The 127,574-nt window shown below is 49.7% G+C and overlaps 3 protein-coding genes across 12 annotated transcripts; 2 read left to right on the top strand and 1 right to left on the bottom strand.

Moving 5' to 3' along the window:
* Positions 1 to 12,925: 12,925 nt before the first annotated feature.
* Positions 12,926 to 31,745, top strand: NFE2 (nuclear factor, erythroid 2). 5 transcript variants are annotated; one of them, XM_054012857.1, is made up of 5 exons: positions 19,423 to 19,510; positions 23,659 to 23,740; positions 24,639 to 24,761; positions 24,958 to 25,161; positions 29,997 to 31,745. In XM_054012857.1, exons 4-5 carry the CDS (start codon positions 25,030 to 25,032, stop codon positions 31,107 to 31,109), a joined length of 1,245 nt encoding a protein of 414 aa, XP_053868832.1. In that variant the 5' UTR covers positions 19,423 to 19,510; positions 23,659 to 23,740; positions 24,639 to 24,761; positions 24,958 to 25,029; the 3' UTR covers positions 31,110 to 31,745. The 5 variants fall into 5 exon arrangements, with proteins under 5 accessions (XP_053868829.1, XP_053868834.1, XP_053868832.1 ...); XM_054012854.1 differs by lacking the exons at positions 19,423 to 19,510; positions 24,639 to 24,761 and adding an exon at positions 12,926 to 13,105; XM_054012856.1 differs by lacking the exon at positions 24,639 to 24,761.
* A 6,379-nt stretch (positions 31,746 to 38,124) lies between these two features.
* Positions 38,125 to 47,777, bottom strand: HNRNPA1 (heterogeneous nuclear ribonucleoprotein A1). Of its 5 annotated transcripts, none has more exons than XR_008443147.1 (12): positions 47,667 to 47,777; positions 46,817 to 46,933; positions 46,030 to 46,176; positions 44,694 to 44,904; positions 44,447 to 44,539; positions 44,257 to 44,352; positions 43,836 to 43,907; positions 43,361 to 43,477; positions 42,834 to 42,959; positions 42,100 to 42,258; positions 38,528 to 38,602; positions 38,125 to 38,242 (listed from the first exon to the last, which is right to left on the bottom strand). XR_008443147.1 is itself a non-coding variant. In XM_054012256.1 (11 exons), the coding sequence occupies exons 1-10, from the start codon at positions 47,679 to 47,681 to the stop codon at positions 42,107 to 42,109; spliced, it is 1,146 nt and encodes a 381-aa protein (XP_053868231.1). In that variant the 5' UTR covers positions 47,682 to 47,777; the 3' UTR covers positions 41,539 to 41,869; positions 42,100 to 42,106. The 5 variants fall into 5 exon arrangements, 3 of the variants coding, with proteins under 3 accessions (XP_053868231.1, XP_053868233.1, XP_053868232.1); XR_008443148.1 differs by having other exon boundaries at positions 42,100 to 42,162; XM_054012256.1 differs by lacking the exons at positions 38,125 to 38,242; positions 38,528 to 38,602 and adding an exon at positions 41,539 to 41,869.
* A 625-nt stretch (positions 47,778 to 48,402) lies between these two features.
* CBX5 (chromobox 5) lies at positions 48,403 to 116,513 on the top strand. 2 transcript variants are annotated; one of them, XM_054012367.1, is made up of 5 exons: positions 48,403 to 48,543; positions 91,313 to 91,491; positions 92,647 to 92,833; positions 97,715 to 97,812; positions 107,049 to 116,513. In XM_054012367.1, the coding sequence occupies exons 1-5, from the start codon at positions 48,403 to 48,405 to the stop codon at positions 107,197 to 107,199; spliced, it is 756 nt and encodes a 251-aa protein (XP_053868342.1). In that variant the 3' UTR covers positions 107,200 to 116,513. The 2 variants fall into 2 exon arrangements, with proteins under 2 accessions (XP_053868342.1, XP_053868343.1); XM_054012368.1 differs by lacking the exon at positions 48,403 to 48,543 and adding an exon at positions 48,951 to 49,040.
* Positions 116,514 to 127,574: the final 11,061 nt, after the last annotated feature.

Raw genomic sequence — 127,574 nt, 5'->3', positions numbered from 1 at the left:
TTCTAATCTTGCCCCTGCATTCCTGTGTTGTTTGCCTATATTCATCCTTTGTAATCTGTCCTAGTTTCCATTTTTTATATGACTCCTTTTTATTTTTTAGATCGTGCAAGATCTCGTGGTTAAGCCAAGGTGGTCTTTTGCCACATTTTCTATCTTTCCTAACCAGCGGAATAGCTTGCTTTTGGGCCCTTAATAGTGTCCCTTTGAAAAACTGCCAACTCTCCTCAGTTGTTTTTCCCCTCAGTCTTGATTCCCATGGGACCTTACCTATCAGCTCTCTGAGCTTCCCAAAATCTGCCTTCCTGAAATCCATTGTCTCTATTTTGCTGTTCTCCCTTCTACCCTTCCTTAGAATTGCAAACTCTATGATTTCATGATCACTTTCACCCAGGCTGCCTTCTACTTTCACATTCTCAACGAGTTCCTCCCTATTTGTTAAAATCAAGTCTAGAACAGCTTCCCCCCTAGTAGCTTTTTCAACCTTCTGAAATAAAAAGTTGTCTCCAATGCAGTCCAAGAATTTGTTGGATAGTCTGTGCCCCGCTGTGTTATTTTCCCAACATATATCCGGATAGTTGAAGTCCCCCATCACCACCAAATCTTGGGCTTTGGATGATTTTGTTAGTTGCTTGAAAAAAGCCTCATCCACCTCTTCCACCTGGTTAGGTGGCCTGTAGTAGACTCCTAGCATGACATCTCCCTTGTTTTTTGCCCCTTTAAGCCTAACCCAGAGACTCTCAACACTTCCGTCTCCTATGTCCATCTCTACCTCAGTCCAAGTGTGTACATTTTTAATATATAAGGCAACACCTCCTCCCTTTTTCCCCTGTCTATCCTTCCTGAGCAAGCTGTACCCATCCACACCAACATTCCAATCATGTGTATTATCCCACCAAGTTTCAGTGATGCCAACAATGTCATAGTTGTATTTATTTATTAGCACTTCCAGTTCTTCCTGCTTATTCCCCATACTTCTCGCATTTGTATATAGGCATCTAAGATACTGGTTTGATCTTTCCTCCCAGTTTTGTCCTGACTCTCCTTTCTCTCTGCCAATATAGCCCACACTCCCTCTCGTTTCCGACCCATCTCCCCGGTCTCCATGTTCCCCACTTACCTGTGGGCTTTGCTCACCTGTCCCCGTCGAACCTAGTTTAAAGCCCTCCTCACTAGGTTAGCCAGTCTGTGTCCGAATAGGGTCTTTCCTCTCCTCGAAAGGTGAACGCCATCTCTGCCTAGCAGTCCTTCCTCGAATAGCATCCCATGGTCTAGGAAGCCAAAGCCCTCCTGGCGACACCATCTTCGCAGCCAGGCATTCACCTCCATGATGCATCTGTCTCTGCCCGGGCCCCTACCTTTGACAGGAAGAATTGAAGAGAATACCACCTGCGCTCCAAACTCCTTCACCCGTACTCCCAGAGCCCTGTAGTCACTCTTGATCCGCTCAGTGTCACACCGCGCAGTATCATTTGTGCCCACATGGATGAGTAGCATGGGGTAGTAGTCAGAGGGCCGGATAATCCTCGACAATGCCTCCGTAACGTCTCGGATACGGGCCCCCGGCAGGCAGCATACCTCCCGAGATGAAATGTCAGGGCGACAGATGGGCGCCTCCGTCCCCCTCAGCAGAGAGTCTCCGACCACCACTACCCTACGTTTCCTATTCGCAGTGGTGGCAGCAGACTTTCCAGCCTTAGGGGTACGAGGCTTCTCCTCCTTTACTGTAGGGAGTGATTCCTTCTTTCCTGTGTCAAAAAGAGCATAACGGTTACCTATAACCACGGCAGGAGGGTTCGGAGCAAGGGTGGAGCACTGCCTGCTGCCAGAAGTAACCAGCTGCCAGTGTCCACCCTGAGCCATCTCCTCCTCCACCAGTGGTGTATCAGCAGTCCTGTGTACTGGGACAGCTACCTCAGCTGTCTCCACATGGACACTGTCGAGGAATTGCTCATGGATACGGATGCTCCTCAACCTAGCCACCTCCTCCTGTAGCTCTCCCACCTGCTGCCTGAGAGATTCCACCAGCAGGCACCTCTCACATTGGATGGTCCCCCCAGCCTGGATATCAGTAAGTGGAAATTGCAAGTTACAGTCTTTGCAAAACCACACCAGGATCTGGGTAGAGGCATCCATGCTTAGGCACTCTGTCTGGCTACAGGCACAGGTGGAGGAGACAGTAGCAGTGCTGGCACAGGTGTTGCGGGTCTTCCTAACCATCGTAAGCCTCCCTCTGTCAAACTCCCGTCTGCAGCCCCCTGTCAGCTGAAAGGGTTGTTTAAGCGAAAAGTTATGAATGTAGTTGCTTTATAGGTATTAAAGGGAATCAAGAGAAAACAGATGGAACTGGCAAGGGACCCTCGCCCCCTTCCTGCTCCCCTTCCAAACTCCCTTGCGAAACTCCCTGTTAGCAGCCCCTGTTCGCAAAAGTATGTAGGAACAAAACGAGATCAAACTAGCTAGAGGAAGACCAAGGACAGAGGAGGTCCATTACTCAATGAGGGGGGAAAGACAATAACCGAAAATGTGGAAATGGCAGAGGTGCTTAATGACTTCTTTGTTTTGGTTTTCACCAAGAAGGTTGTTTGCGATTGGATGTCTAACATAGAGACTGATCCTATCTCATTTTCACTGGCAGTGTCTAAAATAGGGAAAGAACAAGTCAAAAATTACTTAGACAAGTTAGATGTCTTCAAATCATCAGGGCCTGATGAAATGCATCCTAGAATACTCAAGGAACTGACTGGGGAGATATCTGAGCCATTAGCAATTATCTTTGAAAAGTCGTGGAAGATGGGAGACCTTCCAGAAGACTGGAAAAGGGCAAATATAATGCCCATCTATAAAAAGGGAAATAAGGACAACTTGGGGAATTACAGACCAGTCAGCTTAACTTCGGTACCCAGAAAGATCATGGAGCAAATAATTAAGCAATCAATTTGCAAGCACCTAGAAGATAATGAGGTGATTAACAGTCAGCATGAATTTGTCAAGAACAAATCATGTCAAACCAACCTGATAACTTTCTTTGACAGGGTAACAAGCGTTGTGGATGGGGGGAAGTGGTAGATGTGGTATATCTTGAATTTAGTATGGCCTTTGATACTGTCTCATGTGACCTTCTCATAAACAAACTAGGGAAATACAACCTAGAAGGACCTGCTATAAGGTGGGTGCATAACTGGTTGGAAAATTGTTCCCAGAAAGTAGCTATCAGTAGTTCACAGCCATGCTGGAAGGGCATAACGAGTGGGGTCCCACAGGGATCAGTTCTGGGGCTGGTTCTGTTCAATATCTTCATCAATGATTTAGATAATGGCTTATAAAGTTTGCGGACAATACCAAGCTGGGAGGGGTTGCAAGTGCTTTGAAGGGTAGGATTAAAATTCAAAATGATCTGGACGAACTGGAGAAGTCGTCGGAAGTAAATAGGATGAAATTCAATAAGGACAAATGCAAAGTAGTCCATTTAGGAAGGAACAATCAGTTGCACACATACAAAATGGGAAATGACTGCCTAGGAAGGAGTAGTGAGGAAAGGGATCTGGGGGTCATGCTTGAACATAAGCTAAGTATGAATCAACAGTGTAACACTGTTGCAAAAAAAGCAAATATCATTCTGGGATGTATTAGCAGGAGTGTTGTAAATAAGACATGAGAAGTAATTCTTCCACTCTACTCTGCGCTGATTAGGCCTCAACTGGAGTATTGTATCCCGTTCTGGGTGCCACACTTCAGGAAAGATGTGGACAAATTGGAGAAAGTACAGAGAAGAGCATCAAAGATGTGTAAAGGTCTAGAAAACATGACCTATGAGGGAAGATTGAAAAAATTGGGTTTGTTTAGGCTGGAGAAGAGAAGACTGAGAGGGGACATGATAACAGTTTTCAAGTACATAAAAGGTTGTTACAAGGAGGAGGGAGAAAAATTGGTCTTCTTAACCTCTGAGGATAGGACAAGAAGCAATGGGCTCAAATTGCAGCAAGGGTGGTTCAGGTTGGACATTAGGAAAAACTTCCTAATTGTCAGAGTGGTTAAGTACTGGAATAAATTGCCTAGGGAGGTTGTGGAATCTCCATCATTGGGGATTTTTAAGAGCAGGTTGGACAAACACCTGTCAGAGATGGTCTAGATCAGGGGTTGGCAACCTTTCAGAAGTGGTGTGTCAAGTCTTCATTTATTCACTCTGATTTAAGGTTTCGCATGCCAGTAATACATTTCAACGTTTTTAGAAGATCTCTTTCTATAAGTCTATAATATATAATTAAACTATTGTATGTAAAGTAAATAAGGCTTTTAAAATGTTTAAGAAGCTTCATTTAAAATTAAATTAAAATGCAGAGCCCCCCCGGACTGGTGGCCAGGACCCAAGCAGTGTGAGTGCCACTGAAATTCAGCTTGCGTGCCGCCTTTGGTTGCCTACCCCTGGTCTAGATAATACTTAACCCTGCCTTGAGTGCAGGGGGCAGGACTAGATGACCTCTCGAGATCCCTTCCCGTTCTATGATTCTATGTCCCAGGTTCAGCACGTCTCTATCCCCACTTTCACGTTACAATTGTTCTTTTTGGGCGCTGCAGGGATCTTTTAGCTTAGGTATGAGGAGCGTCGCTGCAGAGCGAATGAGGAAACCAAAAAACACCCACGAGGGGGAGAGAGAGAGAAGCAACCAGCTTAATCATGAAAATTATTTATTGCCAGGTAATAACCATAGGGGAGCCAAACAAACAAAGCAGTTATAATATTAAATCTAAATTTAAATTTGATTATAAAAGTCAGGTTTAGAAAACTATAATTGATCACACAAGTCAGGGTCAGAAGGCTATACAGAGAAAGAGAGAGAGCTGGGTTCTCACCACTCTGTGAAGCTTAGGTAGGGGGTTTTTGTCAAGAAACAACTGGTTCAAGGGAGAACACTACATTTGTTTGTGTAAACTGATGGCTCCAGGGAGGATACCAAAGTTGTTTTGTTCAGGCTAGACAATGGGAGCTGATCATTCCTGGCTATGGGCAGTGTCCTTTCCAGGGAGCTCACAATGCAATTAGGCAGCTTCCGTATTTTACATACCAATAAAGGATTTATTACTAGAATTGGTCTGATAACGAGTGAGCTGGGTGTGTGCAGGCGTGGGTTCATTAATATCTGGAGCACAGATCCCCCCATGATGCACTGCTTCCCTGCTTTTCTGGTCCCAGCGTTCCGTGCGGTTCTTGCCTTAGAATCTCTGTTCTCCGTTCTGTGAGCTAATGGAGGTGCCTCCCTGGCCCATCTTCGATGCAAATGAGGCTGGGGAGTTGCCTTAATTCTGTCACCCTTGTCAGAGGGGTTTAGGTTTCTTCCACCGCCTTATCGATTTTGGCTCAAGCAGAGGCTGGGGGGTAGAGGGAAGGGTCTTTCGCGTGTCAGGCTGGGTACTGCACCCTGGTTCCCCAAGAGCACAGAGCTGACAGGTAACACTCCCCAGGCCTGGGACCACCTGTGGGCCCTGCTTAGGGTGGGATCATGGGTCTCACGCCCCTCCCCCTACTGTCCTGCCATCAGGGCCCATGGCACTGGAAGAGGCTGGACACAAGGCCAGAGCCCTTCTGGGAAACACCCCACAACCCTATCATTAAAGACCGAACCACAGCAGAGGCACGGCAGGGCTGGCATGGGGGGATAGGGATGGCATGGGGTTGGGTGTGTGGCAGGGCTGCATGAAGGTGCAGCAGGGCTAGCATTATGTGGGGAGCATAGCATAGATAGCATGGGGGCCAGGGCTGGCATGGGGGGGGTCACAACAGGGACAGCATGGGGTGGGCTTGGGGACCAAACATGGCAGATGGAGGTGTGATGAGGCCATCAAAGGAAAGTGCTCCTGTCTCAGAGCTCTGGGTGATGAGTTTGTGGGGGCTCAGCCTGGTGCGCATGTGTCCCCAAAACCAGAAACTAGCAGGGGAGCAAAGCGGGCATCACAGGCCCAGCCACCCCTTGTTGAGTGATGGAGCCCCCCTCCCCTACATACTGAGATAGGACCAGTCCCGTCCTGTCCCCCGCACTCTGTGGGACTTGGCATCCGGCTCTACAGCTGGTGCTTGGACCCACACAGACCCTGGCATCAACTCAACCCAGTCCTGGGCTCCCAGCCCCCCAGCTCTGCTGGTGCCTCTCGAGCCCGACCCACAGCCCCTTCCTACCCCATTGACAGTCTCTGCTGGTTGAACTGTCCCTGTTTTTTCCCCCATGCACATGGGCTGTGGATGAGAGCAGTTAATCCCATGTCATGGGGGTGCAAACCTCAAACCCCAGCAGGGAAAACCCAGCACTGCCCCCCTCCACTGCATGGATCAGCCCCAAACCGAGATGGCTGGAGGGTGGTCCTGGGAGCCCGGCTGCCTCTTGACAGCAGGGGGTGCTCTTTGCTTGCACAATCCCCTGGCACAGAGGAGCTGAGTCCCTGGGGCAGTGGTATCTAGTGGTTAGAGTGGCAGGGGGCTGAGAACCAGGGCTCCTGGGTTCTATCCCTGGCTCTGGGAGGGGAGGGGGGGTGTAGTGGTTACAGTGGGGGCGCGGAGCCAGGGCTCCTGGGTTCTATCCCTGGCTCCGGGAAGGGGTCCAGTGGTTGTGGGGAGGCAGGGCGGGGAGGGGAACCAGGACTCCTGGGTTCTATTTCCAGTCCTGCTCCGTAACCTCAGGGAGGTCCCCACAGCTCTCAGTGGCGGGAGCTACTGGAGCCGCGGTTCGGGGTAGGGGCTCTGGTTGCGGAGGGGAAGCGCTGGGTGTCAGGGATACCAGCCCTGCAGGCTCCCCGGCCGGTTGCAGAGGAAGCTGGGCCGGGCGCTGCCAGGGGCGGATATGCTGGGCCATGCTGATAAAGGTTGCGTTAGACCAGGCAGCCACCCCACCGCGAGACCAGTTACATAACGTTGGCTGGGCTCTTTAGCAACGGGTCCAGGCGGGGGGTGGGACAGCTGTGCTGGGTCGCCCCTGGAGCTGAAGGGGCGGTCCTGTCTAGTCTGTGCCCCCAGAGCCACTCACCCAACTGGCCCCCCACTCACCTTTCGGGCTGAGTCGCTCCAGAATCTGGGTCCAGGATGCTGCTCCATGGGGCAGGGTCCAATCCAGGTTGGCATCCTGATCCGTCGGGCCTGCAGGACACACAGACACCTCCTTCAGAGTTCGGGGGATTGGCACCCTTGGACAGCTGGACAGACAGACCCCCTGCAGGATCAGTCCGGCTGGAGTCCCATCCCTAATAGCTGCCGCCCTGGGCTCCCTGCCTCATGCCCCCACTATTCACTCGGACAAACAGGCTCTCCTGGGGCCCCTGTTGGCCCCCCTGCCCACGCCCCTCAGTGCCTCCCCACAGGCCCAGGGGGAGCCTGGGCAGTGAGCATCCCCAGGACTTCAACCTGGCATGTCTGGGGTGACAGCAGGAGTGGCTGGGGCTAGAGTAAGTGGGAGGGAGGCAGGGGGGCTCACCTGCACCCAGCCCCAGCCCCACATTGCTACCAAGCCTGGCAGATCCTTATTCAGAAAACTGTTCTCCAGCAGTGAAATGCAGCCACCTCTGAGGTGGGTGGGGTGGCTGCTTCACTGCACTGAACAAAAGGGCCACTCCCTGCAGCCCCAGCCCAGCATTGGCTCGGGCAAGCATCCCTGGGCCTAGGGAGCTGAGCTGCTCCCCTGCTGCTGCATCTGGCGCTCCGGCCCCCTCCTCAGACTACGAGTCCCAAGATCCCCTGGGCAGGCTAGAGGGAAGCCCCAGAAATAGGCTTAGGCCCTGGGGGTTATAAATTGTCCATATGGCACAAAACACAGGAGGTGGCACAGAAACCACAGTAACGGCCTTCCTGTGAGGGTGGGGAGGGGGTCGCACAAGGGAGGAAAAACATTCAGAGCCTGTGATACCCTACTGTGGCATGCGCCAGCTGGGCTGCAGTGGCATCCCTGTGTGCCGCATGTTGCAGACGTGTGCTGGCTGTTGCATTCCTGTGTGCTGTGTGTTACAGACGTGTGCTGCTGTGCATCCCTGTGTGCTGTGTGTTACAGATGTGCACTGCCGTGGCTTTCCTGTGTGCCGTGTGTTACAGACGTGCGCTGCCGTGGCTTTCCTGTGTGCCGTGTGTTACAGACGTGCGCTGCCGTGGCATTCCTGTGTGCCATGTGTTACAGACATGCGCTGCCGTGGCATCCCTGTGTGCCATGTGTTACAGACATGCGCTGCCGTGGCATCCCTGGGTGCTTTGTGTTACAGACGTGCACTGCCGTGGCTTTCCTGTGTGCCATGTGTTACAGACATGAGCTGCCATGGCTTTCCTGTGTGCCATGTGTTACAGACGTGTGCTGCCGTGGCATTCCTGTGTGCTGTGTGTTACAGACATGCGCTGCCGTGGCATCCCTGTGTGCTGTGTGTTACAGACGTGTGCTGCTGTGCATCCCTGTGTGCTGTGTGTTACAGACGTGTGCTGCTGTGCATCCCTGTGTGCTGTGTGTTACAGACGTGCGCTGCCGTGGCTTTCCTGTGTGCTGTGTGTTACAGACGTGCGCTGCCGTGGCATCCCTGTGTGCTGTGTGTTACAGACGTGCGCTGCCATGGCATTCCTGTGTGCTGTGTGTTACAGACGTGTGCTGCCGTGGTATTACTGTGGACATGTTACAGACATGTGCTAACATGGGATTCCTGCATAATACATTATACACATGGTATTTCTGTGTGGTGCCCATTACAGCTAGATGTTCACCAGGATTCATGTATAAGCATGTTGCAGATGTGTCCCGTGAGCTGTATTCTTGCTCTAGGAAGCAAGTCCCAGTTATGTGCTGCTAGAGTATCCCCATGCCATACATGTCACAGCTGTGTAACTACTAGCTCATGCCAACAGAGTTCATGTGTAAGGCATGCGGCAAACATGTGCTGTGATATTCCTATGTTCTGTGTGCAGCTCTGCTACTCCTATGTGCTGCTGGCATGTGCCAATGTACCTGGGGCCTGAGTCTCCTCGTACCAGAGCTTGACACCCATATAACTTCACTGACTTTAACAGAATGATTCCTGATTTACACCAGTGTGAGCAGAATCAGGACCATGACCGAGCATTCAAATGTATACATGTTGAAGATATGTGCTGCTCTAGCATTCATGTATATTACATGTTGCAGTCATGATCATCTAGCATTGACACGTACTGCATGTGCTGATCTAGTATCCACATGGGTTGCATGTTGCAGGCGTGTGCGGCTGTACGATCCCCTATTAAGCCATGTTGGGGGGTGTTGCATGTTATTTACATGGGGCAGGTATGCACTGACCTAGCACGCCTGTGCCATGCACACCACAGACACATGCTGCTGGGGTCGTTCCATGTGAGCCCTGGTACAGACGTGTACCTCATGTCATACCCATGACGCTCACACGCATGCACTGAGTGAAGACAGGGCACACGCCAGGGCTCACAGCGGTGTGTGCAGCAGAAAAACTGCCTGTGCCTTTAAGACAGGTGCATGGGGATGCCTGGTTACCTGGGCCCATAAAAGGGCCTTTGTCTCTGCCTTGGCCTGGCCCAGCCCTGGGGGAGGGGGAACCCAGGAGCATGAAAGGGCTGAGATTCAGGCAACCTTCCCCCAGCCTCAGCCCTGGAGCCCCCACTGCCCTGGGGCTATTCAGGGATTGGATCCCTCCTCCCCCCCGACCATGCCCTGGGGTGCGGGGGTGCACTTCCCACTGGGATGCACTCCCTGAGCGCTCCGCCAGGGTCCCCCCAAAACTGCAGGACATGTGGACTCAGCCTGCGCCCACTCGCTGGAGCTGCCTAGGAGCCAGGACTCTTGGGTTCTGGGAGGGGAGTCTAGTGGTCTCGGGGAGGGCAGGGGGGCAGGATACCTGAGTTCTATCCCTGGCTCTGGGAAGGAGGTGGGGATGGCTCACGGTGACAAGCAATGGGGCCGTTTGCTCCTCGATGACCAATGTGATTCAAGTTCAACCTGGCAGGAGTCGCTCCCCTCCCAGCGCCAGGGAAGAACTCAAGAGTCCTGGCTCCCAGGCCCCCTGCTCTAACCACTAGTCACCCTCCCTTCCTAGAGCTGGAGATAGAACCCAGGAGTCCTGGCTTCCAGTCCACCTGATGTAACCCATTGCACCTCATTCCTCTCTCAGAACTGGATTAGAACCCAGGAATTCTGGGCTATGAATATACTGCACCTAGCACAAGGTGCAGTAAGAAATATCCAGAGCTAATGCCTGTGTTTCCAGCTAGGTGAGCCAGGGGGAGTCACACCCCCTCTCTATGCATCAGTTTCCTTTCCTAGATCCCACTCCTCTCCCAGAGCCAGGACTAGAACCTAGGAGTTCTGGCTCCTAGTCACCCCTGCTCTAAGCACTGACCTCCACTCCCTACCCAGAGATAGAAACGGAACCCAGGAGTCCTGACTCCCATGTTGCATGCTGTAACCCACTAGACCCCTATGCAGAGCTGTCTGTGAGCTCTTTGGGACAGAGACTCAATTGGTGTGTACAGCACCTGGCGCAGTGGGATCCTGTTCTCTGCTCAGACCCATGGGTGCTACGGGAAAAAAACAATCAGAAAATACTAAAAAAGAGTGTAAACCATTTTTATTATTTATATTCCAGGCTCCCCCAGTGTGCCAGGCGCTGCACAGACCGAGAGTGAGACACAACTCCTGCCCCCAAAAGCTCACAAGTTTGACAGATAAAAGGTGGAAGGGGAAACTGAGGCACAAGCAGGGAAGGAGATTTACCCAGAGTCACCCAGCTGGGAATAGAACCCAGGTGTCCTGAGCCTCAGGCCCACATGGCAGCCCCCAGCCAGGCTGCCATTGGCTTAGGCCCTGTAGCCTCCTCACAATGAGGCCTTGTGGGGCTTAGCTGGACAAGGGCCCCCTTTCCCCTTTCCCCTGCAACCCACGTCCATGGCACCGGTTCTGGGGCCAACGGCAGGGAACTCCGAGGGGTGAGGGGGTTCACTCACCACCCGCCCCAGGGAACAGGCCTCCTCCCCATGGGGACGGTTCTCCATGGAAAGCCCCCGCCTCGGAGACAATGTGTCTGACTCGTTGTGCAATCGGCCAGTTTTGGTTCCTTCTCACGGGCCTTCGCCAGGCGGGTGTAGCCGCCCCTTCTGACAATGGCCTGGCGGTTTCTCCCCTGACCCCATTCCCCTCCCAGGAGTCCTGATGCCCATTCTCCGTGCCTCCCCCACACAACCCTTCTCTAATCATCAGACCCCACACCCATGTCAGAGCTGGGGATAGAACTCAGGGGTCCAGACTCCCAGTCTCCACTGCTCTAACCACAAGACCCCACTGTCCTCCCAGAAGTGGCCCGTTCAGCCCTCGGCTGCCCCATTGAGACTCTAAGGACCTGTTGTTTGTAGTACCCAAGTGGCTTGCATGGTGGAGTGGAGTGGGTTAGAGCAGAGGGAGCTGGGAGTCAGGACACCTGGGTTCTGCTCCCCATATCTGCCTCAGCTTTTCTGTCTGACCTTCAGCCACACCCCACACCCTCTCCGTGCCTCAGTTTCCCCATCAGCATAATTGGGTAATGGCTGGTGGGGGGTTAACAAATGTGCGAGATTCTCTCATAAAAGACACAATTGATGATGCTGGTGCCCCCCTCATCATGCCCTCCTGCACCCCCGTGGTCACCCTGCTGCCCCCCAGCTGCCCCCAGGGTTGCTGTGCTCCCCCGGCTGCAGGCACCTCTCCCCCCGCCCCCACCCCACCGCCGGTTCCTGTGGGACAAACTCAACCTGTTTTATTGAGTAAAAATGAATTTGCATTGCACTCCCACCTGAGTATATTTGAGACTTTACCAAAATGTGGCAAAAAGTCACAAAAATTCTTGGGCTCCAATGGGGGCAAAAGAAGGAACGAACGCGCCTCTGTGGATGAACCCACGTAACATTTCAGCTCAGCTGGGGGCTGCATCTGTGGGTTTGTGTTTGTCTTTCTCAGGGCTCAATAATCCCTTTTAAAGTTGTCTTTGTGTATGGAGCTGTGTGTGCGTGCATGTGTGGCTGTGTGTGTTTGCGGGACTCTGTGTGTGCATGTGTGGCTGTGTGTGTTTGTGGGGCTCTGTGTGTGCATGTGTGGCTGTGTGTGTTTTTGTGGGGCTCTCTCTGTGTGTGGCTGTATGTGTGGGGAGGCAAGCTCTGTGCGCACATGCGGCTGTGTTTGTGAGTATGCACAAGGGTGTGTGTGTGTGTGGCTGGGTGGGTGGGTGTTTGAGGGGCTCTGTGTGTGTGCGTGTGGCTGTGCGTGTGTGGCTGTGTGTGTGTGTGTGAGAGAGACTCTGTGTGCGCGGGGGAGGGGGCTCTGTGCGTACACGTGTGGCTGTGTTTGTGCATATGCACAAGCGTGTGTGTGTGTATGTGGCTGGGTGGGTGTTTGAAGGGCTCTGTGTGTGTGCATATGGCTGTATGTGTGGCTGTGCATGTTTGTGGGGCTCTGTGCATGCATGTGTGGCTGTGTGTGTTTGTGGGGCTCTGTGTGTGTGCGTGTGGCTGTATGTGTGGCTGTGCGTGTGTGGCTGTGTGTGTGTGTGAGACTCTGTGTGCGCGGGGGAGGGGGCTCTGTGTGCACACGTGTGGCTGTGTTTGTGTATATGCACAAGCGTGTGTGTGTGTGTGCATGGCGCTGCGTGCAGGAGTCTTTGCGTGGCTGGGTGTTGTCGGGGGTTGTGTCGTGTTGTGGTGTGTGTCCTTGTTATCACCGTGTGCCATGGAGGGAGGGCTCCTGTTTCCCTGCAGTGCAGCCCCCGGAGGCCGGGGGGGGGGGGGCATCCCCTACGGACACTGCGCTCTGTGGCTTCCCCTCCACACCTCGCGGGGGGGCGGGAGGCCGTTAGACGGCGGGGCAGGGCTGGCCCCGCTTATGTAATAACAGGCAACCCCAGGGAGAGGCGCAGAGCCTCACCGAGGAGAACGCGGACGAGAGCGCTGCCCTTCGTGCGCCCCCCAGGGCTGCCCAGGATGGAGGTGCCCTGAGAAGGCCCCCCGGCTCGCAACACAGACTACGCTTGGCTGCCCCAGCACCTCGGGGTCCTGCGGGAAGGAGCCACCGTGAGGGAGACGGGGAAAAAGAGCGAGACCCCGGCTGGGTATCCCAGGCAGGTAGGAGCCAGCAGCGGTGCCCGGCCCAGCCACGGCCTCTCAAAGGAGACTTTGTTCAGGTCCCTGCGGCTCCGGCAGGTGCTGGGAACCCGAGATCCCAGCTGGGGGTGGGAGATTTTCCCAAGGCAGATGGGTCACCACTGTGTGTGTGTGTGGGGGGCATGAGCCCTGTCCTGCCTGCATTGAACTGCTGGCTGGGGTGGTTCAGAGCCCCCGCCCCCCCAATGCGCCAGGATTGGGGCCCCAGGCTCTGGAACAATCCCAGCACCAACCGCCAGATCCAATGCTGCCCCCCACGACACAGATCCCCAGCCCTTTTTAGCTCCCCAACCCCCTGACCAGGATCCCTGTCCCCGTCCAACCTCCCCCCACCCCTCCAGATCGCCATCTCCATCCGGCTACCCAAGCTGTGGGAAGGGTCCGACCCAGATCCCGGTCGGAAACCTGGTGCTCAGACCCATCTCTGTGAGCTGGCTGGGGACACGTAGCTCTGGGGGCAGGCGTGGGGCCCACGAGGAAGCTGGGGGTATGAAGCGCTGGGCATGTGGGGCAGGGATGCTGCAGCCCCTGGGGGTTCTGATCACACGGGCTCCACCATGCTGGGTTTGGAGGTCTGCGCTCAGTGGCCTGTGGGGCAGTAGCTGCGCTGCGGGGTCCTGCGGAGACTTGCCCGGGCTTCGGCAGGGTTAGGGTTTGTGTCTGAGAGGGCAGGAGAGAGAAGGCAGGGCAGGAGGGGGGCTCAGCCTGGGGGACGCTTTCTCCCGTCTGCACCCTTGTGTCTCTGGGTGTGAGTTAGTGACTCGCTGGAGGTGAAAGGAAAACACAGCCCACCTCCCACCCGCATCACCTTCTCCTGGTGCACAACACCATACACACATCCTACACACACGCACCGTGCACACACACCCCTACACACACAGACACACTGTATGCACACACACACACACACACACCCTACACACACCCCTACACACAGAGTGCACACGCACACAGACACACTATATACACACACACTCCCCCTACACTCAGAGTGCACACACACACACACTGCACACACACACCCCTACACACAGAGTGCACATGCACACATACAAACTGTATGCACACACACACAGAGTGCACACGCACACATATACTCTATGCACACACACTCATACACAATGCACACACACCCCTACACACAGAGTGCACACACACACACACACACACACACACGGAGCCAGTGCAGAGGTCAGCAAATTCTCCCAGCAGCTACTCAAGAAACAGCTCCCATGGGGGGCTCATGGGCATTTGCACTGTCCCCTCAGTGTGGGGTGAGTGGGGTGGGGGTGGGGTCAGTGGCGGCTCCTCTTCCCCCGGGGCTCGTGGCCGTGTGGCTCTAGTGCTTGTTTCTGTGGTGCATGGCAGGTTTCTGCTCCTGGCAGGTTGCTGAGAGTCGAGCGTTTGCTCTGAAGGTTGAACCCAGGTCTGGGGCTTGGGTGGGACATTGGTGGAAAAGGACAATCTAAATGGTGTGTGTGTGGAGGCTGTATGTGCACCACTGCCCTCTCCTGGGTGCACCCAGCACTGCTAGCCATGGCCCATAGACCCTGTAGTGCAAAGAGCTGCAGGAGATTTTCCTTTAGCTTGTGTCGGGGTTTGGGTTCTTGGGGCCGAGCGCTAAGCTCGCTCCCTGCAGCTGCCATGCGGTTCCCAAGGCCCTGGCTTCATGACAGTGTTTGCTATTGAAGTCAGCAGGGCGGGGTTTGACCGTGTGCGGGAGACAGTGTGAACCAGCAGAACTCCCTGCCACATGATCTCACAGAGACACAGGGAAATGGGCTTGGCACCTGCGGCTGCAATACACTGGTAGTAACTAGAGAGGCCGGGGCTGTGGGGCTGAGTTGATCCAGTCCCCAGGCGCTGCTGGGCTGTGCAGCAGAACCAGGCATGGGCTCCGGGGACAGGTCTGTGGTTGGCTGGACACACTGGGGGTCTCACAGAGGGAGCCAGGTCCTGGACTTGATGGCCCATTGGCCTTGCCCTCCCCTGGGGCTGTTTCTGCTGCCCCAGGGACCTTGCTCCAAGCCTGTCTCTTCCCAGCCTCTTCCTGGAGAGGGGCCTGGCTGGTCTCAGGACCGGTGACCAGCCAGTTAGCTCTCACTACTGCCCTCTCCTGGATGGCGGCAGACTCTGCTTCACTAAGTGTCATAACCCCCTCACAGCCAACAGCGATTCCCCTTCAGCTCAAGTGCCAGGGGCTGCGCACTCAGAGCAGCGGGGGCTGGATTCTATCCCTGAAGGGTCCCAGAGGGTTTCCAGGACTGCTGACACAGGTACCTCTTCCCCCACTGCCCAAAAGCAGCCACTTCTGGGGTGCAGCGCAGCCCACAGCCATTTAGCATCAACTGGGAACTAGGCAGAGCTCAGGGAGGTTGGACTCTGTTTGCTTTTCCAACTGGGGGTGTTGCCAGAGCCCCAAACTCCCAGGCAGAGGGGTGGCTGGCTTGGTGGAGGTGGCCGGGATGTGGCAATGACGGGGATGCCTGAGAGCTGGGTGCGGAGGCTGTTGGAGGTACCAGGGAAATCTAGCAGTGCGGGTGATGCCCCCCTGCCAGACAGGCCATCAGCAGCTCTGCAGCACTGGCTTACTGAATATGCCCAGGCCCTGGCTGGGTACCCATGTACCTGACTAGGGGCCAGCCCAGCCTGCCCCTGGAGGGGGTGGGCCCTGGGCCTCACGCTGAGGGGCGATAAGGGGGTTCCTGTATCTCTCTCTCCTTCTGAGGATCTGAGCAGCTTTGTCCTCAGACTGGTAACAACGAGAAACAGCAAAGGAAATATCTCCTTGCAGGGTCTCAGCTCACTCCTGTCTCCAAGCGAGTGTCACCCCAGAGCAGGTGTCCAGTCTCTCTTAGCCTCAGTAGAGCAACACGTGGGGCATAAAGGCTGAGCTGTGTGTCATACACCCTATATTGCTAACAGCTAGTGGGGATTCTCCTTCAGCTCCGGGGGCAGAGGCCTGCATTCCTGGGGGATCTAAGCCCTCTCCCTGCCCCATCTTTGGCTCGTGGCTTGGGGTGCTGATTTGGCACACAGGGTTGGAAGAGCCGTGCCCGCTTCCACCCCCTCTGAGCCAAACTCAGCACTTAGCTAGGCCAGTGTGAAGCTGGACTATCCCCACTCAGGTGCATGGCATGACCCTGGATTTACCTCAGCGTCACCGAGAAGCAGCTGCCTCTGCAAGTCCCAAAGCTGCCTTCCCAACCGAAACCCAGGCAGGCTCCCATCCCCAGCCAGCTGCTCCAGCCAGGGGCAAGCGAGCCAGATTCTAGCCAGGCTTCTGCATCATCTCCATCGGTGACTGCAGAGAAACAACCCAGTGGGGGTGCTGGATTGAACCCCTTTGCTAGGGGCAGAGATGGGGCTGGATGCACCCCTTGGGGCTGCGCTGCCAGAACCAGGGTGGGAATCTGGGGCTGGCTCCACACCCCCATACACACTGACCATGATCCCCATCGGGTCCCTCCCTCCGGAGCCCCTGGGCTGGCCCCTGGACTCCAAGCCAGTGGAGTGACACTGAAGACCAATCCCGCCGGGGAAGGGGCCATTGGCTCAGAGCGGGACTCGGCCTTGCCTGGGTTGGAAGAGGGGCCTGAGACAAGCCCCTCCAGGTGTCACGGGAGTCGCACTCTAGACCCCCAGAACTTCATGGAGACTCCCTGGGAGCAGTACAGGGGCTATGACACAGAGTAGAGCGGTGTGGATTTCATCCAGTAGAGGGCAGTGGAGCTCACACACTGACGCATGTGCACACAACACCCACCTACCCAAGTATAAGCCATGCCCACTGAGTGTGGTGTTCTGTCCCCTTCTTGTGGTGCCTAGGCCAGGTCTGGATTGATGGGCCTAGTACAGCCATGCCTAAGAACTGATGTTTTAGACTTAGGGACGATGATCTGGTTGCAGGTTTGACCCCCCGCTGCTAATAACCCACGCAGGGCATCAGCATTCCACACGCTTGGTACAAGCTACATCTCAGGCTAAGTAGCAGAACAAACAATGGTCCTGGGGGAACCCCCTGCCCCCGACCATTGAGAGCGGGGTGCCTGGCTCCAGATTGGCAGAGCCCAGTCATAAGTCTCTTCCTGTCTCTCCCCTTTGCCTGTATAGCCTGCCCCAGCCCTGAGCACCTACCCAGCTCTGGGTTCAAGCCCCAGGCAGCCCCATCCCAGCACTTACGCCAGCCTGATCCTGAATGTCTCTGGGAGCTTGAAAAGCCCACCGAGCACACTGCTATGCATGCTGGTTTGTTATTGTAGGGTCTCCCTGAGCACTGGGCTATGCACACTGGTTTGTTATTGTAGGGTCTCCCTGAGCACTGGGCTACGCACGCTAGTTTGTTATTGTAGGGTCTCCCTGAGCACTGTGCCACATATGCTGGTTTGTTATTGTAGGTTCTTCCCACAGCAAGTACAGGAGTTGGGCAGAATCTTGTAGCAATGTTGTGGGCACTGGGAACTCCACGCCCAGTTCCAGGCTGCATGTCATAGCTGCATGAGACATAGAATTCAGATCCTCCTGGTGTCAAAGCCATCTGCACTAAGGGAGAATTCCCCTCAGCAGTGCAGGGCCTCTGACACACAGCTGAGCAGTCCTTATCCTGACTAGCAGATGGCAGTGGTGCACACATGCTCACTGGCTCCTGTTAATGCTAAGGTTGCAGGACGCCAGCTGGGAAGTGCAGGGGTCTGGAGGGAAAGTATCCCCATCCTGCGCCACTGGGTGACACCTGGAGTGGGTGAGGGAGGGGATGTGGGTCCCACCTGGTGGGGGAGTATGTGAGATCCAGCAGCTGGAAGGCAGGGCAGGGTGGGGCACAGGGGAGGGAGCAGGCAGGGGTCAGCACTGCTGGTGGGTGAAGTGGGATCTCAGCTGTCAGAGCCATCGCAGGCTCTGGCGCAAACTGCCAGCTCCCAGTGCCATAGTAACAATCCTGCCAGGCTCTTCTCTGTTGATCTCAAAGCACTTCACCGAGGAAGTCAGCACTGTGATCCCTATTGTACAGGTGGGGAAACTGAGGCACAGAGAGGCACAGCTTGCCTAAGGTCACCCAGCAGGCCAGAGCGAGGGACAGACCCCAGCTCTCCCGAGTCCCAGTCCAGTGCACTACCCGCGATGCTACAAGGGCAGTGACCAGTGTTTGCGAGTGGCTGCACTGGGTGGATGGCTCGGGGGTGCTGGAGTGTTTGTTGCAGTGCATGGTGCTGATCGCATGGCAGGGCTGCCTGGGCCAAGGGTGCAGGGCAGGGCCACCCTGATGAGCCAAGAGGCTGGGCAGTGGCCAGGTCTGGTGGGGAGGCCCCTCCTAAGGAGGATGTCCCAGGGAGAGGCCCCGCAAACCCCCCCCCCGCCCCACCCCATCCCACGCCCTGGACCCAGGAGCAGGGGAGGGGGATGTGCCCCACGGGAGCCAGGCACAGTGTTAACCAAGAGAGGCCGGGCGTCAGTTTTGCCTTGTGCAACATCCCGCTGGGGCCTTGGGAAATCGTAGGGGGCCTGTGTCGAAACACGGGCGGGAAACCAGGGGCCCCAGAAGGTGATAACGGCCCACAGGCTGCGGTGGGGGAGGGGCTGATCAGTGCCTTAACCCTCTGATCCCTGCATCTCCCTGCAATAAAAGTGCCCTGCTTTCTATAGGGCCCTAGCATCAGGTGGCAAAACTGCTCTGACAATGGGCTCACCGAGGGAATCAGGAGCAGAGCCGGGGCTAGAACCCAGGAGTCCTGTCGCTCTGCCCCATAGCTCTAACCCACCAGACCCCACTCCCCAGCCAGAGCCAAAGGAGAGAACCCAGGAGTCCTGGTTTCCATTCCCTTGGGCTCTAACCTTTAGACCACATGGAGAATGTGGCTTGGAACAGGAGGGATCTGACATTTAGGCCAGGCCCAATGCCCCCACTGGTGGCGGTGAAGGGGGGAATTGGGTTTGGGATCTGACGCTGGCGGCGGGAGAGTGAATCTCATGTTGCTTCAGCGCAAATCTGCCCCTAGCCGGCATTGGGTTCAACCCTGTGGGGAGCTGCCCCTGATCCGGGGGCTCTGATCCACATGGAGGGGAGACAAATGGACGGGATGAGAGAGACGGACAGAGTTCTGGATCCAGGCACCACCTGGGCTGCTCAACAGGAAGTCCCCAGCACTCCTCCCCGCCCCACACCCACAGCCTTTACCCTGGCTCATCCCCACTTTCCCCCCAATGAACAGGCCCATTAACCCCATCCACGCTGGCTTCGGTGGAAACCAAGCACTGGTGGCACAAGGCTGCCGAGCTGAGCCCCCCCCACGCACCCCCACCCCGGTCCCGGTGGGATGATGCTGCGGCCGGCTGCTCGTCCCGCTTGCTGGAAAGCACCTGAAAGCAGAAGTGAGCACAACGTGCGGTCTGGCTGGGCGTTCCTGCGGCTGGGGAGTGTTTATTGTCCCGGGGAACGAGGGATGAGACAGCTGGGGGCATCCACAGGGCATCCTCAGGAGACAGCACAGGGCACTCTGCCAACCTGCCCCCGCAGGGAGCTGCCACTTGCTCCCCAGCCCCTCCAGGGCCCAGCCCGGTGCACCCGCAATGCCCAAAGGCAGCAGGTTGAGAGCAAGGAACACAAGGGCAGCGCCAGGGTCAGGGCCCAGCTCAAGGATTTGGGTGTGGGGACAGGCTCCCCATGGCCAGTTCTGATTGGTTACTTAAGTCACATGTGTGTGTATGGTGGGGGGGGGGGTTTCAGAGAAAAACCACCAACCCCTATATTTCTGGGATCAAAGGGTTGTTTCCTCTTTCGACATTCCGTTGGTTTTTTTATATATATATATTTGGAAAATTACGAAATGTTTGTAATAGCTTTGAAGGGGCCGTTGGGAGTCGTCCTGCATAGCACCAGCCAGAAAACTTCCCCCACCAATTCCTCCCTGAACCAGAGCGGGCCTTGGAGGAAAACAGCCTTTCAAAGTTGCCAGGGATGGAGACAAAAGCAAACGGGGGGGAAACAAACCAAGAAACCTAGCAGATTTAGAGAAATAGTTTTTTTTTTTTTTTTTTTTGAGCTAAAAAAGGCTGAATCGGCCTCTTTGGAAATGCAGCGAGACAGAGATGATCCAGTGAAGGTCCAAACTGAGGTTACTGGGCCAGGTCTTGGGGGTGGATTTTTCACACCCCTGAATCCCATAGCTGTCGACTGACGTTTTAAGTGTTCACCAGGCCTCCGACTGGAAGCTGCTGCATCCCACCCCAGAGCTGCCTGCATTGGACTGTAAGCTCTTTGGCACAGGGTCTGTTGTGTTTATACAGCGCCTGGCACCTTGGGGTCCTGGTCCATGAGTGAGGATCCGAGATGCTACCGTAATACACCGAACAAATAACTATAGCGAGTAGGAGCCTCTGGAATGCCCCGCCCCCGAGCCTGGATCCCTCTCAGTTCAAACTGGGACTGAGACATGAGTCTGTAACAGGGAGGGGAATTAGTCCTGGGAGCAGCTGCCCAGCGGACTGGTGGATTCTCCATCCCGTTGAACCTTTTGGTTGAGGATGGACATGTGTCTGAATGATCCTGCCCATCAGTTACCAGGCTGGATGCAGGGATCTGAATGGGCCCTTCTGGTTTTATCGCCACAAAATCTATTTACTCTCAGAACTGCCTCACTAGCTTCCCAGCGGGGCCTGCGGGACAGATGGGTTTGGATGGGTGGTCATGTGCGGAAAGGTGCCGTGTCCCGTTATCCAACAGCTGCTTCTCTGGTACAGCAATGAGTGTGGCCCAGTTGGTACCAATCAGCTGTAAAACAGTCTCTGATCTGCCTGGTCAGTTACATGGGACCTGCCTTCATGGCCCTTGGCAGTGCCCATCTCTGCCCCAGTGTCACTGGGTGTTTTTGGAGTGGGGGTGCTGAGCTGTACCCCTCTTATCCCTATCCGTGCCTCTCACCACCCCCTAGAGCTGGAGCCGGGAGCAGGGCTATGGCTCCGGGAGGGTGGGACGTGGACAGGGGTAAGGCGGCGGAGGCTGGGGACCCAGCTAGGGGTGGATGTGGAGCCACAGGTGTGGGTCCGTCAGCCAGGACCTTGCATGAGGGGCCGGCGGCTGGGACCCTGGGGCCGGCAGTGGAGCCCCCGGGGCCAGCGGCCGAGTGGAACCTGGCGGTCGAACAGGACCTGGGGCCAGCGGCCAACACCCTGGACAGCAGCGGGACTGGCAGCCAGGACCCCGGGCAGCAGGAGCCAGTAGCATAGCTAGTGGGGTGCAGGGGAAGCAGCCGCTGCAGGCAAGGGGGGGCAGCACGGCCGGAGGAGCCATGGGGAGGGGGCGGCACGACCGGAGGAGCGAGGGGGGGCGCAGCAGGGCGGCCGGCAGCCAATGGGGGGGTGGCGGGCACGGTCGGAGGAGGCAGAGTGAGGGTGGGGCGCAGCAAGGCGGCCTGCAGGGCAGCCGTGGCCGGAGGAGCAAGGGGGGGGCGCAGCATGGCGGCTGGCAGCCAATGCGGGGGCGGCACAGCCGGAGGAACCAGCCAAGGGGGGTGGGGCGCAGAGCGGCTGGAGGAGGAGCCAAGGGGGGCGTGGCCAGAGGAGGAGCCAAGGGGGGGGCGCCTTTTTTATGTTTGCTCCCCCTGCTCTTAGAGCCTGGCTACGCCACTGCCTGGAGGTGAAGTATTTCAAGATTTCAAACTCTCCCCTGGTTGGCGATGGGTGGATGGAGGGAAGGACGGCGGGTGGCCTGAGCAGGGTATGCCTTTGTTTCTCACTCTTGCTTTGGCTCAGGTCTCACACATCTGACCCGTCGTCTCCGTGGTTTATTGCCCCAATCATAGTTCCGTAGGTTCGGGGCTGGGCTCGGGGGTTGGAGCCTGGGATTGCCCCTTCCCCACATCTTTCCTGTGAATTGCCCCTCAGGTTTCCCCAATGCACGGAGGGGGAGGCGGGTGCTTTGGGGTCTGGCTTCGTGGCCGTTCTGAGGTCGGGACTCAAATTACAGATTCAGGCCCAGCTAAACCCCCTGGGGAGCTGGGCTGGACTTTCCAAGGAGCTGCTGCCCAGCGTGCCCCTGGCAGGGCCATCTCTACTGAGAATCTGGCTCTGACTGGGTGCCCGCCCTTGGAAGGCTGGCCTTAGCCTTGGAGCCAGGAAGGGGGGGAGTGGGCTTAGAGGGGAATGAGAAGGGGGTGTGGGGCGGGGAAGCGTCAATCTGCCAGATCCTGTCCTTGTAAGCCCCACAGAACCTGCTGGGCCATGTGGGGGGAGGGACCCAGGATCTGTCCCTTTGGGCCCCAGGGAGCTGGCCTGGCCATGGGGGGAGGGGGAGAGGAGCTGGGGTCTCTCCCTTTGGGCCCCAGAAAACCAGCCCAGCCACTGGGGGAGCCGAGAACTGTGCCTTTGGGCCCCACGGAGCCGTCCAGCCCATGTCATTCATTCATTCCTGGGCTGGCACAAGCCCACTGGGACTCAGTTCCACTGGGGGGTTAAAGACTCTGACCCCCCCTTACAGGGAGCCTCAGTGTGACTGGGGGATGGTGTCGTGGGGGGTCATTGCTTGGCAGAGCTGAATGGAGCGGCAGGGAAGTTCCCCTGGGAGGGCACTGCCAGCAGGAAGGGGGTAATGTGGGCGCCGGGCGGGGCTGACAAGTGACGGGGCCGTTTCTGCTTCTCTTCCCGGCAGCCTGGGGGCTCTCCTGCCGCAAGGAACCTCTTGTGAAATCGCTGGAGGGAGGCAGCCCTGCCTGCACGCTCAGGCGCTGGCCCTGGGGACGGCTGCGAACCCAGGGAGTGGGGCGGGGGCTCAGCAGGGGGCGCTCTCCCCTGGCAGTCAGCGCTGGCCCTATTGCCCCAGGGTGGCGCTAGGGAGCGCTGTGCTGCAGGGAGCAAAGTGAGGGGCTCAATAGGGCCCTCCCCTGGCAGTCAGCGCTGACCCTGTTGCCCCAGGGTGGCGCTAGGGGGCGCTGTGCTGCAGGAGGGTGCAAGGTAAATCCAAGGCCTGGCCATTCATGGTCATTAGTGTGGAGCAGTCTCTCAAGGCGGGAGCATGAGTCCCAGCATCATCGCCAATCTGAGTGGGTTCACTGGGGCCCCCTCCATGATCCACCATCGGCTCCTGTTGCAAAACAGGATTATTCTGTGCGTATCAGCAGCACCCAGAGACCCTGACCGAGATCAGGGCCCTGCTGCACCAGGCGCTGCACAGATGCAGCGTGAGAAATGGACCCTGCCCCAAAGAGCTCCCAGGCTGAATAGAGACAAGGAGGGGAAACTGAGGCACTGAGCAGGGAAGTAGCCATGGAACAGAACCCCGGCGTCCTGTGTTCTAGTGCAGTGCACTACCCACTAGGTCACACTGCCTCCCTTGTGCTTTGGGCAGTTTCATGGGTGTGTCTGGGCCTGGATAGAGCCTGGGGATGGTCAGGGCTGGGAGCGGGTGGGGAGAGCATAGTGGGGTTCAGGGAGCTGGCTGGGCATGAGCCTGACAGCCGCTGGCCGGGGCGCATGCCTTGGCCGTGCAGCTGCGGGTGATAAGGGCCCTTATCTGTGTGCTGCAGGAGCAGAGCAGGCCTCCTCCCGGCTTCATGAATGTCTGATTTTGCCAGCTGCGGGCTGCAAATTCACAGAACCGGCTCAGAGGTGAGGGGAGCGACCGGGGAGGGGAGGCTTATCGGGACACCAGATGGGGTGACCACGCCTGGGGTCGCCGTGGGGAACATCCCACCGGGCTGCAGAAGGAAACATGGTGCTCGGGAAAGGCCCAGTACCGCAGCCTCCTCCCCCCGCCCAACCAACCAGATGTGGTGGGACACCCCATGGGGTGGGAGACTCTGGTGGGAGCTCAGGAAGGGGTGGAGCGGGAGGAGGGGGTGGAGAGATCGCCCCAGACAGAGAGGGAAGAGAAATGAGGAGGCATCAGGCTGGAGTAGGGTAAGAGAGCGGCAGCGGGGTGCGTGGGGATGTGGGGGCTGGTGGGCATCGTCCTGACCTCACCCCACATCCCCAGCTGGGTTGGGAAGAGGACTAAGGTTGCCAGAGCTCAGTGGGAATCAGGGACTGGAGTCTTTCCTATGAATGCCTCCCCCAGTCTCTGCTATAGCCAGGCCTGAACTTCAGGAAAGGGGTGTCCCCCAGCCCAATTCTGTGAGAGGAGTTAGAGACAGAACTCCTCAGGCCACCCAGCTCTGGACTGTGACCCCCGACCCAACCCCTCAGACTCAGAAGAGTTGGGATCTGGAGCCGGTCTCCACAGCGGGGCCCAAGGGGAGCCTGGCCCCTCCATACGCTTGGCCCAGCAGGCCCGAAGGAGATGCACAGAGCAGAGCGATCCTGGGCATCCCCACTTCCCCTGCCACGCCCAGGCCACGCTCTAGGGAACCTGGGAGCTGCAAAGAGCCCCTCAGGCTGCCCCATATCAGAGAGAGCTCTCCAGCTCCCAATCAGAGAGAGAAATACTCAGACCACCAATCAGCAGATGGGAAGGCTGGGGGGGAGGGGGCGGGGGCAGGGAAGAGATCCTATCTCTACCAATCAACAGGCAGAAAGGCTGGGGTGAATCCTGTCTCCACCAATCCCCAGGCAGGAAGGCTGGAATGGATCCTGTCTGTACCAATCAGCAGGCAGGAATGATGGAGTGGATCCTTTCTCTACCAATCAACAGGTGAGGAAGTTTGGAATGGATCCAGTCCCTATCAATCAGAAGGCAGGAAGGTTGGGATGGATCCTGTCTCCACCAATCCCCAGGCAGGAAGGTTGGGGAGGATTCTGTCTCTACCAATCAGCAGACGGGAAGGCTACAGTGGAGCCTGTCTCTACCAATCAAATCCAATCAAATTCTTTCTTTCCTTGTGCCACAGAATTTCGCTGCCACGGCCGGTTTTGGGGTGGCCCTTCTGGAGCAGACACTGGGCAGGGCCTGGGCCGGCAAGATGCCCCCTTGCCCTCCCCAGCAGGGCCGGGCCCGGACAACGCTCCTGGCCGCACCACAGCTGAGTGAGCCTGGCCAGCAGGGGGAGATGGAGCTGACCTGGCAGGAGATCATGTCCATCGCGGAGCTGCAGGTGAGCCCCAAATGGAGCCTCTGCTTCCCTCCCCTAGCCAGGCCGGCTTTGGATTCCAGGCTCCTGGCTTCAGGCAGTGGCAGTGCCTGGTGCTGTTAGCCCCCTTCTCCCTCCCGCTGGCTGAGCCGGTCGCTGTGTCCAGCGCGGAGCCCCGCGATCTCCTGGAGGGGCGGTTATTGTAGAAGAGGGAGGAGTTGACCCGCTGCGCCGGAGCCCCAAGGCGCAGGTCCCTGTCCCCATTGGGCTACTGCCACCCACCTGGGTGTCTGTCTCCCAGGGAGTTTGGTTGGCATCTCCCCTTGCAATGGGGCCTTGTTCCTACAGCCTGCTGTAGGCTCACAAGTGACACGAGTTTGGCCAGGTTCAGAGCCCAGACCCCAGCGGGCGACTTGCTCCCAGGGGAAATTCTGATCTGGGTCGAAAGTCACGTGGGTTCCCTTGAGCCTGGCACAGGGAGGGGACTCATGGCTCAGCCCCCACCCCACCTTGGCACGGGCACTGCCAGCTCGAGGAGGGGAGTCCACTGGCTGGCTCTTGGCCTGGCCTTGATAAGTCCAGGTTGGACTAGTGGGGGGTCCCTGCGATGGGCCGTCTGCCCCAGCCAATCTGGCCCTGGCTGGAAACACAGAGCTCACCCCGACCCTGATGTTTAGGTCTAATTTCTCCCAACTGCTCCCCTCTCCTTTGGTCTCAGCCCAATTCCCAGTGGTGCTAACCGGCCCCCAGCGCCGACTGAATCCCCATCCCCCTAGTGGGGATCCCTGAGCGAGGGAGCAATGCTGCCCCCTAGTGGCTGGGCCCACCAAGAGGATGAGGGAGCTGCTAGCTGTGCAGGCCAAGGGAGCGCACCTCCTGTTGGTGAGCTCTAACCCCACCTCCCTGGGATTCTTTGCAGCCCCCTGGATCCATCCCACCAGGGACAGGCCACCTGGTCTGTGTGGGGAGGCAGCCCCGGGCTCTGGGGACACACAGCCCCCCCGCCCAGCACTCTGTCCTCCCAAGGACCTGCTGTGCTGCAGGTATTAATTACACACAGCCGCCTCTTTAATCTTCCCAGTGGGATGGAGCTGTTCCCCTGCCCCTGCGCCAACATTGCCCCATTCACTGCAGGGCCCTTGCTGTGGTGTTCGGCTGGTGGGGGCAGGGCAGGGGGGCCGGCCGCACAATGGGGCGTCTGTCTGACGAGATGAATCGGCTCCATTGTTCTGGTAGGGATGATATCGCGCTGTCCATCTCTGTAGGGCAGGCACCTGCTGCAAGGCTGGGCGCCTTCCCAGCATGCTTTGGGACGGCAACCCTCTCCCTGAGGGGCAGGGTGATCCCAGTATGCTCCATTCCCCCTCCAACCCCAGGAATGACACATTCCCAGCATGTTCTGGGTCCCCCATCCCACCCCAAGGAGTGGCACATTCCCAGCATGCTCTGGGCCCTCCCATCCCACCCAAAGGAGCAGGGTGTTCCCAGCATGCTCTGGGCCCCACATCTCATCCCCAGGGGCAAGGTGTTCCCAGCATGCTCCATTCCACCCCAAGGAGTAGCATATTCCCAGCATGCTCTGGGCCTCCCATTCTACCTCCAAGGGGTGGTGAGTTCCCAGCATGCTGCATTTCCCACCCCCACAGCCTTAGGCCTTCCTGATCCCTTTCTAGGGCTGGCGGTGCTGCAGAGTGTGGGTAGAGGGGCAGGCAATGCTGGCGCCCTGAGCAGACTGGCGAGGGTGACAGTAAAAGGCTCAGGAAGATTAGAGAGGCTCCAAAAGCAGAAAGTACAATAACAATGGGGGATTTCAATTGTTCCCTTATTGAGTGAGCACATGTCCCCCTAGGGCAAGATTCAGAGATAAAATTCCTAGACACGACTAGCTTCCACCGCTGCTTCTTGGAGCAGCTAGTCCTGGGAAATAGTCACGAGGGGAGAGGCAGTTCTTGATTTAGTCCTAAGTGGCACCCAGGAGCTGGTCCAAGAGGTGAATACAGCTGACCTGCTAGGGAATAGCAACTGTTGTGTAATCCTTGTAGGGGGATAACACAAGAAAACCCACCATGGTGACAATTAACTTTAAAAAGGGGAACGACATGCCAAGGAGGACGCCCGTTAGCTGGACATTAATTAAAAGGAGCTGTCACAAGGGTGAAATGCCTGCAAGCAGCGTGGGGACTGTTTAAAACCACCATAGTAAAGGCTCAGACTAAACAGATACCCCAAGTCAGGAGAGGCAATAAGAGGAATACCACCAGGTAGGGTGACCAGACAGCAAGTGTGAAAAATCAGGACAGGTGCATGTAAATAGGAGCTTATATAAGAAAAAGCCCCAAATATCAGGACTATCCCTATAAAATCGGGACATCTGGTCACCCTACCACCAGGGCTAAGCAGCACAATACGAGGCAAAGAGGCATCCTTTAAAATCTGGAAGTCAGGTCCCAGTGAGGGTAATAAGCTGCCCAAACGCTGGCAGATTAAGCGTAAAACTAAAATAAGGCCGGTCAAGAAAGAATTTGAGAAGCTGCTTGCTAAGGACTCAAAAACTAACAGTAAGAATGTTTTTAAATACATCAGAAACAAGCAGCCTGCCAGCCAGCCAGGGGGCCCACTGGGCGGTCGAGGTGCTAAAGGAGCACTCAAGGAAGACAAGGCCGTTGAGGAGAAGCGAAATGAATCCTTTGCATTGGTCTTTGCTGCAGAGGATGTGAGGGAGATTCCCACACCTGAGCCGTTCTTTTTTAGTGACAGATCTGAAGAGCTGTCCCAGACTGAGGTGTCAGTTGAGGGGGTTTTGGAACAAATTGGTATTTAATCAGTAATAAGCAGGGGTGAAAGTAATATTAAACTCTTACCCGTACGGGGGCCCGACTTTGGGCCCCCAGAAGGGGCGGGGCCTTGGGAGGAAGGGGCAGGGCCTCAGGCGGAAGGGGCGGGGCTGGGGGTCCGTCTCCCCCAGCCAGCCCATCTGCGCTGCCTGGCCCGCGCCACCCACGGCTCTGGTGGTGATTTAAAAGGGCCTAGGGCTAAATTGCCGGCCCCGTGGCAGCTGCCCCTTTTGTCCATCCCCCCTCCCCCCCAGCGGCCCTGCCAGTAGGGTCCCTACCTGCAGAGCCGCTGACAGGGGGACAAAAGGGGCAGCGATGTTAACGCTTTAACATCGGATGTGTAAAGGCTGGTACTGGCTTCTTACTGGTACACCATACCAGCCTACTTTCACCGCTGGTAATAAGTCACCAGGACCAGATGGGATTCACCCAAGAGTGCTGCAGGAACTCAGATATGACACTGCAGAATTACTAACTGTGGTATGTAACCTATCATTGAGATAAGCCTCTGGCCCAGCTGACTGGAGGGTAACTAATGTAACCCTAATTTTAAAAAAGGACTCCAGAGGTGATCCTGGCAATTACAGGCTGGTGAGCCTACCTTCAGTGCTGGGCAACTTGATAGAAACTAAGTGAAGAACAGATTTATCAGACACACAGATAAACACGATTTGTTGGGGAAGAATCAACATGGCTTTCGTAAAGGGAAATCACGCCTCACCAATCTATTAGAATTCCTTGAGGGGGTCAATAAACATGTGAACAAGGGTGATCCAGGGACATAGTGAACTTGGACCTTCAGAAAGCCTTTGAAAAGGCCCTCACCAAAGCCAAGTAAGCAGTCATGGGATAAGAGGAAAGGTGCTCTCATGGGTCAGTAAATGCTCAAAAGACAGGAAACAAAGGGTAGGAATAAATGGTCAATTTTCACAGTGGGGAGAGGTAAATAGCATGGTCCCCCCCAGGATCTGTACTGGGACCTGTGCTGTTCAACATAATCATAAATGATCTGGAAAAGGGGGTAAACAGTGAAGTGGCAAAGTTTGCAGAAGATACAAAATCACCCCTAGTTAAGTCCAAAGCTGATTGTGAAGAGTTACACAGGGATCTCAGAACTCGGTGACTGGGCAACAGAATGGCAGATGAAATTCAATGTTGTAAATAAATGTAATGCTCACCAGAAAACATAATCCCAACTACACATATATAGGGTGACCAGACAGCAAATGTGAAAAATTGGGACGGGGGCGTGGGGGTAGTAGGAGGCTATATAAGAAAAAGACCCAAAAATCAAGACTGTCCCTATAAAATCGGGACATCTGGTCACCCTACACATATATAATGATGGTTATAAATTAGTTGTGACCCCTCATGGAAAACATCAGCTCAGAGTGCAGCAGCAGTCAAAAAAGCTGAGGATGTAAAGATCCATTAGGAAAGGGATCGATAATAAGACAGAAAATATCATAATGCCATTATAGAAATCCCTGGTACACCCAGGCCTTGAATAGGGCGTGCAGTTCTGGTAGCCCTGTCACAAAAAGGTTACAGCGGGACTGGAAAAGGTTCAGAGAAGGGCAACAAAGATGAGTTGGGGGGGGGGGGGGGGGGAGCTGGGGGAAGCATGAGTTGGGGGAGGGGAGGTGGTTGGAGGAGAGTGAGTTGGGGAAGGGAAGGGGAGGGGAGGGCGTTGGGGTGGGAGAGGGGACAGGAGTTTGCAGAAGGAGGTTGGGGGAACATGAGTCGAGGGAGGGGAGGGGACATTGGTCCAGTCTGGATCCTACGTTGCATTTTGGGCCTAGGGCGTGGTGGGGAGCGCGACCGTGGGGCTATGGGGGCAATTGGGAGTAAGGGCTCCTGGGTTCTATTCCTGACTCTGCCAATGACCCTGAGCAAGCCCCTTACCCTCCCTGTGCCTATGAGGACAACTCCCCAGACCCCTCAGGCATGGGAGGCCTGGCCCAGCAATGCCTTGGGGGAAGCTCCTAGCAGCCACTAACCAGCCTGCATCTCTCAACCCCACAGGGCCTGGATGTGCCGAATGAGACCCCCTACGACCCCGCACTGTACACCCTCATGCACCAAATGGCGCCCACTGCCAACTACGGGCACTGCCCAGCGCTGGGGGATGGCCCAGTGCCCAGCTGCAGCCAGCCTGCCCCAGTGTATGACCGCCAGTATCTGGATGCCATGGTGGCCCCCTGCCCCCGGCTGGGGATGGGCCCCGTGCCCCCTATAGTCCCCCCTTATGGCTACACTGGGATGCTGATCTCCTCCAGCCTTGACCCGGGGCCAGAAACCACCGCCCTGAGCCAGATGGGCACTAACAAGACTCAGTCTCTGTCCGGGCTGCTAAGCGAGTCCCAGGGGGAGGCCGGCAGGCGGGCTGAGGGGGGCCGGGCTGAGGGCTACGGCCCCCCGCCACCCTGCAATGCCCAGGAGGACTTGGAGTCAGATTCAGGCCTGTCACTCAACTATAGCGACGCCGACTCAATGGAGACAGAGGGGCTGGAGCCCAGCAGGCCGCGGCCCGACTACGTGGAAATGTACCCTGTGGACTACGGCCCGCACTACCCCTTGCTGCCCACCTTGCAGGAGGTGCCCCCCTTCGCCATGCAGCCCCTGGAGCCGTTCAAGCCCCAGCTGGAAAAGGGCCGGGCGCCCCCGCGGGCCGAACTGGCCTGCAGCCGGGACGAGCGCCGCGCCCTGGCCATGAAGATCCCCTTCCCCACCGAGAAGATCGTCAACCTGCCGGTGGACGACTTCAACGAGCTGGTGTCCAAGTACCAGCTGACGGAGCCGCAGCTGGCGCTGATCCGGGACATCCGGCGCCGCGGCAAGAACAAGGTGGCGGCCCAGAACTGCCGCAAGCGCAAGCTGGAGAACATCGTGCAGCTGGAGCAGGAGCTGGAGCAGCTGGGGCGGGAGCGGCAGCAGCTGCTGCGGGACCGCTGTGAGGTGGACAAGACCTTGGGCCTCATGAAGCAGAAGCTAGGCCAGCTGTACCGCGAGGTCTTCCTCATGCTGCGGGACGATGCGGGGAACCCCTACTCGCCTGAAGAGTTCTCCCTGCAGCTCACCGCAGACGGCGGCATCTTTCTGGTGCCACGCAGCAAGAAACTGGACAGTGGGGACTGAGCGGGGCGGCCCCGGGGCCCCACAGCTAGGCCCCGCCTGTGTGTGGGGTGGGGGGGGTCTGTGTTCTTTCCCAGCAACCAAACCTGCTTGTGAGGGGACCCTTTTGCGCGTTACACACCTGGAGGCATCATAAGGGCCTGGAGGGCCTGTCAGTGCCTTCAGCACCCAAACCCTGGAGGTGTCATACGGGAACAGAGGGGCCTGCCAGAGCATTACAGAGCCAAGCGAACCCTGGAGGTGTCATATGGGGATGGGGGGACCCTGTAGTGCGTTACGCACCAGGGTCCCAGACATGTCACTGTTTGTTTCTGTGATGATTACCCCAGCCCTCTTCACTCCCCTGCAGAGACCAGATCCCGACCCTGCTGAGTCCCTTGCCCCCTACTCCCCGAGCTCTGTTCCTAGGGGGTGTTTGGGGCGACACTGCCGACCGCAGGGAAGAACAGCACTTCTCAGGCCCACTCACCCCACGGAAATGACCCGGCCTGGAGAGAGGGAGAAGGGTTCTGCCCCATGAGCCCCACAGAGCCGACAGAACCGGAGTGTCTTCCTTCCTGAGTGTCCATAAGCTTGTTTGTCAGACGCCCCTTTGCAAAGTCACTGAGAGTAACAGGAGCCCTCTGTCCCTGAGGGCAGGGCTAGGGGGGCTGGGGAGGGGGCAGCTGGGGACAGGAGGGGGTCCCTGAGGGCAGGGCATGAGGGGCAGGGCTGTGCAGGGGCAAGAGGGACAGGGACAGGAGGGGGTCCCTGAGGGCAGGGCATGAAGGGCAGGAGGCTGTGCAGGGCCATGGGGGAGGGGACAGAGGTCTCTGAGGGTACGGTGGGAGCAGAATTGCCTTTCTTCCTGGTGATGCCGGGCAGGGAGAGGCCGGCCTTGGGGCCCATGGCTCATGGCACTGAGCCTGTGTGGCTGGGTATGGGGCCAATCCAACCTCACAGTGGGCCACATGAGCAGATGCTGAGCACAGCAGCTGAGATCCTGTGGCCGGCCAGGGGACCCCAGAGCTCAGAGGGTTGAACATGGGGCGCCATGGTCCCAACTGCTCTGGTGCAAGGTGCCCTAGCGGCCTTTCCCCCACTTGGACTGTTGTAAATAGAGACCCAGCCGGCGGCTGCCAACTGTCCAGCAATAAACAGCGCCCGGAGGGACCTGCTGGGAGCCCCGCGTCTTCGTGACTGTCACTGGGGGTCACTCACCGACACGGGGAGAGAGGAGGCAGGCAGTGGAAACAGGCCGCAGCCTGTGTGAGATGGGAGGGCATGCGTGTGCGGGCAGTGAAGTGGTTGTGTGTGTGGTGGGAGTCCCCAGCTGTGTAACTCAGCCAGCGCCTGCATTGGTGGGGAGTCTATGTACAGCCCGGGGCTTGGGCGAGGGCCCAGTCCTGACCCCCTCCCCAGCGCTGTAGCTCCATGGGCGCAGGTTGCTCCTCCTGGGTCATGGCTCTGCACAGCCTGCAGCCCGCTCAGCCTCCCCGCAGCACACCTGGCCTCGGTGAGCTGGCAGCACAGGCCAGTGCCAAGCAGAGCTGTCCTGCACTGCCCACACACATGGAAAATAGATCGGAGCTGGGAAAAGCGGGACTTGAGGTGGTTTTGCTGGACAGGCCATGTGGTGGTATGGACAGGGAGTGGGGCAGGGCGTGAGGAGAGCACGTGGGACAGCATGGACAGGGAGTGGGGGCATATGTGTGGCAGTATGAACAGACTGTGGGGTGGGGCAACTTTCAGAGTCAGGATCTCTGCTCCCCCACTTCTATGTCACTTGTCCTTGCACCGTTTCTCACTGGGGGCATTTACGGCCCATCTGCTTTTCGCAAATATAAATCTCCGAGATGTGTTGAGCTCATAAAGCAAAGTGTGTGTGTGGGCGGGAGATGAGCTGACTGTGCCTTGCTCCCCGCCCCATAGGACACTGCAGAGCCCTCTGTCCATCCATCTGTCCCTCTGCTAGCTGCAGCCTGATCCATAGGGCTCTCAGACACTTTGCTGCCCAGCCCTGGCTTTTGGGCTTTGGTTCTGGGTGTATAATTAATGAAGATCACAATTACTGATGGCCTCAGAATGGGTGTGTGGTGTGCGCGCATTGTGTGGCGTACGTATTGTGTGTGCATGTTGTGTGGTGCACATTGTATGGTATGGGTGTGTGTTATCTGCATTCTGTGGTTACGTACGTATAGTGCTTTGTGTATGTTGCATGTGTATGTTTTTATGGTATATGCATTATGTACACATTGTGCGGGGGGGGGTGCATTCTGTGGTGTAGTGTACGATAAGTTGTTTGCACACATTGTATGGTGTGGTGTGATGTTTGTGCAGTGGGGGTGTGTGTGTTGTATGGGAGTGTGGGTGTCATGTGTTGTGTTGTGTGTGAGGTGGTGTGAGTATGGAGTGGTGGGGGTGTATTGCGTTTTAGGTGTCCACATGGCTGCTGCAGGTGAATCAGTTCCAGCTCGCTGTATGGTACCATAATTGGGATAACGAACCTGGAACAATACCCTCTCCCCATATTCGCAGTGGAGCACCCAGCCCAGTGCAGGGGCGAAAGGAGACAGCACATCAGCTTGGAGGAGTGCAGGATCTCTATAGTGCAAGCAGAGCACTCGGGCTTCTCCATCCCCACAATGGCGTGGTCTGATGGCCACCGTGCAGCCAGCTTTTCACACTGCCCCCTCCCATCAGATCTGATTGGAAGGGACCTCTAGAGGTCTATTCCAGCTCCCTGCACTCGTGGCAGGACTACGTATTATCTAGACCATCCCTGACAGGTGTTTGTCCAACCTGCTCTTAAAAATCCCCATTCTACAACCACCCTAGGCACTTTATTCCAGTGCTTCACCACCCTGACAGTTAGGAAGGATGGTCAGAATGGAAGGTCAGCTCAAGGTGGGTTCCAGAGGGATGTTATGGGTCCGGTGTTTTTAAACATCTTTATTAATGACCTGGATAGAAGAACAGAGAGTGCTGATCAAATCTGCAGGTGACAACACATGGGTGGTGAGGGGTGGTGGTTTGCAAACACTTAGGAGGGTAGAGCTAAAATTCAAAGGGATCTTGACAAATTGGAGAATTGGGCTATAGGCAACAAAATGAAATTCAACTAAGAGAAATGTAAGGTGCTGCACTTAGAGAAGAAAAACCCAATGCACATATACAGAATGGGGGATAACTGGCTTGGCAGCAGCACTGCTGAAAAGGATCTGGGAGTTGTGGTGGATCACAACTTCAACATGAGTCAGGAATACGATTGCTGTTGCCAAAAAAGCAAATGCAGTTTGGGTTGCATTAACAGAGGCATAGCCTGCAAGTCACGGGAGGTGATGATACTCCGCTACTCGGCGCTGGTGAGGCCTCAGCTGGAGTACTGTGTCCAAAGCTGGTCACCACTATAGACAGGATGTGGAGAAACTGGAAAGGATCCAGAAGCAAGCAACAAAGATGAAAAAATGGATGGAATGCCAGTCATATGAGCAAAGGCTGAAGGAACTCTTTAGTTTGAAAAGAGGAGATTAAGGGGGAGGGGACATTAGAACGGTCTTCAAATACTTGAAAGGCTGCCATTAAAAAGATGGAGAAATTTTTCTCTCTCTTGCCGCAGAGGGCAGGACAGCAGATTTAGACTGAATCTCAGGAAAAACTTCCTGTGTGAGCAGTAAGACAATGGAACAGATGCCCCGGGAAGTCCTGGTATCTCCTTCACAGGTTTTTGAAAAGAGGCTGGATAGCTATCAGTCCTGGATGGTTTAGACACAAGTCCTAAATCTTGGCAGGGGGTTAGATTAGATGTCCCTTGCGGTCCCCTCTGATGGGTGCGGGACAGAACTCGGAGGTGATTGCCCAGCAAGGGCTGTTTCAAGACCAGTAGAGCCTGTGGGCAGAGGCCCTTGCTGTTTCCAATCTTGTAGTTCCGGCGCTCCCTTCCCACCAAGGGAGTGTTACGCACTCACACTCCAGTCACAGACCCAGCTGACGCACCCCAGGAAGTGGTGCAACAGCTTGCTCCACCACCAGGCCAGGACTGCAGGCGTGAGGGCCCAGCTAAGCCCTGTGCAGCAGTTGCCCTTGCCACTTGCCCTTGCCTTGTAGTGGATTCAAATGCCAATTGTTCATTCGTTGAGATGAAGGCCCCAGGGCTCTGCATCGACCCAAACCCAGCTGGGACGCAGGAGTCGTCACTGCAGCTGAACAGAACCAATTCCTCTGCTGGCATCACAGGGCAAGAGGTTAGGGAAACAAGACATTTACTGCAGCCCTTGCTGAAAGAGGAATGAGGTATTGTAAGCATGGCTTTGTGGGGTCTTGCTGCTCAGCCTAGCAACCAATGTATTTAGTCAGTAACATGAGACAATCAAAGCTTTTCAGAAGCTTGTCCCTTAGGGCTTGTCTACATTGCCCGCAGGATAAACGGGTAGCAACCGATCCAGCGGGGGTCGATTTATCGCATCTAGTCTAGACGTGATAAATTGACCACCGAGCGCTCTCCCATCGACTCTGGTACTCCACCAGGGTGAGAGACGCCCCCCCGGAGCACTGCTTTACCGTGTTATATCCGAATTCATGTTATATCGGGTCACATTATATCGAGGTAGAGGTGTATTTGTCTAGTTTTACAACAGGCTACATAAAAAGCACTAGCAAAGTTAGTACAGACTAAAGTTTCACACAACTTGTTTGTACTGCTCTGAATACCATGCACTGAAATGCAAGTACATCATTTATATTTCAATTGATTTATTTTATAATTATATGGTAAACTGAGAAAGGAAGCAATATTTCAGTAATAGTGAGCTGGATACGTGTGTTAATCAGTAGACAAGCTCTTAGCATCACCCATGTTGGTGAGTCCACCTCTTAACTCCTTTTGTGTCTCTTACTACATCTAACACCCTCTTAGAAAGCAACAGAGGGTCCTGTGGCACCTTTAAGACTAACAGAAGTATTGGGAGCATAAGCTTTCGTGGGTAAGAACCTCACTTCTTCAGATGCAAGTGAGGTTCTTACCCACGAAAGCTTATGCTCCCAATACTTCTGTTAGTCTTAAAGGTGCCACAGGACCCTCTGTTGCTTTTTACAGATTCAGACTAACACGGCTACCCCTCTGATACTTGAACCCTCTTAGACTCTCTCCAATCCAGCTTCTACCCAACAGCCACTCAATGCTCTCATAGAATCATAGAACTGGAAGGGATCTCAAGAGATCTAGTCTAGTCCCCCTGCACTCAAGGCAGCACTAAGTATTATCTAGACCAGTGAGTCTCAAACTTTTATCCTGGTGACCTCTTTCACATCGCAACCTGAGTGTGACCCCCCTAATAAATTAAACACACTTTTTAATGTATTTAACACCATTATAAATGCTGGAGGCAAGCGGGGTTTGAGGTGGAGGTTGCCAGCTCACAACCCCATGTAATGACCTCACAACCCCCTGAGGGGTCCCAACCCCCAGTTTGAGAACCCCTGATCTAGACCATCCCTAACAGGTGTTTGTCCAACCTGTTCTTAAAAAATCCCCAATGATGGAGATTCCACAACCTTGCTAGGCAATTTATTCCAGTGCTTAACCAGCTTGACAGGACATTTTTCCTAATGTCCAACCTAAACCGCCCTTGCTGCAATTTAAGTCCATTGCTTCTCGTCCTATCCTCAGAGGATAAGAACCATTTTTCTCCCTCCTCCTTGTAACCACCTTTTATGTACTTGAAAAGGTATGTCCCCTCTCAGTCTTCTCTTCTCCAGCCTAAACAAACCCAATTTTTTCAATCTTCCCTCACAGGTCATGTTTTCTAGACCTTTAAACATTTTTGCTGCTCTGGACTTTCTCTAATTTGTCCACATCTTTGCTGAAATGTGGTACTCAGAACTGGACACAATACTCCAGTTGAGGTCTAATCAGCACGGAGTAGAGCCGAAGAATTACTTCTCCTGTCTTGTTTACAATACTCCTGCTAATACATCCCAGAATATTTGCTTTTTTTGCAACAGCGTTACCCTGTTGGCTCATATTTAGCTTGTGATCCAGCATGACCTCCAGATCCTTTTTTAGTACTCTTCTCATTATCTTGTCTTCCCTTGGCTCCTCCCTCTCTAATCATTCCTTCAGCAGGTTTGGAGGATTCACCTCATCCCTCTCAGCTTTCTATGGTGGTTCCTAAGGCAGCATTCTTGGTCCCCCTCTCTTCCTGCTCCATACAATCTCATCCACAAGTACCACTTCTATATGGATGATTCACAGACCTGCCTTTCTACACCAGAGGGGTCTTCTGTCCAAATTAACATCTCAGCATGTGTCCAAAATCTCATGGGTGTCCAGCAATGCCTATGCTCAGGGTGAACAAGACCGACCTCATCATCACTATGGATACGTCCGTCACTCAAGCCCATAACCTGGGTATCATCTTCAGCTCAGCCCTCCCTAGTGCCTCACATTCTGCAGATTCCTGCTACGTAAGAACTTTCCTCTATCCACTCAGCAAAATTCTCATCCATTCAAAATGCTGCTATACAAGTCATTGTCCTAGCTTGTTGCTTTGACTGTCACCTCTGCATCCCTCCACTGGGTTCTCGTTTTCCCTCCCATCAAACAGAAACTACTTGCCTTCACTTCCATGGCCACTCTCAGCCTCTCTGTCTGGCCATCATCATACACTATGGCGATGGCAGCTCCCACCTCTCGTTGCCTAATGATGGCAGCCTTTCATCACCCATTTGTCAGAATTTCAGCCAAGCCATGCTCCCCACCCACCATGCTGCCCATCCTGCTTGGGAGGGGTACCTTTGTTTACAAAACCTTGGCAGTGGCCAAGCAGCTACTGTGCTACATCCATTGTCTCACGTTACCCAGTAGTGCCTTATTGCTTCCTCTTTTCTGTATTGACAGTGTCTCGTTTCATACTTAGCTTGTTAGGACAGGGACTGTCTTTGTTATGCGTCTACACAGCACCTTGCACAATGGAGTACTAGGTCAAGACTGAGGTTTAGGGTGCTACTGCAATACAATAGAACTTTCAGCCACCATAGCTTTATTGTAAAAAATATATAAAGTCTTTATTTAAAAAGATGCGTTCAAATATGAACCAGTGAACACAGCTACACAGCAGCTCTGCGACTCGCCACGGAGACATCGTCTGGGCTTCCAGCTAGATAAGAGAAAGTATTGCAAGGAAGTGAGAGAACACATGAGTAGAGAGCAGACATTACCGCAAGTCATTTGGGATCCCTACTTGGTCTGCTTCTTGCGTAGGCTTCTAAATTGCTTCACACTAGACAAAGCCACATCCCTTATTCCTGTTTGAGGGCTGAAATCTACCCCAGGCCCAACAGAGGTAGTTTTCCCAACAAAGAGCTATGAAGAGAAGACACCAGGCATTAACAGCCGTCATGAACTGAGTGGCCTACAATGAGAAACCCCCCACAGATCTCACCTTTTAAAGCAGCCACTGCAGACGTACATGGAGTCCTCTAGTTTAGAGGGCAGGCTTAGCACTGGGCATTTCCTCCTATAAAAGTGAAGGCACACATTAGATTCTCCAGCATAGCTGCTCCCCAGGACATTTAAAAGCTACCCTGCATGACCACCCCATTGCAATTTAAAGAGTTAATTGCTGGCCAATTTGAGTGCCCTCTGAAAGGCACTGACAGTGCACTAAGGCAGTTTACAGAATCTGGACTGCAGTGCTAAGCAAGTGGGTAAACATTAAGCAGCTCCAATAATAATGGCAATAGAATGAGAGGCAGTGACTTGAGAATGAGCGTGCCACAAATAGGTTGGCGAGCGTTACTTTCAGGCCAGTGACGGAGTAATTTAAAGTCACTATATTCCAGCCATCTGGTGCTTGCACTTACAGCACCGGGTGAGTTTAAAAAGAAGCCCATCTTATAGATTTCAAGACAGCTAGCCTGACTACTTGGGTTCATTACACAAAGCTTTAGCAAAGTACTTGACAAATTAATTTCAGGCAAAACCATACGGACATAAGTAAAATCTGTTCTTACCTACAAGCACAGTAATAAAACCTTGCCTTCTGGATCTGACTGCTAGTCCTAAGAGCAAGGATCTTTACTCTTGTCTGCCTCCTTCGATGGTCACTGATACTCCACTCCCTCCTAGAGTGCAGAGCCTGCACCTGGCTTATCTGTGTACACTGGACTCCACACACAAGTGTCTACTCTCTCTCAGCTGTAGAAGTGTCTGAACTCGAAGCCATTCGTGCTATGCTTGCTAGCAGCTCCTAGTAGCTCAACATCTGCATGTCTCCTGGATCTTTAAGCTACTTAGTTCTTGGCTCCTGGAGTGCCTTCCTCTGTTGTGGTATGCTACCATGTCCTCAACGTTATCAAGCCATTGCCAAGAGTATACTCCATGAATCCTGAGGTCTCTTGTCTCCCTCAATAAGTTTAGGATCCACCTGCTATTGCAAACTCAGCCACATAAAACCCAATGGAACTAAAACTTTTTTTTTTTTTGCATTCCACATTAATACACTTCATAATCATTCAGCTTAAGAGATCTGTTAGAAATATGCCAACATGATTTAGAGACAGGCCTGCTTCAAACAGTTACCATGGGGCTAAGTTGCTCTTTATCAGAGAATTGAGATCACAAGTGAATGCCTTCTGATTTGAAATACCAGAAGAATAAGAACTGAGAGCTCTCAAGAACTCCCGTGATCTGCAACGCAGCAAACAGAAGGAAACTAAAGCTATAATTTTAGGCAGCTGTAGGAAGCAGCAGCAGCACTCGTCTGCATTAGAGGGCAACTGCAGAACGGAGATTTTATATTCATTTACATTAGAAAGCTCAGGTCTTCACTGTGTTGGAGGCTCAGAACAGAAGGGGGTGCCAGTTCAGTTTTTATCCCAACTACTTCAGCAGTTGGAATTTAAACCTTTAACACAGGCAGTAAGATTTTAAATGTTCCTCAAATTACAGGGCTTGTTCATTCCACCTCATCTCCAGCCCTCTCTTACACATGCCAGCAAAGATCTGATATTCCTAATGAGGAGCAGTAGAAGCTTGTTTAAATTTTGGGGCTATCGCCTAAGGTCAGTTTCTTCCTCTGCAGTTCCCCTTTAAAACAGGCTGAGGCACTGTTAGTTACCAACCAGTTTAAAAACAAAAAAAAAAAAGAAGGGGGGAGATTCAGTTACAGCAGTTGGATGTCTATGTTTATACACAGGTTTAAAACGGCAATGGAATCACACTGCATCAGTCAGAAAACGCCTCAGATATCAAGAGGCGACCGTTCGTTCAGACAACTTCTGCAGAACCCAGTCAGTGCTTAGAAGAGGCAGAGATTAGAGTCTGATTTCAGCAGTCTGAGAAACTGCAACTGTTTCTCAAATACAGCTGCCAGCTTTGAGAATCAACCCTTTAGCTGAGCACTTGTGTTAAAGAAAAATGCAGTGCAACTTTCCCAGCATGAGGCCCAAGCCGATCCAGTGTCATGATTCTACCACATTTATGGTCCCGATGCCACAGTCTAGCTGGTGGAAACATTTAACATAGGCATCTGAGCTGGATAGCTTTGCGAGAAACAAGAGTGCAGCTTGCTTTCAAAGTAACCCTGGATCAACTCAGCTTTCCTTTATCATAACAGGTAAGATTTCATGGCCAACTAGACTGGTCTCCATTAGTATCTCCTGCTGCTTGCTGTGAATTTGGGGTGTGGTTCTCAGCAGAACTAGGCCCCCACCCCCCTCACTGCTAGAGCTGAGTTTTAAAATTGCTCTTCCTTTTCCAAAAGTTGAAAAGGAGTTTTAGTTCCAAACTCTGCCAGCCAGTAGGATGTGGTTAACTGGACAGAAGATCCATGCCAATGAGAGTTAATCCCCCTAACTTTGTGAGATAGCCCAGGGACAGTTTTATGGGAAATTTTGGCTGGCAGGGACTGGTCCATTACACTTCAGTTTACAGCCCTAGCTACTCAACATCAACTGACTTTTGCTCTTGTATAGAGCAGAATCCTGATATACTTTGTCCAGGCAAGTTAATCTTGTTTGATGAGAAAGGATTTACATGGGTATATGCACCATGCGAGGAATTAGCCCCTTTTGTTTGCTGTAAGACAGTCTCTGGACCCATCTACACTAGCAGACTTTGCAGCTGTAATTCACCAACAGCTGCATCTGTGGCAACTGAAGTACAGGATACCCAAGTCCTGTCTACAAGGGTTACACAGAGGCAGCACAACTGCCTCTACAGATTCCATTGGTGGTTACAGCTGTGAAGTTGCTAATACACAGCCTCTGGCATGAATATTCAGGACCCAGCTCAGGAGTCCTGACATGGCCCACAAACGACCGTTCCTGCCCAGTGACACTGCCGTGGACTATTGCTGAGGTATACCTGGTCTAGTTACATGCAGGTACTGCAGCATTCATATAGCTAGGATGGCATTCAATTGACTTATATCAGACTAACTTACACAGCACATTTAAAAAAAAAGACACATTTATTCAGCGTCATGATCAGTCTATTACAATTAGCAATCAACAGCATGGGTGCGGAAAAAAATAAAATAAATTCTACATAAAAACCCTTATTGGAATGCTTTGCACTTTCCACAGAACAGAAACTAAAATAACCTGTTATACAATTAGTCACAAATACAGTCCTTATGTTTGCAAAGGAGAGTTTGTCTAACACATGTCTTCATGTAGCAGCTACACCCTGCCACAACTGTGTTTGGCTGAGTTCACAACTGTTGTAACCTGTCGCTTCCCTGTCCCTTCTCTGGCTCTCCTCTCCTGCTAAGCTTTGTTTCCTGTTGAATAATATGGAATAAAGTTGTTAATCTAAACATATTGAGACTCAAGGCTACAATCCAATAGCAAGTTCGTTCCCACAGACAGCTGATCTGAACATTAGCTTAAACATCCACATTTTACTGAAATTAAGTCTTTTTACTGGGTACTTGCTCAGCTACATTAGTTACTATTACTGATTCACTAGCATGATACGTTTGACTGAGAGGTGCAATGTCCAGATACTTACCTGGTAGTTAAAACCTTCTCCCACCTCCATAACTACCGCCACTACTGGAGCCACCGTAGCCACCTGAGAGAGCAATTGGAGATGGCGTTATAGCAGTGGTTCTCAAACTTTTGTTCTGGTGACCCCTTTCAGATAGCAAGCCTCCGAGTGCGACCCCCCCTATAAATTAAAAACACTTTTTATATATTTAACACCATTATAAATGCTAGCAGCAAAGCGGGGTTTGGGGTGGAGGCTGACAGCTTACAACCCCCCATGTAGTAACATCGCAACCACCTGAGGGGCCCTGACCCCCCCATGTTATAGCAAACACAAAGACTGAGGGTTTGGCAAACCTGACAGCAAGGTTGGGCAGTGTATTACATTCAGGTAAGCCACAATTGCAAAGGACGGCATTTGATCCCAACTGTATGTTTGACTGTCTGCAATTAAGCATATTCTGAAGCATGAGTTTGTTCCTGTTGGATATTCAATTAGAATTACTTCTGATTTACTACGATCACAACAAGTTAAGCCTGTGTGAGGTTAAATGGACAAGGATTTTCATGTCAGGAGGAAAGCTTTTTAACTGTGGGCTAGTGACTGCTCCTGTGGTTAAAACTAGATAATTGTAGACACTAGGCAGGTAGATTTCAAACTTGTATCACAAGTGTGGCATCATGGTATTGGCTTTGGCTTCCCTCACACCTACTCCCCCCCCTTTACAAGGACAGACCCCTCATTCTGAGACTCACCACCACTGCTGTATGGACCAGAGCTTCTGCCTCCGAAGTTCCCTCCTTTCATAGGGCCAAAGTTTGAAGATTGGTTGTTGTAACTGCCAAAGTCATTGTAGTTTCCGCCACCTCCAAAGCTGCTTCCTAAGGAGTGGAACAAGCGATAGGCATTCCAAATCACAGCCTGCCCTTCTCAGCAATAGTACACTCTACAAGGCATCTGGCTGAAGGGCAGTTTTTAGAACTCAAGGGCAGTCTCCAGAGTGAGGATGTTCTCTTGCCTGTGCAACATGGCAGGGGAGGGAGAGGTGGCCCAAGGCTGGAGACGATACAGAAAGGAATTTTGGGAAACAGGAGGTGCAACATACCATGTAGTAATGGTGAGGTTGAGATAGCTTAGGAAATTACGTCCCATGTCGGTCTACTAGTAATAAAGGCTTTTGCCATGAAACTGTAGCACAGCAGAAAGAACTGGCATTGCTGTTTGAAAGCCAAATAGTCCACTTCTGAGCAAGGTCCCCTAGTGACACTGAGGGGATACTTACCTCCACTGCCACTGCCAAAGCCACCACCTCCGTTGTTATAGCCATCATAGTTGCCACTGCCACCGTAGCCTCTGCTTCCCCCAGAGTAGCTAGGGCCACCACCGCCACCACCATAACCTACAAAATAAAAACAAGACTGCTGAATTCCAGCATTTCACAACCCACAGTTCACTGATGGAATTAGAAACTCCCCAAAGAACTGATCACAGCATGCACTTTGGCAAATCAATATATTTGTATAGAAAATTTGTAACCAATCAATGTGACATGCTTAACAATAATTATTCTATCTGGATGGATCCAGTTGGGTCCATGCTGTAGTCAGTTTGTATCAGTCTTTCCGCCAGGCCAAGGGATTGGAGTTTAGTCACTTTCCTCACGTCACCAGTGCTTCTTCACGGGCGTAGCACCTTTGAGCCCAGAAACAAGGCAACCTGGGCGCTGACATGTCAGTAAAGTTATGCTTTGGCCTTACCCTCATTGCTAAATCCATTATAGCCGTCTCCACTGCCTCCATAGCCACCACCGCGGCTGCCACCAAACCCACCTGAAAAGAACAAACCTTTGTGTTCAGTCTATCCGGGAAGGGACACTGTCAGGTGCTGGCGCCCAGGGCACACGTTTTTGTAAGCCAGTTTTACAGAATGAAGCAGCTGTATAAATTGATGGAGATTGTTGCAGGGAATCAGGGATTCCAAGCTCTGCCTGAATGAGCCCTTGTACCATGTTAGAATGCAAGAGCCAAAAAAAGGAGAATTGCACTTAGTCCAAATCAACAAGTAAAATCAATAGCCAGAACTGCAGCAGGTGTGTTAACCTATGGGCTAAAACTTTAGTTTTGTTAGCCTGACAGTATCATTTTAATTTTAGTCAGAATGACCCCTCAAGTCACTTACCACGACCACTGAAGTTGCTGCCACGGTTAAAGTTGTCATTTCCACCAAATCCACCTCCACGGCCGCCACCACTGAAGTTCCCAGAGCCACTGCGACCTAGAAGAGAGAGCAGTGTTTGTGAATTGCACAGCTAATTATCAAGGGTCCATTTGGATTCATTTCAAACTGATTTATAGAAACTGGCACTCACCTCTTTGGCTGGATGAAGCGCTGGCCATTTCTTGCTTCGACAGTGCTTTCCTCACTTCGCAGTTGTGGCCATTCACAGTGTGATATTTCTGAACTGAAAGGGAAGAATCAGACATTACTAGGTTGTCATTAACTGTTACATCCACACCTGCACCCTGATTTTAAGCGAAGGACAATTCCCTTTCAAATACTATCAATTCTTTGCTGGTTTGCAGAGCTTTGCGTAATAGGCTCGCTGGGATACTTACTAACAATCTTGTCCACAGAGTCGTGGTCATCAAAGGTGACGAACGCAAAGCCTCTCTTCTTGCCACTGCCACGGTCTGTCATGATCTCAATCACTTCAATTTTGCCATACTGTTCAAAGTAGTCTCTCAGGTGGTGCTCCTCTGTGTCTTCCTTAATCCCACCAACAAAGATTTTCTTCACTGTCAGGTGAGCTCCAGGCCTCTGAGAGTCCTATGCAGGATAGAATAGGGCAATATGAAGTATTATCTGAGATGTACAAATTTAGGACTCCTCAAACACTGGTCTGAACTTCAAGGCTCTCATGGCTCAAACAAAGAAAGCCAATATGCAAAATTATGGTAGTTGTGCACTACAACTGCAAACAGAAGTTAAAGGCTAGTGCACAGATGACATTTTGTCCCCCTTCACAATCAATTGTAGCGAGTGACTAATGGCATGGTTCTGCTTTAAGAATTTCAGTACCATCTATGCCAGGGATGGTTGGAGTGAAGGAGGGGTGTGAGCTCTGGGGTGGGGCCAGAAATGAGGGGTCCAGGGGTGCTCCGGGCCAGGGTGCGGGGGATGAGGGATCTGGCTGGAGGTGTGGGCTCCAGAATGGGACTGAAGGTGTGGGGTGCAGGAGGGTGCTCTGGGCTGGGATTGAGGGGTTCAGAGGGCAGGAGGAGGATCAGGGCAGGTGCATGGGAAGGACTCGGGGTGCAGGCTCTAGGCAGCCCTTACCTCAAGAAGCTCCTGGAAGCAGTGGCATGTCCCCCCTCTGGCTTCTACGTGGAGGCAGAGCAGCACCACCCTGCATCTCCCATTGGTCACAGTTCCCGGCCTATGGGAGCTGCAGGGACAGCACTTGGGGCGGGGGCAGTGCATGGAGCCCCCTAACTGCCCTAGTGTAGGAGCTGGAAGAGAGACATGCCGGCAGCTTCCAGGAGCCACGGCACTTGCACGTAGAGTGGCCCCTGCCCCCACTCCCCAGCTAGAGCTTGAGGGCCGGATTAAATCGCCCCACGGGCCATAGTTTGCCCACCCCTGATCTATGCCATTGATTAATGTCTTTTTTGGGGGGCACGTTTTGGCTGGCATCAGTGCACTGGCAGTTACTGCCAGCGTGATTAACGTAGGGGGAGCTTTGTGTGTGGGGAGCGCGGCTCCCCCAACCCTTGAAGAGGAGGGGAGCTATTCTTCACAGTTTAAACCTTTGATTATAGCCAAACCATACTTTCAGCCTCATCCCACTCCCTACACAACCACACAGGACCATTTAACACCATATCACCCGTGCGTGAACAGCCCATTTAAGTCTACAGAAACATCATGATTAGATTAAACATCAATTCATACCTCTCTGGATACGGCCCTCTTTGGTTCAACAACTCTGCCATCAACTTTGTGCGGTCTAGCATTCATGGCAGCATCAACCTCTTCTACTGTAGAGTATGTAACAAACCCAAAGCCCCTGGAGCGCTTGGTATTTGGATCTCTCATTACCTAGAAATGACACATCTCTATTAGTGACCAAAGTAAATAACGTGAAACAAGCGAAGTGGCATACAGATGAGAACAAAGGAACATACAAGGTTATTATCTAGCATTGGCCTTGTCCTACAAGTTACTGAAAACTTCTGACTGCCAGGATCTGGGACTAGATGACAGAATGGATCACTTGATAATTGCCCTGTTCTGTTAATTCCCACTAAACTAGCATTTGATATCAGCCACTGTTGGAAGACAGCATACTGGGCTAGGTGGACCATCAGTCTAACCCAATATGACCATTCTTATGTTCAGTGAACCCTTTAGATCAACACTAAGTATGCAACTAGACCAACTATATAATATTCCACTATCTAGGAATAGTGATTTAAGGACTCTTAACTGGTAAGTAAAAACAAAATTCTTCATCTCGCCCCACTGCATCAAAAACCAGTATTGCCACAGAATGAGATTCCTTCACCCATTTCTGAGTTTTAATATCAAATACATACAAGTTTATTTGCTCCCTTCCCACTCCTCGCAAGGAAACATTTTTACTCCATTTGGCAAGAAGTATTTTTGTAACACAGCTGCCGTGCCCAAGAAAAGAAGCCCTAGAGTGCTTCAGAGATGGCCTTGGGACCAGGACACTCACCACGCAATCGGTGAGTGTGCCCCATTGCTCGAAGTGGCCACGAAGGCTCTCATCTGTTGTCTCGAAGCTCAGGCCACCGATGAAGAGCTTGCGCAGCTGCTCAGGTTCCTTAGGGGACTAGAGAGGAAGAACAAGCCATGAGTTGGAAACAGGATTAAACAGCTTCCTGGAACTAACAATACCCGTTCTCTCCCACCCAAGGGAGCACTGATCTAGACCTGGGGAGCAGGAATTCCCTTCCCCCCCCCCCCCAGATTATAATAACCTGACCGGGGGGGGGGAGGGGGGAAGAGAGACAAGATAAGAGGGAGAAGCGATCCCCACTACACAATGGCTTCCAGGCGAACCACAACTACTGATTCTGAGCCCTGAGAAAAAGGGCAACAGCCCACCTCCCCCCCCGGTGTACTGATCCCCGGACCTGCCCCCCACCCCGAGGCCTTGCATCCCGCACAGCCCAGGCGCCTAGCGTGGGGAAAGGGCGAGCCGAGCAGACACGCACACGATGTCCGCCACGCGCCGCTCGGCCGGCCGCCATAGCTCCGATCTAGTGCTGCACAAAGGCCGGCGCACGCGCGAGGAGTCGGAGCGCGGGAGCACCCACACCCAGAGACTAGTCCCCGCCGCGCATGCGCGAAAGGGCCGCCCCTACGGGGTGAGAGAAGGGCCGCGCACGCGCAGTACGCAGACCGCCGCGGGCGCAAGCAGGGGCCTTGCAGGTTAGACCGAAGTCTAAGAGGCCCCCGGAGCAGGAAGGAGCCGCCGAAACATGCCGAGGGCTCCGGAGCAGCATAGCCAGGGGAGGGCCGCGTGGAGAAGATGGCGGCTGGAGTCCCTGGGCCTAGCTCACCTCGGACTTGGACATGGCGGCGGGTGGGGGGGGGGGTGCAGGCCTCTGTCTCAGACGGCTGCGCGCGCGATGCTTCCTCCGTGAGGCGCCGATACAGAAAGGGCTGAATGACGAATGCGTCGCTGCCTCACTCCACCGCACCCTCTTAGTGCTCCGCCCTCCGCGTGCTCCCATTGGACAGAGGGGTCGGGTCACGCCCCCACACATCCGATTGGATAGCCACGACCCGCAAACACATCTCATTGGTAGAGGAGATCCTTGCACTACCCCACTGCAGCAGTCTACTGGCTAAGATGGCCTAAGCCCCGCCTATTAACGTCTCTCATTGGGTGTCCATGCTTCCCCCGCACCACTGTCTTTCTCGCTCCACTCGCGAGAGACTGTATCTCATCTCTGATTGGTTCGTTGATGGACAATGACGCTCTAAACTTCCCAATGTTTGGCTGCTGCTGCCCAACGTTGAGTTTTGACTGGCGGGCTATATTGTCAATTATTCGGTGAGGCGGGAGTGTCGACTACTGTGGGGGAAATAATTAAATGATCTGATTTGTGTCACTAGCCCTAGCCCGCGAACATTAACCCTGTGAAACAGTCCGGACCTGGGCTCCTGCCTGGCAGCATCATGGAAAGAATAAAGACGCAGGAGCCAGCAAGTGCTCAACTGCGCATGCGCTGGGATAAACCCAAGAGAATTCCCATATGTACACGAACGGGGGAGGGAGCGCATTGGCCGCGCATGCGCAGTGCAGGGAACCAGGCGCCTGCGCGCTGGGGGGGCTGTTTTGGCGGGCGGCGGGCGTTGCGCAGAAGCGGCCTCTGCTCCGAGGGCCTGCGAGAAGGGGGAGTCGGTGCCGTGCCGGACCCGCTTCGTACCCAGGTACCCGGTGGGCGGGAGGCTTGCTGAGTTAGGGCATCGGTTTGTTCGGGCGGGAGGACCCCGGGGGGAATAGGGGCTCATTGTATAGAATGAAAGGGGTTAGGGGGTGGGCCCGCGACTTCTGATGTACAGGCTAGTTGGCCAATGGAGGGGCGGGGGCGGGGTTAAGGTAGTATGACTGGCAGCACAATGCTCCAGTGCCAGCTGCGCAGAAGAGGGAAGGCGCGATAGCTGTGAGCCACAGCCTTCTCCGCCAATGAGATAGCCGTATTAGGGAAGGGGCGGTGCCTTCCGCCCTGACTGATGGCGCGGCGGACCAACGGGCGTGGGGTGTCTCGGAGAGTGCTCCTGAAGCGCATTAGGGTGGTGCTTCAGCCTGATGGGCGGGGCAGCGGGCCAATCGCGACCCGAAGTTGCAATGCCCGCCTCTGGACCCCATGAGGTGGGGATTGGGAAATGGGGCGCACCCCCAAAGTGCAGAAGGGGACCTGGGAAAGGTAGGGTTCCCTTGTCACATCGTCTTGGGTTCTTGACCCATGCACGGCGCCTTCCTGCAACACCCCCGCTGCTCCCTCTGGAAGCGTCTCTGCTGCTTCTCCCCGGTTGGATTCGCTACACCGCTGTGTTCTGCAACCCCTCCTGCTCCTCTGCTCCCCCCCTCCGATCCCCTGCACTGCCTTGTCCTGTAAATCTCCCCCCCCCCCGGATCCCCTCCTGCTCCTCTGCTCCCCCCCTCCGATCCCCTGCACTGCCTTGTCCTGTAAATCTCCCCCCCCCCCCCCGGATCCCCTCCTGCTCCTCTGCTCCCCCCCTCCGATCCCCTGCACTGCCTTGTCCTGTAAATCTCCCCCCCCCCCGGATCCCCTCCTGCTCCTCTGCTCCCCCCCTCCGATCCCCTGCACTGCCTTGTCCTGTAAATCTCCCCCCCCCCCCCCCGGATCCCCTCCTGCTCCTCTGCTCCCCCCCTCCGATCCCCTGCACTGCCTTGTCCTGTAAATCTCCCCCCCCCCCCCGGATCCCCTCCTGCTCCTCTGCTCCCCCCCTCCGATCCCCTGCACTGCCTTGTCCTGTAAATCTCCCCCCCCCCCCCGGATACCCTCCTGCTCCTCTGCTCCCCCCCCCTCCGATCCCCTGCACTGCCTTGTCCTGTAAATCTCCCCCCCCCGGATACCCTCCTGTTCCTCTGCTCCCCCCCCCTCCGATCCCCTGCACTGCCTTGTCCTGTAAATCTCCCCCCCCCCCGGATACCCTCCTGCTCCTCTGCTCCCCCCCCCTCCGATCCCCTGCACTGCCTTGTCCTGTAAATCACCTCCTCCCACCCCCCTCGGATCCCCTCCTGCTCCTCTGCTCCCCCCCCATCCCCTGCACTGCCTTGTCCTGTAAATCTCACCCCCCCCCTCGGATCCCCTCCTGCTCCTCTGCTTCCCCCCCCCATCCCCTGCACTGCCTTGTCCTGTAAATCACCTCCTCCCGCCCCCCTCGGATCCCCTCCTGCTCCTCTGCTCCCCCCACCCTCCGATCCCCTGCACAGCCTTGTCCTGTAAATCACCTCCTCCCGCCCCCCTCGGATCCCCTCCTGCTCCTCTGCTCCCCCCCCATCCCCTGCACTGCCTTGTCCTGTAAATCTCACCCCCCCCCTCGGATCCCCTCCTGCTCCTCTGCTCCCCCCCCCATCCCCTGCACTGCCTTGTCCTGTAAATCTCACCCCCCCCCTCGGATCCCCTCCTGCTCCTCTGCTCCCCCCTCCGATCCCCTGCACTGCCTTGTCCTGTAAATCTCCTCCCTCCCTCGGATCCCCTCCTGCTCCTCTGCTTCCCCCCTCCGATCCCCTGCACTGCCTTGTCCTGTAAATCTCCCCCCCCCTCGGATCCCCTCCTGCTCCTCTGCTCCCCCCACCTCCGATCCCCTGCACTGCCTTGTCCTGTAAATCTCCCCCCCCCTCGGATACCCTCCTGCTCCTCTGCTCCCCCCACCTCCGATCCCCTGCACTGCCTTGTCCTGTAAATCACCACCTCCCCCCCCCCTCCCCGGATTCCCTCCTGCTCCTCTGCTCCCCCCCTCCGATCCCCTGCACTGCCTTGTCCTGTAAATCTCCCCCCGCCCCGATCCCCTCCTGCTCCTCTGCTCCCCCCCATCCCCTGCACTGCCTTGTCCTGTAAATCTCCTCCCCCCCCCCCCCGGATCCCCTCCTGCTCCTCTGCTCCCCCCCTCCGATCCCCTGCACTGCCTTGTTCTGTAAATCTCCCCCCCCCGATCCCCTCCTGCTCCTCTGCTCCCCCCCCATCCCCTGCACTGCCTTGTCCTGTAAATCTCCCCCCCCCCGATCCCCTCCTGCTCCTCTGCTCCCCCCCCCTCCGATCCCCTGCACTGCCTTGTCCTGTAAATCTCCTCCCTTCCTCGGATCCCCTCCTGCTCCTCTGCTCCCCCCCTCCGATCCCCTGCACTGCCTTGTCCTGTAAATCTCCCCCCCCCTCGGATCCCCTCCTGCTCCTCTCCTCCCCCTCCCCATCACCTGCATTGCCTTGTCCTGTAAATCTCCTCCCCCCCCCCGAATCCCCTGCTGCTCCCCCGTCCTCCAACCCTCCCCCATCCCCTGTATTATCTCATCCTCCATCCCCCGCCCCAAATCCCTTGTAAGCCCCTCGCTGCTCCTCCCCCCCCCCCCCATGGATCCTCTGCACCCAGTCCTGCAAACTGCCCCCCTCCCGAATTTCCTGCAACATCCCTCATTGCACCCCCAGAATCCTCTCCTGCTACTCCCTACCCCTTGGATCCCCTGCACTACCCTGTCCTCCAGTCCCCCACCCCCTCCTGGATACCATCCTCTGGGATCCCCCTCAAATCCCTCTCCCATCCATTTTCCTGTCCTGCAGACCTTCCTCTGGGGTTCTCTGCAACTCCCGCCCCCAAATTCTCTCCAGATCCTTTGCAACAGCCCCTGGACCATCTGTGCTGCCCTGTTCTGCAACCTCCCTGGGATCCCAAATCCCCTGAAAATCCAACCCTCTGGACCCCCTCCCTGCTGGGTTCCCTGCAACATCCTCCTTCCTACTGCTTAGTCCCTCCTAGATCACCCGTAAATCCCCCTCTGCAAAATTTCTGCTACTCCTGATCTCCTGCAAACCTCCTGGTATGCACCCCGCCCCCAAAATCCCCTGCAGCCTCCCCCTGTCAACCTCTTGGATCCCCTGCACTGCCCTGTCCAAGATCCCTGTAACAGCCCCCCACCACCAGATTCTATACAACTCCCCCCACTAGTTGCCCATCACAGATCTCCTGAACCCCCCCCCCATCACCTGCCACACACCCTCCTGCTTGTCACTCCCCCCTGGGATTTCCTGCAACTCCCCCATCCCGTGCAACTCCATCTCCCCTGCTACCCTCCCACAGCCCTCCTTGTTGTCTGCCCAGATCTCCTGCAAACATACCCCTACAGCCCTCCTCCCTTATCCCCTGCAAAAACTCCCCCCGTAGCCTTCCTCCTCCTCCTGAGGATCTCCCATCTCTCTCTCCCGCAGTCCCTGAATCCCCCTCACAGTCCTTCCTCTCCCCTCAGGATCCCCTGCAACTGCCCACCCACAGCCTCCTGATTAGGGGGACTACAAACTCCACTCTTCCCTTCTGCCCACTCCATGATTTCCAGAAGCCCCCTGCAAACTCCATTGAGCTTTTTAGCCCTCTCCAGTATTCTTTGCAAACCTCATGGATGTTCCCAGTCCTGCAACCTCCCACCACATCCCCTATCTCTAGAATCATCACAGTAGGCCTGCTTCCAGCTTTGCAAATCCCTCTGTAGCCCTGCTTGGGATCTTTTGTGAACATCTTCTTCCACTTTCATTTTTCATTTCAAAACCCCAATGTTCCCAGGATTTCACCTGCAAACCCCATATTGCTCCCAGCCTTACATATCCTGCAGCTTCTCTTGTGCCTATGCGACCTCCCAGCCCTGCAAATCCCTGTTGACACCCCTCTTCCTCCCAGTGCTCTCTTTATTTGTAGTTGTAACCCCCCCCCCCATGTTTCATGCCTTCATTTCACATCCAAATCCAGTTTAAGTCTTCAGAGCAGTGATTCTGTCTTACAAGCCCAAACTCTGCCACATTCATTCAGGTTTCCTCCCATCCAAGGGCTTTCCCCCACTGCAACCCTAGATAAATACTGTATGACCCATTATTGGCCCAGCTACAGTATTGGGAATAAGGTAGAACCTCAGAGTTAGAAACACCAGAGTTACAAACTGACCAGTCAACAACACACCTCATTTGGAACTGGAAGTACACAATCAGGCAGCAGCAGAGACAAAAAAAAAAAAAAAAAAAAAAAGCAAATACCGTACAGTGTTAAATGTGAACTTAAAAAAAAAGGAAAGGAGCATTTTTCTTCTGTCATAGTAAAGTTTCAAAGCTGTATTAAGTCAATGTGCAGTTGTAAACTTTTGAAAGAACAACCGTAATGTTTTGTTCAGAGTTACGAACATTTCTGAAAAAAGAACTAGGAGTTCTTGTGGCACCTTAGTCTCTAACAAATTTATTTGAGCATAAGCTTTCATGGGCTAAAGCCCACTTCAATTATTCAACAAAAAAACTTCAAAAACAGACTCTAAGGAGAAACTGCAGAACTGGAATTAATTTGAACCATTAAATTAGGCTTGAATAAAGACTGGGAGTAGATGAGTCATTACTAGGAGCGCCGCCAGCTTTTTTGCCACCCTAGGCGGCGGAAGGTCCCGCTCCCGAAATGCCGCCCCCGATGGAGGCAGCGGAAGATTTGGTCGCCGCCCCCCAAATGTTAGCGCCCTAGACAACCGCCTAGGTTGCCTAATGGGTTGCGCCGGCCCTGGTAATTACACAAAGTAAAAATTTCCCCATGCTAATTTTCCCCCTACTGTTACTCACACCTTCTTGTCAACTGTTTGAAATGGGCCATCATGATTATCACTACAAAAGTTTTTTTTTCTCCTGCTGATAATAGCCCACCTTAATCAGTTAATCTCATTAGAGTTGGTATGGCAACACCCATTTTTTCATGTTCTATGTGTGTTTGTGTGTGTATATATTCCTTCTGTATTTTCCATTGCAAGTATCTAACGAAATGGGCTTTAGCCCACGAAAGCTTATGCTCAAATAAATTGGTTAGTCTCTAAGGTGCCACAAGGACTCCTTGTTCTTTTTGCTGATACAGACTAACACGGCTACCACTCTGGAACATTTCTGAGTTATGAACAACCTCCATTCCTAAGGTGTACGTAACTCTGAGGTTCTACTATAATAGTTTCCAGACACGTTCACAACATTCTTGGTTTTGTAGACACTATGGTTCCACAGTGCACTAAAGTGTCCCGGGACATGGTCTTGTGCACTGTTATGGTATTTGAGGCCTTGGCTGCACTGGCGCTGTACAGCGCTGCAACTTGCTGCGCTCAGGGGTGTGAAAACGCCCCCCCCCAGCCCCCCGAGCGCAGCGAGTACAGCGCTGTAAAGCACCAGTGTAATCAGAGCCTGCAGCGCTGCATGGTCGCTCGCAGCACTGCACGCTATTCCCCTCGGAGAGGTGGAGTACATACAGCGCTGTGAAGTCCCGAGTGTAGCCAAGGCCTGAGTTTGCACATGTGAAAATTAATCCGGAATAAGATAGGATATGAAGTTACAGTGGCTCATTTTAACTATCTGTAAACCACTAATTCTTGTGTCCTATGACTGTAGTGGTGTTAACTGCCCACTTCACTTTGTATGGTCTCTTGCAACATGTGCTAACTCCTTATCTGTTCCACCCTTGTATTTAGCTATAACACTCTCAGTACCTTTTGCAGACCTGAAGAATAGCTCTGTGTAAACTTGAAAGGTTGTCTTTTTCATCAGCAAAAGTTGATCCAATAAAAGAGACTACCTCACCCATCTTGCCTGTCTAATATACAGGGACCAATATGGCTACAACAACACTGCAATTTACTGTGGGTTAACTATTCCTGATTAACTTCATGTCTAGATGCACTTATTCCAGAATAAGTATACCTTGTTCTGAATTAGGGCAGGTCTTCACTACAGGGGGGGGTAGCTGAATTCGACATATCGCAGCCGACTTACCCCACTGTAGGGACGGCGGCAAAATCGACCTTTGCGGCTTCCCGTCGATGGCGCTTACTCCCACCTCCGCTGGTGGAGTAAGAGCGTCGATTCGGGGATCGATTGTCGCGTCCCGATGGGACGCGATAAATCGATCCCCAAGAGGCCGATTTCTACCCGCCGATTCAGGCGGGTAGTGTAGACCTAGCCTCAGTTTAAACATGAAAAAGGCATGCTTATTCTGGAATAAGTATCTATATAGAGAGTTAATCCACTTTAAATTCACAAAAACAACAAAGAGTCTGGTGGCACCTTAAAGACTAACAGATTTATTTGGGCATAAGCTTTCGTGAGTAAAAACCTCACTTCTTCGGATGGCATCCGAAGAAGTGAGGTTTTTACTCACGAAAGCTTATGCCCAAATAAATCTGTTAGTCTTTAAGGTGCCACCAGACTCTTTGTTGTTTTTGTAGATACAGACTAACACGGCTACCCCCTGATACTTTAAATTCACACACACTCTACCTTATTCTGGATTAACTTTCATGTATGGATACAAAGCTAGTAGCAACAGAAGGGGCAGATAGGATTTGGACCTTTGTCTGTTGTATGCTATAGCACGGTGATTTTACACTTTTTTTCCTCTGTGGGCCACTAAATTTCAAATGGAGGTGTGGACCCCTTTGGAAAACTTAGACATAGTCTGCGGACCTGAGGTTGAAAAACACTGTTCTATGGTTATAACAACCTTTCGTGGCCCCCTTAGACATAGTCTGCAGACCCCCCCGAGAGTCCGTGGACCACCAGTTGAAAGCCACTGCTGTAGCAGTTACCATGCTTGGGCACTCAGATACATGTTACTGCTCTATATGTAGCAAGATAAAACCAAGCTTTAACCCTGTATGTAAAGAAAAAGTATCTGGATGTCTTTGACTGATTTTTTACCACTCTTGTAACTCTTATAATAAAGCAAAGGTAATCTAATTTCATACTGATTGTCTGAATTCTTATTAACTCTTCATTTGCCCTTGCCTCCAAAATTGATCTATGTGGCAATATTGTCCAGGTATCTAATGAGGGACTCAGAGAGCCTTTTCCTCCCTCTGAAGGAAGGCAGGATTTCAGAACCTGATGAACCAGTTACCTGCTCTTGACAGGTTTCAGAGTAGCAGCGGTGTTAGTCTGTATCCGTAAAAAGAACAGGAGTACTTGTGGCACCTAAAGCAAACCCCCAACCTAAAGCAAATACTCACTAGCAACCACACATCACTGAACAAAACCACTGACCCAGGAACCTATCTTTGTAACAAAGCCTGATGCCAACTCTGTCCACATATCTATTCAAGTGACATCATCATAGGACCTAATCACATCAGCCATACCATCAGGGGCTCGTTCACCTGCACATCTACCAATGTGATATATGCCATCGTGTGCCAGCAATGCCCCTCTGTCACGTACATTGGCCAAACCGGACAGTCTCTCCGCAAAAGAATTAATGGACACAAATCTGACATCAGGAATCATAATACTCAAAAACCAGTGGGAGAACACTTTAACCTGTCTGGTCATTCAATGACAGACCTGCGGGTGGCTATATTACAACAGAAAAACTTCAAAACCAGACTCCAATGAGAGACTGCTGAGCTGGAATTGATATGCAAACTAGACACAATCAACTCAGGATTGAATAAGGACTGGGAATGGCTGAGCCATTACAAACATTGAATCTATCTCCCCTTGTAAGTATTCTCACACTTCTTATCAAACTGTCTGTACTGGGCTAGCTTGATTATCACTTCAAAAGTTTTTTTTCTCTTACTTAATTGGCCTCTCAGAGTTGGTAAGACAACTCCCACCTGTTTATGCTCTCTGTATGTGTATATATATCTCCTCAATATTTATTCCACTCTGTATGCATCCGAAGAAGTGGGCTGTAGTCCACGAAAGCTTATGCTCTAATAAATTTGTTAGTCTCTAAGTGCCACAAGTACTCCTGTTCTTTTTACCTGCTCTTGTTAGGCAAATCCTATGCTTGAGAGTTTCCTTTGAGGAGACTGTATTCTGCCCACCTATTTCAGAACAAGGGGCAATGAGAATTTAATGGTGGGAGTGGTATTCCTTACTGAAATACTGGGTTTATTTCTTACCCCACTGTCTAATTACCATGATGTTTGGAAACCAAATTATATACACACGCACATGTTAAATTAGACTAGGTAACTGGAGCCTATGCTTCAGAACTTACCCTTGTGTAATTTTCATTTTACTTGTATGGCTCTCATCACCCTGGTATCTGAGAACTTCCTAATACAATAACAGCCAGATTTGCTTGTTTTAATAACTGTCCAATGCTATTTTAAAACATATTACTAAATATGTTTGTATCCCTGCACTGTGTGTTAGTCGTATATCCTGAAGCAGAGAGAGCCCTTGTAATTTAAAACGCCTGAGCTGCAGATTGGTAGTGGTGGTATTATTTAACAGTCTGCTTGGTATAAAGACGAGACTAAACATGTTACTGTTGCAAATATTAAGCCACTTGCTTGTTTCTGTTTGAGCTGTAACTAGTTTTCATATTCTTAATATTGGTTTAACCATCTTCTATAAGGCTTCCATGTCAGTCACTTCTCAGCAAGATGGCTGCCACCAGCTTGAGTTTCAGAAATGGCAATTTTTACTTCAGATTTAAACCCAGTTGACGATTAGTCAGAGCAGTAATTTTGGGGAAGGGGCTAGGATCTTTGAACTCAGAAAGGAGGCATACTTCCCCAATTGATCTCCTAATCCTAATAGCATTTGTTTGTATGTGTTGTAATTACTGTTCACGTAAAATGAGAGAGTAGCTCCATAAAGCATTCAGATACGTTTTAGCTTTAACGTGTTGGAAGTGGGGCTACTTTTGTGCATCAGAGCTCGTTAGAATAAAGCAGCTACTTTAGAAATTTGTAGATAATTCTGATTTTTATATTTAGCATGCTTTTTATCCAAAGGGAACTATAATGGATATTGTAACAACATGCACTCATATATATATATAGAGAGAGAGAGAGAGAGAGCTGGTGTTGTTACCATATGCAGCAAATGTTTCTTTACCAGACACATACTTGGATGTTTTTCATTGCTTGTAACTAAGGGCAAAGTTAGAAGTCTTTATGAGTGGAGAAATTATGATAGAAATAAAGTTCTGGCCCTTATCTTGTACCAACCACTCTCAAAATCTGCATAATTGCAATGTTAAATTTTACATTAATGGAGTTCTAGTACTGCAAATGCAACCAAGTTTGCCTGACACAATGTAACACCATTTCATTTGTAGTGCAGATGGGACCTTACCAGTGGCTTTATCATGATACGGGGACTCTTAATGTTCTGGTCCAAAGTACAAAATTGACCCCCTGTTCTAACTGGGTCTCCTGGCATGGTTATACTTCTTGTGTAGAAAGATCCTTAATATGAAGCCCTTTCATTGTGTTACTAGAGCAAGTTGGGCGAGGAGCGAGCTTGGGAAGAAGGGAATTCTCTCTAAGCCGGGGCAATACTGTTGAGTGTAGCTCTCCCATTAAAAACTTGGAGCTGGAAGAGCGACCACTGCCCCTTCGCTTCCCCCACATGAGCCTTTTGAGCCATTGGATCTGTGGAAGTAGGAATACAATAGTCCTCTTGTGCTCTGGCCTCAGTGTATTTAGGCTCATTGCCTCAGAACGTAGAGGTTGCAGAGACAATGTTGCATGGTTTCTCTAGCTGTGCATCGTATTATTGGGACTTTCTGTGTAAATGTCAACCCAGAGTAGATAGATGCTGTTTGCAAATGCTGAAAAGCATAGAATCATAGAAGATTAGGGTTGGAAGAGACCTCAGGAGGTCATCTAGTCCAACCCCCTGCTCAAAGCAGGACCAACCCCAACTAAATCATCCCAGCCAGGTCTTTGTCAAGCCGGGCCTTAAAAACCTCTAAAGATGGAGATTCCACCACCTCCATAGGTAACCCATTCCAGTGCTTTACCGCCCTCCTAGTGAAATAGTTTTTCCTAATATCCAATCTAGACCTCCCTCCCTCCCCCACTGTAACCTGAGAACAATGTTCCTTGTTCTATCAGCTGCCACCACTGAAAGCAGCTGAGCTCCATCCTCTTTGGGAACCCGCCTTCAGGTAGCTGAAGGCTGCTATCAAATCCCCCCTCACTCTTCTCTTCTGCAAACTAAATAAGCCCAGTCCCCTCAGCATAATTCCCTGTTCCTTAAGTATAATTAAAATGCTTCAACCAAACAGGAGCAAGAAAGGTAGGACCTTGCTACTTTGTCTTATTCACTTAAAAATATAGGCTCTATTCTTTGCCATCCCATTCACTTAAAAAAAGACATGAACCAGACAGCCAGATCTTTTAAACTGGCAACCCTACCAAATCTAAAAACCAAACTAAGCAGGAGCCAGGTCACTTTTTTTTTTTTTTTTAAATGCTGCCCCTCACCCTGCTCTCCACATGTTTTCAGAATACCACCAACCTGGCTCTCAATTTTGCCAAAACAAAGTCCTCATAAATCCTAAAACAATAGAAATGTTTTCATGATTTTTAAACAATAATTATTCTACTGGAAACAAGTTATTGGGATACAAACATTGTGTAAGAGTGTTATTTCAATATAGCAGCACTTAGAAGCTAAAAGGAAAATTGGCCAGCCCACACCCCTCCAAAACTGACTTCCTGGATTTTTATTGTTCAACCTGAGAGAAGAGCAAAAAGTAGACTCGGTTTTTAGAATCTTTCAGTTTTAACAAATCTAATATTTGATAAAATTCTGATAAAGTGCATTCCATTTATAAGAATCGCTGAAATAAGAATCAACTGCATTTAGTGATCAAAACCAGTGGGACAAAATAATTCCTAGAAGAACATAAAATTCTCCATTTGTAAGAATCAACTGCTTATAAGAATCAAATCGTCCAGGACAGTGATTCGTATAAAAGGAGTGCACTGTATTTGTATTTCCAAGACTTACGCCTGTCAAATGAAACCTGATATGCTGAATTAGTTCACTGATGGGATGTTTTTGCTAACTTGACCAGTTCAAATAATTAATCATGGTTACCTATATTTTAGATTGTCCTGTTAAGACTTCAGAGTTGAGACACCATTGAGATAAACTGGCAGATTTATCTCCGATGACTGGCGGATAGTTAATGTAATGCTGAATTTTAAAAAAGTTTCTAGGTGATCCTGGCAATTACAGGCCAGTAAGCCTAAATTCAGTACCAAGCAAATAGGATGAAACTAGTAAAGAACAGAACTATCAGACACATATATGCACACAATATGTTGGGGAAGAGTCATCATGGCTTTTATAAAGGAAAATCATGCTTCACCAATCTATTAGAATTATTTGAAGGTGTCTGCAAACATGTGGACCAGGATAATCCAGTAGATATAGTGTACTTGGACCTTCAGAAAGCCTTTGACAAAGTTTTCTCACCAAAGGCTCTTAAGCCAAATAAGCAGTCATGGGATAAGAGGGAAGGTCCTCTCATGGATCAGTAACTGATTAAAATATAGGGAATAAAAGATCAGTTTTCACAGTGGAGAGAGGTAAATAGCAGTGAAGCCCAGGGACTGATTTGGGACAGGTGCTGTTCAACATATTCATAAATGATCTGGAAAAAGAGGTAAACAGTGAGATGGCAAAGTTTGTGGAGGATATAAAATTACCCAAGATAGTTAAATCCAAACCTGACTGTGAAGAGTTACAAAGGGATCTCTCAGAACTGGGTGACCAAGCTAGAAAACAGTAGATGAAATTCAATGTTGATAAATGCAAAGTGATTCACATTGGAAAATATAATCCCAACTGTACATACAGAATAAAGGGATCTAAATTAGCTTTTACCATTCAAGAAAGAGATCTTGGAGTCATTGCAGATTGTTCTCTGAAAACATCCGCTCAGTGTGCAGCAGCATCAAAAAAGCTAACAGAATGTTAAGAACCATGAGAAAAGGGATAGATAATAAGACAGTAATTATCATAATGCCAGTAAATAAATGCGTGGTATGCCCACGCCTTGAATTCTGTGTGCAGTTCTGATTGCCTCACCTCAAAAAAGATATATTAGAATTGGAAAAAGTACATAGAAGGGCAACAAAAATTATTAGGAGCATGGAACAGCTTTCATGTGAGGAGAGATTAAAAAGACTGGGACAGTTCAGCTTAGAAAAGATCCAACTGAAGGCAAGTCTACATTACAGCGCTGCATTGGCACAGCTGCGCTGTTGTAACACGTCTGGTGAAGACGCGCTATTCCAATGGGAGAGTGATCTCCCGTTGTCATAATTACTCCACCTTGGTGAGAAGTGTAAGCTATGTCGGCTGGAGAGTGTCTTCTGTTGACATAGAGCCAATGTGAACTGGATTGCGCAAAAGTCGCGTCACTCATGGGGGGTGTGGGGGTGGGCTTTTTCACTCCCCTGAGCAACATAAGTTAGATCAACTTAAGCAGTAGGGTAGATCTGCCCTAAGGGAGGTTATGGTAGAGGTCTATATAATCATGAATGGTGTAGAGAAAGTGACAATCAAAGTGTTCACACAGAGCACTGCCAACCTGAGGAATTTGTGTTGTGAAGACCAAAACTATAATTGGGTTAAAAAAAGAATTAGCTAAGTTCATGGAGGATAAGTCCATCAGTGGCTATTAGCCAGGATGGTCAGGGACACAACCTTATGCTCTGAGTGTCTCAATCTCTGACTGCCAGAAGCTGGGACTGGACAACAGGGAAATTGCCCTGTTCTGTTCATTCGTTCTGAAGCACCTGGCAGTGGCCACTGTCAGAAGACAGGATACTCGGCTAGATGGATTATTGGTCTGACCCAGTATGGCGGAGAATTCACTCCACAGAGTTATTATATGCCTTATCAAGATCGTTGCATTGAGTTACATTTAGGAGTATTTTAGCAACCAGAAAGGCTAGGAAATGTAACTGCCACTTTAATTAAATTAATTACAGTTTAAATGCTGTAGTGTATATTGGGAAAGCTTCTGTCTGCATGGAGACCCTAGGCTGTTTTTATTTTAGCCCTTTCCCTCCAATACTTGCCAATGTTGGCATGCTACTGTACATTTAGGGCAGTCTATGCCCCAAAAGCTTTGCCAGCACAGCTGTACCGACAAAGCCTTCAGGCCTAGCGGAGAAGCAGCTTACACTGACAAAAGGAGTTATTTTTCTATTCTTGTTATTTATTATTTGTGTTACTGTAGCACCTGGGAGCCACCTCCTTGAACACATTAGCTATACTGGTGAAAGACGCTTTTGCTGGTGTAAGCAGTGCCTACCTAGAGGATTTTACTGGCATAGCTATGTTGATTAGTGATGTGATATTTTTTTCTTTCCCAAACTCTCCTAGCTGACGTAGCTATGCCAGCAAAACATAGGCCTGGTCTACACTTAAAACTTAGGTCGATCTAGCTACGTCACTTGGGTGTGAAAAATTCACACGCCTCAGAGACATAGTTAGGTTGACCTAAGCCCTGGTATAGACACTGCAAGATTGACTGACGAATTCTTCCATTGACCAAGCTACCTCCTGTCAAGGGGGTGGATTTACTACAGCAACAGAAAAAACCCTTCTGTCACTGGAGCAAGTGTCTGCATTACAGTGGTACAATGGTGTTACTGCAACTGTGCCGCTATAGTGCTTGTCGTGTAGGCATACCCTTAATAGCATAGACCGGGCCTTAAGCACTGTCTAACCCTACACAAAGTATGTTTTAGATGACTTGGGATTGGTCTTGCCTTTAAACATGTGTTAGAAAGCATTCACTTGACATGCTCTAACATTAGGGTTACCATACGTCCGGATTTTCCCGGACATGTCCGGCTTTTTGGGCCTCAAATCCCCGTCCGGGAGGAAATCCCAAAAAGCCGGACATGTCCGGGAAAATAGGGAGGGAGGGACCGGCGGTGCTCGGGGGCCGGAGCCGCTGGGGCCGGCAGTGCTCGGCCAGGGCCGGCGATGGCGATGCGGGGCCGGGGTGCTCGGCCGGGGGCCGGAGCCAGCGGTGCGGGGCCGGGGCCCGGGGCCAGCGGTGCGGGGGCCGGGGCCGGCGGTGTTCGGCTGGGGGTCAGGCTGGGGCCGGCGGTGCGGAGCCAGGGGCTGGGGTGCTGGGCCAGAGCCAGCGGTGCGGGGCTCGGGGCCGGCTGTGTTTGGCCGGGGGCCGGGCTGGGGCCGGCCGGGGGTGCTGGGCCGGGGCCGCTCAGCCGGGGGCGGTGGTGCTCGGGGCTGGGGTCAAGGGCCGGCGGTGCGGGGCCGGTGGTGCGGGGCCCGAGCCAAGCCGGGCAGGAGACGCTTGGGTCAGAGCCGTGCCTCCTCGCGCCCCCCCACCCCAGCTTGTCTGCTGCTTCAGGCTTCCCGCGAATCAAATGTTCGCGGGAAGCAGGAGGGGAGGGGCAGGGGGCGAAGCGTCCGGGGAGGGGGCGGATTTGGGACGGGGCTGGGAAGGGGCGGGGTTGGGGCAGGGCAGGGAAGGGGCGGAGTTGGGGCGGGGCCAGGGCCCGTGGAGTGTCCTCTTTTTGGACACTTTAAATATGGTAACCGTATCTAACATTCAATTGTAGACAACGTAGAATTGACTTTTACAGTGCTAAGCTGAAGCCTAGGGTCCCCTCAGCAACCGAGACTTTAACAAAAAACAGGTTGTCATGTATTAGAGGCACACTACCTTGACCACGCTAGGCTCTTAACACATGTTAGCTACCATCTTCAAATCCTAGTACGTGTGTACAGTGCGTGGCACAGTGAGGCATTAATCCTTGACTGGGATTTCAAGGTGCTAGCAATACCAATAATAAAGATATGATCAAAGGATGGCAGAGGTTATTGGGGGCTAAATTTTGACCCCGATGTAAGAAGATGCAATTCTGTCAACATCAGTGGAGTTGCATCTGCTTATTCTGGAGCTGAATTTGGCTCCATAGCTGTATCTATGGCAACTTAAAATGTTTTTGTTAGTGGAACACCTATCTGCAGTTACTGTTGAGTCTCTTCAGAATTAACCGTCCATTACTACAACTTGCTGGAACCTGCTTGCTTTCAGCAGTATATACTACGTTTAAATGCAAAACATTTTTACTAATGAAACATTTAAGGTTGGTAGCACAATTAAAAGGCCAGGAAATGCAAACATGAACTTTCCATCAGGATCATTAACTTTGTTGCATTGTGCATTCTATACATTTTATACAGGTGAGCAAAGTATTAACCTACACGCTAAACCTGAAACAGGAATATAAAATACAGTTGTGCAATGGAGTCAAGTTAATGTTGTTAACACTTTAACTCTTGCATTTCCTGACTTAATATTGTGACAATTACAACCATAATGATGTTGTAACACAGTTTTACACATTTAATTTCCATAAAAAAAAAAAAGAACAAAACAGAAAGGGAAGACAGGGAGAGGAATAGAATTAATCTGGAGAAATTTATTGAATCCTTGAATCCAGTAGGGCCCTGATCCTACAATCCCGTACTCCCACAAATTGTCCCATAGGCCAGGCCAATTAATGTGGTGTTTTTCAATGGAGTTAAATTCAGACATTCTTAAAGATGTTAAGCTGTATCTGCTGCACCATTGAGGGTATGTCGACATAACATAGGTTGACATAATTTTGTAATGTCAACGTATAGCCACCACAATAATTAAATCACTTTTCCATGTCCATACTATGCTCCTTCTGTTGGCAGTGTGTCTCCTCACCAGGAGCACTTACAGTGATTTAACTGTCAGTGTTGGGCATTGTGGGATGTCTTCTGAAAGCCAGTAACAGTTGATGTAAGCAACCAGTGTCTATACTGACACTGTGTTGATCGAACAATGTTGACCTAAGCGCTAAATCTCTTGTGGAGGTGGAATTAAGTCGACATAGCGGGCGAGTTACATTGGCGGGAGCGATCTTTTAGCATAAAGCAGCTTACGTCAACCTAACACTGTAAGCGTCTATGTCTACCTAACTCTGTAGTGTAGACCAGGGCTAAGGGGAATTTTCAATGGAGTTAAACTACTCAATTGAGCTAATTTCATTGTATATAAACCCATAGACACTGGCTTTATGGTTAACCATGACCAGCTAACGCCTCTTTAAGCAGGGCTGCCTACTCTTGTCCACACTAAGGGCAGAATCATATTTAAGATTGTGTTAACTTGTTTTCAAATACAGTGCATTTTCTGAGTGTAACCAAGACCTATAAGCAAGGGTTTGCAGGATGAAGGCCCTTTTGCACAGAAATGCGAGTTCATTTATCTCCTAGGTTATTTCTAGATTAGGAAAACAGGTGCTTTTTAAAAATTGAATTAGAAAACTCCTAGGCTATGCCTTGGACCTTGTCTAGATTAGGAGGTGTTAGCTAATGTGCTAAGTAACACATTTGCCCATCTCTGGTCTAAACGGCACTTTTCAAAGGATGGCCCGGAGGCCGGATCCGGCCCACCAGCCGTTTAACCCGGCTCTTGAGCTCCCGCTGGGGATCAGAGCCTGGGGCTTGCCCCGCTCCGGTGCTCCAGCCAGGGAGGAGGGTCGTGGACCGCTCCATGCAGCTCTGGCTCCTATGCTTAGGGGCAGCCAGGGGGCTCTGCTCTGCACGCTGCCCCCTCAGCTCCCATTGGCCGGGAACTGTGGGCAATGGTTGCTGCAGGGGCAGCACCTGTGGACGGGGCAGCGCGCAGAGCCGCTTGGCTGTGGCTCCGTGTAGGAGCCGTAGGGGGGACATGCTGCTGCTTCCGGGAGCTGCTTTAGGTAAGCGCCACCCGGAGCCTGCACCCCTGAGCCTCTCCCTGCACCCCATCCCCCTGCCCTAGCCCTGATCTCCCTCCTGCCCTCTGAACCCCTCGATCCCAGCATCCTCCTGCACCCCAAACTCCTCATCCCCAGCCCCACCCCAGAGCCCGCATCCCCAGTGGGAGCCCTCACCCCCCCACACACCCCACTCCCCAGCCCCGGAGCCCCCTCCCACACCGTGAACTCATTTCAGGCCCCACTCCAGAGCCCGCACCCCCAGTCAGAGCCCTCACCCGCTCCCTCACACGAACCCCAATTTTGTGAGCATTCATGGCCCGCCATACAATTTCTATTGTGTGATGTGGCCCTTGGGCCAAAAAGTTTGCCCACCCCTGGTTTAGACAATGCCTTTAACACATGCTAGACTGGCCAAATTAAAGCCTAGACTCCCCATTGGAGTATCTAACATCACACCTTCAGCTCTTCATTAGGAAAAAGATGTATTTTTAATTTGAATTAACTAACGATGAGGTAAATCCTAGTGAAGAGAAAGCAGTGTTTTCACATGCATTAGATGGTTGAGTTGAAGACTTGAAGAACTAGGGTTTTCCTGGACCTGCTGACTTGAGTTCAGAACACATCTCTTTTCATAGTGAAGACAAGGCCTAGGAATAAGGATGTGTATTTAACATGTTAGCTAACTTGTTAAAATTCTAGTGTATATGAGGCATGATGTAGTTTAAGCATGTTAGCTGGTAAAGGCAAGCCCTAAGACTCCCTCTTAGATTCTTACATTTTAAGATCAGAAGGGACCATTGTGATCATCTGGTCTGATCTCCTGCATGAGACAGGCAGTAGGACTTCCCCAAATTAAATCTTGCTTCATGTCCAAGAGCTGTGGTTGAAGTTGAACATATCCTTTAGAATAACATCTAATCTTGATTTAAAAATTTCCAGCACTGGAGAATCCACCACTAGTTAATTACTGAGTGTTAAAAATGTGTGCCTTATCTCTAGTTGGAATGTGCTTAGTTTCAACTTTCAGGCATTGAATTTTGTTATACCTTTGTCTGCTAGATTGAAGAGCACTTTACTACAAATAGGTAATTATATACTGTGATAAAGTCATGCTTTAACCTTCTTTTTGTTAAACTAAATAGATTGAGCTCATTGAGTCTCTAACTGTAACCCAACTTCTCCAATTCTTTAATCATTTTTGTGGCTCTTCTCTGAAACCTCTGTAATTTATCAGCATCTTTCTTGAAGTGTGAAAACCAGAACTGGATGCAGGATTCTAATAGCCAAATATGGAGGTAATAAAACCTCCTTACTCCAAGTCTACTGATACATCCAAGAATTGCATTAGGGTTTTTAAGCAAAGAATTATACTGGAAGCTTATGTTCAGCTGATTTTCCACCATGACTCCCAAGTCATTTTCCTCTTTGCTCTTTCCCAGGATAGAGCCCCCCATCCTGTAAGGATAGCCTGTGTTTCTAGACTTTAGTTCCTAAGCCTGTGTTGTTTGTACCTTACATTTGGCCTTATTGAAACATACATTGATTGATGCGCCCACCATACAAGTAATCCAGATTGCTCTGTCAGTGATCTGTCCTCTTGGTTATTTACAGCTCCCCCAATCTTTGTGTCATCTGCAACTCTATCAGTAATGATATGTTTTCTCTTCAGGTCATTGATAAAATATTAAATAACATATGGCCAAGGACTGATCCCTTCAGGACCCTAGTACAATTAATTGTATTATCTTCCTTTAATTCTTTGTTAATCGAGTCAAGAATTTACTTAAAGAATTAAAGGAAGATAATACAATTGTTTGTTTGTATCAGTCATAAGAATGGCCATACTGGCTCAGACAAGTGGTTCATCCAGGCCAGTATCCTGCCTTCTTACAGTAGTCAATGCTAGATGCTTGCAGTGGTTCTCAAACTGTGGGTCATGACCCCGTTTTAATGGGGTCGCCAGGGTTGGTGTTAGACTTGCTGGGGCCCAGGGCCGAAGCCCAAGCCCCACTGGCCAGGGGCCAAAGCTGAAGGGGCTCAGGTTACAGGCCCCCTGCCTGGGGAGCTGAAGTCCTTGGGCTTTTGTCCCACAACCTGGGGTGGTGGGGCTTGGGCTTTGGCCCCCTCAGCTGGGGCGGCAGGGCTCAGGTGGGCTCAGGCTTCGGTCCCCCTCCTGGGGTCGTGTAGTAATTTTTGTTGTCAGAAAGGGATTGCAGTGCAATAAAGTTGGAGAACCGATGTGAGGGAATGAACATTACAGGGCAATTATCAAATGATCCATTGCCTGTCGTCGACTCCCAAAGTAAGCAATTTGTCAGCCTCCTCAACTAATGAATCTGTGTTACAGTGTAACAGTTTAAAAGAGGATGCAGGTGAAACCACAGCATTACTTGACCTGGATGGCGGTGATAGTCGGCATGGAGAACATCTGTCTAATGGAAATTCCCACTGAAAAACTTCATAGAAGATTCTGATTAGAACTGCTTAAAGAACTTTTTATTTAATTAGTATGAACTTTTGCCTAGTTGATGGAAAAATAACAGTGTCAGAGGCTTAGGGGAAACCAGTTGCATCCCTGACTATCTTGCCTGATAGCCATTGATGGACCTATCCTCCAGGAACTTATCTAATTATTTTTTGAACCCTGTTATAGTTTTGGCCTTCACAAAATCCCCTGGCAACGAGTTCCACAGGTTGACTGTGCTTTGTGTGAAGAAGTACTTCCTTTTGTTTGTTTTAAATCTGTTGTCTATTTAATTTCATTGGGTGACCCCTGGTTCTTGTGTTACGTGAAAGAGAAACTAGAGTTGGTAAGACAACTCCCACCTGTTTATGCTCTCTGTTTGTGTGTATATATATCTCCTCAATATTTATTCCACTCTATATGTATCCAAAGAAGTGGGCTGTAGTCCACAAAAGCTTATGCTCTAATAAATTTGTTAGTCTCTAAGGTGCCACAAGTACTCCTGTTCTTTTTGCGGATACAGACTAACACGGCTGCTACTCTGAAACCTAACATTTCCTTATGCACTTTCCCCACACCATTTGTAATTTTATAGACCTCTATTGTGTCCCTCCTCAATTGCCTCTTTTTCTAAGATGAACAGTCCCAGTCTTTTTAATCTCTCCTCATATGGAAGCTGTTCCATACCCTTAATCATTTTTGTTGCCCTTCTCTGTATCTTTTCCATTTATAATGTCTTTTTTGAGATGGGATGACCAGAACTGCACACAGTATTCAAGGTGTGGCCATACCATGGATTTATATAGTGGTATTATGATATTTAATGTCTTATCTATCCCTTTCCTAATGGTTCCTAACATTCTGTTAGCTTTTTTGACTGCCACTGCACATTGAGCTGATGTTTTCAGAGAACAATCCATCATTATTCCAAGATTCTCATAGACTCATGGACTTTAAGGTCAGGAGGGACCATCAGGATCATCTACTCTGACCTTCTGCACAATGCAGGCCACAGAACCTCATCCACCCACTTGTGTAACAGACCTCTAATAGCTAATTTAGAACCCATTATTCTGTATGTATAGTTGGGATTATGTTTTCCAATGTACATTACTTTGCATTTATCAACATTAAATTTCATCTGCCATTTTGTTGCCCAGTCACCAAGTTTTGTGAGATCCTTTTGTAACTCTTCACAATCTGCTTTGGATTTAACTATCTTGGGTAATTTTCTGCAAACTTTGCCATTTCACTGTTTACCCCTTTTTCCAGATCATTTATGAATATGTTGAACAGCACTGGTCCCAGTACAGATCCTTGGGGCACACTGCTGTTTACTTCTCTACATTCTGAAATCTGACCATTTATTCCTACCTTTTGTTTCCTATCTTTTAATCAGTTATGATCTATGAGAGCATTTTCCCTCTTATCCCATGACTGCTTACTTGGCATAAGAGCCTTTGATAAGAGACCTTGTTAAAGGCTTTCTGAAATTCCAAGTACACTATATCCACTGGATTACCCTTGCCCACATCAGAGGAGTAGCCGTGTTAGTCTGGATCTGTAAAAAGCAACAGAGAGTCCTGGACACTCTGTTGCTTTTTACCTTGTCCACATGTTTGTTGACCCTCCTCAAAGAATTATATTAGATTGGCAAGTCATGATTTCCCTTTACAAAAGCTAGGTTGACTTTCCCCCAATAAATTGTGTTAATCTATGTCTCTGAATTCTGTTCTGTGCTATAGTTCAACCACTTTGCTTGGTATTGAATTTAGGCATACTGGCCTGTAATTGCCAAGATCGCCTCTGGAGCCTTTTAAAAATTGGTGTCACATTAGCTATCCTCCAGTGTTCTGGTACAGAAGCTGATTTAAATGTTAAATAGGTTACATACCACAATTAGTAGTTCTGCAGTTTCATATTTGATTTTCATTAGAACTCTTGGGTGGATACCATCTGGTCCTAGTGACTTCTTATTGTTTAATTTATCAGTTTGCCCCAGAACCTCCTTTATTGACACCTCAATCTGGGACAGTTCCTCAAATTGATAATCTAAAAATAATGGGTCAGTCATTGCATTATTTTGCCCTGGATGGATGTCAGTCTGACAGGCCTATAATTACTATTGTGACGGATTGGATCACAGAAACCCCTTTGGGAACTGCCAACTGATGTGCCAAGACTACTTCTGCCCCTGCTTTCCCTGCCAGCTTGGGACTCCAGCACCCTGCCTTGTTGAGCCAGACACACCAGTCTGCTCCAACACAGACCCAGGGTCTGAACCATGTGCCCCAAAGCTGCAGACTTAACTGAAAGCAACTTAAGAAGTGTTCCTGTCTTTAACACTCAGACGCCCAACTCCCAATGGGGTACAAACCCCAAATAAATCCCTTTTACCCTGTATAAGGGGTAAACTGATAAATTGTTCGCCCTCTACAACACTGCTAGAGAGATATGCACAGTCCCTCCCCCCCCCAGTATTAATACATACTCTGGGTTAATTAATAAGTAAAAAGTGATTTTATTAAATATAGAAAGTAGGATTTAAGTGGTTCCAAGTAATAGCAGACAGAACAAAGTGAATTACCAAGCAAAATAAAATAAAATACGCAACTCTAAACCTAATACAGTAAGAAAACTGAATACAGATAAAAGCTCACCCTCAGAGATGTTTCAGTAAGCTTCTATCACAGTCTGGACACCTTCCTAGTCTGGGCACAATCCTTTCCCCTGGTACAGTCCTTGTTCCAGCTCAGGTGGTAGCTAGGGGATTTCTCATGATTGCAGCCTCTTTTGTTCTGTTCCACCCACTTATATATCTTTTGCATAAGGCGGGAATCCTTTGTCCATCTCTGGGTTCCCACCCCTCCTTCTCAATGGAAAAGCACCAGGTTAAAGATGGATTCCAGTTCAGGTGACATGATCTCATGTCACTGTAAGACGTCATTACCCACTTCCCAGCCCACCCGTATACAGGAAGACTTACAAGTAAAACAGAGCCATCTACAGTCAATTGTCCTGGTTAATGGGAGCCATCAAGATTCCAAACCACCATTAATGGCCCACACTTTGCATAATTACAATAGGTCCTCAGAGTTATAGTTCATATTTCTAGTTTCAGGTACACGAGTGATACATTTATGCAAATAGGATGACCAAACTCAGTAGCTTATAAGCTTTGTAATGATATCTTACAAGAGATCTTTTGCATGAAGCATATTTTAGTTACATTATGTTCACACTCATAAGCATACTTTCATAAAATCATATAGAGTGCACTGTCACAACTATATCATCCTGTTTTACCTTTCTTAAATATTGGCACATTAGCTTTCTTCCAGTCTGATGGAATTTCTCCAGTGCTCCAAGACATATTTAAAAAATTGACATTAAAAGTCCAGCAAGCTCCTCAGCCAATTCTTTTAAAACTCTTGGATGTAAGTTATCCAGACATGCTGATATAAAAAATATTAACTTTAGTAGCTGCTGATTAACATCCTCCTTAGTTACTGTTGGAACAGAAAGTATTTCATCATTATGATTATGTATATATCATGTGGCTTGTTCCCAAATACAGATCAGAATTATATTTATAGTACACTTCTGCATTATTATTGACAACTTGATGTTTATTTTGACTAGCAAACATGAATTAAAACTACAACTTGCCATATTTACAGTAGGATTTCTTAATACCTTTTAAAAACTACATCTCTTTTCTAGTGCAGGCATGGCTTACGATGCAGGCTAACAGGTCTGAATTAGCCTCCCACGTTTTAGGTTAGGGGAGAGACTAGGCTAAAGCACAGCCAGCTAACATGGCTTCAAACATACGTAGACTATCTTAATGGAGCTTTTCAGTTGTGTTACCTTAATTCGATTAAAAAAACACACCTTTTTTGCCTGTCAAGAACGGGACTTTAGGCTACTTTCTAGGTTATGACAGGACTAGCTAACATGATTGTGAAGATTTAAGCTGTGTCTGCACTGGATGCTAAATGGTGTTTGAAATCATGTTAGATAAAGCAAGTTACTTAAGTCGATTTTAAAAAGCACCTTGTTTCTTAATGTAGGAGTTGGTCTGTACATAGTTTAGAAAGTGATATAAAGCAGCTCCCTAGGGTGGAAACTATTATACGGGTATAAACCTCCTTACGTACAGCAGTGCCCACATTAGGGGGTTGTACCAGTTTTATTTTATTTATATATATATATATATATATATATTCAAAACTAAGGCCTGGTCTACACTAGTAGTGTGCAGGTATACCAGTAGACTATACCATCAAAGTGCCCCTAGGGTGGATGCAGCTTATACTGGCAAAACTGTGCCTTTGCCAGGTTATCTAGTCTCCCTTGCACCCCCCAAGTGAAATAAGTTGCTTTTGTTGGCATACTGTGCCTACTCTAGGGTCTGTCTGGGATCACATTCTGAACAACATAGCTGTTGACAAAAGTCTAGTGTAGAGTTGGCTTAGGTGTAAGACAAGGCCCAAGGGTACCTATGAACTTCACAACATTTTGCTTCTGAGCATTCTTAGTAAAATAATTTCCAACAACTTTTGTTAAATCAAAAATATTTTTCAAACCAAGTAGAGGCTCTCGTTCTCAGCAAGAACCACATCTATGCCAAGTTTCAAATTGAGCCTGTTTTTGCTGTAGCTTTTATTTATTATTTTAAAGTGGTATTACAATTGGAAAAGTGATTTTTGTCTCTACCATATCTCATACTGCTGAAGAGACCCTGGCCGCTTTTCAGCAAATTTCCTTTGGGCCAAGACCAAGCACAGAAAACTTCAGTGAATATTTTTATGAAGTTGTAAGTATGGGAAAAACAGGGTTTATAGTGGAAAATGTTTTGCAGCATTGATAATTATAGCGTCTGCTAGTCCCAGTTAGAATAACTGCAATCTCTGCTCTGGCTTCCCTTCAAAAACATTTCCATCATTCTGTGCTGGTACAGCTCCACATGTGGAAGCAATAGCGAGAACGCTATTGTAGAAAAGATGCTGTCAGCTGTTGCATTTTAACCAACATGTTGTCTAGTTTTGTTCATTGTAGTAGCTAAAATGCAGGTGGCTGCTTTGCACTAGTGCTCCTACTGTTGCTTCTGCCATGTGGAGCTGACCTGGTGTTCAGGACCAGTGCTACCATTTAGGCAAACTAGGCGGTTGCCTAGGGCACCAAGATTTGGGGGCGCCAAAAAGCGGTGCCCCCAATTTTTTTTTTTTTTACATCGTTCCTACGCCCCCTCCCCGAGTGCGCTGTCGCTGCTCCACTTCTCCCGCCTCCCAGGCTTGCGGCGCCAATCAGCTGTTTGGCGCCACAAGTCTGGGAGGGGAGGAGAATTAGAGCGGGGGCAGCATGCTTGGGGAGGAGACGGAGCAGAGGTGAGCTGGGGTGGGGAGCTGCCGCGGAGGGAGGGCACCTCAGGGCGGGGGGAGGGGGGGCGGGGAGCTGCCACAGGGCTGGGGGGGGGGCACAAGGTGGAAGTTTCGCCTAGGGCGCGAAACTTCCTTGCACCGGCCCTGCTGGTGTTTGAGCAATGGCAGGAAGATATTTTGGTGAAAGAAGGCCTAGTATAAACAGTGGCCCTGGGTCCTGAGCTACATACAACTATTGTACCAGTTTTAACTATTTTGGCTAGGAGTGTGATTTTCCTTCTGAAATAGATTGGTACAGTTCCTAGTGTAGACCCATTGTGCTTGTGTAAAGGTGCCGCATGCTGCCAAAGGAGAATATCCGTACCGGTATAACTGCATCTACGTTAGGGGGGCTGTAACACTTCAACTGCAGTGGTATAATTCATGTGTGTAGACAAGGCCTGGTATTTGTAGTCATAAGCAGTGAAACAGCACCATAAAAAATGTGAATTCAACTTATTTATCTCAATTTAGTGGAAATGGCAAGGTCTGGTTGTGCCCATTTGGAAGTTAATGCTCATGGAAGAGTCACACATCTTGATTCACTAAAATGGGGCTGTAACTCATTTAATGTACACGTCACTGTGAACTTGTAAAACTCTGAAATGCATGTTTAACACAAAATGTTAAGGTTTTAGATGCAGGTGGGGCTTGGTGGTTGCTGTCATAGTGATGCTGTGTTCTTGCTCTACTCTTGCCATGGGAAGAAGGCTCTATCTGTGGGTTACTGTTCAAGGCCCCATCTACACTGGGGAAAAAGCATTTTTTAACGTGTTAGCTAACACGTTAAATACATCTTTTTTTCCTAGGGCAGACAAGGATGGACCGTATTAGGTGCTTGAACTTCATTAGGATTCAGCACCTTGCAAGATGAGGTCTACTGTGTTTTAATGTTTAACCTGGCTTCATATCTTTGTTCAGCGTATTTTCCCTGTGTTGCTGAGAACACCTTAGAACATTAGCATTGAAAGAATTTTCAAAAGCGATGTCTTCGTTGCAAAAACTATGTGTTTTTATATCAAGATAGCTAAAATCCTAGTGGAGATAAGGAACTGTAGTTTTTATCTTGATATTAAAAGTACACCTTTTTGCAGTGAAGACTTAGGATCTTCCATTGATGCTTATTGATGCAGATTTTTCCTTTCATTTAGTTTGGACAATTAAAATAGATAAATTGGTTTTATTTTCTGGTTCTCCTGCCCTAGCCCAACGCTGTTGGTTTTTGGGTTGCACACATTGCAAGAGAATGTTTATATGTTAAATATTTCTATTAATGGGTTTTGTAAAATGTTTTTTATCCAGAACCTATATTTGGACCCAAAGTACCCCTGCAAGAGGGAAATAACTATATATGTATGCTGATTCAGGGCTGGAGATTAACTGCGGTATACAATATAGGAAGAACAAAATGTATTACCTTTCTCTAAATCAGTGGTTCTCAACCAGGGGTATGTGTACCATTGGGGGTATGCAGAGGTCTTCCAGGGAGTACATCTACTTATCTAGATATTTGTCTAGTTTTACAATAGGCTATATAAAAAGCACTAGTGAAGTCAGTACCAACTAAAATTTCATAGGTAATGATTTGTTTAGATTGCTCTGTATACTATACACTGAAATGTAAGTACAATATTTATATTCCAATTGATTTATTTTATAATTATATGATAAAAATGAGAAAGTAAGCAGTTTTTCAATAATAGTCTGCTGTGACACCTGTTGTATTTTTGTCTGGTTTTGTAAGTTTTTAAGTGAGGTGAAACTTGAGGATACACAAGACAAATCAGACTCTTGAAAGGGGTACAGTAGTCTGGAAAGAATGAGAGCTACTGCTTTAAATGAACTATCTCTTATAGCCTTGTAAATCTGAAATGGGAACTTCCGATTTCTGTAAAAATAGCCTTCTCTTGTATGAAACTGGCTTCTTTTGGTGTCATTTAAATAAAAATATATCTGTAGCACTGAGCACACTTTTATGATATTGTGACACAATAACTCACACTTAAACGTCAACAGAGATACTTCAGAGGGCCTGCAAGGTTCAATAACTCTGTGGTTTGTTTCGCCTATAATCGGCCATTATATTTTTACAAGCTCTTAAATTGCTACAGAGAGAAATTGCTTTGGATTGTAATGGATGGTTAAGAAGCTGCCAAGGATACCTTGTTGTATGGGGTGGAAACAGTTCAATACTATTTTGGTTTTATTTATCTAAGTTCTAGGCAATATAGCTTAAGTATAATTTGTATTACAAATACACTGAAGTGATACCAGGACACAATATTATACTGTGCATTAAAGGGACATTGTCAAGGGCTTCATAAACATTTGGAAGCCTCTCCTTAGAGAAGATTAAACTTTAGTCATATTTGTTTGAGCTCTCTCTAGTCCTTGTTGTGAATCCCACACTAATAAACATCCATACTTTGATAGATGAACCTGCTGCTCAGGTTGCAGAGCTCTGAATTTGGGAATTATCCCTGTATCTTATCACTGCACGCAAGCTCCTTTCTCATAATAGCAATCATAATAATAAAAATAAGAAACTCTTGAGAGGCTTGATCCAGCTCCCATTAAAGTTAGTGTAATAATATGTTTCATTAACTTCATAGGGAATTGGATTCATTTCTAAATTAACATCTAGCGATTTCATGTGACTATTTATTTATTTATTTATTAAGATGAAGAGTCCATGTTAGAGTGATGGAAAACTTGGGAATTAAAAATTCTTGACATTTGTGTAAGGGCATGGGTGGGTAAATGTGCACAAATACAGTTAGCTTTCATGCTGCAGATCCAGAAATTCAGAATTAACATTCTGAGAGAAATTGAGTAAAATGTTAAAGAAACGTTAAGGGTAGTCTCATTCTGCAGAGGCTAGCAACAGGTCTGAGAGCATCATGAATCTAGACCAAGGTTTAGGGTTGTTGGGTTTTGATTATTCTTCTGGCTTGTAGATCTGATGAAGACGTGTTTACTTTCTCAGGAGGATGTTAAACGCTGTCTACTAAAGTTAGACATTTTTAAATCAGCATGTCCGGATAACTTGTATCCTAGAATTTTAAAAGAGCTTCCTGTAGAGCTCACTGGACCGTTAATTTCAATAAGCCTTGGAACATGGGGGAATTTCCAGAAGATTGCAAGAAAGCTAATGTTATGCCAATACAGACGGTCCCCGACTTGTGCAACCATTCCATTCCGGAAAGCCTTGCGTAACCCAAATTTTACATAAGTCTGAAACTTATATTGTGCAAGCATAAAAACCAAACAATTACAACAAAAATATTGCATTTACCTTAATCCTATTGTTATCCTGGCACGCTGAAGGCTGCATTTTGGTGGTGGATGACAATGGGCTTAATTTGTAGATGAGGAAGGAGAGGAGGAGACAGACATTACATCATCAGGGTCGTTGGAGGGGGCTTTGGAGGTGGAAGGCTGTAGAGATGTGGACGTTGCAGGCCTTTCAACCTTCCTTACAAACTTATCAAGAGATGACTTGATAGTGGCCTTTTTCTTCTCTTCTGTCTATAACAGGCCAGCGTTTCATCAATGCCTCTGTTCACTCTCAAGAATCGTGAGGAATTGGGGTCCATCTTCTCAAACCTTGCCATTGCAGAGTCAATCTCACGGAATGCAAGTGCCATCTCCTTAGTGTTGAAGTGTCGTGGCTCTTCTACTTCTTCAACTTCATCCTCCGCTTCAGTCTGCTCTTTTACTTTACTTTTGCTGCTTCTAATTCTATAAGATCCTCATTTGATAATTCAGCTCCATGGGATTCAATAAGCTCATCAACATCACCAACATCAACCTCCAGCTCAAGCTGCTTGGCAAGCTTCACAATTTCATCTGCCACCTCCTCATATGTTTCGTCTTTTTCGAAACCTTTAAAGCTGTGTACAAACTGTGGGCATGCTTTCTTCCATACGGCATTCAAACAAACCTGGGTAACCTCTGCCCAGGCTTTAGCAATGTTTATGATGGCTTGGTAAATGTTATATGATTTCCAAAAATCGCGTAAAGTCTTGCCAGACTCTCTGTCAGTTGCTTCTACTGCCTGTGCAAATGTTCTTCGTAGATAATAGGCTTTAAAATTAGCAATGACCCCCTGATCCATGGGCTGTAGGATTGAAGTCGTGTTAGGAGGTAGAAACACGACTTTTACATTAGGATGAAAGTCGTCTAAATGTGCAGGATGTCCAGGAGCATTATCGACGATAAGCATAATCTTGAATGGGATGTCGTTTTCTCTGCAGAATTTTTCCACTTCAGGGATAAACAAATTTATAAACCAGTCTTCGAAAAGTGCCATTGTGATCCAAGCCTTTCGATTTGAACGGAAATGAACTGGAAGGGTAGCTTTGCTAATGCCTTTAAACGCACGGGGATTTTCTGAATGATAAACAAGCAACGGTTTCAATTTGCAATCTCCAGCTGCATTACCCCCAAGCAAAAGTGTTAGCCTATCTTTCGCAGCCTTAAACCCTGGCATCGTCTTTTCCTCTTTTGAAATGTATGTTCTGTCTGGCATTTTTTTCCAAAACAATCCAGTTTCGTCGACGTTAAAGATTTGCTGTGCTGTATAACCACATTCTTCTATAAGTTTTCGTAACACTTCGGGATACTTTTCAGCTGCTTTTGTATCAGCACTAGCAGCCTCATCATTCACTTTTACATTGTGAAAATTTGCACGTTGTTTAAATCTATTAAACCACCCATGACTAGCCACAAACTTTACGTTAGGGTCACTGTATTTTCCCTTTACATCATCAAAAATACTTTTAGCCTTTGCTTGAATAATCATTAGGCTAAGCGGCACACGTTTTTGAATCTGATCTTCCATCCACATTGTTAATAACTTTTCCATTTCATAGATAGCACCAGTACGCTGCTTCGTTATGACTGTTGATTTTAAAGGAGCAGAGCCTTTCACATGCTCTTTTATGCGTGCACTATCATTCAAAATACTTTTCACTGTTGAGGTAGCCAAATCGAGTTCACGAGCAATTGACGACAGGCTTTGTCCGCTTTCATACTTTTTCACTATTTTCATTTTCTGCTCTAAATCAATCTTCTTTCGCTTACGAACTGGTCCTGTGCTCTTGCTATCACTTGGTCGCTTTCCAGACATGATTTGAATGAAATAATAGGGTGAAATAACAGAAATACAGTATCACTGAAATGACACGAGACTGAGAGGCTGTGAGAGCGCAAAGCCTTTCCTCGTAGGAGATGCTACCGCTGTATTCCTCCGCACACCGCACTACAGGACTTTGTGTTTCTGTACACTATGCAATATTTTCCGCAACTCAAAAATTTTATTTATACCTTATGGAACTTTTTGCGTAAGGTCGAATTTGCGTAAGTCGGGTCTTGCGTAACCCAGGGAGCATCTGTAATTAAAAAGGATAAACAGGATGATGCAGGAAATTATAGGCCTGTCCCTCTGACATCTATCCTGAGCAAGATAATGGAGTGACTAATACACCACTTAATTAATAAAGAATTAAGGGAAGCTAATATAAATAATGCCAATCAACATGGGTTAATGGAAAATAGATCCTGTCAAACTAACTTGATAGCTTTTTTTGCTAAAATTACAGGTTTGATTGGTAGAAGTAACTGTATTGCTGTAATATACTTAGACTTCTGTAAGGCATTTGACTTGGACATTTTTATTTAAAAAAAAAAAACCCTAGGAAAAGATAAAATGAACATGGCACACGTTAAATGGGTCTAAAGCTGGCTAACCAATAGGTCTCAAAATGTAACAATAAAGGGCAAATTGTCATTGAACAGGAGGGTGTGATGCTCCCCAAGGCTGTGAGGTACCTCGTAACCACCTGCTCATAGTGTGCAGAAGCCTGCTGTCTCTGCCTGCTGGGAGTCAGCTCTCCAGCCCCACTGGCCATGGGCAACACAAGCACTCCCCAGGCAGGCCCTGCTGTCTCGCTCTAGATTAGCTATAAGCATGCTCCAACTGTCAAGCCTTCCACACATCCCCCTGGAGTGACCAGCCCTTAGTCTACTGGACATTCACAGAATTCACAGCTCCTTTGGGAGCAGCATGCATTAGTTTATGAATTTCACCTCAGGATCATCGCTCCGTTTAACACACAGCTCTTAGGTATGTCTATAATGAAAACAAGAAAAAGTGTATTTAACGAAGAGTAGAAATTGAAATGATAGCAAGTAGAAATATTGGAAATAAATGGTTACATGTAAAATAAAAGCATAACACGCATTCTAGAACCTAACTTACTTAACTAGTTACCGTTGTTACCCTAAATCTGTTTTCAGGGTATCTCCAGAATAGCTAACCTATTACCCACACCTGGGTTTACCAAGAGTTCCCTCAAGAGAGGTGAATTTAAATATCTCCTAAAAGATTTTCCCTTAAAACCACACACATGTGCTCCTCAACCTGTTTCCTCAGGTATGGGTCTCCAGGGTGACTAAGGAATTTCCCAGAGGACATGGATACAGCCTTCTGAGAAATAAACTATTAACCTAAAATAGTGTTTTTACCAAAACAAGGCACCTTTTTATTAGTGCAAATAACAGTCCCTAATACAATAATAATATAAAACACAAATCCCTTGCAAGTTAGAGAGCACCCCAAACCATAATAACATACAGTTTGAGATCATTCTAAGTGTCTGTGCCCTGCTTCAGATGGCCAGTCTTTTGCAGGACACTGACAGCAGCTCTTAAATGTTCCTTAAATCTTACAAATATACATTCCTTTTACAACTTACACACATTCATACACCTTTATTAACCAAAGCACACCCATATGTACAATAACACTATACTGTACTATGCTATGATTATAACTGACAGGCTTACTCTGTCTGCTGACTTGGCTGCCTTCTCCTCAGGTCTCTCTTTCCTTCCTCTGTGCCCCAGTCTGTGTCTCTGCGTTCCAGTGGCAGGGCAGGACTCCCTCTGCTACTGCCCTGCTGCTGGTGCTTTACTGGCAGCTCCTAACCCTCCGGCTGCTCACTGACACACTGACTTTTTTTATACTGTCGTGTCAGAACTTTCTAGACACTTCTTCTAATATCTTCCTGTCAAATCATTCTTGCACATGACAACTGCCCACATTCCAAACCGCCAGGTCTGTTTTTAGCCTGCAACCGTTGATTACCTCAGTGTTAGGATCTACTGACTGTTCCCCTACTTTGGTTTTCCTGTCAATTCTACAGACACTCCCTGCGTTACGCAAACCCGACTTACGCAAATCCGCGCTTACGGAAAAAGTTCCGTAACCCTTTTTTTTGCGTAATCATCGGGTATAAGTTCCCGATTTACGCAAAATTCGTCTTGCGCAAGGCGTTCCGGAACGGAACACTTGCGTAAGTTGGGGAGCATCTGTATTTTTATTGCTATGTGACCTGCAGTTTCTAATGGTGGAGTGACTCTTGCTTATTTTAAATGGAAGCTAGGGATACAAAATGGAGACTGGGGAATTTCTCTGATATATCAGTTCCTTCCTTAATAGTTTGATGCTATTTCTATATCTAGCCATCACCTACTAGTGAGTTCGGTGGGTGTTTGGCTTTGTCCAAAGTTGGCTCAAGTCTCTCTTTTTGAGACTGAGCATATGTTTCTTTTCATTGGCACAATACCTTACTTCCCCAATTCTGCCTCACTAGAAGGATGTAATCATTTCAGCTCTCTCCAACCATTTAAGCTTCCTTTTCATTCAGTGTATTAAGATAAGCATCTCAGTCACCACCAATATCTGAAGCATTAAGATCACTATAATAGATGCAAAATTGCTTGCATTCCTGTTTTTTTTATTTTAATTTCATTTCATTTGTAAAGTGACATATAATGATCATAACTCTGTGTGTATTGGCTTTGACTCTTATAACAAGTTCTTGCAAATATAATATTACACTCATACAATTGTTTAAGCAAAATTAGGGTAAAACTGTTACATGACATATTTATGAGTTACATTTAGATAAGCAAATGGTTGGCTGTAAATTGCTCAAATTAAATTTTAATACATGTTTTACAAGTTAATTTTAAATTTCTTTTAATAAACCCATTTCAATTTCCAACCTTTTTTGAACTATTTGTAATTTAACATACATTTTCTTTGTCCAACAATACAATAATAATAATGTACATATATAATATAATAAATAATGTACAAACAATTTGTACAAAATGGAGTCTGGGGAATTTCTCTGGTATCACTGTCATGTCTTGTAGTATTGTTCAACAGTGTTTTTCAGCCAGGTGGGCCCTGATCCTTTTTTCATGAAACAAGTCACACTCTCAACTTTTCTCCCTAGAGAAGGATCCTGTGTGTCTCCTTGCATTCTCTTGTTGTACCAGACTAGTTCTTTAATGTTTGACATCAACAGGACACCTTCCTGCCATGTGTTCCCTCATGTAGATTTTTGTGATCTCTTGTCAACTTCACTGTCTTGATTAGCTGGTGGCTTATATGTAAATAGACTTACAGTTACCAGCCAGTCTACTGCCCCTTGCCTGAACAATTCCTGTTTATCATCTTCTAGTGACTTGTCTTACCTTACATATCTTAAGAACATAGTTTTCGGTGTAGATGCATAACTTTTTAAAATAATATCCTTACATACATTTCAAAGTGATTATGACGACCAGCAGGCTATGGGCTCTCAGTAGAGACCTTACATGACCTCCTTTGGCTAACTATTATGTAGATATGAGACCCCGGGGATCCCTAAAACCCCCTATGGACTCTGTATACTCTCTGCCAGTTGGCACCAACGGGTCCCTGGTCAGAGTGTGTTTCTAGCTGGGTCCCACAGGGGTTGGTTCTTGGCCCTACCCTATGTAACATTTCTGTTAATGACCTGGAAGAAAACATAAAATAGTCAATGATAAAAGTTTGCAGATGACACAAAAATAGGAGGAAGGTAAATAATGAAGAGGACAGGTCACTGATACAGAGCGATCTGGGTTGCTTGGTAAGCTGGGTGCAAGCAAACGGTGTGCATTTTAATATGGCTAAATGTAAATCTTTGAACAAAGAACATAGGCCATACTTACACAATGGGGGAATGTATACTGGGAAGCAGTGACACTGCAAAAGACTTAAGAACATAAGAACCGCCATACTGGGTCAGACCAAAGGTCCATCAAGCTCAGTATCCTATCCTCTGTCAGTGACCAATGGCAGGTGCCCCAAAGGGAATGAACAGACAGGTTATCATCAAGTGATCCATGCTCTGTCACGCAATCCCAGCTTCTGGCAAACAGAGGCTAGGGACACCATTCCTGCCCATCCTGGCTAATAGCCATTGATGGACCTATCTTCCATGAATCTGTCTAGCTTCCTTTTGAATCCCGTTATAGTATTGGCCTTCACAACACCCTCTAGCAAGGAGTTCCAGAGGTTGACAGTGTGTTGCGTGAAAAAATACTTTTTTGTGTTAGTTTTAAACCTGCTACCTGTTAATTTCATTTGGTGGCCCCTTGTTCTTGTATTATGAGAAGGAGTAAATAACACTTCCTTATTTACTTTCTCTACACCACTCATGATTTTATAGACCTCTATCATATCCCCCCTTAGTCGCCTCTTTTCCAAGCTGAAAAGTCCCAGTCTTATTAATCTCTCCTCATACGGAAGCTGTTTGATACCCCTAATAATTTCTGTTGCCCTTTTCTGAACCTTTTCCAATTCCAATATATCTTTTTTGAGATGGGGCGACCACATCTGCACGCAGTGTTCAAGGTGTGGGCCTACCATGGATTTATATAGAGGCAATATGATATTTTCTGTCTTATGATCTATCCCTTTCTTGATGATTCCCAACATCCTGTTTGCTTTTTTTGACTGCCGGTGCACATTGAGTGGATGATTTCAGAGAACTCTCCACAATGACTGCAAGATCTCTTTCTTGAGTGGTAACAGCTAATTTAGACCCCATCGTTGTATATGTATAGTTAGGATTATGTTTTCCAATGTGCATTAATTTGCATTTATAAACATTAAATTTCATCTGCCATTTTGTTGCCCAGTCACCCAGTTTTGTGAGATCCTTTTGTAGCTCTTTGCAGTCTGCCTGGGATTTAACTATCTTGAATAGTTTTGTATCATCTGCAAGTTTTGCCACCTCACTGTTTACCCCTTTTTCCAGATCATTTATGAATATGTTAAATAGGACTGGGCCCAGTACAGATCCCTGGGGGACACCACTATTTACCTCTCTCCATTCTGAAAACTGACCATTTATTCCTACTCTTTGTTTCCTATCTTTTAACCAGTTACCAATCCAAGAGAGAACCTTCCCTCTTATCCCATGACTGCTTATTTTGCTTAAATAAACAAAACTTTTGATTTGGGGGGCATGGTGGATAAGCAGCTGAACACAAGCTCCCAGTGTGATGCCAGAAGAGCTAAATACAGTCCATGAATGTATAAACAGGAGAATCTTAAGTAGGGGTGGTTAGGTCATATTACCTCTGTATTTGGCTTTGGACCGGCCACTTCTGGAATACACAAAAAGAACAGGAGTACTTGTGACACCTTAAGAGACTAACAAATTTATTTTAGCATAAGCTTTCGTGGGCTACAGCTCACTTCTTCAGATGCATAGAGTGAAACACACAGACAGAAGATATTTATACATACAGAGAACATGAAAAGGTGGAAGTACGCATACCAATTGTAAGAGGCCAATCAATTGAGATGAGCTATCAGTAGCAGCAGAAGAAAAAACTTTGAAGTGATAATCGAGATGACCCATAGAAGGTGTGAGGAGAACTTAATGGGGGGGGGGGGGGGAATTCAATTAGTGTAATGACCCAACCATTCCCAGTCTCTGTTTAGACCTAAGTTAATTGTGTCTAATTTGCATATTAATTCGAGTTCAGCAGTCTCTCTTTGGATTCTGTTTTTGAAGTTTTTTTTGTTGCAAAACTGACACCTTCAAGTCTGTCACTGAGTGATTAGAGAGGTTGAAGTGTTCTCCCACTGGTTTTTGAATGTTATGATTCCTGATATCAGATTTGTGTCCATTTATTCTTTTGCGTAGAGACTGTCCAGTTTGGCCAATGTACATGGCAGAGGGGCATTGCTGGCACATGATGGCATATATCACGTTGGTAGATATATTCTGGAATACAGTATCCAGTTCTAGTGTCCACAATTCAAGAAGGAAGTTGATAAAATGGAGGGGGTTCAGAGAAGAGCCAAAAGAATGATTTAAAGGATTAGAAAACCTGCCTTATAGTGATAGCCTCAAGGAGCTCAATCTACTTCGCTTAACAAAGAGAAGGTTATGGGTGACTTGATTACAATCTGTAATTACCTACATGGCGAACAACTAATTAATAATGGGCTCTTCAGTATAGCAGAAAAAGGTGCAACACTATCTAATGGCTGGAAGTCGAAGCTAGACAAATTCAGACTGGAATTAATGCATAACATTTTTAACAGTGAGAATAATTAACCATTGGAACAATTTACCAAGGGTTGTGGTGGATTCTCCATCATGACCTTTTTTAAAATCTAAACTGGATGTTTTTCTAAATGATCTGCTCTACGAATTATTTTGGGGGAAGTTCTGTAGCTTGTGTTATACAGGAGGTCAGACCAGATGATCACAATATTCCCTTTTGGCCTTGGAATCTATGAATGATTATGACAAGTCCCAGTTCTCTAAACATGCAACTCTTTAATGATCATGGGTTAAGGAACATGTGGTATTTAATGCTTTTTCAAACTGCAGCTAGTTAGCAAAGATTCCTTTGTTATGTCCAAAATATACTATGTGCTTTATATACTGTAAGAAGACAGGTCTGTGCCCCAAGAGTTTACAGTCTACACAGATAACATAGATCTTGTCTGGATGCGTATTAGCTGTGATCCTGAGGGATTATCTTGACCAGGTAATCTATTAAAACTACAGCTGCGTTGTCTTCACTAGAATTTTAACATGTTAACAGATTCTCCTTGAAAATCATTTGAGGCTCTGCAATGACCTAGTCTTGAATGGTTTTCTTAACCAAATTCAACCTCAATTCAACTAGGACTATGAACTATGCTTGCTGGACATGATTTTGTTAGATCAAGGTTTTGAAAGCCATTTCCAGCATGTAGTGTGTAGAGAGAGATTAGATTTCACCCTTCCCCCCCCTCCTCCCCCCACTTCTAGAAGTGACAAGTGTAGGGTTTTTTGGAGGTTGAGTGATTTATCAGGATAATTACCACTTCCATCCTGGAGATACTGGGATGCTTAAGGATTATTACGTGCTTTGAAATCCTTACAAGGACCATATCGTGTTTTGTCTTTGTGCAGCATCTAGCACTTTGTGGGTGCTACCAGAAACAACTTAACCAAACTTGATAGACAACAGTGGCATAGGAAATGCATATTTTGTTTTGGATACTCTTAACCTTTAGCTTTGTGTTACAAACACTTTTTTTTACTAGTTTATTTTGCAGTACATCTCTACCCCGATATAACGCTGTCCTCGGGAGCCAAAAAATCTTACTGTGTTATAGGTGAAACCGCATTATATCGAACTTGCTTTGATCCGCCGGAGTGCGAAGCCCCGCCCCCCTGGAGCACTGCTTTACCGCGTTATATCCGAATTCGTGTTATATCAGGGTAGAGGTGTATTACCGAAGTATTGTAAATACTGTCCCTGTATTGCCTGTAATAACAGATGCCACATAGGCTTCCATAAAACTTCTACAGGTTTCCAACTGTTTAATTTTGTCCATCTTCCTCCCTTACAGGAAGATTAGAGATGTCTGCCTTTAGAAAAAGACTGTCAATGGATTCTCTAGTAGCAGTACTTAACACTCCAAAATTGAAAGGTGGTTGTGCTGGTTCACAAGATGTCCAGGTGTTGTAGACATATACAAGGGGAGGGATAGCTCAGTGGTTTGAGCATTGGCCTGCTAAACCCAGGGTTGTGAGTTCAATCCTTGAGGGGGCCATTTAGGAATCTGGGGCAAAAATCTGTCTGGGGATTGGTCCTGCTTTGAGCAGGGGGTTGGACTAGATACCTCTTGAGGTCCCTTCCAACCCTGATATTCTATGATTCTATGAAAATCCCACTAGTTGTCTGTGTGTCTGTCTCTCTCTCTGGATCTGAGTTGCATCTGGAGTTGACATTTGTGTCTTGAGTTGCTGCAGCCCCCATTCCTATTTTATAATGTTTACAAGAAACTGAGCCTGACATTGAAAAGAGCTCAGAGCTCCCATTAAGACATGAAAATAAATGGCCAAATTTTCAAAAGAGCTCAGCACATTGGGTAGACACTGGGTGTGGAGCTGTTTCGAAACCTGGAGCAGTTGCACTTTAGCAGAGGGACCTTAGTGGGTGGTCTTGTACATGTGATTTCACAAAGTTATTAACTTAATAAATTACCCACTTTTAGGTATGTACAGGATGCCCATTACCATGGTATCACAGCGCAACCAACTACACTTTATGGCATTTTTTTCCTCTTCCCCTTTGTTCTTTTAAAGTAGGAGTACAGATTTGTTTCCTCTTAATACTCTAGCATACGTTTCTATAACCTAGTTTTGTAATATAATAGCAAAGCATATCTTAAATAGGTTTTGCCTGTAATAACAGATGCCAGATAGGCTTCCATAAAACTTCTACAGTGACTTGTTTTAAAATCAATCTACATTGAGTCTGCTAATTTTGTGGTTCTTTACATTCTGGATTAAAATGAGATGTTGAAAACATGTAATCCCCAAGCTTTCTGAGGTTCTGAACTAGGGTTCACGAAATGAAATTAATAGGCAGCAGGTTTAAATGAAATAAAAGGAAGTATTTCTTCATACAATGCACAGTCAACCTGTGGAACTCCTTGCCAGAGGATGTTGTGAAGGCCAAGACCATAACAGGGTTCAAAAAAGAACTAGAGAAATTCATATAGGATAAGGTTCATCAATGGGAATTAGCCAGGATGGTGTCCCTAGCCTCTGTTTGCCAGAAGCTGGGAATGAGCAACAGGGGATGGATCACTTGATGATTACCTGTTCTGTTCATTCCCTCTGGAGCACCTGGCACTGGCCACTGTCAGAAGACAGGATCCTGGGCTAGATGGACCTTTGGTCTGACCCAGTAGGGCCGTTCTTATGTTTTCAGGCAGGTAACGCTAGAGCAGTGATCTCTTTCAGGGAGTTAATATATGCACTCTCTTCTGAGCCTTATCTTGCAAGGAGCTGAGAGCGCCTTTAACTCTGTGGTGCTTGATACTCTGCAGAATTGAGCTCTCAAACTGCAGCACATGCCAACGCTGAGGTGGGGGTGAGCAACAGGCTGCTTACCAGCTAGCTAACATGGCCTCAGCCAAATGATAACCTGACAGAACAACAGATGTTACACATGACTATAGGCTTCAGCAGAAAGCGTAGTTAAGGTGAGTGTAGGATTGTAACCACATACAGTCACCACCTGGACACACTGAGGTCTGGTCTACAAACTTACATTGGTATAGCTACATTGCTCAGGGGAGTGAAAAAATCCACACTGCTGAGCAACCTAGTTATACCATCTAACCCTCAGTATAGACCAGGGGTAGGCAACCTATGGCACGCATGCCGAAGGCGGCACGCAAGCTGATTTTCAGTGGCACTCGCACTGCCTGGGTCCTGGCCACCGGTCCAGGGGGCTCTGCATTTTAATGTAATTTTAAATGAAGCTTCTTAAATATTTTAAAAACCTTATTTACTTTACATACAACAATAGTTTAGTTATATATTATAGGCTTACAGAGAGACCTTCTAAAAACGTTTAAATGTATTACTGGCACGCGAAACCTTAAATTAGAGTGAATAAGTGAAGACTTGGCACACCACTTCTGAAAGGTTGCCGACCCCTGGTGTAGACAGCACTATGTTGACAAGAGGGCTTTCTCCATTGACATAGCTACTGCCTATCGTAGAGGTGGATAACTATGTGGACAGGAGAAGCTCTCCCGTCGGTGTAGTAGCGTCTTCACTGAAGTACTACAGTGGTGCAGGTGCACCGGTACAGAGCTGTAACCCTTAATTAAATCACCGTGCTTTTGAATAATTCTGGGGGAGGGATTGTTTCTAGAGCAGTTTAGTTGCAGTTAAAGTAAAGCAAGTTAAAGAATAAGGCCTGGCCTAAACTAGAAAACGATGTCGTTCAGGGATGTTAAGCCAACGAAGTCCCTGTGTAGACAGCGCTAGGTTGACACAAACATTCTTCCATTTACCGAGCTGCTGCCTCTCAGGGAGGTGTATTACTTACACTGAGTGGAGAACTCCTCCCATCAGCATAAGGAGTGTCTACACTTGAAGCGCTACAGCGCTGTAGCATTTCAAGTGTAGACAAGCCCTAAGTATCTCCCCCCCCCCCCCCCTTCTCTCCAGGAAAGGCCAGACTTTGGCATGTGAAAGTAGTTATTCCGAGACTCCGTCTTTGTGTTAGAACTTCCTTGTGTATAGAATTAGGCCTGGTCTACACTAGAAAATTAGGTTGGTTTAACTACATCGGTGGCGTTGTTAAGACAACCTAAGTCCTTTTGTAGATATGGTTAGGTCGACTGAAGAGTTCTTACATCAACCTAGCAACCACCTCTCAGGGAGGTGGATTACTTATACTGCAGCTGTGCCGCCGTAACATTAAGTGTAGAAAAGCCCTTAGTGTGTTAAAACATGTACAGTGAGCTGTGTGAATGGGGCATAACACCGTTAAAAATGCTTTTAACGTGTTATTCTACTTTGAAAATAGACTGTGTAGAAATGAGTCTTTTTGTGTGTGTCTGGCACATGAACTGATATGCTCAGTTTTACAAGTAAAAAGGCTCAGCGAACTCCTGTTGAGATCTGAGAAGAAAATTAGGTTCATTGTGGATCAGCCTCACCATCAATAAAAGATTCTGCATGTGTAGTTAGCAATTCTGTTGATGCAGCAACCAGGTTAGGATTCCTGTTCATGCTCCCAGTGAAATAGTGCAATTAAATTGGGTCTGTTGGTGATTGGCTTGTTTCAGGCTCTGTCCATTTGCTTTTTCTGCCCTCAGGCAGCCTATACATCCACTCCTGAGCCAGAAGTACGGTATACTAGTGCTTCATAGGACTAAATGCACAACTGTTTAATGAACATTAGCTGTGTGGCCTAAACTGACACAAGCCAGGAAATTCCAAGTTAAGAACTGGGAGTCTGCTTTAACTTGGAATTTCCTGGTTTCTGTCTAAATCACACGCTGCCTGTTCGGGGGCGTGAGGGTAGGTTGTTGAATTCCTCTTTTAAAGAAACAACAACTGAGGTTATAAAAATATGTATTTATCTCAGAGCTTGGAAAGGTTCCCAGTTTGGTAAGCCTGTGAACAAAGAAATACTGTTGAAAAGTCAACATTTTAAACTGGGACCCTTTTTCTAATTAGTTATCCCACGTGCAGCAATGACTGTTCTGTATATGTACAATGGCGGACTTTTATATTACAGGGGATCTGTAATTTAAAAATAAAATAAAACTTAATACCCAATGCAGTTGGACCACACAAGGTTTATGCACTAATAATTTGTTAGACTTGTTAAACTGGAAGCAGAGTAAGTTATAGGAGCACAAATCTGCTCTAACAACTTTTTTCACTTTTGTACCTCAAATGGTGTAATTGATTCCTCTGCCTTTATTAATTTTTGTCTAAAACTTCACTCTGGGACCGAAACCTCATAACCCCATGTTTCAGTCTGGAATGGTTTTAATTGCCAAGTTATAAATTCCTGGAAAAATGCCATTTTATATCTAACATTGACAGAACTTTAACTATTGTCCCATGAATACCTGTCTTTAATGGCTACAGCTCAATAATGTCACAGTAGTAAAGTGATAGTCAAGATTGAAAGAGCCCGTTTTTATTTCTCAATCACTTGAATTCTAGTTTGGGGCTGAACTTTTCCTTGTTTCTGACCCACGTATGTTTTGGAAAGTAATGATCTCTGTTCAGCTCTTTTAATAATACTTGCATAGCAGTTTTCATTTAAAGATCTCAAATACTGATTAATTTAACTTCACTTGGGAGATAGCTAAGTATTATCCCTGGTTTGCAGAGAGGAGAAACTGAGGCTCACAGTTTAAGGTCCTGTCTGTGTTACCCCAGTCCAATTGTTTCCTTTACATGAGGATGCAACCTAGTTAAATCGCATCTGGATCTTTCAATATAGGGTGACGTGGTCTAGTCTTTTAACATAGTCATGATTTCAAACTCTCTGAGCCTCGTTTTCTCTCCTCTGCAAAACAGGGATAATATTTGCCTTCCGAGGAGGATAAGGCGATTATATCCATTGGTATCTGTAAAGGCAATGGTTGTAGCATTGGTTCAAGAACAGTCAAGCCCTCTCTACGTGGAGGAAACTGTTTAAAAAAAAAAAAAATCCCACCATTGCGAACATTCAGCTCCACTGCTGCTGGAAGCCCTAATGTAGACAGACCACTGGCATTTAACACCATATGATAACGCTTTCTCATCCGTGCTGTGGCTTCCAACATTGCTAACCCTTGTGGTGCTGGACTGGTGTTCAGAATTTCTATAAAAATGTCCCTCGCATAGGTAGGCCCCATTGTTGTAACTGGGTCCCCAGATGTGGTTGTACTTGTAGTTCTAGATGGGGGCATTCCTGCTGTGCAAATCCACAGAATATATTTATTTACTGAACTCTGCATCCAGCCCAGGGTAGACAGGTCTTCCGCAGATTAAAATGGATCAGTTTAGCTGTGATCAACAGCTCAACTGGAAATACCAACTCGCTTCAAGAATCTTGCAATTCTGGACAAAGTCACTTTGTCAAGTCCTTAAATGACAGGCCTATAGTCTTGTTCACGCTCATTCTTCTCCTTCTGTTTATAGTGGCCTTTTAAGCCCTGATCCTGCAGTGAGCTCTGCCCATGGATCTCTCTGCAGGATCGGCACTTTAGTGACAAGAGTTGGAGAAACCTTAGAGGGTCCCAAATGGGTGGGCAATACCTTGGCTGGGAGCAGTGCTGAAGCCTGCATCAGTGCCAACAATTAACAACATTTCACTTCCGATTTGCAGGAATTGGGTGGCCTTGGTGCATTAGGTGGAACTTCCTGCGCTATGGGAAAGAAAACCAAGAGGACAGCAGATAGTTCGTCCTCTGAAGATGAGGAGGAGTATGTTGTGGAGAAGGTGCTAGACAGGCGTGTTGTGAAGGGTCAAGTGGAGTATCTTCTCAAGTGGAAAGGATTCTCTGAGTAAGTCCAACTTTCCTTCTGACTTGGGCTATCTTCTTTAGCAGCGCTCCAGGCAGTGCTTCAAATTTGACCTTCGCTGCCCTCATTCAAGCTTTCCTAAACACCTTCATGGGTGGAGCTTGCCTTCTTCACTCCAGATAAGAGTGGCGTGCATCCATTTAAATGAGTGGGTCACGAGGAGAGGGCCTGGGATCATAAGTGGGTTGTGAAACACTGGCAAAAGTTACTTTCCCTTTGGCGTCTGCGTTCCCTCTCTCACTTCATGGAGTTGGTAGTTCCACTTGAGTTGTTCACCAGCACTCTCGTCTATAGTCTTCCTCCTCACTTGAGCACCAGTGACTGATTCGCGGGTGAAGGTGCACCTGAGCAGTTATTGTCTAGACTTATTGTGGAGATGCTATTAACTGCAGCTTGGGTAAATGGCTGTTTAGAAGAGGGATACTTGAAGTGCCTTTTAAAAAAAAATCTCCCCCTTAACTTCCTCTTAATCTGCCCCAATGGGGAAACTTTTTGCAGGTTGTGTGTCCTCTGTGTTTGTCATGGCTTTTGGCCAGATCCTTGGGGAATCTAGTAGTCAACCATGAAGCACAGCCATGACTGAAAATGTGCAAGGTTTATATCTTGGCATGGGATGTTTAAATGGATGCACACTGCTTTGTGGGGGTGGGGAGGACATTTAACACAGATGATCAGAAAGGAAAGTCCTGGGGGGAGGGATTGGGAAGTATGTATTTGCAAAGAAAATCTGGTAGAACCTTGTTTAGTCAAACCTGGTTTATCCATATGTCTTCACTCAAGATAATGACCTCCATTACCACTGCAGGGAAGAGCGCTGCAGACTTCCAGGTGATTCTAGAATAATCAAATGCATTCTCTGTCTCCTGTTAGTCTGAGATTATGCTTCATTTTGAAACCTTCACCTTATGAGTCACTTAGCAACATGGCAATCTGTGTTCATGAAGTGCAAGGATGTCTAAAGTATTGATACTGCAGATGTCTGGGCTCCCAAAGGAAATGGGGAACCCAGCTTAAAACCTTTGCTAACAACTAACTTTCTTTGCCTTAGAGTAGGTCAATGTCTATGATCTTTGGATGGCAACATTAAAACTTCTCCACCTCTGTTTTAATTGTTGTTGCCCATCTTTTCCATGGCAGGGAACACAACACTTGGGAACCCGAGAAGAATCTGGACTGCCCCGAGCTGATTTCTGAGTTTATGAAAAAATATAAAAAAATGAAGGAGGGTGAGAACAATAAATCAAGAGAGAAATCCGAAAGCACAAAGAGGAAATCCAGCCTCTCCAACAGCGCCGAGGACATCAAAACCAAAAAGAAGAGGGAGGTGAGCTTGCAGGATTTTCCTTCACCCCATTGTGCCACAAGCTTCTAGCTCTGTTCTGCACAGACTATATTGATCTGTGCTGGTGGAAACCATCTCCTACCTGCAACCTCCTAAAAATTACATGAGAGAATTTTAAAAACGAAAGAGTCAAGAGGGTGTATTCTGTTAGGCAAACTGGCATAGAGCAACACCTCAGTTTGGCTGTGCTTCAGTCTGCCAGCTTTGTACCACTTTCAGGAAAGCTGCACTAGAATAGGATGAACTAAATGCTGCCTCTGACTCCAAAAAATGGAATCACTAAAAATAATTAGGGTCTTAAATATAATAAAAATTAATAAACAAACAAGGAGGAAACTGCAGTAAGCTAGGACACAAGAAATACAGTTTATTGTTTGACTGAAGAAAGAGACTTTAAATGCTGATTTAAGCTTGACATAAACTAAGTGTTTTAAAGTAGAACTTGCCTTAAAACAATACGTGCCTAAAGCAAGAGGCTTTCCTGTATGTCCCAGTCTGCAGCAATTATTTGGGGCTCTAGAGAAGATGCATCAGTAAAATGCCTGCTCTTGCTGCTCATAAATGTTTCTCAAGCATTCATTCACTGCCATATCTAGGAGCAGATTTTAGGGAAAAGTTAATCTTGGGGTTTTTTTACATTTCTATCTGTTTGTTGTAGTGTCAATTTAAAATTTGTATTTATTTATTGTACTATGTGTAGTTACTATGGCCTGATCTACACTGTGGGGGGGGATCGATCTAAGTTACGCAACTTCAGCTACGTGAATAACATAGCTGAAGTCGACGTACTTAGATCTACTTACTGCGGTGTCTTCACTGCAGTAAGTCCCCCGACGGCTAATGCTCTCCCATCAACTCCGCCTGCGCCTCTCGCCCTGGTGGAGTACGGGAGTCGACAGGAGAGCGCTTAGCGGTCAATTTATCGCATCTAGACTAGACGCGATAATTTGACCCCCGCTGCATCGATCGCTGCCCGTCGATTCAGCGGGTAATGTAGACAAGCCCTAAGAGGCTACATTAACTATCTTGAGTCCAAATAAATTTGAATATCTAAAAGGTCTGGCATAGTTAGGATTCCCAGCAACTTCTGTGCAAAGTAGGACCCATCTCCTCTGCCCTTCCCTTGCTTTCGTTATTGATTGCTGTCTCCCACTGGAATGCTGCTGGGCTCTTCTGCTCTTCTCTTTCGAGAGTTGTTGCAGCAACTCCTGAAAGATGCATCTCTTTGTGCAGTTGGCAAGACATTGTCTCCTCCTGATACACACAGCTGGGTGTTGTACAGATCTCCACTGTGACAGCTCTGGCTCCTGAGCGTTTGGCCATGGACTCTGTCATCTGTACCAGCCAATAACTGCCATGATACGTCACTGAGGGAAATACATTTTCCAAGATGAGTCTAGCTAGTAAGGGCTTCAAAGGTCAGAGGTGAAATCCTGGCTTCCTTGCAATCAGTGGCAAAACTCCCATTGATTTCAATGTGGCCAGATATCACTCCCAAACTTTATACCTTTAAGTAGACCTGGGAAACCAGAGTAAGTTTTATGGAGGTCATGGGCTTAGTCTTGTTGAGGCAAAGCGCTATTCATAGCTGTGATGATTACAAAAGACTGACAGGCCTTTTTAATCTGTTAGCAAATATTTAAAGAAACCCAACCATTTAATTTTCAAACTCTGGAGGCCAGAACTACAGTATAGGCTGATGGACAGTAATGCCCAGGGAAACTGGGGAAGGTCAAGCAGCTATAGAGAGAGTATCATGTAGCCCTACTTAACCAGATTGCAGAGGTGGTGGGGTGGACCTTTCATGGTCAAGAGAGGAAAGGAAATCAAGGAATACAACAGAGCTGGAGAAACATGGTGCTTTCTCTTAAAACAGGAGCTCTGTGTTTCAAAGTACTGCACAGACTTTTAACCACCATTAAAAGCCAATGGGGCATTGAAAGTAAATCCCCAGACATGGCTTTGAAAATGTAGGAAATCCAGACAGGATGCTGGAGGTAATGATGCCTGTTGGTTAAATTACTGGCACTGCAAGCACCTTGATACTCAATTATGATGAGGGCAAGGGGGCCTTGTTGGCTGAAGTATAAAATAAAAATGTTGACTCCCTTTAAAAAAATAAAATAAGTTTCCCAGATGTGCAGAATTCACTGTCCAATGCACAAAGCATGAGAAGATGGGTTATTAAAGCCCGTCTTTGTGGAAGAGACTAATATATGGAATGTTATATAAATGAGGAACCATTGAGCAACATTTTATGTCCCAGATTTTCCTTTCCTGAAGAAAATCTCCTGCAGATCTGTCTTCTCGTTGCTTTTTTTACAACCTTATTTGAAAAAATGCCCTGCCCTTTACAACTGTGTCTGTACAAAGTTATGGCTAAGTCATTGGAGAGTCAAACCCGCATTGCTACTGTCTGCTGGTAATGAAATCATAAGGGGTAATAAGGTCATATATTTCATATCCAGAAGGTTACTCTTTGTGTGTAGGGATTACAGTTTTATAACCCATTATGTATCCTATTTAAAGTTTGGAACTAAAGCTTTCCACCAGTAAAATGAGCAGTTTGATTTCTGCAGCTTAGCTGAAGCATAGAATCATAGAATCATAGATTATAGGACTGGAAGGGACCTCGAGAGGTCTTGTCTTCTGATTCCAATGTTCTAGCTTGGCAAAGTTTCCCATAGAGATGATGCAAATATCAGCACATACTGGAATGGGTCTTAAAAATCCATGCCATATTTGCACCCACCAGTACTTTTCATGGCAATTGCCATGTATCTGAAACTGGAGTCTCCCCTGCTGTGTTACATCAGCCTTGATAGTCCATGATCGAGCATTAAAAGGCTGGAGACTTGCATACATCTTCTGGGGGCAAAAAAGGAATAGCAGATATTTCTTAATCATTGTTACAAAGGACATTGTTTTGAAATCTATATAATTTAAAAAAAGAATGGAAAGTAGTTTGAGATAATGCATCTGTCCCCAAGTCCCCTGCCCATTTCTGTGGTTTATTCACACTTTCTAAAAAATGTTTTTCCTCTCCTTTCTTGTGTAAAAGACAAAAGGGAAAGTTGGGTAATTGTAGGTGAAACTGATGATACACAAAGTGTTGTGAAATGCACAAAATATACTCTTGGGAATCTTTTCCCCCTCTAATCTTTCAGCGATGGTAATCCGTTATTGTATGTAATAATAATAGGGCCACTATTTCAAACAGAAATATGATTTGTTTTTAAGCTGTGCCCCTCAGACCATGTGATCTCTTGTGTGGCACCTGCAGTAAAACATCCTAGAGGTACACATCTTTTTTTCCCCCGAAAATGCTCTTCTTCCCTCCACATCTCGGCTCGATCTAGTAGCTGAGCTGTCACTGATAAGACTTCCCTGTTTTAACCAAATATGCCCGAGAATGTTTAGGGATAGATTTTTAGAAAGCACTGAGCACTGCTGAGTGGGGTCAAACATATATTTTTGAATGTGTTCAGCTCCTCTTTAGGCAGCTAAATGAAGTGGAAAGACTTTCAAAAGTGTCCAGCTGCCATTGTTCTCAAAGGCAGTTGTTTGGGTGCTGATTAGCCTCAACACTGTAGTATTGCAGCTGAAGATAGTGATGAGTTCAAGCCACAAAGTTCTCATCCAGACCCAAACTCTTGTAAAGTTGCATAGTGTTTAGGTCTGTACTTTTGGTATAGACCAGGGATCAGCAACCTTTGGCACGGGCTGAGGGATGTGGTGGCCGCCACTTCCCGCCACCCCCATTGGCCTGGATCGGTCGAAACTGCGGACGTGGCAGGTAAACAAACCGGCCCGGCCCGCCAGGGTGCTTACCCTGGCAGGCTGTGTGCCAGAGGCTGCCGATCCCTGGTTTAGACCTATCTCTAATATAAAAACTAAACACCTGTTGTCTCCAAATTGCAGTGCAAATTGTGATGCAGTAGCTTAGATTTTTTTTGTATTTTATTGGTTTACTGATTCATGAAATTGGTGCATTCCCAGCGAGTCTCCCAGTCACTAGTGAAGTAGCCAGTTTTCGCTTGGGTCTGTATTCTCTCATTACCCTCTGAACGTTTTTTCATTTGACAAATGTTTTTAGTGCATCCAAAGCCAAGGTGACTGTCTCTTTGTTTGCCTCTTGATCTGCATAGCAGCATCTGTTGTACAGCATGGCAAGCAGCAAACATGCGTATCTGAGAATACCGTGTGCTGCTGCAATGAAATAGAGAAACCTTGCCCCAGGCATTATGGCCTGTGGTGACTGAAAGCTGTCAGGCCACCTAACAGCCATCAGATGGTATGTGCAAGGAGCTGCGTCACCCCTGCCTCTCTCCCGCGCTCACAAGCCCCATCTCAAACTGTCAGTAAAAATGCACCAATTGTCCCATTGTTGGCAGCCTCAGCCCAGAGACCTCATGGACAGACTCAGACTCTCCTCTTCCTTTGGAGTTGGTGGTAGGCTTGAGAAGCTAGCATCACTGCAGCCAGAACTATACCTCTTCTGGGGAGAGCAGACTTTGATCTTTGCGGATGTCTGTTATCAATCCAGGACTTCTCACCAGCTGTAAATTTAAACTGACTTCACTAAAGTAGTGGCTTGTCTTTATGGATTTCCTTGTTTTCCCCTCTCTCCATGTTCATTATTATTGATTCTATTGACTCATGAATTGTAGATTCCAAATAACCACATGGAGAAGCTAAGGAGTCTAGCCATCTGTTTATAACCCCACCATATTTCTACATGTCAGAGGGTTGCCGATGCCCTTTTAAGCCTGCTTCGTTCTAAATTGTCAGGATGTAAAGAAATGGCCAAAGATAATATAAATCGTTATAATTTTTTTTTTCATCCCATTCTATCCTTGCCAGAGCAACGATATTGCCAGGGGCTTTGAAAGAGGATTAGAGCCAGAAAAGATCATCGGTGCCACAGACTCCTGTGGAGATTTAATGTTCTTAATGAAATGGTAAGTCTGGGGTGTCACCCCCCTCTTCCCCCCCTCCCCCTTTTCAGATTAGTAGCTTGGGTGGTTTTCTGATCTGTGCTCTCTTCTAACACACCCAGGGAAGGAATGGTCCCAAGTGAGCCACTGTAGTAAACAGGACTAGGGCAGCTAGGCAGCTCCACTTTCTTTTGTGTGGCTTCATTCTCCCTCATTCAGGCTTGCCCCTCCTGTCTTAGGTTTTACCTCTGCTGTGCCACTGACCTGGTGTTCACTGGTTCTGGGGCTTGCTCCTCTGTCCCAGAACACAACAGAGTTCAAGCTGCCTGCTGGAACCAGCAACTACGCAGTTTCCAGCTCTGCTCCCCCTCTCCTCCCCCCACAAGTGACAGCACACAGGAAATCCTTTGAAAGAGATTCCCATTTGGCTCTGTTGGTTCCTTTGCTTTTCTCAGCTGGGTTGGCATCTTACTGGGCCCCCCCGCAGCAGGAAGCCAGTGGCCCCTCCCCCACCCTCTGCAAAGACAAAGAGCTGGGAGCTTCATGCGCAGCAATCCTGCAGCTTTGCTAGGCAGGAGAAGGCTGCAGCTTTGTTTCGCTTGCCTGCTCCAGTTCCCAGCCCTGCCATAAGTAGTTCCCTGGCTCATGGCACATGGCCTCATTGGCCCAGAGTCCAGCACAGAGTGAGCCCTGGCTCTGCTTTGGCTTCCCTGAAACCCAGCAGGACAGAAACAGATTCCCTCAGTTCCCTCTCATCAGCAGGCAGAGTCTTGTACTTCCCACAGTGACTCCGTGGCTGATGCTCAGCTTTCATACCAAAAGCGTGTTCCACAGGTTTCAGGGATGGTGATACTCAAGGAAGAAGATGTGCAAAGAAGTATCCTATATAAATGGACTATGTTTATGGAACAGAGGTGGAAACTGCAAGTGATCTCACGAGATGAAGATGGCAAAATGTTGGTAGATGGGAGAGGCAGATAGCTCCCTGGTGAGGGGTGGATACTAAACTAATGTTGTTCTTAACATGACCAAAGTGGACAACATTACACTGATTGGGGTGGGAGGTGATTGTGGGGAGCAGGAAATGAAATTTCCTATAATCCAGTACATTAATTGAGTTTATCTGGCAGTTTTACTTGATGGTGGGGCTGGGGCAGCTGTTGCTCGCACTATTCAGCACTACTTTGAGTAGTGTCCCTACAGGTGCTTCACTGTAGGTGTGCTTCCGTCCCTGGGCTGCAGATTGGAGAACTTCAGTAGCAGTGTCTGTTAGGCCCGCACATGAACTGTCTCTCCTTGTGCTGCATGGGCTAACTCCCCTCAACTGCCCCAGCTAGAGACAGAGCTATTCGCAGTCCATTAAGACCATTACTTCTATTTGTATTTCTATAGTTAGTTAGTCTAGTTGTAGTTTTTTCTCTTTTCTTATTTTTCACCTTTTAAAAATAAAATAATAAAAAAAAACCCTTTAGTTTCTTTTCCTGCTTCCTCCCCTCCCCCTCGTTGGGGGACCCTTCCCCCAACGGGGTGTACCCAGCTCACCGGGCTACAAGAAGCGCCTCTCTTGCAAAGAGGCAGTCCCTATCGCAGACAAGCACTCCCAATGCATTCGCTGCCTCGTGGAAGGCTACATCCAACAAAAGTGTGGTCTTTGCCAGCAACTCAGGCTCTGGTCTTCTAAGTATAGAGAGCTTAGGCAGGTTATCTTCAAGGAGGCAGCTCTCCAACCCTCTCCAGACCTGCACCACAAGTCACCTGGCAGATGTGAGTCTTCCCCACAGCCCTTAACACTTAGACTGTAGGTCAAAGAAACAAACTGCTGACCCTTCTCACAAATCATCAAAAAAGAGAGTGAGAAGTCCCCACAGTGAGCACCGAGATAGCTGTAAATGTTGTCTGGCAAACTCAGTATCCTCAGTACCGCTGGCACTGAGACCTTTTCAGTCCGATACCCATGGCTCATGGAAGACCTCAGTGGCAGGTACCATTGGCAAGCCTATGGACCCAATGGGCATGGGCACTGAGTCAGCGGCACCAAGGGACTTAGCTAGGAGTCACGTGCACACCTCCTTTGGGGTATAAACACAAAATAATATTGTCCTGTGCTGTATAGAAAGATCTGCACAGCGCAAGCCCATAAAAATGTGCCCTCTTCCCTCAATGTGGAGAGAGAGAGATGCACAGCTTTTTTTTCCTCCCTCTCCTCCCCAGATATGAATTGCACAAACTGGGTTTTGAAATAAACAAGAAATAATTTTATTAACTAGAAAAGATAAATGTTAAGTGATTATAAAGGATAGAAAACCGAACAAAGCAGATTACTGAGCAAATAAAACAAAACATGCAAACTAAGCTTAATACACTCAAGAAACAGGTTACAAAATGTAATTTTCACCCTAAATATTGTTTTAGGCAGGTTGTAGAGTTCCTGTAGCTTAGAGTTCCAGTTATTTCTCTTTACAGGCTGGACCCCTGTCTCAGCCTGGACTCAGCCCTTACCTTTCCCTTCGGGTGTTTTTAGCAATCTTCCTTCTTGGACAGGGAGGCAATGGAGAAGAGTCCTGATTGCCGTACTTCCCAGTCTTAAATAGAATTTACATAAAGCAGGAATCTTTTGTTTCCACTGGAAAAATACCAGCAGTGTCCATACCAGGTTACATTATCAGATGACCCTGCAATGTCAAAGCAACACTCCAGGAAGCTCCTCAGGAAGGTGGGAGATTAGTATCTTCAAAGATCTATTGTCCTTAAATGGCTCATTCAGGCTGATTGCTTACTATCTGGTGGACATTCCCCCACATATACACACAGTTGTAATTGTTACATAGTCAATATTCCTAACTTCAGATACAGAAATGATACATGCATACAAATTGGATAAACACATTCAGTAGATCATAACCTTTTCAGTGATGCCTCACATAAAACATATCTTAATTCTGCTATATTCATATCACAACAAATATTTCTATGAAGAATATGGGTGTAATGTGACACCCACATGACCACAAGTGAAAGCTAGATCCAGTAGTACTTCACGATCTATTCGGTCGGTGGGGACACTGACTTGTTTGCCATTTATCTGTACAAGAAATGTCCATGTTACTGCTCCAGAGCAGGGATAGGACAACATTCCCTAGGTGATGCACTCCTCCTCCTCTGGAATGGGGACCTTCTTTATGCCTTTCCTCCTTTTTGAAGGTTCTGCTTTAAATAAAAAGAGACAGAGCACACGTCATTCTGATCACTCCTACTTGGCCGAGACACACCTGGTTCCCTTACCTGTCACAGTGTGACACATGCCTGCTGATCCCTTTCCCAGTCACTCCATATCTCCTCTTCCAGGATTTACATCCCAGCTTGGGCGTTCTCCGCCTCAAGGTATGGCTCCTTGGTTCAAACACCGAGAAAGCTCCTGTTTGAATGATGTGCAAGAGGTATTATTACACAGTAGAAAGTCCCAAACATGAGGTACTTAACTCCAAAAATGGTCCAGGTTTCGGATTTGGGGAGATTTGTTGTGAAGTATACCAACATCTGCGACTATTCCACACATCTTAGACTATGTTCTGGCCCTAAAAAGATCGGGGCTGTCTCTGAGTTCTCTCTGAGTTCACCTAGCAGCGATAAGAGCCTTCCACCATCCAGTAGAGGGGTACTCAGTGCTGTCACACCCAGCCACCAAAGGATCCTCAAGGGTATAATAAACCTCTTCCACAACCTCGACTTCCTACTCCCACATGGGACTTAATAAAAGGGCTGACTAGGCCTCCCTTCGAACCCATGGCCACCTGTTCGCTTACGTACCTGTCAGTGACAACGGCTTTCTTGATAGTAATTACCTCGGCCAGGAGAATAGGAGAAATAGTGACTCTGATGGCACTTCCCCCCTTCATAGTATTCTTTCAGGACAAGGTTACGCTTAGGCTGCATCCAAAATTCATTCCTAAGGTAACCTCCCCGTTTTGCATGAACCAATTTTTTCATCTTTCAACCTTCTCTCCCAAGCCTCACCAAGACAACGGGGAGGCTAAATTACACACTCCAAATGGCAGGAGAGCCCTAGCCTTCTACCTGGGCAGGATGAAAGCTTTCAGAAAGTTCCCCAGGCTTTTCCTTTCCATTGCAGACAGATGCAAGAGCTCACCAGTATCAGCCCAAAGACTCTCCAAGTGGGTCTCAAACTGCATCAGACAATGTTACCAAGTTCGCAGTATGACCCCGCCAGATACTATTTGTACACACTCCACAAGGTCAATCTCCTCATCTGTTGCCTTTTTCAAGAATGTTCTTATCTCAGAGCTCTGTAGAGGTGTGACATGGGCTGTGACCGGAGTCCTGGGGAGCCATGCTGAAGTTACTCAATTAAGGTGAACTGCAAAGAAAGGGGCAGGTAATCCCCAAAGCTGGTGAATATTCCAATACTTAGATTTACCAAGCCAGCACAAAACAGCTTCTATAATACCTCACTGGTTACCCAGAAGCCAACAACACAGTGGTATGATCGGCGGTGCCGATGGCGTCGACACCTGCTATCGCTGCGGCTGGATGAGGAGCGTCAATGCTTTCTGTCCCGGCCCCTGTAGGCCGAGGAAGACGTTGGCGACTCACTCCCAGGCGACCCCGACAACGGAGTGGAGGTCTGTCGCGGGCTACGGGAAGGCCCCATGGATCGAGCAGGGACCTCAACCTCCGACCTGGCCAGTGAGGGCTGGTGGGCGCCCAACGGCGGCTTCCCTCGGGACCGGGGCCCCAACTCAGGTGGCCCGCTCAGTACCGGCATGAAGAGGATGTCGTGCGCTGCCTGAGCTGCTTCTGGCGTCGACGGAATCCTCATCGTCGGGGAGGCGCGAGTGGACGGGGTCGGAATACTCTGCACCACGCGAGTCTGAGGTCTGGGTCCCGAGGGGGATCGTAGGCTGCCCCACTCGGGTCCGGCCTCACCCCTGTCCTTGTCTCGGCACCACTGGGTCTTGCCCTGTTTTTTGGCAGGGGAGCGGTGCTGACTGATGGATGGGGCTTCGCCCGGCGCCCGGCACCGGGTCGGGTTGGCGCGCCTGTGCTGGTGCCGGTTCCATAAGCAGGGCCCGGAGTCGGATCTCACATTCGCGCTTAGTCCAGGGCTTGAAGGACTTACAGATTTTACAGCGCTCACTTATGTGAGCCTCGCCCAGACAGCGAAGACACTCGGAGTATGGATCACTTCTGGGCATGGAATTGCGACAGGAGTTACACGACTTCAAACCTGGGGCTCGGGGCATGCCCCGAACCAGGCCACTAACTGTAGAAACTACTAACTGTTGAAGATCGTACCACTAAGGAAAGATGCTGCAGCAATGCTGGAGCACAAGTTCCGACTACCTTCACTGGCGGCAAGAAGGAACTGAGGATGGGGGGAGTGCGCAGCCCCCTTTTTGGCGCGATATAGAGGTGCCACTCCAGGGATCGCAGCGGGGCTCCCCCAGTATGGGTACTGCTAAGGGAAAAACTTCCAGCACCGGTGCACATGGCGAGCACGCACACCTACTGTGGAATATACCTGAGCAACACATCTCGAAGAACACCAGTTACGGAACAGGGAACTGTCCTTTCCCTTAAATCAACCCAGCCTCAAGCCTGCACCCAGACACCCAAGTCAAATATGATGAGGATTACTGAAAATCTTATTCATCATATAAAAAAGTTCTACCAATCCCAAAGGATCGGACACATTACCTCCCGGGTTAATGAATATTTCAGATCTACCCAAATATACGCTTACAGCCAATTCTTATAACTAAACTAAAATTTGTTAAAAAAAAAAAGAATGAGTATTGGTTAAAAGATCAATATACATACAGACATGAGTACAGTTCTGAGATCAGATTCATAGTATAGATGGTGAGTTTTGTATTTGCAAAGAGTTCTTTCAGAATTAGTCCGTAGGTTATAGTCCAATGTTCATATTCAGCATGATCCAGATTAGGGCTGGAGAGCCCAGCCTTATGGCTTAAACTTCCCCTTCATAAAGCATCAAGCACATCTGAGATAAAAAGGATCAGGACCCAAAGGGTTTTTATACAGGTTCCGGGTCTTCTTTGACAGCTCGGAGTCCTTAGGCGAACAATAGGCAATTATGGGGCCTTTGAAGTAGACCTATTTCCTAAGCATCACTGGTAATTAGCTACACGGATTATCATAAGGCAATTGCCCATTTTCCACCCCGAGAAGAATACAGTGATATCACTATGTTTACAGTTCATTTAAATGTTAATATTTCCCTTTGAACTATTTACATGGCTAACATCTAACAAGATATGAGTACACACATACAATTAGTATCACCTCTAATTTCTAACAATTGTGACAGACCCAGACCAGTGGGGTACAGGAGTCTGGTAGAGGGCAAATATACTGGTCACTGGATGAGTAGTTTTCTGTTCCCTGAGTGACCAGAGCAGGGGCTGCACTTGAGTAATCAGGAACCTGCTAGAACCGGTTAAGGCAGGCAGGCTAATTAGGACACCTGGAGCCAATTAAGAAGCTGCTAGAATCAATTAAGGCAGGCTAATCAGGGCACCTGGGTTTTAAAAGGAGCTCACTTCAGTTTGTGGTGCGAGTGTGAGGAGCTGGGAGCAAGAGGCGCAAGGAGCTGAGAGTGAGAGGGTGTGCTGCTGGAGGACTGAGGAGCACAAGCGTTATCAGACACCAGGAGGAAGGTCCTGTGGTGAGAATAAGGAAGGTGTTTGGAGGAGGCCATGGGGAAATAGCCCAGGGCGTTGTAGCTGTCATGCAGCTGTTACAGGAGGCACTATAGACAGTTGCAGTCCACAGGGCCCTGGGCTGGAACCCGGAGTAGAGGGCGGGCCTGGGTTCCCCCCAAACCTCCCAATTGACCTGGACTATGGGTTCTTCCAGAGGGGAAGGTCTCTGGGCTGTTCCCCAACCCACATGATGACGCAGAGATTCAAGAAAATCTGCCAATAAGCACAGGACCCACCAAGATAGAGGAGGAACTTTGTCACACAATATAGGTTTGCATTTCAAAGTTCTAGCCTATCTACCAGGGAATGGCCCTAATTACCATTTCCATACTTCTCTACATGTCTCTAAAGGTTGGCTCTGGATCATTTAGCCTGTGAGCTGTTTAACCCTTTCTGGCCATGCGTTACGCTTTGTATAAGATTCGTTGCAATTATATAACAGTGGTAGCAACAATGATTTGCATTATTATACTCTAATCAGATAATGTCACATGGGTGTCAGTCCACACTTTCGCAGAACATTATGCGGTAACTGGGGACTCCTCCTCTAATGCCACCTTCAGCTCCATAGTACTGTCATCTGTAACTGACCCAACTCTGAAGTTCCAGCCCTCCAGAAAGGGTACTGCTTTGGAGTCACCTACAGTGGAACACCCATAGTAATGATAGTTCTTTGAGATGTATACCCCTGGGGGTGCTCCATAACCCACCCTCCTCCCCTCTACTTCAGAGTTCTTGTCAATGACCACGGTAGAGAAGGAACTGAGGGGGGTTAGCCCACGCACGCTGACTCGCCTCATAGCACAGCACAAGGAGAAACAGCATGTCTGAGCCCAATAGACACTGCTACCAAAGTTCTCTGATCAGCAGTGCAGGGACGCAAGCACACCCACAGTGGAGCACCCGTAGGGACACACATCTCAAAGAATCATTGTTACTGCACAAAGTGAGTAACTTCTTCTTTCCCGTTTATGGTGAATATACAGTTTAACAGGAAATTTCTTCCTTACGTATACGGGTATCGTTGTGTTGGGCTGTTCCACCCCAAAGACGACTGTATGTGCTGCATAAAAGCTAGAAATTTAAAGGGTGCTGTATTGGTCCCCAAGCCAGAGCAGGACTGTGGAAAGTACCTAAGGAATGCTGTAACTCACTAACACCAATGGTAGTTGGGGTGCTCCGTGTTTAGTCACATGCTAAAGTGGTTATGGGAGTGGAAAGCATTCCATAGAAACAGAAGCTGCTTAATGGTCTAGCATTGACATCTGACTAAAGTTGTTTCTATGAGCTACATTCACAGTGCTATGTGCTTTCAAGGCACTGTCCACAACTAAACTGCACACCGAGTGAGAAGGATAATCTAGTGGATGGAATTTAGGAGACCTGGGTTCAGTTACTGGTGCAGCCACAGACTCCCTTTGTGTCCTTGGGCAAGTCATTTAGTCTCTCTGCCCCACAGGTTCCCATCTGTGAAATAGGGACGATGCTTCCCTTCCTCACAAGGGAGCTGTGGAGATCACACCCATTAATGGCTGGGAAGTGCTCAGGGATTGTGGTGAGAAGGGCCATATATAGACATAAAGCAGGGGTGGCCAACCTGAGCCTGAGAAGGAGCCCAAATTTACCAATGTACATTGCCAAAGAGCCACAGTAATACCTCAGCAGCCCCTCATCAGCTCCTCCCCCCCCCCCCTGCTCCCAGCGCCTCCCACCCGGCAGCCGATCAGCACCTCCCCCTCCCTCCCCGTGTCTCTGGGATGGACAGGGGAGGAGCAAGGGTGCAGCAGGCTCAGGGGAGGGTGCAGGAAGGGCCAGGGGCCTTGGGGTAAGAGGTGGAGTGAGGGCAAGGCCTGGGTTTGAGCAGTGGAAAGTTGGTACCTGTAGCTCCAGCCCCAGAGTTAGCACCTATGCAAGGAGCCGCATATTAACTTCTGAAGAGCCGCATGCAACTCCGGAGACACGGATTGGCCACCCCTGACATAAAGAGACAGACACACATCCAGTGAAGGAGGGAGGTATCTGTGTGCATGCATGTGCACACTGTTGCTCACAGCAGAGTTTTATAGTCCTGTTACAGTAGCACCTCAGAGTTACGAACACCTTTGGAACTGGAAGTACACAGTCAGGGAGCAGCAGAGACAGAAAATAAAAGCTAACACAGTACAGTGATGTGTTAAACATAAACTACTAAACATATAATGGGAAAGTTTAAAAAAAAAAAAGGTTTGACAAGGTAAGGAAACTGTTTGTGCTGGTTTCATTTAAATCAAGATAGTTAAAAGCAGCATTTTTCTTCTGCATAATAAAGTTTCAAAGCTGTATTAAGTTAATGTTCAGTTGTCAACTATTGAAAGAACAACCGTAATGTTTTGTTGAGAATTATGAACATTTCAGAGTTACGAACTACCTCCATTCCCGAGGTGTGTGTAGCTCTGAGGTTCTAATGTAATGTTGAAAGCTGGCCAGTGGGAGCTCAGAGCTAACAAGGATAGTAAGACTCTCTCTTTGAATCTTCAGGAAAGACACAGATGAAGCAGACCTGGTCCTAGCAAAGGAAGCCAATGTGAAATGCCCGCAGATTGTGATAGCGTTTTATGAGGAGAGACTGACCTGGCACGCGTATCCAGAGGACACGGAAAACAAAGAGAGAGAAGCAGCGAAAAGCTAAAGCGCCATCCTGGGCCATCCTTAGCTGTACATACACATCCCCCCGACCTGACCACATCAATTGAAATGTGCTTATTACTGTGCTCCCAGGAGAAACCTTGTTATTGGTTCAGTCATAACATAAATGGTTTGCTTCATGTTCAGCTTCATCTCTAGTGAAACCCACAAGATTTATGTGCTGTGTGTCCTGTCTCCTCCTCCCCCGCCCTCCAGAAAACGGTTTTGACTTGTCACGTCCTCTTAGAGCCTCCAGGGGTTTATAGAGTTGTTGGTTCCCTTTGGTTTGGTCCCTTTTTGCCCCTTTAAATGCCAAGAGTGGCAGCGATGCCCTTTCTAAACCGAACTAATTGGAGTTCCCCTGTCCAGGTACACAAATGGCTGTTGGCTGGGAAAGCGAGAGGAGCTGTCTGCATTTGGGAAGTCCCTCCTGCTAGTGCTACAAAGGGCAACATCCTGAGATGGTCAATGTGGCCTTGGTATGCTGGGCCTGTGTGTTGTTATATAACTGGTAACGTCCTGTTGGGACTGTGCATCTGGACTCCGTCCCAAGGGACATCCGTTGTCCTGGGTTGTGATGCCTTCCAGTCTGTCTCGTGCCTAGGATGGTTTCCAGGCGAGCTGTGTTCTCTTTGCAAGCCCAGCCTGCATTAGTATTGGTTCCCAGACGCAGAGCGAGCCCCCTTTCTCTAGGAGGAGTCTAATGTGTGGGAGGTGGGGAAAGCAGAGCCTTCTTAACTTTAAATGTGATTGTTTATCCCCTGTCAGGTGCAGGTGGAGGCCTGCCACTGCTTCTGTATGATCTTATGCAGTATGTATGTATACATTCGTTTCTCATTTGGGCTGTGTATTTCCGTAGGTGTGAGTGTATCAGGTGGCCTTGCTTTGTGCCAAGGCGCCTGATCCATTTCAGTCATTGGCTGTTGCTTCAAAGGCCACAAGCATTGTGTTACCAAAGTGGCTTTCCGCTTGAGGGCCTCTCCTCCCCTCCCGCATGAGCTCTGTCTTGGAAACGTGGAGAGCTGATCTGGTCTGGTGTGCACAGCACTTCTCCCTGGAACATATGCCCCAGGCTCTAGGACCTGCCAGTGGAGCAGAGAGGGCATTGCTATTTCCCGGGATGAGTGCTCGTTTTGCAAGGCATGGGTATCTGGGACAGTCGCTCTGTTGCCCAAGAGAGCTGGCAGCCGAGTAAGATGGAGCAGAACTGAGCTGCTACAGCATTAGGCACTGCTTTCAGGGTTCCTTTTTCCTTTCCCTCCCTGAGTATGGTGAGGCCAGAGTGAAGAACTGCCCCCTTTTGCTTTCCAGCATCATGTACGCTCTTCATGCTGATCCTATGTACTGTGTAGTTTAGCTGGACTTGGGCTCTCTTGCCTGTGGCGATCTCCTTGCCCGCAGAAACTGACGGATGTCTTAGGCTCCCCCCTACTAATGGTGCAAACAGAGTCCTCCTTGATGACTAGAAGTAATAAAATTACGGTATTGTGGTATTGACACTGGTTTCTGGTTGACTCGTTCCCCATGCAAAGCTCCTGCGAGAATGAGAGCTAGTTGGTTTTGTGGCCTTCATTGTGGCTTGAAAAGGCTTATTGCATAAAGTGGAGACCTGCAAGTGGATGAATTGGAAAGGGGTTGTGGGTTCATTCTCTGGAATGAAAATATCATTGTTGCATCCTGACTTTCCCCAATCCAAAGGCCTGGTCCTGTTCTTGTTTATCTTCCCTCATTCCCACCCCTTTGCTACCCTTATTCTCTCCCTTTATAGTGAGCTTGGAAATCTTGAATGGCATTGGGGGATATCTGCAGACTGGGTGCAGAGGGAGTTTTATCAGTGGTGACTCCCTTCCTGGCCCTTGGACTCTGGTTAGTTCTGTGCCGTGGGCACAGAGTTTTGCTTGTTCTGATTTTCTAGAGCACGTGACGCAGTTTGTTCTCAGCCTCTTTGTCTGTCTCTCTTCTGAGCACAAGCTCGCTTAGTATAATGTTCGCACTGTTGAATGAATTCTGCTTGCAAGCGGCTCAGATGCTGTGGGAGAAATCCAGGCACCCTAGAAATCAATGGCAGAGCTCTGATTGACTTCCGTGGGACCCGGATTTCACTCTGTCTCTCTAACATGACTTCTAGTTGAGCGCATATCACTACATGGTATTCCCGCTTCACTGACGCACCTGCTATCGTCTCCCATGCCTTTTGGAGGTGTGTGCCAGCAAAGGGTTAGCATGGCCATTGCTTCAAGCGGCATACTCAATACATCATTACTTTGGAAAGTTCCCATTGGCAGGGTCAATATTTCTAGTTACATCATCCTGGCTGGTGTTGAGAGTGATCTGAAATAAAAGAAAATCTGCCTTCTGAACTGCACTGCCAAGCAGGCCAGCGAAGCTGCAGCTGCCAGCACACTGAGTAGAAATGCTGATGTGCCTAATGCTGCACACTTCTTAGATACGCTGGGAAGTGCTCCTGGCCCTGGGACCCTTCGAAGTCTTCTGCTTGGCAGCATTCCTGGCATCTCGGTAGCTGACTTTGCTCATTATTAAGCGCCTGTGGTCTTACAGCCAATAACTGGGGGGCTTGCACAGGTATCTCTGGCACCAGCACAATCCACAGAGATTGAGTGTGTTTTTATGGGGTTATGACACTTTTTAATTTGGTTTGAATGACCTTGGGCTAGTCAGAGCGAGCTCCCAGAGCCAGGGCATGTGGTGATGAAGCTTTGGGAGGAGTTTGGGAAGTCCCTGTCATTCTGACTTGGTTAGGATTTGCGTAAGTTTAGGGCTAAGCCTGATGCATCTGTTTTTGGATCTGAGCTGGGTGGCATGGGCTCATTGCGCTGTAGCATGTTATTAAACGTTGATGCTAGTACGTGAATTGCTCTAGTTGGTAGTTGGTACAATAGGTAATGGCAGCAGCTGGCTACCTTCCAACTGCATTAGTTTAGGGCTTCCCCACCTGTAATGTGGGGGGAGGTGGGGATATTGAAGGAAGCTTTTACAGGGCTGGATGCAAGAGCATAGCCTGGCTGCAGTCTGTACCACTTGGTGCGCTGATTTCAGGTATTGGCTCAGGTATAGAAAAGGCTGCTGGCATGTCAACCTGTGGCTGCCGCTTCTTCTCTAGCCCCCATTTCCCCAGCTTCACAAGCTCCTTGTTCTTCCCTTTCCTCTCCAGCCGTTCCAGCAGGCAGACTTGCTGCTGTTGCTTTATCCCTGCCTCTTCATGGATTTCTTTTCTCTGAAGGCAGTCAGCCAGCCTGCCCGTGATTCGCTGGAGTCTTGATTCTTGCCAACTCTGTTCTCCTCTTCCTCTCCCCACAGCCTCCAGCCTCCTACAGACCTCTGCACCAAACTCAGAGGGAGCAAGGCAGCTGCTCTACAGCAGTGCTTCTCAATCGGGTACATGAACCCCTGGGGTACGCAGAGGTCTCCCAGGGGGTAAGTCAACTCGATATTTGCCTGGTTTTACAACAGGCTACATAAAAAGCATTAGCGAAGTCAGTACGAACTAAAATTTCATACAGACGATGACTTGTTTATACGGCTCTATATACTAGATCCGTGTTTCTAAGCCTGGGCGTGACAGGATGGGTTATGGGGGATTGCAAGTGCAGGGCTGGCATTACGGGGGTGGCAAGCAAGAGAGCTGCGAAACAGACATCCTGAAGCCAAAGCATGAGTCCCGCCGCCTGGGGCTGAAAGCAGACCTTTGGAAGGGGTACAGTAGTCTGGAAAGGTTGAGAACCACTGCAGGAGTTGCAAGTTAAGATGGCTTAATGCTCCTTCTGTGCCTCACTGTCTGCTGCAGATGGGAGTGGATAAGTGCGTGGGAGTGGATGAGCCTCCTGGCGATCTCTGAGCCAGTGTGAAATGCTATAGAACACAGAGCTTGATCTCAGCATGCAGAGGACAGGCACTGTTAGCTGGAGACAGGCCCCTTCCTCCCGCACAAGCCATCACTCTTTGCTTTCTGGAAGCGAATCTTAGTGAAATCCACCATTGATTGTGTTTGTGATCTAAGTTCCCTCTAAGGCCTGGTCTACACTAACCCCCCAATTCGAACTAAGGTACGCAACTTCATCTATGTGAATAACGTAACTGAATTTCGAAGTACCTTAGTTCGAACTTACCTCGGTCCAGACGCGGCAGGCAGGCTCCCCCGTCGACTTCGCGGTACTCCTCTCGCAGAGCTGGAGTACCGCAGTCGACGGCGAGCACTTCCGGGTTCGACTTACCTCGTCCAGACAAGATGCGATAAGTCGAACCCAGAAGTTCGATTTGCTTGCCGCCGAACTACCGGGTAGTGTAGACCTCTACCCTAAGCTGCGTGGCTGTGCAGCAGCCTATTAAGCGCCATGCAGATGCTCAGGTCTGTGGTGGGGAGAGATGCCTCTCTCCCAGCCCTGGACCTGCTGCGGCACCCCGGCCCAGCCTGGATAGTACCGGGTTTATAATGGTGCCTGACCCACGCTTAGTAGGGGGCCTTGTCAGCCGGCTGGCCCGGGATTTTTCTCTCCATCCCTGCCCTCCGTCACCGGCAGGCAGCAGCCATCAGCTGCCTGCCAGTGACGGGGTGGGAGTCGGAGAGGAGCCCACAGCCACTGCCGTTCCTCCGGGCCGCCGGTGTGGGACGGGGAGCCCGAATCGGCAGACCATCACTGGCTGCCCGGATTGCGGATGGACCTGTCGTGGCCCGGGGAGAGGTGCCCCAGCCTAGCCCCCCAGGACCTGCCGCGGACAGGGAAGAGCCAACCCTCCCCTAGCCGCAACCCAGCCCCCCCAACCTGCTGCGGACAGGAAAGAGGTGCCTATCCCGTGGCTCCAGCACCGGAGCTGCTGTGGTGAGGAAAGGCGCCTCTCCCCTCAAGCCCAAGTGCTGCTGCAGGGAGAGAGAGCTGGGGGAGTTCTCTCTCCCTTCATAGTCCAGAGGCAGCCTGCACCCCAAACTCCTCATACCCAGCCCCCACTCCTCGCCCCAGCCCCCTCCTGCACCCCAAACCCTTCATCTCTTGCCCCAGCCAAAGACCTCACACTCAGCCCCAGCCCTGAGCTCCCTCCCACACTCCGAAGCCCTCAGCCCCACCCCCACCACACAAATTTTGTTATATGCACCAATATGGTGCAACATCACCTCCATATTGGTGCACATAACAAAATTCATTCCGCATGTGTGGGAAAAATTAGAGGGAACACTGGTTGTGACCAGAGCTGGTTGCAAATACTCCCCGTGAGCCGGTTGGACTCTCATTTTAGCTGCGCTGCATGTTCTAATAGAAGCAGCAACTTGGCTCTGGATAAAAAACCTGATATGAATCAGATTAGAACCACATGGCTCAGCAGGCTTGGTACGTCAGGGCTCTGTTTCAGCAGTCAGTCTTGAGGGTAGCTCTTATGTCTTCTCCCTTCCAGCCTGAATTATGCCCCTATGGGAGATGCAAAATGGTTCTTAAGTTGCTTCAGCATTCCAAGTGGCTTCTAGACAGAGTAATAGATTGTGTTGGTTGTAGCCTCAGACGGTGTAGTATGTGGCGTCATCTCCTGCCAGGGCTGCCTGCAAGCTTGTGTGCCAGACAGATCTCTGCCTGTCGAGTCTGCCCCAGATACCTCCCCAGTCGCTTGCTCTTGAATGCTCGGTCTTGCTGCTTTTCCTGTTGCAGAGAGGAAGTTTCTCTGCTGCTGGCCAGCCACCTTCCCTTCTGGCTAGATTTTGTTTTGCTGATTTCCGGTATCGAAAAGTAGATGCAGCAGCTGGCATGGGAGTAAGGGGGTGGGCAAAGAAGTGATGTCAAACCCCTTAGCAAACTGTGAGTAGGTCGGGGGGAGGTTTACAGTGTTTATGGCTGAAACCAAATACACCTCTACCTAGATATAACGTGACCCAATAGAACGTGAATTCGGATATAACGTGGTAAAGCAGCGCCACTGGGGGGCGGGGCTGTGCACTCCGGCGGATCAAAGCAAGTTCGATATAATGCGGTTTCATCTATAACACAGTAAGATTTTTTTGGCTCCCAAGGACCGTGTTATATCGAGGTAGAGGTGTACTTAATGCTAGACTGAAAAGCTCTCCTGGCATTGCTTATTTTTTGTCCCAGTCTACGTGTCTAGTTGTGAGCAGTACTCTGGTCCTAATCCTCTTCTCACAGGGCGTTCGGGGCAGGAGGTTAAGTGCCAGACTCAGTTCCTGGAATGGCATGAACTATCTGAAAGAGGAGACATTTTCCTTGCAGCATCTATCAGGAACCAAAACCCAACCCTTTTCCTTGGCCCCATTTATCACAAACAGCCCTCTCAAATTGTGTCCCTCACTCAAGAAAACAGCTTAGTGCCTGTGAACAAGCTGCCCGTAACAGACTAACCGCATTAAACTAGTGTGAAAGGCTGTGTGGATGCACTTATTAGCTTGTTAAGAATTGGCTAAAGCCAACCTGAGATAATTGTCCACACAAGTGTTCACACTGGTTCTGCAAAATCAGTTCACGTAGACGAGCTCCAAGTCCCTTTCTATAAGGAATTAGGGGTGAGGAGAGAGACTGGGTTGGGGGTGCTGAGCCCTCAGCCCCCTGTCATGTCCCCCACACATCTATTACTCTGTCCTTCCTTTGCTGTGTAAACCCTGTTCTCTTTACCCTTTTTTAATGATTGCTGCTGCTAATGGGGCAGCTTCTGAACAGATCTGTATAGGCAGCCACCTGCTGGCAGAAAGCACCGGGGCATCAGATGAAAGGATACCTGCGGTGACTGCTTAGCCATCTGTGGCATAACCAAATATTTACCATCCACAGATGCATTTTTAAAGTACAAAGTGTTGCTGTTTTCCTCTCTCCACAATCCTGCGTATTGCTCAGTGGGAGCTGCTCTTCTGCTGACCCATCTTCTGTGGGGAGCTCCGTTGAAAGGCTAAGCCAAGGCTGTAGGAAGCCCCGAGAACGCAGTATGTACTGCATGCCTCCCATTGTCGCATGTGGTCTGATTCTGCTACGTTTGGGGTGGGGAGATGGACACCAGGATTGGGATCCTCTTGTTGCACCGTAGTTGTCAAGTTGAAGTCTGATGCTAGCTAGGGAGGTCAAAGCAATTGCCCAGCCAGCTGCCATTTCAACACTCGGTTCGTAGTGGTGGGGGGACCAGGGTCATTTTCAAACACAAAGCGGGGTCAGCTCCGACTGGAACGGGGCTGGCATGCAGCATGCGGAAGGGGAATGGAAAAGCATTTAATCTTGGATCCTAAATTCTGCCCCCGCTCAGACAAACCTGTCCAAAGGTAAAGGAGCGAGAACCCACTCATGGGAGTGGGGGACACCCCCAGCAAGGAAGCGGCACTGCAGATGGAAGTCACTCTTCTGTATCTGCCAAGACACAGATTGAGGCTCCTGGTCTCCTGACATGCAGTTGTCACTGAACAAGACCCACATTCAAACACTAGTCGGGTGGGGCTGCAGAAAACCCGGTTTTCTATAAAACTGGGGGACTGGCCACAGCTGCTGCACCTGTTTAAAAATGGCATTTTGAGGGGGACTTGGTCTCACACCAGGGCAGTGGTCCAGGAACACACAGAATCCAGGGGTGTGGGAGGGTGACATGCTTTTCTGACCCCTCTTGCTCTTTATTTTAATCCCTTGTAAGTGGCTGTAACCCAGTGCAGTCAAGGCAGCTAGAACTCTGTGTGCCAACTCAATGCTCCCCAGCCCTGCTGCACTGGGCAGTCCTCCGACACGTATCGTGTCCACACTCCTCTTTGCGGAAAACGGTCCCCTCGGCCAATCCCCTCCCTCCGTCGAGTTGCTGTTCCGGGTGTTGATAGTGTTTTTTATGGCAAAGCAGAACGCTAACTTTTTGTCAAATTTCTTTTGTCATTGTTACATAGAAGGGATCTAGGGAGGGGGGCATTCTGAGATATGGGCATGGTCTCCGGCCAGCTTTGTAACTAGTGTTTTTTTAAAAATCTTTCTTTTATATAATGAGCACTTCTGTGTGGACACTTCTTAGGCCAAGTCAGTTCTCAAAGCCACTTGCCAACGATTTCAAGTCTTTTGTGCTAAAGGTTGGATCTGGCCTGCGTTTAAAGGCAACGATTAACTTTTAGAGAGTCTAGTTCCAGTCTGTCCTCGCTGTCGGTTCTATAAAGACTACCACTTGCAAGGACTCGTAACTTGCAAGTGAAGAGGGGAAATTAATTATGTTTTAATTAAACACATGAATTTTTGTCACAGATGTTCTAATTTATCTGGGATCACAGCTGAGCCTCTCTAAGCTGGAACATGACAATTGTCTTCCTCTTATAAATTGGACTCCCCCCTGATTAAAAGTCCATTGGTGAGGCATGATTTGCTAATGATTAAAACTTGCTCTGATTCCACATATAGAGGGAAGACAGAGCCTTAGTTCAGCCTAGTGTTGAGTCTCCCGGCGCAGTTGTTTTGTTGTAGCATATGTGCCTCCTTTTGAACACATGTAGAGTCCGTGCTCTTGTGAGGGTGAATCAGCAAAATACAGGGCTACTTTCTAGTTGTCAGTTTCTAGTATTCCAGGGGGCTAGCCCCTGCCATTACATTTGGGGGCATCTTTCCTTCCTAGCCAATTTGAGATTTTAGGGGTTCAGCTCCCACATTTTTGATGGTTTTCCCCCTCCCCTTAATGGGGGGGTGAACCCCCTTTTTAAAAAAAGTACATCTCTGACAAAATGACTGTCTCTCCCCCTGGAGAGTTCAGAAGCCATTGTTCAGCAGGCTGGATCATTTCAAGGTCTGACACATTTTAGTCCTAAATTATTTGACAGTGTTACTTTAAACTATGGGCCCAACCCTCTCTCCTGCCAGCCGTCCAATCACTGCTTGGTGTGAGTAAGGGCTGCAAGATCAAGCGCGATTGGGAGAGACTTGAGAAGGACCCATGGGTGCTCCCGCCACATGCCAGGCGGTATCTGTTTCCTTGCTGTGTCACCGCTGCGTTGCCTAGGCAGTAGGTGGCACAGCACTGTTGGGGTGGGGGCCGTGGGCAGCATTCGAACCCATCTCTCTGTTAGAACTGACTTGCCAGGAGAGAGTGGGACTCTGTCCTCCAGACCTTAGCCAGGCGCTACTGTGTGGCGCAAAGTGTTTGTCTGAGCCGGCATGTGGCTCACGGCTCTCCCCTCTATCATGTGATGTTCGGTAGTGTAGCCCGTCTCTCCGCTAATGTATGTTACGCTTTTTTTTAAATGGTGATGTTTTTAAAATAGGGATTTTTTTCCCGTCATGAGACTGACATGTTACAAAGGCCCCCTGTCCCTTCGCACTCTTTCATACTCTTGTATTGGTTCTAATAAATGGTTACTTTTCAGTACAGGATCCTGTGTGGTTTTTCCTCCCCTGCTCGTGTGTGTGTGTGTGTGTGTGTGTGTGTGTGTGTGTGTGTGTGTGTGTGTGTGTGTGTAAAATTGTCCTGCATAGACACACCCCCACACACAGCCCCTGCTCTTGGTGCATCGCTCAGTCACGTGGGTGAAAAAGACACATCAGGCCAGATTCTAAGCTGGTGCAAAGCACTAGAGCCATGGAAGCTAGTGGAGCTGCACCAACTTAACCAGCATCCTTTCAGGCACATTCGGAGTGGGAAATTATTCCCTGCGGTGAAGTCAAGGCTGGTGCAAGCTGCTGTTTCTCAGCCCTGCAGACTAATGTCCTGTGGGGATATAAGGGGCAGGCAATTATGGGGTGAACTCCCACACACCTGGCCCCCCTCTCATGTGCCTCAGCCCTGCCCTGGGAAGGGACTGTCCCTTTCCTTCGCCATGTCCCATTCTGACCTCATCTCTCATGCACATCGGGGACTTCCTGTGGAGATTTTTCACCTCCCCTTAGGCGCCTCCCACAAGAGGGGCCTATGGACAAGTCACCCCCCTGTGCCCATTCTGGCCTCACAATCCCAGCACAGCTGGCTGGTGTGATTGCTAAACGGTCAGCAGTGGAAGAGTTCATGCTTCCAAATGTCAGTGGTGTCACTAAGTTCCAGTGTCAACGCAGCAGCCAGGTGTATGGGGCGGCCCCTGAGGCCGGGTCTACACTGCGCACTTCAGTATAACTACGTCGCTCAGGGGTGTGAAAAATCCACCCCTGAGCGGTGCAGTTACACCAACTACCTCCCCGTGTAGGGCTTCTCCCGCCAACATAGCTACCGCCTCTCGCGGAGGTGGAGTTATTAAGCCAATGAGAGAGCTCTCCCGTCAGCTTACAGGGTCTTCACCAGATGTGCTACAGCAGCATCGGGTTGGCTTCCCCGATGCAAGTTTGCAGTGTAGACTCCGGCAGTCAGTCCCATGGGGTTGCAGATGGATGGTTCCCTGGGCAACCAGACAGGATGATTTCACTGCAAGCTTCAATTCTTCAGATGGGGGGCTATTCCCTAGAGGGGGCTGCAGCCATGTGATTTCTCCCTGCCCCCCACCCCACACACACACAGGCTCAGTCCCAGTGGTGCTAAACCTGATGCAACTCTTCCTGCCTTGGGGCATCTTGTGGTGTACCCTGGCTGGCCGGACTCCTGGGTTCCATTCCTCGTGCAGAGCAGGGAGTGGACTCTAGTGGTTAAAGGAGCGGGGGCTGGGAGCCAAGACTCCTGGGTTCTGTTCTTGCTGCTGTGCTGGCAGCACTCAGCTTTGCGAAGGCGAGTCCATGTTGGCTCTGCTGCAGGGGCATGAATGGAGCCACACAGGATAAGCTGCAGCTTTCACAAGTGGCCTCTTCTGGGGCTGCCCAGTTTGGGGGTGTCCTGTGTGGCCTGATTGCTCCCAGCACCCAAACCCCATGGGTTGCGGGTCCCAGCACCTCTGTCCCTCAGACCCCTGCCCAAGCACGGACACTGAATGGTTTGCTCAGTCTGCAGTGGGACCCAGGAGTCCTGACCTCATTTCCCATCGGCTCTGGGCACTGGAACTCATTCCACTCTGAGCTGGGGAGAGAACCTGGGCATCCTACCTGGAGCACCAGCCTGCACACTTGAGAGCATATGTGGGCATGTGGGCCGCGGCTGCAGTGGCTTCAGCGAGTGGCTCAGTCATGGCTGCATGCTGCTCCCCTGCCCTGCTGTGGGGCTGGCACTGCTGTGACTGGTGCGGCCAGAGCCTGGTGCCGGGGGAGGATGGGGCTGTGAGGGTGGCTGGCAGAACTTGGAGGCTGTCTGAGCTCAGCTGTGTGGTTACGGCGGGGGGCTGTTTGGAGGAAGGGGGGGAGACTGGGAAGCAGGGCCAGGGCATTGGAGGGGGCAGCAGGCCATGGGGTGGGAATTGGAGTGGACAAGGGGAGAGACTTCAGGGAAGGGGGGGCATGATTGGCTGTGGGGTGTGAAGGAAATTGGGATGGGGGCAGAGCTTCCTTCACAGAGCAATTTACAAAGATGCTGGGATGCCATTAACTGCAGGGGTTGGGAGCCAGGACTCCTGGGTCCTATCCCCAGCTCGGGGACCAGCGGGGGGTCACGGGAGGCGGGGCTAGGAGCCAGGACTCCTGGGTTCTCTTCTTGCCCCTGCCATCCATTCATTAGCTGTGTGCTAGGTGGCCGGGAAGTGGTCCTCACCTCACCTCGCCCCTCCGGCTCCAGCCCCCCCTTGCTGGGTTCCTGCAGGCGGCTCCATTATCCCCCCCAGCCTCCCACCCCCTTTCCTGCACATAGGCTCCATCCCAGCGCCCTGTGCAGCCCGCAGGCCTGTGGCTCCCTAACCCTGTCCTCCAGCGACACCTGGTGGCCGAATCGGGCCCTGCGCTGGGAAGGCGGGAGGCATTGTCCGTGCTGCCCTGGGCGTGAGTGGGACTGGAGGGGGATGGAGGCAGTGGCCAATGGGGGTCGGTGTCCCCCCCTCCCCCCGCCCCAGGTGCCTACAAGGCCCTTGTTCAAACGCTGGTGCAGGCCTGGACTTCTGGGTTCTATCCCCAGCCCTGGGAAGGAAGTGGGGTCTAGTGCAGTGATTTTCAATCTTTTTTCATTTGTGGACCCCTAAAAATTTTTTTTGAATGGAGGTGCGGGACCCCTCTGGAAATCTCAGACACAGTCTGTGGACCCCCGGGCATCTGCGAGCCCCACGCTGAAAACAACTGATGGAGTGGCTCAGAGCAGGGCGGGCTGGGAGTCGGGACAGATGTGTTCTATCCTGAGCTCTGCCATAGAGGTGTGCTGTGTGACTGTGTGGACAGGTCCTTTCCTCGCTCTCTGCCTCAGTTTCCCCATCTTCAGCATGCACCTCAATCTACTTCAGAGGCTGTGAAAAAGAAAGGGGTCAATGTGCTGCGGGATCCTCTGAGGGGAGGTGCCAGGGACCAGCCGCTTTGGTGTGGTGTTTGTTTTACTGACAATTGAATGAACTTTGAAACAGTTTCATTGAACTAAAAACCCCGCATCTGTTCCCTTTCTCTGCCGGAAGCCATCAAAAGGCCTTTATCCTGCACGCTCAGCCTACAAGAGGTGTTTCATTACATAGTAGAATAACCACATGAAAATAATCAATAACACCCTAATGTACCCAGGGGTAATATGTTCAGATTTTGAGATATTTCATATTTTACATAAGATTTACTTAACATTTACACATTATTGGCTTCATTCAGTCATTTCTTAGCAGGTCTTTTCTTATTGATATTTTATATTTTATACTTCTTATTAGAACAGGGCTACAGTTTACTGGACTCCCTATGTTCATACAGGACAATGCCCAAGTGGCTGCAGCTTTTAGGCACTACTGTAATCTACATATTTAGCAGAAATAATAGTATATTAATAATCAAATACTGTAGTAATGATCATGACTATATGCATACATTTCTGTATATTTTAATGCAATCTATAATTAGAGGGTATTTTAATTGTTACTCGTGTCATGGATTGTAGTTATTAGATTTACTGATTTTATTATAATTAATCCATTTGCTCTGACCTTTCAGAGCTGTGCGTTTCGGGCGTTGCTGTCCCTAGAATGGCCACTGGGTGGCGCCTGTCCCTGCTGGAGGCTGGGCGAGCCCCTGTCTCTGCAGAGGAACCAGTTGGTAACAAATCGCTGCTCGGACCCAGCGTGGGGAAGCTGCGGATCCAAGGCCGTGTCCCTGCTGGAGAGATGCGGCCGGGCTGCAGGGAGTCACCCAAACGGGACTGAGGGGCACCGGCAGAGCCCAATGGAACAGTGCCCCTCACTCCCGACCCGCAGCCCACAGCTATCCCAGCCCTGGGCTCCCCCCCAGCTCTTCCAGTGCCCCTCACTCCCAACCTGCAGCCCCTGGGCTCCCCTCCAGCTCTTCCAGTGCCCCTCACTCCCGACCCGCAGCCCTTGGACTCACCCCCAGCTCTTCCAGTGCCCCTCACTCCCGACCCGCAGCCACCTGCTATCCCAGCTCTGGGCTCCCCCCCAGCTCTGCCAGTGCCCCTCACTCCTGACCCGCAGCCCTGGGCTTCCCCCCCCCAGCTCTTCCAGTGCCCCTCACTCCCGACCCGCAGCCCTGGGCTCTCCCCTCACTCGTCCAGTGCCCCTCACTCCCGACCCGCAGCCACCTGCTATCCCAGCTCTGGGCTCCCCCCCAGCTCTTCCAGTGTCCCTCACTCCTGACCCGCAGCCCTGGGCTCCCCCCGCCCAGCTCTGCCAGTGCCCCTCACTCCCGACCCACAGCCCCAGCTATCCCAGCCCTGGGCTCCCCCCAGCTCTGCCGGTGCCCCTCAATCCCGACCCACAGCCCCTGCTATCCCAGCCCTGGGCTCCCCCCCAGCTCTGATGGTGCCCCTCAATCCCGACCCGCAGCCTCTGCTAGCCCAGCCCTGGGCTCCCCCCAGCTCTGCTGGTGCCCCTCAATCCCGACCCGCAGCCCCTGCTACCCCAGCCCTGGGCTCCCCCCCAGCTCTGCCAGTGCCCCTCAGTCCCGACCCACAGCCCCCTGCTTTCCAAGCCCTGGGCTCCCCCTAGCTCTGCTGGTGCCCCTCAATCCTAACCTGCAGCCCCTGCTACCCCAGCCTGCTCCCCCAGCTCTGCCGGTGCCCCTCATTCCTGACCCATAGCCCCTGCTACCCCAGCCCTGGGCTCCCCCCAGCTCTACTGGTGCCCCTCACTCCCAGCCCACAGCTATCCCACCCCTGGGCTCCCCCCCAGCTCTGCCAGTGCCCCTCACTCCCGACCCACAGCCCCCTGCTATCCCAGCCCTGGACTCTCAGAACCCAAAAGTTCTCCCAACTCTTTCTCCTCCCCTCTACCTCTCCCCCTTTATCTATCAGCTCAACTTCCCCTTCTCTCCCGTCCTCTCACTCTCCTTGCACCTCCCTCTCCACCACTTTCCCCCTCCCCCTCCCGCTCTCCCTCTTGAATTATGGGAAACAGCGCGCGGCCTCGTAAAATATTATGAAGACATCTGTAGCGCCGGGCGGGTTTATGAGACGTGACCCTTGCTGGCACGTTGTAAACCCCGCCGGGGCTCAGCCAGGCCCGCCATCTGTCTGCCATCCGCGGGGAACGCTGCAGAGAGATTCTCCGTATCCCGTCTATCCCGGGGAGGCAGCGGCTGGGCCGGGGATGACAGGCCGGCCCCATTGGGCACTGCCCAGCTCCACCCGTAGCCATGCCCCTTTACTAATCAGGGTCCATGATGCATTAATTATCAATGATTCAGTATCACCGCCCTTTCCCCCTCCTCGATCCATCGCTTGGACCCCGTCCCAGCTGCTGGCAACTCCTTGCGGCCCCTGAGCCGAGACCCATCTGAGGCGCGGGTGGGGGAATCTGGGGTATTTCCCATCAGAAGGATATTGGGGATCCTGGAGATTCTCCCCCCCTTCCAGCAAGACCAAGTCAGTTTCACACCCTGCGTCCCTGGCGCCGGGTGACCCGAGCTGCAATCGGGACTCTCCCGGCCTTGTGCGCTTCACAGCACATGGCCCCACAAAGACACCCTCTCCCGCCCCTGCCCGATCCCCGTTTCACAGCGTGCACCCACAGACACCAGGCCAGCTCCGCCCACATGGCCGCTCTGTGCCACTCGAGGGCTCTCGAGGGTTGAAAGGAGCCGGCCCTAATGACATACACCCCAGGAACAGAATAATGGTACGAGGGATGAGTGTGCAGGGGACAGTCCATGTGCATGCACGAAGCAGCCTCACAGAGCCAGTGGCCGGGTCACCCACACTCCAGTCACCAGGCTGTAGGAATTCCTGGGTAGGATCAGCCCTGGGCTCTGTCCGCACCACTCTCTCTGGTACCAGCTGCTTTGAAGGACAGCACAAGACCCGCTTCTGTCACAGGCTTGCCTTCCCAAGAGGGGGTTGGAACCCAGGAGTCCTGACTTCCCCCCCCTCCCCCCCCCAGTTCTATCCCACCAGACCCCACTCCCCTCCTACAGCCAGAGACAGAACCCCGGAGTCCTGACTCAGGTGCCTCCCCCACCCCCTGGATGATCTGGCCTCGCAGTCACATCCCGCGAGGGGGGAGTCCCTCCCGCTCATGAAATAGGAGCTCATTTGTGCATCGATCGCTTTATTTATTTGTATATTTATTAGGAATTAAACGGGGCTCGTTCGTCAGCGGTAATTGGCCTTGGAATAATTCCGAACACACAGAACTGTCCTGTCCGTGAGAACCACCCAGGACCCTGCTGCTGGGTCCGGGTGAGGCCAATGCCTGGGGCCTCTTGCCGGGATCGGGGCCTCGATTCTTCTTGAGTCCTCTTGGGTGCCACAAACCAGTAGACAAAGCTATTGGACCCAGTTTCCTTTTGGAAAAGAGCAGGTCAAATAACCAGAAAAGAGTGGGTGAGACCAGCGTCAGGATACCTGGGTTCTGTTTCTGGCTCTGTCACCTACCTGCTGGGTGACCGGTCCCTGCTCTGTGCCTCAGTTTCTCCTCCCACCCTGTATGTATTTGGATGGTGAGCTCTTTGTGTGTGTGTGCAGCGCCCGGACCCCGGACCCGGAGTTCAGCTGGGATCTGTAGATGCTGCTGTCACACAAATAATTAATAACCGATCGGCAACGGTTTCCGCGGCTGCAGCCCCCGCTCCGCGGGCTGTGTCTCACGGAGGCCGGGTTATTTGCTAGTCACAAGGATTCGTGAAAATATGGATGCAAGCACCTCCCATCTCAGCACCGCCAGCTCCTCCGGAACAGGCCTTGTTCACGCCGTCATAGGCCAGAAGATTATCTAGTCTGACCCCCGGCAAAACCCAGGCCAGAGGATTTCACCCACATACCCTGGACTGAACTCAGTAACTTTCCTGGGCCAAAGTATCGTCTAGAAGGGCCTCGGGGGGATGAACTTGAAGCCATCCAGAGATGGAGACTCCACTTCCCTCGGGCGTTGGTGCCCCTCATTAATCTCCCGTGGGCTGTATTCCTCGGCTGAGAGTGTCTGGCTGCCAGGTGCTGGCTCTGGTTCTGCTGTTAGCTGCTGAATCCCCGGCAGGGCCTTAGACACTGATCAAGTCACGCCGGGATCAGCTGATCCGCTCAAGCACTGTCGGGCTTGGCCTGCACCTAAAAGGTCGGCAGCCTACAGGGTACATGGGTCGGGTGTGGGGCAAACCAGGCTCGGCCGCAGAGACACAGCTAGGCCAAAGGCAGGGAGATAGTCCTACCAGGAGGGTATCAAGTATCAGGGGGTAGCCGTGTTAGTCTGTATCTACAAAAACAAAAACAACAAGGAGTCTGGTGGCACCTTAAAGACTAACAGATTTATTTGGGCATAAGCTTTCGTGAGTAAAAACCTCACTTCTTCGGATGCATACCAGGAGGGGCAACCCCGCCCGGCCAGAGGCTGTGACTGCCCTGGGGGGGGGCTTAGGCCAGCTTAGCTCTGCTGCTCTAGCCCCGCAGGGCGGACGTGGCCACTGGCTCCGGCCCTCGGATTGTGTTTGTCCTTGTGGTTCTTTGAAACGCCGCCGGGTGACTTATCGCGTCCGGTCACGGAGCAGGAAGCGTCACGGCAGAGACTTTGCGTGTTCGGTGACTCGTGGCGTTGGCAGCGGGGGAGGGGGCTGATGGGGGAATCAGCCGCAGACGCAAGCGGGTGCATCTGTCACTTGCAGGGCGTGATCTGCCCAGCTCTAGGGGTGGTTGGCCATCAGGGGGCGCTGTGCCTTGTAGGAGAGACCACCCAGGCAGGGTCTGGAGGCAGAGAAGGAAGGACAAAGAGAAGGAGATTCTGTCTGCAGTGTGGAAGGTGCAGGCGTGTGTATGTGCGTGTGTCGATGTGTGCAGATGCGTGTGCACCATGCGGGTGTGTATGTGCATGTGCATAGGACTGTGTATCCGGGTGTGTCCCCTACACACTCACGACCGGGCTGTGCACACACAGCAAAGCCGTTTTTTTTTTAATTCACAAACCAATGTCGCTGTCTTGCTGTTCCAGGAGCCCGATGGGCCTGAGGCCCCCCCGCCCCCGCCCAGGGATGGCCCCGTCATTGTGGGCTCTCCCCGCTCCTGACCTTCCTCCCCTCCTTGGTCTCTGCCGATGAGAGCACCGTCAGTGCCATCCAGGAGTGGGGGTTGTGTGGCAGGTAGGTAGCGTGTCCTAGTGGATAGAGCACTGAACGGGCACTCAGGACACCCGAGCTCTAGGCCCGGCTCTGCCAGGGCCTGCTGGATGACCGTGGGCAACTCGGCCCCGTGCTGTGCCTCAGTTTCCCCTCCTGCTCTGTGTCTCTTCAGGCTGAGAGCACTTTGGGCATGGACTGTCATGCTGGGTCTGTGCAGTGCCTGGTGCGACGGGGCCCAGGGCTGCTGTAACACAGAAGGGGATAATAATAACAGGAGGACTGAGACCCAGCAAACTCATCTCACCAGGCTGGAACAACCTTCTGGGAGGGGCCCTGATCCCTGCCCCAGCGCCGAGCCAGGCCTGGGGTCCCTAGTGGAAAAAGGGGCAGCAGGATACCTCCCGGGTGAAGAGAGACTCACTGTTCAGCTGAGTTTGGGCAAGGCCAACGGGGCCCTCAGAATGACCCTCCGCCCCCTGCTTGGGCATCTTTCGGCCAAGGGTCTCGAAGCACCAGAATCAGTTCATGTAACAGGCTGAGTCATCAGTCTCCAGGAACCCCTGCCCCTGCTGTGGTCCAGGGAAATAGCAACACCCCCAATCTACCTAGGGGAAACTGAGGCACAGAATGGGGACGGGATTGACCCAGGGTCACCCAGGGCGTCAGTGGCAGAGATTAAAGCCCAGGAATCCTGATTCACAGTCCTACTGATCTAACAACGAGCCTCCAAGGGCTGAGTACAGAACCCTGGAGTCCTTTCTCTCAGCCCCCGCTCTAACCTGTGAGGCCCCACTCCCCTTCCCAGAGCTGGGTCTAGAACCCAGGTGTCCTGTGCTCATTGGAGGGAGCTGGGATTCCCTGGGATTTGTCTGGCTGCAAGGTTGGGTGGAGGACAAGGCAGCTTCGCCCCAATGTGGCCAGCCAGGATCTCGCGGAGAAGTGCCTTTCCCGTGCAGGCTAGGAGCCCTAGGGCTGGGTCCCTGGTCGTGGAGGGGGCTATTTAAAGTGTGCATTACAAAGGAGGTAAGTATAATTATCCCCACTGTAGAGATGGGGAAACTGAGGCGCGTGGCAGGGACATGCCTAGGTTGCCCAGCAGACCAGGGACTAAAACTCAGGTCTTCCAAGTCCCAGTCCCGTGCACTTCCACTAGGCCACACTGCTGTGGCGCTCTGTGTGTGGTGCTGGAGGGGGGGGGGGGCGAGTGCCATGGTGACCCCTCCCAACCCCTGTGACTTCCCCTTTACAAGCCTCGCAACAGCGATTTTAATGAAAAGGCAACAGCCGTTTTCCTGATGCACAGCGCCGGGCCTCCCTTCCAGGGACAGGTGTCCACGGCCGGACAGACGGACATGCTGAGGCAGGGCCAGACAGCTGGGCAAGCAGAGCCTGACGTAGCGAAAGGAGAGGACACAGCCAGACACGCCAGCAGAGACCCGGGCGCACAGCTGGAACTCTGCCTGTGATGCTCGCACATAGGTATTGACGGGTGGGGTAAGTGTATCGAGGACCCTCCCCCCGTCCCCTTGGGCACCAGTTCAAATCAAGCCCCCGTGAGCAGTGAGTGAGAGGAGGGATGTGTGTCGTGCCATGGACCGGGACTCAGGAGGGCTGGCATTCTCTGCTTTGCCACCGACCTGTGGGGAGAACTTGGACAAGTCCCTTCCTCCCTCTGTGCCTCGGTTTCCCCTCCCACCCATTGAGCTGTGAGCTCTACAGGGCAGGGCCACCCTGCACCCACTCAAGGTGCTGCTCTGGCTCTCTGTAGTGGCTGGGAAGTTGGGGAGTGAACTACAGAGGTGACTCTTTTAGGTCAGGCAGGAGAGACTCACGTGCTTAGATCCGTGGGTCTCAGGTTTGACCCCTGAGGCCGCCAATAGGCAGGGCCGGCAGTGTAGCCAACTATTATGATTGCCCAACGAATCCCATTACACGACCCTATTTTCAGTCGCTCATAACTTTGCCCCACGTTAGCCATTCAGGCTGAATTTTCCCGCCCTGGGCGCCTGCTTCAGGTGGGATTTGGCTGGAGAATTTCAGCTAACGTGGTTTCTGAGAATAAGGCTAAGGAACCAGCCACTTTTGCCCAGGTTCAAGCAGTTCTGGTGCCCCCCTGTGCTGGGGTGGGGACTTGAAATTTAGCAGGGGGGTGGCCGATGTGTCAGGGATGTGCCTTTTGCCATCCCTGGGAAAATCCACCCAAATTTGGCTAAATTGTGAGCCTTTGAAAAATCACAGCTTGCACATGCTCAGTAGAGACTTAGATTTTAGCAGGTGAAGTCCCTGAAAAGTCCATGCATGCTCCAGCCCAGGGCCAAGCACGACGGGCATGGGGTGGGCACCAGAACTGAGAGCAGGGGCCTGTCTTTCCTGTTCTCTTGGTGCCCCCCCCCCGTGGCTGGACCCAGGGGGTGCAAAGGAGAAAGCTGCCTGATTCGCATGCAGAGGAGACAAGACATGGACCTGGGGATGGAGGGGAAGAGATCGGACCAAGGAACCTGGGTAGGGGGGAAGAGTGGGACTGGAGGCTGGTACAGGGGGAAGGAAACTGGGCGTTGCGGGGGAAGACTGGGATTGACTGGGACTGGGCCCCCGTGGGGTGGGAATGGGAGAGATGACGGTGCCAAGGGAGAATTGAGCCTGCCTGAGCAAATCGGTGGGTGGGGACAATGGGATTGGACGAAGAGTTTCGGGAGGGAAATTTGGACAGGAGCCAGTGGGGATGGGGGGGGACTGGAGGGTGTGGAGGAGGAGAGAGAGATTGGATGAGGAGCCAGAAGTGGGAACCAGGGGCTGAGTGGGCAAGGAGCTGGGCGGGGGGAGACAGGGACAGGGTAGGCGCGGATGGAGAACGGAACAGGGGCAGGTTGGAGGCGATGGGGCAGCAGGGGTCACGCTTTGGGGGGATGGG

The sequence above is a fragment of the Malaclemys terrapin genome, chromosome 23 (genome assembly GCF_027887155.1).
Source record: "Malaclemys terrapin pileata isolate rMalTer1 chromosome 23, rMalTer1.hap1, whole genome shotgun sequence".
Classification (NCBI taxonomy): domain Eukaryota; kingdom Metazoa; phylum Chordata; order Testudines; family Emydidae; genus Malaclemys; species Malaclemys terrapin.
This window is presented reverse-complemented; position numbering and strand designations above follow the sequence as displayed.

Bases quoted from the DNA above. Each gene is read 5' to 3' on its own strand.
- HNRNPA1 (XM_054012256.1), bottom strand. The intron at 46,177-46,816 runs GTGAGTGTCCTG...TGTCATTTCTAG, and splicing joins GCACACTCACCGATTGCGTG to GTAATGAGAGATCCAAATAC. The intron at 43,478-43,835 runs GTAAGGCCAAAG...TTTATTTTGTAG, and splicing joins TAATGGATTTAGCAATGAGG to GTTATGGTGGTGGCGGTGGT.
- NFE2 (XM_054012854.1), top strand. From the start codon at position 23,690: ATGTCTGATTTTGCCAGCTGCGGGCTGCAAATTCACAGAACCGGCTCA. The intron at 23,741-24,957 runs GTGAGGGGAGCG...CTTGTGCCACAG, and splicing joins TTCACAGAACCGGCTCAGAG to AATTTCGCTGCCACGGCCGG. The intron at 25,162-29,996 runs GTGAGCCCCAAA...TCAACCCCACAG, and splicing joins TGTCCATCGCGGAGCTGCAG to GGCCTGGATGTGCCGAATGA.
- CBX5 (XM_054012367.1), top strand. From the start codon at position 48,403: ATGCGCAGTGCAGGGAACCAGGCGCCTGCGCGCTGGGGGGGCTGTTTT. The intron at 92,834-97,714 runs GTGAGCTTGCAG...TATCCTTGCCAG, and splicing joins AAACCAAAAAGAAGAGGGAG to AGCAACGATATTGCCAGGGG. The intron at 97,813-107,048 runs GTAAGTCTGGGG...TTGAATCTTCAG, and splicing joins TTAATGTTCTTAATGAAATG to GAAAGACACAGATGAAGCAG.